The 133,357-nt window shown below is 43.1% G+C and overlaps 4 long non-coding RNA genes across 7 annotated transcripts; 2 read left to right on the top strand and 2 right to left on the bottom strand.

Moving 5' to 3' along the window:
- Positions 1-23,329: 23,329 nt before the first annotated feature.
- LOC135320901 (uncharacterized) lies at positions 23,330-72,840 on the bottom strand. Of its 2 annotated transcripts, XR_010380248.1 has the most exons (7): positions 72,565-72,840; positions 69,894-70,008; positions 64,849-64,948; positions 37,178-37,275; positions 33,204-33,447; positions 30,460-30,583; positions 23,330-23,784 (listed from the first exon to the last, which is right to left on the bottom strand). It is a non-coding gene; the product is annotated as an uncharacterized LOC135320901 (long non-coding RNA). The 2 variants fall into 2 exon arrangements; XR_010380247.1 differs by lacking the exons at positions 23,330-23,784; positions 30,460-30,583; positions 33,204-33,447 and having other exon boundaries at positions 36,625-37,275; positions 72,565-72,836.
- Positions 72,841-108,501: 35,661 nt separating this feature from the next.
- LOC135320902 (uncharacterized) lies at positions 108,502-111,262 on the bottom strand. Its single transcript, XR_010380249.1, has 2 exons — positions 110,949-111,262; positions 108,502-109,558 (listed from the first exon to the last, which is right to left on the bottom strand). It is a non-coding gene; the product is annotated as an uncharacterized LOC135320902 (long non-coding RNA).
- Positions 111,263-111,411: 149 nt separating this feature from the next.
- LOC135320904 (uncharacterized) lies at positions 111,412-124,443 on the top strand. Its single transcript, XR_010380253.1, has 10 exons — positions 111,412-111,527; positions 114,889-115,098; positions 115,658-116,571; positions 117,194-117,327; positions 119,871-119,957; positions 120,305-120,455; positions 121,507-121,630; positions 123,354-123,471; positions 123,742-123,956; positions 124,358-124,443. It is a non-coding gene; the product is annotated as an uncharacterized LOC135320904 (long non-coding RNA).
- Positions 124,444-125,356: 913 nt separating this feature from the next.
- Positions 125,357-129,792, top strand: LOC135320903 (uncharacterized). 3 transcript variants are annotated; one of them, XR_010380252.1, is made up of 5 exons: positions 125,357-125,425; positions 125,679-125,699; positions 126,641-126,750; positions 128,589-128,698; positions 129,185-129,792. It is a non-coding gene; the product is annotated as an uncharacterized LOC135320903 (long non-coding RNA). The 3 variants fall into 3 exon arrangements; XR_010380250.1 differs by having other exon boundaries at positions 128,145-128,698; XR_010380251.1 differs by lacking the exons at positions 125,357-125,425; positions 125,679-125,699 and adding an exon at positions 125,732-125,988 and having other exon boundaries at positions 128,145-128,698.
- The last annotated feature ends 3,565 nt before the right edge of the window (positions 129,793-133,357 follow it).

The raw sequence follows: 133,357 nt of genomic DNA, 5'->3' as shown, positions 1-133,357 counted from the left end.
ACTGATGGCGAGGCAAAGAGGGCACTTCCTTATATTGGGGAGAAAAACACGGAAGCAGCACTCGCTGGAAATAAATTCTAATTAAAATTTCAGTTGCGCTTCCTGCAGCGTAACCCACGCCAATAGATGAGGCTCCCTCCGTGCTGTCCAGTCATGTGAGCCAGGCTCATTACTGTACCAGTGTGTATGGTTTAGCAAGTGAATCATGTCTGTTTTCTGGAAATTACATGAGGGTGGAAAACCTTCCAAACATGTTCATTTATTTGCTGTGGAATTTGTTTAATCCTCTTGAGAGCATTTACAATGACAACCTTCTTAAATAACCATCTTTGCCCGAGAGGCCTTCCCAGGCACATGCGCCGAAATCTAGGACAACCCAGAAGCAAAATCAAAACCGTTAATAAATAATAATATGTCATAACACTAACCACCAAAATTATAGATATTTAAAAAAAAGCAAGGGCTTTATGCTGTCCAGGATTTGATACATTTATTTAACGTGTCAATTGTTACAATAATAAACTTTTCTAAATGTAAAACCTCCTCAGAAAGCTTAAACTACTATTCAAGAAAAATATCACAGATAATTTCTGAAAAGTATTTAAAGGAAAATCATTTTTAACTGAATCATATTCTAGGCACACAGAATAAATTCTCTTTAGAGAACTCCTAATTTTTTTTTTAATAAATGACCTATAAAAATACAACCAGCATTAATCAGTAAATCTTCATTCCTTATTTTTAAAATTTTTAGGGCATGCTATTTTTTTAAATCAAATGAGGAGGTATTTGCAAGCCAATGGACAACGGAATTACCTAAGAAGACAGTATAAAGCAGCAAGAGCAACTAGCACTGTTACAAGCATTCTGCCTGAGAGTCACTCGTACCATCTCATTTTGACCTAGCCACTTGGAAGTGAGCTCCATCAGCCCATTTAACACATGAAGAAACTGAGGCTCTAGGTGGTCATGTTTCCAGTACTTAGGGGAGCCAGTATCCAAACCCGGATCACTGTCTATAGAGCCTGTGCCTTTACCAGATCACACTTACATTTCTCACACTTCAAATGCACTCAGTCCCCGAGGTAACACACCTTCCTTGCGTTTCTAAGAGTTTTAAGAAGTACTGAAATACAAAGACTTATCAGGCATTTGTGTGGGCTAATTTTTTATTTTCTGATTTTCCTGAATCAGTTCAGGCTGAATTCATACTACTTATGAGGAGAAGTCCTGAGGCACAGGAGAGAGGGGAAGATAATCCAGACATAAACAATTTCAAGAGATCCACTTCATCAAGGAAGCAAAGTATTAAATAAACCACTTCAACAACAGGCTTGTCAATAAACCTTGGTGTCTCTGTCTCAGCCTGGAGGGTAAGCCATCCAGCCCATCTGCCTTCCAGCCACATACCCTGGACGATCTTGGTTCCCTCACCTGTGACACTTGTGTTCTCCAGGGAATCTTTGTAGAGATTAAACGATAAAACTATATGCATAGGGGATACTTATTTGTTAGGCAGTAGGCACTAAACAAATAATAAAATTATTTTATTTCATGAAAATGGGAGGTAGGTCTCCCAATTAAACATTCCTGACAGAATCCCAACAAACACTTTAATTTATCTGCCAGAAATTGTAAAATAACATTTCTTTTTAAAGGCTGTATCCATTCTCCCTACTTTTTACCAATCCTGGCTGTTATCCTGAAAATCTATTCCCAGAACTTGGCATCCATCTCCCATATTTAAATCCTTTAAGTTTGAAATTATGATGAAGCTTGGGCACATAAAGATTCACACCATAATTCACAGAATAAACAAAGACCACAGGAACAGGGCCACTTCCAGACCCCCTGTGCTCAGGACAGGCTCCAAACTTCATAAAATCAGATGCATGCTGTTTGAAGAGAAAGAAAATTGAATGTGATCAAGGAGGCTGACATAGAGCACTGGCTGGCTCAAGAGACGACTCCTTCAACCCCTCGTCTGACTTAAGTCATCTAACAGTTATCAGGTGATCTCTAACTAAAAGTAAAACAGGGGTAGTTTTGAAAAGTAAATTTTTTCCTACAATATATACATATTGTCAACTAAAAATTGGCACGTGCCATCTGCCTCTGATTTGATTAAGTCATGAGCCACTGCAGCTGCTGACCTTCAACACCCTCTGAAAGTAGATCTGTGTGGAGATCAGGAATGGGGCGCTCTGTGCTCTGGGAAAATGGGCAGAAAAACTTCAGATAGACATTTTCAGGAAACTTTAAGAGCCCAAGTTCTTGCATTTCCTCCTATCTAGAAAAGCACTAAAATCATTAACAGAGACACCTGTTCCTCGACTAGCAGCAGCCTCTGACTTAATGTATAGTTGACGGCACGTCCCACTTCAATGAAATCTCATATTATGCTGAGATCCCCCTCATCTTCAGAGCAGTTCCTCCGAGCTCTCTGAGATGCTGTCACCTGGGTTCTGGTCCTCATTTTGCCCCAGATAAAACTTAACCCAGAACTCTCACATTGTGTGGTTTATTGACAGTACCACAAAAATTAAGCTCATAGTAAACATTCAGTATCAAACATTTCTTGACTTAAATTACTTTTTAAAGTAAATAATTATTCCATTTCTTAAATATAGCATCTTTAAATATAAATTAACAGATATTTGTGAACCTTCGAAAAATATATTCTGGAAAAATTTTTAGCTAATTAATAAAAAAGCTATTGTGTGGAGTTTTAGAAATTCAGAAGTGGAAAAGAATAGTATTGTAACTCAAGTTCTTGTTTTAATTGCAGAGATCCTGAGGCCTCAAAAGACATATAAAGTTTCCTGATTTTATACACTGTCCTTTAACAGAAAGCCTAGAACTAAGACCCTGGTCTTTGAGAAACCAAGGCTTGCTCGGCTGGTGCAGGGCTGAACTTTATGAAAATGGGTCATGAGAAAGAACCAGAATGCTGGGGCCTGGGCAAGGCAGCGGAAGGAAGGAGGGTCTCACCTGGTCGAGGGTGAGAAATAGGCTCCCGCAGTGCTGGTGTGATGGGCATCCCTCAAGGGCCTGAAAACTACTATTTAGCACACCTGCCACCGAAATGCACACATGCTGTTTAACTAGAAGGCTGACCAGGAGGCTTTCTCAGTTACACAAGAAGCTATTTTCATGTTAACTCTACAACTACAGGAAGAGAAAGAATAGAAAGCTGATATTAATTACTAATAATTTACACCAAGTACCAAGGAATTTCCAGGAGAAATATAAAGAATTGTTGGAAGTTTCATTATGTGAACTTACTGCCAATTCAGTTGTCTTAAAAATTGTTCTATAAAATATATTGTCTTTTGCTGTTCCATATCACATTTGAAAGAATAATGTTTCTTAAGGGTGTTTCTGGAATTTTCTTCTATTTCCTAACACCAAATCTCAGAGCTTTAAAGAAATGGAGGGTTGGAATTTCGTCCACTCTTTTCTAGGCAAATTATTGTTCCTGCAAAGAACAAGGGGGTAATCACACAGAAAAGCATTTGAGCATCAGGCTGCTTACATTTCCTCCGGAAGTCTTGGAAAATAACGTGGAAATGAACAGCAGGACAGAAACCTGGCGGGAGGGTCACTGGCTAGAAGGTGAGAACAAATGTGTTCTCCAACGTGCTCTGGTCGCCACTAGTTTAAATGAACCGAGCAATTGTTCCAGCATACACGCACCTCTACGTGAAAATCTCAACCGTTACCAACTGCTCAGTGCAGCCCGAAGCAATGGACGGACTGCAGAGGCCCCCGGCGGCTCATCGTGGTGTCTTACACCATGTGCAGGATGATCGGTTCCTTCCCGCCCACTCCCTCCACTCCTCTCAAGGGAGATGGCTGGTCGTGAGTTGATCTTACCTCATAGAAAGCTGTCTCTCAGCCCTCTGTCTAAAGCAAAATAAAAGCAGGAAAGCTACAAGGGACTTTACAGAACCATCCCAAAAGGGAACTGAAGCACATTTCTTCCCTCCTTTCTGCTCCTGGAATGTGGACCTGATGGTTGACCCTCAGGCAGCCACTTTGAGCCATCAGGTTGATGGGCTGAAGATAACAGGCATCTTGTTCTCTGACCCAGGGGCCATCATGCAAACCAGCCCTGGGCTACCGATTGCTTGACTTCTTTATGTAAGAGGGAAATACAATTTTAGCATGTTTAAGCCACTGCTGTTATCTGGGGAACTAGGTGTTGTACATTGCCATGGTAAGACCTAATAAAGTTCAATATTCACCAAAAACTATTTACCAAATAGTTAATAAATTATAAAGAGATCTTGATTTTTGTTTTAATGCTATGAAATGTAAATCAAGTTTCAGCATATGCCAATAAAACAAGACACTGCGGAGATGAAGCAAAACAGAGTTTGTAGAACAGAGACCCAAAGCATCCTCCTCTCCAAGGCACAGGAGTACAGCCGTGACTATACATGCCAAGACTGGAGTCACATGGGCTCCCTGTTATCCATGTCTTGGGTTGTGTTCTGTTTCCAGCCTTGGGAAAAATGGATAAGACTGCTGGTCAAATCATTTCAGGAGCAGCTTCCATCGTGTAGAACCCATGTCTCTTCCTTTCCTCTGCCTCCTGGAATTTTCTGACACAATTAATCAGTCCAGCCTTCTAAATTGAGCAAATGGAGCTCAATCAATCTGCTTTTAGACAGAGCTAAAAATAGACATTAAAAAGCATAACTAGGAAATCTTACCTTCCAGAGGTCATTGCACAGATGAAATAGGAGAATATCTGTGAATCACTCTGTAAACACTAAGTACAATACAAACAATATTAGTACTGATTCTATGTTACACTCATCAATAAAGGAACACAGAACCCTTTCTTACCAGAAGGAAAAGTGCTTTGTAATTTTCTGTCACTTTAATTTTTCAAAAGTTTCTATAAAATTGATGTCCTTAAAAAAATCAGAATTTGGGACTAATTTTAATTCCTTCATCTCCCCTGGTTTAACACATATCAAGAATGTTACCATTTCTAGATTTTTATTTAGGAAAGCCTTTGGTATTCATGAGGCACAGAGCACGGCAAATTGTCAGTATCACTCAGGATAGGAAAAGCATTTTTGATACCCGAACTTGAAGACATGAAGAAGATGCCTGACATGTCCCACTGACCTTTCAAGCTATTCTTTTTCAAACACTTGCTTCTTCTTGGTCCAGAACAGACACGCATTTGTTGATGTGAGTCTCTTTAAGTGAAAATGTCAACCCATCATTACCACTTTAGAGACTGAAATCTTACCCTCCTCATCCATATGGACATAGCATTCTTACTGATTCCTGACATGAAAAATGACCATCGATGACATCTCAGGAAGCTCCAACGCAGAGGTTCTCTGCTGCAGTGAGGAGGAAAGAGCCGTGTGCTTCAAGACTCACTTCCTGTCTGTAGCTCACTTGGCAACACGCTACAACTTGTCTTAGCTAAAGCTTAAAAGTGGAGAATACAGACAACATCCATGGCAAAGGGCAATCGGAGGCTAATTCCTTGGCCCCAATTCATCGCTTCTCAAGAGCCTTGGGCAATACCTTGAGAAAGGCAGCAACATTGTACCCAATTCATCAAAACCTGCACCTCCTACTAGTTGACATTAAAGCAAGTGTCATCTGGCTCAACAGATCTCCCTGTGTCTCTACAGTGTATGGCTACATTTTCTTTATTTTCTCGGTTGGGGGACATTCCATTTCTGAAAATCCCCCTCCCTGCAGTAGAAGTTCTTAGTTTCCCAATCACAATGCAGGATTGAAGGGGGGATAAAAGATCTGACAAAACATAGATCACTATTTATTCCTTGATATATTTTTGGCACATGGACTAAAATTCTTTGGGTCAGTTGGACATCAAGATCATATCTAATTTACACAATTGTCAACTGTCATTTTACAACCAGCTCCTGAAACAGTCACGTGGTCACTAGTTTTTTTTTTTTCTTTTCTTACCTTGACCCATGGATTTGATGATTTCTAAACAGACACAATAGATTTTTGAAAAGAAATCTGGTTCACCTTTTGCTTTTAAACCTAATTTGTGTACCTGACCCTGACTTCACTCTAACATTCACAAAAAGCTATCCAAAGACACCACCTTTTGACATCATATCTAGATGTATTGAATACACTGCTGAGCTGAATCTTCCAGATAATTAAAATATATATGCACATTATGCTGTGGTCCTCTTCAATTTGTGGTGTTTTCAGTAATCATTTCCTCTTTGGATACTTTATTACACATTTAGCATTTCTTTATCCAATTCAGTTACATTAGTATATAAGATTTCAAAAGAACTCGTTTCTCAAAATGATGATATTTAACATCTATGGCCTTTTCTTAATCAAGTAAATCTATAAGGCTGTCAAGGGCAGCAGTGAACTTTGTGTGTGGTGATTGCTGCTTCAGAGTCTCCGGTGCCGCCACAAGATCTTGCAGGTGTTTACGCATCCTTGTGAATGTCAACACATCAATCTATTAGGAGCTGAAATTAAACTACATGGATGCTAATTTTTCTTTTTAAAAACAATAAACTCAATTTCCCTTACTCATTCTTTATTGTTTCTTATACTGAGTCTCACCACTTTTCCTAATATATATGTATGGTGGGGAGGGGGGCACAGCCCTGAATGCCTGCAGACAGCACCAACTCTATAAGATTAACCAGAGGTGGCCGTGGATGTTGTGTGACTTCAGCCACTGAGCACGAGCACCTGCTGTCCCTCCAACTGTTCTGCCTCCATTGCTGACAGTCCTGAAGGTCACTGCCTCTTGTAAAATTCTACAACATTACAGTTCATAAATTTTTAAAAGGTATCAATTTGTGAAAGTCGTCTGTGTAAAATGGGGGGTACTTGCCTTTGCTCATTTCAGGCTAAACTAAGTCCAGAAGGACACACACACACACACACACACTCAGTTCTGGGTGCCGCCAAAGAAAATTATAAAAGGCTTCGGGAAAGTGGTGGCACTCAAACCTTTGGAATTTTGAGCTCTATGAAATTATCACTTATTCAGAAATTAAGCATTATAATTCTAGGCCAAGAGAATCAGAATCCCCCACAAGTTACTTACCAGAATTTTTTTAAAGAAACTATCTTCCCTAAAATCCAATGATAAATCAAATATCCATGGAAAGAATATAGATCAGTAATATCAAGCAACAATTTCTACACTAATGCTGATTAGCCATCAGCCCAAACCAAAGGACATAGAAATAAGACACCTAGAGATAAAGAGATGGAAGAGAGGTATTAAAAAGCAAGAATATAAAAGAAGTAATGGCCCTATGGAAACCTGCTCATTTTTTTTGAAATAATTACTTGGTTAAAGGAACTCAATTTTGAGAATTTGAAATGCACCAAGGGGAAATCTAGCAGGGAAAAGAAGCAGAAGCAGGTCTCAGTTTTCTCCGAGGATGATCCTAAATGAAAAAAAAATTCTTGGCTTTCACAATACACAACCTGCATTGATGTCTAAGCAGAAGAGTGAGGAGGAGAGAAAACCGAAAGTGTGTGGAAGACATCCTTCACCAACACTGCTGGAAGCACAGAACTGTGGTGTTGGGGCACTGCCCGACAGATATATATAACAGCAGGAATAAGCTCTAACTAGGTTTCTGAGCGAAAAATGCTTTTAGCTTTAAATCTACTCAAGTAAACATGCAGAGAAATCATGGTAAGTGCTTGAGATGAAGCCTTGCTGTTTAGGTAAGATAAAGGAATGCTTCTACACTTGTTCCATTTTGGAAACATTTGTGAGTAGAAGCCAACCTTCACCTAGGTTTTTGAGAACCCAGAGTTTCTGGCCTCGGGGAATTACGGTACTTACATATATAAGGGGAGGCACAATCTCCAGGAGGCTTTTCCATTCCAAAGAGCTTTCACTTGAAACCGGCTTTCAGAATCATGCTGAGAAATCAGAGTTAGTGTTTCTATATGTCACTCCATCTTTTATGCTGTATGAAAGAACTCCACACCACATGCTCAATTTTTAGATATGTATGAGTTTGGAAGCCATCCTTCAACTAGCTAATTGGGAACCCACAGTTTCTGGGATAGGGAAACTACGCTACATACATATCTATTGGGATGCACTAGTACCAAAAAGGTTTTACACTGCAAACCGCGTTTACTTGCAACCGGCTCTGAAAAACATACTGAGAAATCAGTGTAAGTGTTTCAGTATGTCACTTAACCTTCAATGCTGGATGAAAGAACGCCCCTCCACATGATAACTGCTGACATTTGAATGTGTGTTGGAGCTGTCCTTCACCTATCTTGTTGGAAACCCAAAGTTTCTGGTCTAGGGGAACTACGCTACTTACATACCTAACCGGAGGCACTCGCTCCAACGCGGTTTTCCTAAGCAAACCACTTTTACTTTGAAACCAGCGTTAGTAAACACGCTGAGAAATCAGAGAATCTGTTTCTACATGTCACTCTGCCTTTTATGATGGATGAAAGAACGCCACTCCACATGCTCTATTTTCAAATCTGTATATGTACGGAAGCCGTCTTTCACCTAACTTTTTGGGAACCATAGTTTCAGGACTAGGGGAACTACGCTGCTTTCTTATATTTGGGGACGTCCTAGCACCAACTCGCATTTCCACTGCAAAACGTTTTTACTTGAAACGGATTTCAGAAACATGCTAAGAAATCAGAGTGAGTGTTTCAGTATGTCACTTAACCTTCAATGGTGGAAGAAGGAACGCCTCCCAACATGCTCACTTCTGACATCTAAATGTGAGTTGAAGCCATTCTTCACATTCTTCGAGAACAAGGGTTTCTGGTCTAGGGGAACTACGCTGCTTACATATCTAAGCAGAGGCTCTCGCTCCAAAGCGGTTTTCCACAGCAAAGCACTCTTCCTTAGAAACTGGCATTAGGAAACATGCTGAGAATTCAGAATAAGTATTTCTGTATGTCACTTAACCTTCAATGCTGGATGAAAGTACGCCTCTCCACAAGATCACTTCTGACATTTGAATTTGTGTTGGAGACGTCCTTCTCCTAACATGTTGGAAAACCAGAGTTTCTGGAATATGGGAACTACCCAATTTACATATCAAAGCAGAGGAACACGATTCAAAACAGTTTACCAAAGCAAAGTAATTTTTTTGAAACCAGCATTTCACAGTATACATAAAAGTCAGAGTGAGATGTACAAACACGTTCTCTGATTTCTCAGTATGTTTCTTAAACCCGGTTTCAAGTAAAAGCGGTTTGCAGTGAAAAGCTGAGTTCGTGCTAGTACATCCCCATATATATGAAAGCAGCGAAGTTTACATTGGAGTGAAAGTCTGGGTTTCCAACAAGCTAGGTGATATGCGGCTTCCACACTCCTACATTCCTGAAAATTGAGCATGTGGAGAGGCGTTCCTTCAGCATAAAAGGCAGAGGGACTTCTAGACACACATTCTCTGATTTCTGACCGTGTTTCTTACGCCGGTTTCAATGTAAAAGTGGTTTGATCTGGAAAACGAAGTTGGAGCGAGAGCCCCCCCTTACATATGTAAGTTGCATAGTTCCTCTATACAAGAAACTCTGGGGTTCCAACAAGTTAGGTGAAGGACGGCTTGAAGAGAAATTCAGATGTCAAAAGTGAGCTTGTGGAGAGGCTTCTTTCATCCAGCCTTGAAGGTTAAGTTACATACAGAAACAAGTACTCTGATTTCTCAGCATGTTTCTCAAAGCCGTTTTCAAGTAAAAGCGGTTTGCAGTGAAAAAAATCGAGTTCGTGCTAGTACATCCCCATATATTGGAAAGCAGCGTAGTTTACCTTGGACTGAAACACTGAGTTTCCAAAAAGCTAGGTGAAGAACGGCTTTCACACTCATACAGATCTGATAATTGATTATGTTGAGACGCGTTCCTTCATGCAGCATAAAAAGCAGAGGTATTCGAGACACAAATTCTCTGATTTCTAAACATGTTTCCTAACGCCTTTTTCAATGTAAATCCAGTTTGCTGTGGAAAACCACTTAGGAGCGAGTGCCTCCCCTTATATATGTAAGTAGCGTAGTTCCCCTATACCAGAAACTGGTTTTCCAACAAGATAGTTGAAGGACGTCTCCAAAACAAATTCAGATGTCAGAAGTAAGCCTGTGGAGAGGCATTTTTTCATCCAGCATTGAAGGTTAAATGGTATACAGAAACACATTTTCTGACTTGTCAGCATGTTTCTCAAAGCCGGTTTCAAATAAAAGCTGTTTGCAGTGTAAAACCGAGTCCGTGCTAGAAAGTACCCATATATATGAAAGAAGCGTAGTTTCCACTGGACTGAAACTCTGGGTTTCCCACAAGGTAGGTGAAGTATGGCTTCAACACTCATTCAGTTCTGAATATTGAGAATGTGGAGAGACATTCGTTTGTCTATAATAAAGGGAATGGTTTGCAGTAGAAACACCTACACTGGATTCTCAGTAAGCTTCCTAGTGCTGGTTTGAATTTCATGCAGTTTTCATTGTAAATCCCATTTGGAACTAGTACCTTCGCATTTACACAAATGTAGTGAATTTACCCACTCATAAGAAACTGTGTGTTCCCAACAAGCTAGCTGATTGAAGACTTTCACACAACTTAACTCTCAGAATTGTGCAAGTGGAGAGACGTTCATTCATCTAGCATGAAGGGAATGGGTTGCAGTAGAAACCCTTGCTCTGGTTTCTCAGTATGTTTTCCTAGTGCCGGTTGGAGATTCATGCAGTTCTCACTGAAAAACCGAGTTGGAGCTTGTACCTCCCAAAATATATTTATTTAGCTTAGTTTTCCACACAAAAGAAACTGTGTGTTCCCAACAAGCTACGTGATTGACGGCATTCATACTCATTTAAGTGTCAGAATTGAAAATGTGAAGAGACGTTCGATAATCTAGCATAAAGGGAATGGGTGTGTAGAAACACGTACTCGGGTTTCTCAGTATGTTTTCTACTGCCAGTTTGAAGTTCATGCAGTTTTCACGGTAAAACCGAGTTTGAGCTACTACATCCATATACATATATAAGTAGTGTAGTCCCAAAATAAAAGAAACTGTGTGTTCCCAACAAGCTACGTGATTGACGGCTTTCATACTCATTTAAAATTCAGAATTGAAAATGTGAAGAGACGTTCGATAATCTAGCATAAAGGGAATGGGTTTGTAGAAACACGTACTCGGGTTTGTAGAAACACGTACTCGGGTTTCTCAGTATGTTTTCTACTGCCGGTTTGATGTTCATGATGTTTTCACGATAAAACCGAGTTTGAGCTAGTACATCCATATACATATATAAGAAGTGTAGTCCCCACATAAAAAAAACTGTGTGTTCCCAGCAAGCAAGGAGATTGATGGCTTCACAATTAAATCTCATAAATGAGCATGTGGAGAGAAGTTCGTTCATCTAGCTTAAATGGAATGGTTTCTACTAGAAAGACTTCTACTGGGTTTTCAGTATGTTTTCCTCGTGCCAGATTGAAGTTCATGAAGTTTTCACTGTAACACCGAATTGGAGATAGTACTTCCCATTATATATGTAAGCAGTGAATTTCCCGGCTTTAACGAAACTGTGTGATCCCAACAAGCTAGGTGATTGAAGGTTTCCCACACACTTAACTCTCAGAATTGAGCAAGTGGAGAGACATTCGTTCATCTACACAAAGGTAAAGGGTTGAAATAGAAACACTTACCCTGGACACACAGTATGTTTCCTAGTGCCGCTTGGAAATTATTGCAGTTTTCACTGTAAAACGGAGTTGGAGCTATACCTCCACACATGTATTCATGTAGTGTAGTTACCCACTGAAAACAAAATGTGTTTCAAACAAGTAAGGTTTAGGATGGCTTGCAAAGTCATTTTTCTCTCAGAATAGAGCATGTGGTGAGACGATGTTTCATCTAGCAAAAATGGAACTGATTGAGGTAGAAAAAATTTCACTGGTTTCTCAGAATCTTTGCCTAGTGCCCTTTAGAAATTCATGAAGTTTACTCTGTAAAGTCGAGTTGGAGCTAGTAATTCCACATATATATGTAAGCAGTGTAGTTACCCACTGAAAAGAATATGTGTTCCAAACAAGATAGAAGATAGAAGAATTCCCACACACTTAACACTCAGGATTAAACATATAGACAGACGTTCGTTCATTTAGCTTAAAGGGAGTGGTTTCTAGTAAAAGTAATATTCTGGTTTCTCAGTCTGTCTCCTAGGGCCTGTTTGAAGTTCATGCGGTTTTCAATGTAAAATCGATTTCGGGCTAGTACCTCCCCATATATATGTATCGAGTATAGTTTGCAACTGAAAACAATCTTTGTGTTTCCAACAAGCTAGGGGAAGGACTGCTTTCATACACCATTATCTGAGAAGTGAGCATGTGGAGAGAAGTTTTTCATCTAGAAAAAAGGGGACGAATTGCAGGAGAAACACCTACTCTGGTTTCTCAGACTATTCCTAGTGCCGGATTGAAGTTCCTGCAGATTTCACTGTAAATCCGAGTTTGAGCTATTAAATACCCTTATAGAGGTATGTAGTGTAGTTTCCAACTGAAAAGAACCTTTGTGTTACCGACAAGCTAGGTGAAGAACGGCTTTCACACACACTTATCTCTCAGATCTGAGCATGTGGAGAGACGTTCGTTCATTTAGCGCACAGGGAACGTTTACAAGAAAATCACTTACTCAGTTTTCGCACTCTGTTTCCTTGTGTCTGCTTGAAGTGTCTGCAGTTTTCAATCTAAAACCGAGTTGAAGATAGTACCTCCCTATATATACGTATGTACTGTAGTTTCAAACTGAACAGATTATTTGTGGTCCCAACAAACATTGTGAAGTTCGGTTTTCACACACAATTATCTCTCAGAACTGAGCTTGTGGAGAGACGGTCGTTCAACTAGCACAAAGGGAACGGCCGCAGGGAAAACACTTAATCTGGGTTCTCAGTCTGTTCCCTAGTGCCGGTTTGAAGTTCCTGCAGTTTTCACTTTAAAACCGTAATGGAGCTATTATCTCCCCAAATATATGTAAGAAGTGCAGTATCCAAATGTAAAGAAACTTTATGTTCCTATCAAGCTAGGTGAAGGAAGGTTTTTACACATACTTATCTCTCCGAAAAAAGCACGTGGAGAGACGTTCGTTCATTTAGCACAAAGGGAACGGGTTGCAGGGAAATCACTTACTCTGTTTTCTCATAGTGTTTCCTAGTGCCTGTTTGAAATGGCTGCAGTTTTCCCTGTAAAACCGAGTTGGAGCTTGAACCCACCAATATATATGTATAAAGAGTAGATTCCAACTGAAAAGATATTTGCGTTCCCAACATGCAATCTGAAGGACGGCTTTCACACACACTAATCTCTCATAACAGAGCATGTGGAGAGACATTCGTTCATGTAGCACAAGGGGAAGTTTTTGCAGGATAAACAATTACTCTCGTTTCTCAGTCTGTTTCCTAGTGCAGGTTTCAATATCCTGCTCTTTTCCCTGTCTAACTGCGTTGGAACTTGTGTCTCCCTGTATATATTTATGTTTGGTAGTTTCCAAAGGGAAAGAAATTTGTGTTCCCGAAAGTTTGTTGAAGGACTGATTCCACACACAATTATCTCTCAGAAATGAGCATGTGGATCTACTTTCGTTCATCTAGAACAAAGGGAACGGGTTGCTGGGAAACAATTACAGTGATTTCTCAGTCTGTTTCCTTGTGTCTGTTTGAAGTGCCTGCAGTTTTCACTGTAAAATCGAGTTGGAGCTAGTACCTCTTCATATATATGTTTGTAGTGTAGATTCCAACTGAAAAGAAACTTTGTGTTCCCATCAAGCTAGCTGCAGGACGGCATTCACACACACTTAATACTCCGAAATGAGCATGTGGATAGACGTTCGTTCATCTAGCAAAAAGGGAACGGTTTTCAGGGGAAACATTTACTCTGTTCTATCACTCTGTTTCCTAGGGCTTGTTTAAAGTTCATGCAGTTTTCCCTCTATAACAGAGTTGGAGCTAGTACCACCCCATATATATGTATGAAGTGTAGTTTCCAAATGAAAACAAACTTTGCTTTCACAAAAAGTTTGCTGAAGGACGGATTCACACACAGATAGCCCTCAGAACTGAGTAAGTGGAGAGAAGTTCGTTCAACTTGCACAAAGAAAACGGGTTGCAGGAGAAACACTTACTCTGTTTTCTCAGTCTGTTTGCTAGTGCCGATTTGAAGCTCCTGCAGTTGTCACAGTAATGAATACTTGGAACTAGTACATCTACATATACATGTATGTAGTGTAGTTTCTAAAGGAAATGAATCTTTGCGTTCCCAACAAGCTTGGTGAAGTCGGCTTCCACAAAAAATTATCTCTCAGAACTGAGCATGTGGATAGACGTTCGTTCATCCAGCACAAAGGGAACGGGTTGCAGGGAAAATACTTTCTCTTGTTTCTTAGTCTTTTTCCTTGTGCCTGTGTGAAGTTTATGAAGTTTTCAAACTTAAAACGTGTTGGAACTTCTACCTCCCCATATATATGTAGATAATGTTTTTCATCTGAAAAAAATTTGTGTTCTCAACAAGATATATGAAAGACGGCTTTCTAAGAAACATCTCTCAGAACACAGCATGTTGACAGACGTTCGTTCATCTAGCACAAAGGAAACGGTTTGCAGTGGAAACTTTTTACTGCTTTCTCAGTTTGTTTCCTAGTGCCCGTTTGATGTTCCAGCAGTTTTCACTGTAAAATTTTATTGGAGCTAGTACCTCAATATATATATCCATATAGTGTACTTTCTAACTGATAAAAAATTTTATGTTCCCAGCAAGCTAGTTGAAGACGGCTTTCACAAAAAATTTTCTCTCAACTGAGCATGTGGAGAGACGTTCCTTCATGTAGTCCAAAGGGAACTGGTTGTAGGAGAAACATTTACTTTGTTTCTCAGTCTGTTTCCTAGTTCCGGTTAGAAATTCCTGCAGTTTTCAATGAAAAAATGAGTGGGAGTTTGTACCTCCCTTTATACATTTATGCAGTGTAATTTGAACTAAAAATAAACCTTGTGTTCCCAAACAGCTAGGTGAAGGGTGGCTTTCCCACACACGTAGCTCTCAGAACTCAGCAAGTGGAGGAATTTCGTTCATCAAGCTCTAAGGGAAAGTGTAATAGTACAAACATTTACACTGGATTTTCAGTCAGTTTCCCAGTTCCCGTTTCAAGTTCCTGCAATTTTCACTGAAAACAGAGTTGGAGCTAGAACATCCCCAAATATATATGTATGTAGTAAAATTTCTAACTGTAAAGAATCTTTGTCTTCCCAACAATTAAGGTAAATTACGCATTTCACACATACGTATCTCTCAGACTGGGCATTTTGAGAGATATTCGTTCCTCTAGCATGAAGGGAACGTGATAAAGGAGAAATATTTTGCTTTCAAAGTGTTTTTCTTTCTGTCGGTTTGAAGTTCCTACAGTTTTCAGTGTAAAACCGAGCTGGAACTTGTACCTCCCCATATATGTGTAAGTAGTGTAGTTTCAAAATGAAAAGAAAATTTGTGTTGCCAACAAGATATGTGAAGGGCTGCTTTCAAACGCACTTCTCTCTCTGAAAAGACCATGTGGAGAGACGTTCGTTCATCTAGCACGAAGGGAACAGTTTGCAGGAGAAACACATAGTCTGGTTTCTCATTCTGTTTCCTAGTGCCGGTTTTAAATTCCTGCCCTTTTCACTGTAAAACTGAGTTGGATTTAGTACCTAGCCATATATATGTATGAAGTGTATATACCAAATTAAAAGAAACTTTGTGTTCCCAACAAGCTAGGTGAAGGACGGCTTTCACACACACTTAACTCTCAGAAGTGAGCGTGTGGAGAGACGTTCGTTTATTTAGCACAAAAGGAACGGTTTGCAGGAGAACACTTACTCTGGTTTCTCATGCTTTTTCCTAGTACCGGTTTCATTTTCCTGCCGTTTTCACTGTAAAGACGAATTGGAGCTAGTGACTCCCCATATATATGTATGTAGTGTAGTTTCCAACTGAAAAGAATCTTGTGTTCCCAACAAGCTTGTTGAAGGACGGTTTCCACACAAAAGTATCCCTCAGTATTCAGCATGTTGAGAGTCGTTCGTTCACCTATTAGAAAGGGAACGGGTTGCAGGAAAATATTTTTCTCTGTTTTCTCAGTCTGTTTCCTAGGTTCTGTTTGAAGTCCCTGCTGTTTTCACTGAAAAACCGTATTGGCGCTTGTACCTCCCCATATATATGTATATATTGCAGTTTCCAACTTAAAAGAAACTTTGTGTACCCAGCACGCTAGGTGAAGGATGGCTTTCACACACACATATATCTCAGATCTGAGCATTTTGAGAGACGTTTGTTCATCTAGCACAAAAGTTAAGTTTTCAGGAGAAACACTATTTTTTCTCACTCTGCTTCCTAGTTCCTGTTTCAAATTCCTGCCGATTTCACTGTAAAACCAAGCGGGAGATAGTAACAACCCAGATATATGTATATAGTGTAATTTCTAAGTGAAAAGAAACTTTATGTTCCCAACAAGCTAGGTGAAGTACGGCTTTCACACACAATTATCTCTCAGAACTGAGCATGTGGAGAGACTTTCGTTCATCCAGCACAAAAGGAACGGGTTGCGGGGGAAACTCTTATACTGGTTTCTCAGTCTGTTTCCTACTGCCGGTTTGATGTTCCTGCAATTTTCACTGTAAACCCGTGTTGGAGCTAATACCACAACATATATATGTATATTATGTAGTTTCTTCCTGAAATAAACTTTATGTTCCCAACAAGATAGTTGAAGGACGGCTTTCACACACAATTATCTCTCAGAACTGAGCATGTGGAGAGACGTTCGTTCATCTAGCGCAAAAGGAATTTGTTGCTGTAGAACACTAACTCTGGTTTCTCAGTCTTTTTCGTAGTGCCGTTTTCAAATTCATGCCGTTTTCACTGTAAAATCGACTAGGAGTTAGTATCTCCCCATAAATATGTATGTCGTGTTGTTTCCAACTGATAAGAAACTTTGTGTTCCCAACAAGCTAGGTGAAGCATAGCTTTCACACACACTTATCTCTCAGAACTGAGCATGTGGAGAGACGTTCGCTCATGTAGTAGAAAGGGAACTGTTTGAAAGATAAACAATTACTCTCTTTTCTCCGTCTGTTTCCTAGTGCTGGTAAGAAATTCCTGCAGTTTTCAATGAAAAACCGAGTTGGAGTTTGTACCTCCCCGTATATATTTATGCAGTGTAGTTTCCAACTAAAAAGAAACTTTGTGTTCTCAACAAGCTAGGTGATAGTCGGCTTCCCCACACAATTATCTCTCAGAACTGAGTATGTTGAGAGACTTTCTTTCATCTAGCACAATGGGAACGGGTTGCAGGTGAAACAATTACTCTGTTTTTTCTGTCTCTTTCCTAGTGCCGGTTTGATATTCCTGTATTTTTCACTGTAAAACCTATTTGGAGCTAGTACCTCCCTATATATATCCATGCTGTGTTGTTTCTAAGTGAAAGGATACTTTGTGTTCCCAACAATCTAAGTGAAGTTCGGCTTTCACACACACTTATCTCTCAGAACTGAGCTTGTTTAGAGACTTTCGTTCATCTAGCACAGAGGGAACGGCTTGAAGGTGAGACACTTACTCTGGTTAGTCAGTCTTTTTCCTATTTCCGGTTTGAACTTTAAATTTTTCACTGTACTACCGTGTTGGAGCTAGAAGCTCCCCATATATATGTATGGAGTGTAATTTCCAACATAAAAGGAGCTGTATGTTCCCTATAGTCTAGGTGAAGTTAGGCTTTCACACAAATTTATCTTTCGGAACTGAGCCTGTGGAGAGACGTTCTATAATTTAGCAGAAACGGAAGGGGTTGCCGTAGAAATACTTACTGTGGTTTCTCAGTATGTTTCCTAGTGCTGGTTTGGAATTAATTCAGTTTTCACCTTAAAACCCTGTTGGAGCTTGTACCTTCCCACATATATATATTTTCTGTTTTTTCCAACTGAAAATAACCTTTTTTTCCATCCAACTATGTGAATGTCTTCTTTCACACACATTTATCTCTGAGAACTGATCATGTGGCGAGACGTTCGTTAATCTAGCACAAAGGAAATGGGTTGCTGTAAAAACACTTACTCTGGTTTCTCAGTATTTTTCCTAGTACCGTTTTGAAGTTCATGCAATTTTCAGTGTAAAACCGAGTTGGAGCTTGTACCTCCCCATATATATGTATGTCATGTTGCTTCCAAATTAGAGAAACTTTATGTTCCCAACAAGCTAGATGATTGACGGCCACACACACACGTATACCTGAGAACTGAGCATTTGGAGAGATGTTCTTTCATGTAGCACAAACGGAATTGGATGCTGTAGGATCACTTACTCTGGTTTCTCATTCTGTTTCGAAATGCCGGGTTTTAATTCATGCAGTTTTCACTGTAAACCCGAGTTCGAGGTAGTAACAATAAATATATATTTATGTAGTGTAGAATCCAACTGAAAAGAAATTTGTTTTCCTAACGAGCTAAGTGAATGTCTTCTTTCACTCACACTTATATCTCAGACCATAGCATGTGGAGAGATATTCGTTCATCTAGCTCAAATGTAGTGAGTTTCAGTAGAATCACTTACTCTGGTTTCAGTATGTTTCCTAGTGCCTGTTGAAAGTTCATGCAGTTTTTACTGTAAAACAGATTTGGAGCTAGAACCTCCCCATATATATGTATGTAGTGTAGTTTCCCACTGAAAAGAAGCTGTGTTCCCAACAAGCTACGTGATTGACTTTTTCACTCACACTTATATCTCAGAATTGATCATGTGGAAAGACATTCGTTCATCTAGCTTAAGGGAAATGGTTTGCAGTTAAAACACTTACTCTGGATTCTCAGTATGTTTCCTCTGCCGATTTTAAGTTCCTGCAGTTTTCACTTTAATTCCCAGTTGGAACTTGTTCCTCCCCATATGTATGTATGTAGTGTTGTTTCCCACTTAAATGAAACTGTGTTTTCTCAATAAGGTAGGTGACTGACGGCTTTCACACACACTTAACTCTCAGAATTGAGCATGTGGGGAGACGTTCGTTCATCTAGCATAAATGGAATTTGAAAGTGATGATCATGACCTGTGCTTGTAAAAAAAGCAGTTAAGGGAGCATTAATTTAGAGCCTTTATAGTTATGGCCATGAGACATTACAGAATTTCGTTTTCAGGAGTTGATTTATTTTTTTTTAAACTTCAGAAAACTTAAGTTTTTCCTGTAACTGGATATAGATAGTGAATATCTTAAAATCTTGAGCGACCGCTTCAAAGTAGACTAGTTATTTGCTTTTGGTCTTTAATCTAAAGGAATATCCAGAAGTCCAGTGGCAGTTCGTAAGCAAGGGCATTATCTTTGCCTTTTCATTTTTTATGTGGAATAGGTATAACTGTATACTAGGTTACTGTGTTTATCTGAAGAGCTTCTTGAATATGTATATGTAAGTTATATTTTCAAAAATTATAATATTATGAAAATCAATTAACCTTGGAGATATATTTCATATATTTTATTCTTTAATAATATAGATTTAGATAGCCCTGTTTTATGTAATACTTATGAAAATAAGTTGGCTTTATATAAATCCTTTTTCGATAAATCATTTAAAAATTGGTTTTTTTATCATTTGCTTCTTAAAAATAAGATATTAATTGCACAATATGTATTTTCCTTCAAGTTCATCCTTTTTTCTCTATACTATCTTGAGTTGCTTAGATAATTTTTCCCGCAGTATTATTTATTTTAAACACTCAGTATGTGCTTCTGTCTGTTGCTTTATTAGAGAGCAAGAATTCATTATTATTTTTAATAAAATATACTTTCAGGAAACTATACTGGGATTCTTTCATTCACACAGTTAAGCAATGATACCTGTTTTGTTATATCAATTGTCTAAGCCTCTCAACTTCCAAAAGATTACATGGACAAAGTTTAAAACGTCATAAATGATTGACTAACAAAGTTTATTGTGTTCCTTGATTAAAAGTACAAATATGAGTCAGTCTTAAATTCGGATGTAAACGTCTTATAAATTACATGAGTCTTCTCCAAAATTCTTTAATTTGGGCTTTAAATCCTCCAGTAAAAAACTGGTTTGAAGAAGAAGAAAGTCGAGAATAGATTCAATCCAAATTCTATGGGAATAAACAAAGCTAAATGTTTCAGTCATTTTTTTGAAGCAGAATAGGTATGTTTTGTGCACCATATGATTTTAATAGTATTCATCTGAACATACGGTTTTGACACCATGAGACCACAAGCCAGCAAACAAGATCTCAGGCAAAGCAAGAAAAACAACTGAGGGGATTTTCTGCTGCAAAATTTCCCCTAACTAAAACTGTAATTGAGAACAAATCTGACGCCATATTGGATCTGTTCCTTCAGTTTGAAGCACTGTGCCCTGTTTTCCAGGCTTAATCTTGCTGGCTTTGCACCTTTTGTAAAACAACGTTGCCTTTAGCCTAAAACCTACAGGAAAGCCTATTCTCGGGGCTCTGACCTTTAAGGATGTTAGCACTTCTGCACTTATGCAGAGATGGCAAGTTGCAAAATAGAGAATAACCTTTGTTTTGTTGGAGGCTTACAGGGACACAATAGCCTGAGCCACATGGATGGCTGCAAGAACAAAGAATCCCGGCAGCAAGAAGTTTCACAACCAACCACACCCCCTCCCCTTTTTAGTTCAAAAGGAGCCTTAATTCTGACTTGGGAAAGATGATTCTCCAGGACATTAGTCCCCCATCTTCTTGGTCTGCCAGCTTTCTGAATAAAGTTACTATTCCTTGCCCCAAAACCTTGTCTCCTGATTTATTTATTTATCACTGTTGTGCAGTGAGGAGAACAAGTTTGGCCTCAGTAACAGAACCAGCTTTGTCATTCCCTCTGATGTGAAATCTCTCTGGGTGTACAAGTGCTTGCCTGGTGGTGGTGGTGGCGGTGGTGGTGGTAGGCAAAAATATTTCACATCTCCTGATTTCAATAGGCTAAAATTTACTGCTATTTAAGTCAACTCTAGACTTTTACACAATCACCTGCAGATGTGCTTCTGGGAGCTACAAAAATTCCAACAATGAAAATAATTCTATTGTCTCCAGACAAGATAATTTTCCTCAAAATTGAGCAGCTCTGAAACACACTTCAGGAGTACAGATAGATGCAGTGTTCTTCATTTCCCATGCTGTTCTGACACAATTTTCCACTTATATCAAAGTAAATTAAAATCAGTCTTCAATAGCAGATGCTCTGGCATGATACAACAATGTCAATTCCACTTATTTATTGAGCCAGAGCAGCTTTAGAATAAATGACTTTATACCAAACTCCTGCTTGATATCCTGTCTTCTCCATGGTGGCTAATTCCTTCTTCTTACTTCCTAAAAGTTCTCCTGTTATGGGAAGTTAGCCTTTACTGTGCACATTCAATTGGGAAGGCACAAATTAAATATGTGAGGGGATGACATACATATTTAATTCTTACTTATACATAAATACAAGCACACAGGACCTGTGTCTTGGAAGATGTCACTTTCTAATGTGGGCAAAAGGATGGTCTATAGTTCAATCAATGATCTAAAAGCAGTTTTCTAGGATATAATAAAGCAGTGCTTGAGTTATAAGACAGAACAACTCCTGGATGTGAATCAGTGGCACCAATCAGTGGGTGCACATGTGTGCATACACACGCCTATGCACACGGAGCAGCCTTGGAGACACTCCATCTGTGCTGATGGAGCAAAGCCATGCTGGGGAGATGAGGAAAAAGTGCCTAATACAATCAAACCAGGACACCTGAGTAATGGGTAATAGGAGTCAATTGAATTTTCTGGTTAGCTGAAGGCCAAACAAAAACACTTTTAGTTTCAAACGTCATTGTTAAAAAGTTTCTTAAAGCACAGAAGCCTGTTTTCCTGCTTTGCTTAGTGTCACATGGCATATTAAACATGACAGATTCTTAGTTCTCTGACTGTGGAACGGGAAAGGCCTTGCTGTCATATTTCTGAACATTAGTCTATGTTTTGCAGCACAGTGGATACTGAAAATGGGGCAATTTGAGTGAATGGGAATGGACATAACCTAGCAGTCATTGACTGTGTGTGATTTGCCAACTTTCTCCAAAAAGTAGGGGTAGCAAGCAAATCAGATAAATTGAGGGATCCTGGGGTGGGGAGTCAGGTGGGCTGACAGCTGGGTGGTCCCAGGTAGTTTGTTTTACTGTGTAAAATTGTGACTATGATCCAGACAGTAACACACTGTCAAATTCTTGTGCCTGTAGCTTTGATACCTGGCCAAGTCTGTGAGCCAATTTTATCGATGGTGCATAATGAAGATAACTAACATTCCCTGAGGACCAGGTTGTGTGACTTCCATGCATTGACTCACTGAATTCCCTAAGAACCCTTTGTGGTACATAACAGTCTTAAAATATGCAGCAGGGGATTATTCTGTTTGCAGATGATAAAATGAAACTCTGAACTGTTGAAGCCTGGCCCGAAATAATGCAGATGGGAAGACGCCGTGCTGGGAGCTCAGCTCGGGCCAGGCTACAGAACCTGAAGCTCCCAGCAAGTCCCCTCACCCAGGAACCTGGCCCACAGCCACTGCCTGGCCCTGTTCTATTTCTATGAGTGCTCATAGGAAAAAGCCAGGTACTCAGGGTCAATGAGACTTAATTAAGAAATTCAAACTGGGATAGCCTTTTGTTGGGGACTGTAACCTGGGAGTGAAACTGGCAGTGAAGTAAGGGAGGAAACATCTCTGGTTGTAAGAATATTTCTAGGGAAGAAGGTTCCCTGATGGGCTGGCATGGGAATCGCTGTGGTTGTGAGCCCCGTGTTGCACTGTGGGGTTGTGGGCAGGGAAGGAGAGAGGCTGTTCATACTGGTCATAGTCAATACAGTTTGTAAACAGCTGAGTTCTTTTCCCTCACAGCTCAGACACATGCAGGACATGAGGATGCTTAGCTAATGACCAACAGTTGTTATCAAAGGCCAAGAGTGGGGTGGGGAGGAGAGATGGGGCCACCTTCTGGAAGAACCGCTGCCCCAGGGGACCAGGAAGGTAGTGAATGATTGGGGATGCACAAAGTGTTTCTATGGCCTCATCAGGTAGTTCCTATTTTAAACTGATAGTCTGGAATATATGGTCAAATGCGGTGGAATGTCTGCTCTTATTTTAAGTTCTACAAACACTTAAACGGATAGATTTCTATCTCCATTATACAAGCACTGCTGGGTGACCTTTATAGTCAATGTGAGGATCAAAAGAGTGAGTACTTATTAATGCTATTACCATGATTCTACTGAATTAACACTTCAGCAACAGTATAACGGCCACGCTCCTTAACAACTGCCTCTGTAAGGGTCTTGTAAGTCACAAATAATAATTATAAAGAAAATATATTAAAAATAATAACAATTACAGTTACAACAACTATGTTGTTTATAACGATGATAGTGTTAGCATCTCCCTCTCATATTAAACAGTACCCAACACTAGATTCCTTAGGAAACAACACCAATGCATTTTTGGACTTTTCTAAGTCTTCACCCAATGAAGCCTTTTTATTCACATTGGTCCACCAAAGCCAGAATTGCAGTTCCTTGCATGGTGGGCTGCCATGCTGCGATGTTCTGGGCTTTCTGGCACAATGCATCTATACTGGGTAGTCAAGGTTCCACGTACCCACTCTGATTTCCAATATATTGTTCTCCAGAGCCAACAGAGGGGCCACTGGAAAGAGGCCACATATACTGTGGTGAACCCAAACTGAATACCTGTTGAAGGAATGGACACAAAACATGAAGTGGTGGATGGATGGAAGGACAACATAAATTCTTTTACTCCTGTAAAGAGAGAGGGGAAAATGGTGAACTAAATCCCAAAGAGAAAAGAAGTTCATGGTAATAATAATGTTCAACAGTGAAAGAATCCAAACAAAAGGCAAATATAAAATCTCTGGGAAGAAGACTCATTACAACCTGTTTCTTTCACATATATACCCTTAGTAGGAATAACATACTTAAAAATCTTCAACCAACCATAATTATTTGCTCATAATAAACTTTGGAATCTCGAAGCATATTATTCACTCTCAGTGTTGAAATAATACAATCTTGGAAGATGATTTGTATTTGAGGATTAAAAAAAGAATATTGTGGATGTATCTAACAATTTAAATAGAAATAAGAAATGTACCTTTGGGAAAGCTATGCATAGAGAATGTTGGAGGAAATACACTGAATATAGGCAAGTGAGCAAGCTCCCTTGAGTCTGGGAAAGTGAGTGCAGCACATTCAGAGGGTCTATGAAGTTATTACAAGTCACAGAAAGGTATGCAATTAAAGTGTCTTCCTAAGCAAAATATTCTTCTTCAGGAATTTTTATCTTGATATTTCTATGGTCTGTGTGGTCACAGGAAGTCAAAGTTATGGTGGTGGCTTAGAAGTTCTTTTCTCTCTGTGTGTAATTTACAGGGCAATGCTACAGATGGGGCAGCAGAGATCTGTGGTAAGCTGTTCCATAGGGTGGGGGAGTGGTTAGAAATGATAAGGTCAGAGATCTAAAAGACTTTTAGACCCTCCCCTCCTAACTGGCAGACCTTTAAAGTAAACTAGCACAGGTATGTAACTAAGACAGTGGATGAGAGGCAAATTTATAGTCCCTTTAGTGTTACTGCTCAGTCAAGGGGTAGGGACCACTCTGGCCAGGAACGGCAAGACCGTGAATGGGGTGGATGGGTAGGAGGAGCTGACATTTGCTTCTGACCTGAGAGGCAGGCGTGTGTTGCAGAAAAGCCGACAGTGCTGGAAAGATGCAGTAGGTCCACAGCCCAAAAGGAGCTGTCATATTCAGGGAGGTCAGAGAGCAAGAACCAGAGTTAGTGACGCCACAGGGTCAGCAGCGTGGCAGCATTGATGTCAGTATCTGTGTCCATAACCCACCTAACCCTACATGAGCTCATCTGCCTACGGGGGCAGGTAAGTAGCAGAAATGCTTGGAGTGGGTGCAGCCACTGGCAAATTGGCAAGTGGACATCCTAAGGAAACGCAATGCTCACCATCACCATATTGGAAATAGGGCCTCACAGTGTCAGATCTCCTTCTTATTCAAGAGAAGCCAGAAATTATGAGTTTATTAGCAATCAACCCAGATCAAAACCCAGAAAAGATATCATTTTATAATGACAAAGCAGGCACAGACTATTCAGAAATAAATTAATGAAAAATATTAAGAAGATTCTGATAAATGATTTAAAAAAAGAAAAAAAAAAGATGATTGAATGAACAGTAGAATGCACCACCCTCTTCAGTGGGCAGACTCAAATTTGGGGGACATAGAACATTTTTTCTCCAAAATAAATTTAGTATCTGAATGCAAATTTAGTTAATAATCCCAAATGGATTTAAGAAAAACATCTGAAAGGTGATCCTAAATGTATTCCAGAAATATACCCATATATACAAATAAAATAATGAGGAGGGATGTTTGAATTTGTAGTATTAGAGACATTCTGGAAAAGGATAAAACAGGACCAACTCTAGGAGGTATTAATCTATGTTCATGGAAACATTATAGAAATAGTGCACTGAGAGTATGAATGAAATAGATTACATTTCAAGAATAGACGTGGATATTTGTGAGATTTTAGTAATATTATAAAACTGACACTTCAAATCAGTGGATTCAAGTACTGCAGTAATTAGCTAAATCATTGGAAGACCTGGTACAGTGTCCTCATTTATGACATTAAAATAAATTCCAGATAATTTTTTAATTAAAAAATAAAACACCAGAAATAACCCAACATGATTTAATCTGTTCAGATTTTCAAGCGAGAAGAACTTTCTAAAAAGCTTTTGGAGCAAAGACCAAAAAGAGCAAAGGCCCAGCAACTCAGCAAGGCCAGAAACGCCCACTGTAAAACAAAACTAACCCTCGCCCAACCCTCTCTCACGGTCCTGTGTTGCTCTCTGATACTTTCTACACTTTCTTCTTCCCTTTAAAGTCCAGTTTCTTGGAGAAGTACCTGCGCTGAAGACTTCTCCAGGGCTCAGAGCCCTGCATCCCCCACGGCCCTCATCGCAGCACTGAGACAGGAGTTGCACTGCCGGTGGCTGCGTGTTTCAAACTAGTCGGCACTTCCAGCTCCTATTTATTTGATTACCAGTTAGCTTTTGCCGTGGACAAATATTTTCCTCTCAGTGGAATATTTTCCCCCCTTAATTTTTGTTTTACTTAAATAAATTTAAAAAGCCCAGACAGAAAATTGTGTGTGCACATATGCACACACACAGATACACACAGATCTGTTTTTTAAAGTCTACCTAAGTATAGTCCTCCTCTGCCTTTTCCCCAGTCTTGGCAATTAAAGCTGGGTTTTAGCTCTTGCTTTTTTGCCCCACACACACACCCTTTCTCACTATGCTCCTTTTAGTCAGTGTTCAAATCCCTCTGAAGCCAAGTTACAGCCTTCTCTGTGTTGCCTCAACTAGTTTCTCCCAACTGCTCTGATATTATTCTTTCTCTTGCTGGATTTCTCTTCTCCCATGTGCCATGTACATGGCCCTTTTCCCCAGGGCCTCGTCCTCAATCCTTCACTTGGCAGGAATGAATCGCCCCCACGGCCTCACCCGCAGCTCCTCTGAGCTCCTGACTGTTGAATCCAGCTTAACAACGGGCATCACTCCTCAGATGTCCCATAGACACTTTGCAATCAAAATGCCACACACAGAACAATCTCCTGGAAACCATCTCCTCCCCTTACACTCCCCCTGCAGATCCGCTCTCCAGATGGGTCACTGGAAAGTCTCCTCAGCAGCTCTGTGGCCCGCCGCCGCGGCCCTGCAGTCCCCTCTGCAGCAGTCACCACTTCTGCCGCCCACGTCTCTATCCCTCTGCCCAGGGCCTCTCTGCAGGCATGTGCCACTTGTCTGGATTACCTGGAGTGGCCCCCGAAATATCCTTTCCCACCAAAATATGGGCCTCCTCCCAAAAATATTATTTTCCATTCTGCTGCCAGTATAACCAGATCTTCTTTAACATAATCATTATGCAATTCTCTTGCTTACATATATTCCAATATAGCGCTGTTTTTTTAAGGATACATTCAAGTCTAAGCACACAAGACCCATCATGACAGAGGCCTTGTGCACCTGATATTCCCACCTGTGGATACTTTGTTCTAACCCTACTTGTTGTTCTTCAGTCTGGCCAAGCCGCTTCATGCCGTGTACTCTTATATGTCTCTACCTCTCTGCATGAAGTGTCCACTCCCTCTACCACACATTAGAGAGCTAACTTCCTTTCACCTTTCAAAATTCAGTTCAAATATTTCCAGCTCTATGAAGTCCAATGTGTGTTCACCTGCTTAGCAATCCATCAACTACTCGCCAAGTCTCGCCTGCCCTGCAGAGTGCAGACACCATGTCTTACCTGTCTTGGTCTCCCCAGCAGTTGATACAGTGTTTGGCATAGCAGGTGCTCAGTGTTTGTTGGATAGATAAACGAATGAATCAGTAAAGAGATGAGAGGTCTACAATCCCCCCCAGTAACTCAGCTGCCATTTTGGAAAGTTCATTCTGCGGAGTTAAGGAAATGTCAATGCAGGTGGTGAGCAGACAGAACAGAGGTAAGGGCGTGGGGGAGAAAGGCGGTCCTGGAGAGCGCAGGAGAGGCGTGGGTGGGAGAGCACTGGAGAGAGAGGGAATGGAGGGGGCGGGTGCAAGGAGATGTTGAAGAACAACTGATATTAAATGCAGTAAATTAAATAGAGAACATAATAAATGAAGGGAAGATCAAGTTAACACAGCAAGGATGGAAAAGGCAGTACCAGAGACGAAGAGCTCTCACTTCATCACTTACTGCATTTCACTTACGGCACCCGCCCTCTGGGAAGGCAGCGCCAAGTTCTTGAGAGACTGGTGTTTGTGCTGTGGGTGCTCTAAGTACAAAACGGTATCTTATGGCTTCCAGATTTTAAGACTGATAGATTATTTCTCTTATGTCCCGTGTCTGAGTTCTCAAACAGCAGGATCTTTTGCTTCTGGGGGTGAGCTATTGTGGTTAATAACTCAGGGTTACTCCAATAATCTCAAAGGACAGTGGGGAAATCACTAGAACAAATAAAAGAGAAATTTCACTCAGAAAAAAACATATGCCCTATAGAAACTTGTGGGGGCCTTGGGGGCAATGTTACCGCCAACTCATCTAACAGTTGTATGTGAGTGCATTGAAACTCCAAGCTCAAGTCACTTAAACACGTATGAGAACCAGGGTCCAGGCTGTGGTGCTTCAGACATGCACGGGAAGATGAAAAGCCTGACTATTGCCTCCGACAGGATCAGTCCAGCCGGGGAGCGCAATGGACACAGACATGATCACGCACCATCAAGACAAGAATCAACTGCAATTCATGCTTAGAAAGGAGAGCAGAAAATCTCTAAAAAGTTGAGGGTTTGCTGCCAAGGCTTGGCAAGAGCCCTTCCAGGCAGAAAAGCAGAGAAAGATACTTCTGGCGAAGGAGACTAGGGATGGTGGCAGGGTGCGAGGCCTAAAGAAGCAAGGGTGGAGGGCTCCAGGGTCATCTGTCAGAAGCTGTTCCCCTTCAGCAGCTAAGAGGCCTAACTAAAAAGGCAGGTTGGGTGTCATTAATGATCATGGGGAAAACTGGGAGGAGGAAACTGAGGTCAGGAGATCACCACCAAAGGCACTTTATTTGAGAGGAACAAAAATAATTCAAAAAGCACTTGGAAATCCTATCTCCCATGAACGAAAAGAACACAAAATAAGTTTCACTCCAGCGTTGAATACAGAATAACAGACTGCCTACTCTCAAAAATGGATTGAAATTTCTAATTCGTTAGGGATTATTTAGAGAATAGGAAAACGAATAAATCTGAACAATCTCTCTAGAATAGCTGTTACTCCATCCTGTTATGTAGGGTAGAGTTAGGCTGAATTATTTAATTAGTATTTTAATGAGACTATAAAGTTCTAAAAGTCCTATCCATTTCTCCCAAAAGCGTGCAACTTTTCCTTTCAATGACCTTTATTTGACTTAACTAGAACAATAACTATTTTCCAAGGCTTTTTTCGTGTGTGTTAAAATACCAAATGATATGCTGCCCTCAGAATGTTGTTGTTATTATTAATGCTGATAATAGCCCCAATAAGAAATATTTACAATTATGACTCATTTTGGAATAACAGGTCATTGGATTAAAGTCCTTTTGAAAATAAGCAGAAAAAACGAACATAATTTCTACACCAGGGACAGGAGCTGCACCCTTAATCGAACCTGGTCACTAAGCACAACAAAAGCAAAGATGAAACTCAAATCAGACACCAGGCCACAAAGCATAGCTGACTGAAGATGACACAAAATGACCTTTCATTCACCGAGGGAATCAGATGCTTTTCTATGTATATTATATATTTTAAAAGCAATTATTATATATATAGCATGTAATTTAGGAAAAAGAAAACTCCCTCTTTCTGTAGACTTATAAACAGGAAGCCCAATGGGGTGTCTTGCAGACATGAACCGGCATGCATAAATGCAAAGCCTATTGACAAAAATACTTTCCTGTCTCCTAAGCTTAAAAAAAAAAAAGTAATTCAAGGCAGTGGTGAGCTCAAAGGTCTCAGATACAAAACGTGCACATCATCAGCCTTCTAGTAGATAAAAGTGCGCCATGCATAATAGAAAAGTTGAAGTTTCCTAGGGAAATCTATTTTGAGATGCAACAATTTAAAGGCAACCGAGAGCTCAAAACCAAGTTCAAACAAAGAGAAACAAAGGCCAAGCAAATTTACAGAAATGGACAAAGACATTGGAGAAGGAGGGGATCTGTGTTCTACCAATACTCCAGATCAGCAAATTCATCCTGAATTCAAGCCAGTGATGTGCCATGAGGTGACTCAAGGAACCAGGCTGAAACCATCGGCCAGAAGAAATAGGAAAAATGTCAAAGGCAGGTGTGAGGTGTGGAAGGGGTGACCCTGTGACCCTTGCTGCCATGAGGCAGGATGCTCTTGCGGGCTTTCTGCACAGGCTGGCGGGCTCACATGACTCTGTTTAGAAGGATATCAGCCAACAGCTGTGCCACACGGGCTGCAGCCCGTGCTGAGTCACATCTAGTAACGGTTCTGAGTTCATCCTTAGACGACATGACCAGAAGGATCTGAGAATCAATGATGGAGAATTACCTGAATGAGTATTCCATTTCATTCCTTGGCAGTAAACCTTCAGCATTGTACAACATAAATATTGACAAAGATATACACAGGCAACCTATTTGAAAGCCTGACTGCATAATTGCATCTAATTGAGAAAAGCGGGATCCGTTTCGGTATGCTAGGTCTTTGTTTGGCTCGGTAACCGATGCTTCTGAGACCCAAAGCATATTCTAGTATAACCGACAGCACAGAAATCCCCACTGATGACTTACTCATTTCAGGGTATTCATAAAATAACCCCAGTTTGCCCGTTGGATACAGATGGTTGTCCCATTCCCATCGTGGGGTGGTCTGTTCTGCTTCCGAAACTGTGGCATCATTAGATTCATGACCCAGCTGTCAAACAGATCAAATTATAAAGCAAGATATTATCAGACCAAGGTCATAAAAGTATTACTGACATTTCAAGCTGAACACATCATCTTCCCAAGAATTTAATTTCTTGTTTTCAGGATAAATTTCTTTTTATTGCTGCCTACCTACACTCAAGTATTGTGAAAACTAGTCCTGACTACGTACCTTGTGTTTACCAAAATTGTAACGACTACTACTACTTTATCTCCTACCTCCTTTTCAGGTGGGCACTTTAGCTTTTAGAAGATACCTACCCTCATTAGTTTTTTCCCCCTATTTCTCTGCTATTATCCACCATGGCATTTCCAGTTTGTAAATTGTCAGAGAAAATAAGTAAAAGAAAGAAATACAGGGTCGGTGAGCTGGTGATAAGTGCTGCAGAGGAAAATAAAGGAGGGCGAGGAATGTGTGGTAGGGAGGAGTGTGGATGGGGCAAGTGACCTTTGAATAAGGCAAAGACGGAGGCAAAGGTGTGGGCAGAGGGAAGAGTGATCACAGGCCTTGAGGTCCCTCACGCTGGACAGACAGCATGGAGGCTGGTGTGGGCCAGAATGAATAGGAAATAAGTGGTGGTTTTGGGGGGTGGAGCCTTAGAGGCTGCCGTGAGGATGTTCATTTTTCCCTCTGAAGGAATTGTGGAACCATGGAGGATCACTGATCAGAAAAGTGATACTCTACCATTGGATCGAACAGGTCCAAGACCCTAACTTCAGCTGAACAAATCAAGGGCCAAAGAAGTGACATGCCACCTCAAATTCAGTGCAGAGCTTGAAAGAAACAGCCTCGACTCGCAGCCCAGTGCTCTGCACCCTTCTGGATGTTGTCCCACAGAGCTGTCTCTAAGGTTAAATTTTTTCCTCACTCAGAGGCTTGTGGGACAACTGAATGCTTCCCCCTTTTTCAAATGGCAATTTGTCCTGAAAGGAATTCGGAGTTGGCAGTGAAACAAGGCATGGACCTGTAGACTACAGAGCTGTTGTTCCTGAAAGCAACAGCTGGCGCGTGGTTTACTCGTGGAGTTCAGCAGAAGAGACAGAGCAACAACAGACAACTTAGCGTCTGGCGGAGCTTCGGCTGACTGCACTGCACGTTTGGATGGATTTCAAATTTGGACAGTGAGGCGTCTTCACACGAAAGGCAGGTGTATACATCATACATGCCCACACGTCTGTATGCACACACACGTGGACACACACAGAGTATATGATGTGACTTGCAAAGAGCTTCCCCTGCTAGGTTTCCCACTGCCTCTGATCTCAGCGTTAAAATTTCCCTGGCCATGCTCCCAGGGTTGCTACGAGATTTCTTTGCAATGGAACATGCCCTTCGCTTCACAAACTTTCCCCAATTCTTTCAATGATATTAGGGGAAGAGCAGGGAGCTCTGTGAAGGGGTGGGGATATGGACTCGTGATACCCCTGAATCTGAATCCACACTTCATGGCTTATTTGTTATTTAACTTTATTTACATTCAAAATGCAATTGTTGCAGATCTCAGAAGTTGATTTACACTCACTGCTGTGGCAGAATGTTGCGGTCAGTAGACCCATCACTGGATCCTCTTATTCAACACGTCCTTCCAATAATTCAGATATTACTGTATAACAAAATGCCCATTTCTATATTTTGATACCTGCTTTTCAGTATAATTATCTTCCTTCTTTATTCTCTAAATCTTATGATTTTTAAACATTTTTCTGAGAAGTGTTCCACAGGCACTTTACATAAGATAAGTTGATAAAGAGATCCTGGAGTTCAAAACCACATTTAAATCCTGAGATAAACTCAACTGTGCCGTATACATGGCTAGGTTTAGTCTGCTTCTTTGTTACTTTGTTTAGTAATTTTTGTTTCAAACAACAAGATCCTACTGCATAGCACAGGGAACGACATTCAAAAACTTTTAATAGCCTATAGTGGAAAAGTATATGACAAGGAATATATATATATATATATATGTATGTATATGTGAATCACTATGCTGTATACCAAGAATTAACACAATATTGTACACCAACTATACTTTCAACAAAAAATGTTGAAATAAAATTGGGAGGTGAAACTTCGACTGCCCAGGCTGCTGTCAAGATGAAAAGATTCAAAGCAGGCCAGGTATTAGCAAACCCCCTAACACATCAAAACCCCATATGGGATCTTCTTTTTGAGCAGCACAGGCTAACCAGCTGTGGTCACCTGTAAATAAGGTTGAAGTCACTTAGACCCTTGGCTTGGGAACGCCGTGGCCACCGGGGTGGGGGTCACTGCAGCACCTACGAGAATGACGGGGACAGCCTGCTCCTGATGCCGCTCCCCAGGCCGCAGCCCGGAGCACTGCAGTCAGGTCTGAGGTCCGGCCGGGAGCGCACAGCTCCACAGCCACTCGGAGCCCTGCGGTGCGGGTGGAGCTGGGACCGTGCTCGTCCATCACCCTTCCAGGCACCCAGACTCGGGAGTCCCCTGGGGGAATTTTTCTCTGCCTCATAATTCCTGTCTCAGCCTCTTGTGGAATGCGGTCCATGCCCAACGGAAGCAGGGCTTTAACCCTCCGGGACCCAAATCCATCACTGTTTGGATCCAGGATGTAACTTCCATGTTAACTCACCTGGTGCTCCCTTCTTGTGCTGAACTGCCCTCCCCCGTCGATGACATTAGGTCGTATTAGAAGTCCCGACTTGCTTGTCCTTAGCTAAGACTCTGAGCCTCTTGCTCAGTCTTCCTGACTGGAACCACTCTTCTGTGGCAGAAAAGCTTGGGCTGTCGGCAACCCATCATTGTCCTCGGTCTTTTGGGTTTTCTGTTGGTTTATGGTTCTCATGCAGGGATACCAATTTGCACATGAGAAACACCTGTAGACATTTTAAAAAATACAGACACTGGATCCTCCCCACTCTTCAGCCAAGGCTGGAAGCTTTCTCCCTCTAGCAGGGGTTACACAATAATTTGCTTGGGAATTGACCACACATATTGGCATAATCATGGTAAATTGCCCTTTACTCAGTGCTTCCCACGTGGCATTTTCTACTTCATGTTGTCTTAGTACGTTCATTATCACATTTAATCCCTGAATTATAGATAATCACCTTTTCTTTTGAGGACACTCCTACTTGCTAATCTTGAATACAAGTATCTTTGATTCTCTTAATCTATTTCATTCCTGAGTTTCCTGTTCCTGGATTTAAAGAGTGAATTATGGACACATGTATTTAAGATTCTCTTAATATATCTATCTGACTCATCCTCTAACCAAATCATATCTGGAGAAGAGAGATTTTCTCTTTTAAATATTTGCATTTTCTTACTATATAGTATTGCGTACACACGGTGGAAAATGTAGAAAGCATATAAAGTAAGAAAATTACAGCCATACATTATCTAAACACCAAAGGACAGTGCTATGTCATGTTGGGCATTTAACCATTTTTCTTAATATTTTATCATAAAATTTCCCTAGGGAAAGTTACTTAACCCTGGAATTGTACTAGACTTTTGTCAAGTACAGAATAACATTCCCAGAAATGACCCCAACATCAAAATAGTACGGGAGGCTGGGAAGGCCATAGGGCACTCAGCTTATTCTCTGAGTCCTACAAAGAATGCTGTTAATTCACTGATGTTACTCATTCGATGCCTGTGAGTCACTCACTCACTCAGCTGGCTCGGACTGAGACCTACTTTATACCAAGTGCCGATCCAAGTGCTGGGGAGACCCCAGAGAGAGCCTGGATCACGGCATCACTGTCCTTCATTTGCTCCCAGAATCCTACTCAACAAACCCACATGGGATTGGGGGGTGGAGGCAGGTGAGATATGGTAAAATTCATTTCATTATGTTCCTTTAGACATATTTAAATAGCATGAAAATAGTCACTAACTTTGATAAGTTTTCTTTTCCCTTCCGATGTATTTTTGAGGATGGGTATAGTTTTGGGGCAGCAAGAGTAATTGATAGATCTTTAGTATGTTAGGATTTTATATGAAAAATTAAGAAGGAAACTGGCACCTTATACAAAGGGAAGAGGCAGTGAGGAAAACACAAGCCACCCTCGAACTTGGCTACCATTCAGAATTTCTGGTATTCAAAAAAGGGAAACATAATTCAAAATATTTTCCCTAAATATTTTAGCCCAGAGTAGAAATACATGTAGGCAAAGTTCAGCTCACTGGAACCTACAACAATGTGCTTACTTAAGCGAAGTTATAAACAGACCACAGATACTATAATGCATCCTTTACTTTAAACTAGTTAATGTGAGCAAGTTTCATTTCACATGAATTGCTCAGTACCAATTTAGGAAATATATCCTTCTTGATTGGTAAAAATAGCTCACTGATAACCAGATTCAACAAAATTTAGTGTTAAATAATTAACCTATTTCCTTCAGGAAATGCTTTTGAGTAATCTGGGTTAAGTATTTCCTCTATCTGATCTATTTCTTTTCACAGAGAAAAGTAGTATTATTTGCACATGAGCTACTTTTACTCCTCTGGAGAAATCTGACTGTGAGCTCAGGGTAAGAGTTGTCTACTGCACAGTAGGGAAAAAAAAGATTCATTTCACAGCAAAGATCAGAATCTTTTTTTTGAGGGGCATGGTGAGCTGGGGGACAAGGGAAATGCCTTTGTTTGGAGACAGACCACAGTAATCCATCCTGAAGCTGAAAGATGAAGACCTTGTGAAGAAATGTGGAAGGACACACTGACACACAAATGTGTTCACTCTGCAAAAACAGAAAGAAGGAAAGAAAAAATAATTTAACTGCCCTATAAAGAGAATGGACAGAAAATTGGTAATAAGGGAGAGTGAAGGAAAGTTAGGGAAGGGAGGAGAAACAGTGAAAGGGAACTTGGATGCGGTGGGCAGAGTAGCAGGTTTCTGGAGCTTACAATGAAGGATGATAAGAAAAAAAGTAAAGTTTAAAAAAAGTTACAAAGTTTAAAATAGTTTAAAAATTAAAAAATGAAGTTAAAAAATAATTTTTCTATAGTGACATGGAAGATTGTAAAATGATGGAGGATTTTATTTCAAAATTCAAGTTGTTTGAGTTTCTCCTCCATGCTCCAAACAACAGTAAGATCTGCTTGTGTAATTGGTTTTGGGGGACACCACAGAGAGGGGTGAGCAATGCAGTTCGGTTGGCCAGGAGCAGAATGCTTTTGTGGAAGGCAAGACAGAAGAGAGATCAACAGTTTCATGAGGACAGAAACTCAAAGCCAGAAATTATCTTAAAAAGCTTAGTGTGGTGGGCAGAAAAATGTCCCCCCCCAATATGTCTATGTCCTTATCCCCAGAACATAGGAAGAGGTAATATTCCCTGGCAAAGGGGGCCTATGTTTGCAGTTGTGGTTAACGTTGCTAACCAGCCTACTCTAAGAGAGATGAGCTGGATTATAGAGGTGGGCCCATTGTAATCACCAGGGTAGTTAAATGAGGAAGAGGGAGACAGAAGAGGGGAGAGAGGAGAGGAGATTTGACCACAGGATCAGAGTCAGAGGCACACAACCATGCTGACCTTGAAAGAAGGAAAAGAGGTCACAGGCCAAGAGACGTAGGTGGCCTCTGGAAGCCAGAAAAGTCAAACATACAGTTTCCCCTGAGGCCTTCAGAAACAGCCGTGCCAATATTTTGACTTCAGCAGGCTCCTGCGTTCAAGAACCCTACAAGGTTAAATTTGTGTTGTTTAGTGGAGACTATTTCTTTTTTCTTCCTACTACCATGTCATTTGGGGATACTTGTTACAACAGAAAGTGAATACACTAAGCTCCTTGAAATGTTCAGAAATTGCAGATAACACTGGACTGTCCACTTTGATATGGGATAGGGCTTATGTGAAAATCCAAAGGACAGTGTGACCTTTGCTAACATCTGCTTTTCTCATTTTTAGGAAGAGAACAGTAAGTCAAAACCTCTGTAGTTATTATTTTAGACAAGTGTCTCTTAAAACATTATGTACCCCTGTGCCTTAGGACACCAAGAGAGTCTCTGTTCTTAGAAGAACATGAATCCCATGAGATAGGGTCTTACATCTGAGTCCCACAGTGGTCTCTTATTGGCAATGAGAACTTGGGCAAATCATTTACCCTCTTTAAGCCACAGGATCTTCATTTGAAAAGGAAGATAAGAATAAGGATTGTTTGGGTGATTAAATTGTACACACACACACACATATATGTACAACATTTAATACAGTGACTAACACATACTAGGCACTCAACAAATTCCTGTTATGGATTTTTAAATGCATGTATAAAAGGAGGAGAAAGTTGCGGGAAGTTGTGGGAAAACTTAGTTCATGGCCCCAAAAAGGGCCATCTCTCAACGGGCTCTGATCAGTCAGTCCCCAGTGATGGGCTAATAAGCAGAAACTATAGCACTTGAGGATTTAATTTAAACATAAAAAGGAAGGAATTTAAACATAATTATTAAACAGGAGGTATGTTTACACTGTTGGCTGGATCATCTTATCTGGAGAGCTTTAATAAGCAGAGAGTCTCCCCTGTTTTAGAGATGGGCATGCAGGAAAATTACTTGGATGGGTGGGCCGTTCTCACCCCAAGATCACATGACTTAGTACTCACGGAAGTAACACCTCTTGTATGTTATTCCAGATGGACTGTCCTCCCATGATTATTGTCAGCTGCATCATCAGTTCAAGGAGACAGCCACCTGGGTCACACTGGAATATTAGAAAGAAAATCTCATTTAAATTTTAGATAGCTGTAACATGAAATAAAGTCATTATTTTATGCCTAAAAAAATCTAAGGAACAGAGAGTAAAGACACTCTTCATTGGGCAACTAAGAGAAAACATGAAACAGGTTAGACTGTCAGAACACAAAGCTGTATTCACACGTCTTCATTTCTGTATTTTCACAGCCAATACACCAGATCTCCAGGATAAGTCACAAATCTGCCATTAAAGAATGTGATGTAGAAACACGAGGAGTAGTATTTGACAAACTGGAAGAAGAACACCTTCATGGCTAGGTTGTTCCCACAGTCAGTCTGGTCCTTGGGATCTCTGCAGCTAGAATAAAGAAAAGTTAAGTCTGTAAAACTGTGAACAGCTTTGAGACCATAATCAAAGCCACGGACACATGAGTTAACAAGCTAAATATGTATATATATATATATATATACACAATTCACACTTTTTTCATATAAGCTGTTTTGAATTCCTTAAAATAGCTACTATGTTAATTCCAACTGTACACACTGTTGTAAGAGTTTCTCCCACTATGAATGCAATATCACACAAGGCAAAAAAAAAACAAAGTCACCCGTTCCTTAAAATTTATAAGCACAACAGTATCCAATGGGCAAGAACTGTCCTCTGTCAGGTGTAAGTTGAAAGAAAGCTACTTCTAAACATCCTGCTAAGTGAAATTCTCTTGTCTCCCTGAACGGCAGGAAGGTAGGACTATTGAAGAAAACAAACAAAACACGGGGCAACTTGCTAGAAGCATTTGGGGAACATAAAACATCCTCCTAGTTCAAAATTTGAATTGGTCTTAGTGTTTTCAGAAGATGACCACTGAGCAGACAACTGGGAGAACGACCCAGCCACATGCAGTGTGTGGGAAGCAGTTAACTAGGGCCGCTAAGCCGCTGGCTGGGATACAAGCCAGAGAGAAGAAACATTTGTTATAGAAGCCACAGCTGATGAGAATGGAGCTACACTAACAGGAACAGCATGGGGGGAGGACACATAACAGTGTGATTACTTGTCCTCTCCGTAACGCACAAGCAAATCTGCCACTGGAACCACGACCCTCTTCCACTTATTTGCAATAGAGAGACTATTTACTTTCAACAATAGGGTACATGATCTAATGTAATTGAAATTATTATTAAGCACTGACATATTTACACAGAGCTTGGACATTCTAAAGCTATCTTTGTCCCTTTTACTAATGCATAGCTGCAGCTAATTCACTTCTCATATAGGCTAGAGAAAATACGTTTACACTTGAAGTTTTCTAAAGACTGTAATGTACTGGAATTGAAGTGCCTAAAAGATAAAGTCTCTGTTTTGACCTGGTTCTAAAACTGGTGTAGAAATGACCTCAGCTGCAGAAGGAGCTTAACAGACTCAGTCATCTTGATTGCCACTTTCTCATATATGGCGTTCAGGGTCACGATGATGTTAAAACTGATGAGGGAAGCAGTGATGGGCGTGGCCCACCTGCACAGTCAGGTACTTCTGGATTGGGTCTCTTCCATTCAGGTTCTTGGGAAGTTCTGCTGAAAATACAATGAACACTGAAAGTCCGTAGACAATGATCCCAATAACTGAAGCAATGGTCAACAGGACCTGACAACCCAAAAGCCCAGCAGCATAAGGCTCACTAATGATCATATTTTTACACAGAAAACTTGCCCCCAATCTACGCTTAAACAGACAACATGCACGTGCTGTAAACCTCACATAAACCTGAGAAGTGATGTAAATCTCATGTAAATGCCACAAGAGACGTGAATATCCGGCATGTTAAATTTTAGGGGAGGAGGAATGAAGGATGTCAAAAAGAATGAGTGCATCCACTAATGTAACATGCTGACAGCAGGAGCAGCTGTGTGCAGGGCATAAGGAATATATGGGAACTCCACTTTCTGTGAATTTTTCTGTAAACCTAAAACTGCACTAAAGAAGGAAGCCTGTTAAGTATATCTTTAAATGGCTGAAAATGGAGTAACTGGTGGCATGTTCTTTTGGAGACAAGTCTGTGATAGCAGAACCAATGAAAGTATCCCTTCTACATCTATAGAATTATTTAGGTTATGAACTAGTTGTAACCCATGAAGGGGATATGCTTCCTTTCAAGGGAGAACCTATCACTGATTCAGGGGTCAGCAGGTGCTAGCTGTCATCTTCATTCTGAATAGGACCAGTGAAGCTGTGGACATGCCCTGAGGGAAATAGTGGAAGTGACTGCAGGTCTCTGCTGATGAAAGCTTCACATGCTTTTCATACTCCTTGAGATCTTAAAATGACAGGTACTCCTACTCCCTGCATTTGCACAAGATTCATGTCCCTGATCCATTGTAGTTCTGACTGTGTGGACTCAAGGGCAACGGGAGTGTCTGAATCATAATTTGCACGTGGCTGGTAAGGCTTCAGTTCCTCACTAGGCAGGTATTTTTCTGCCCACTGAAGAATGCACATTAAAGGTACCATTTTTAAACTGTTTTCCTTCCATCTACCTTCTTGGTCATAGTCCAGAAGCATGTACTCAGGGTCCCTGGCTGCTCCTGATGGCTGCCCCAGAGAGAAAGCTACAAAGAATGTGAATTTCAAGACTAGGTGAACCACATCATGTTATTTACAGTAACAGCGGGAGGCTGGCTTGCACCTGCAGGGGAGAGCAGATGGAGTGTTTACAAGCCCCTCCTGGAGCCACACTCCTGCATCTGGATCCCAGCTCCGATGCTAGCTGTGGGGCCTTGTGCAAATTTCTTAACTTCTAGGGGCTTCAATCTCCTCACCCATATAATGGGGGGATAATAATAGCAATTTATAGGACTATTGTGATGAGTCAATGATTTATTAATTGTGAAAACAATTAGAACATTAACCACAGGCATGTGAAAAACTATACCTAAGTGTTAGCTATGAATATGGTGACCAAAGTCTTAAAAAGGTGTTTTTCTTAGTTTTTAAGCCATCACTTTGTAGAGAAAGCATTTTATTTTCTCCTCTACTCTCTTTCATCATCCTTTTCTTCACAGTAAGTCTTCATGATTGTGAAAGGAATAACTTTTTGGTGTGTGTGTGATTAAATGTGAAAATTAGTTAAGGCTGTGAAAAATGTATTATACAAGGTATATTAAGCCTTCCTCTCTTGTACAGCACATATAGGCTATTTAAATACTATGCATTTTTAAAAAGTCTGCATAATAATTTTTTAATTATATATTAAGTAATCTTAATAGTTAAGATTCTTTAAATGCTTACTATTGCTTCAGCACACATCTATTTTTCTAAATCCTCACAATCACCCTGTTGGGAAGGTAATATTATATCTCTTTTACAGATGAGGAAATAGGGCCACATGGAGATGATGCAATTTGCCCCAAATGAAGCAACTATTAAGTGAAAGAACTGAAATACTCAAAGAGCCCAAAGACACACTAACTGTAGAGCACTGTCTACTACATGGTCTGTGAAATCAATTGTAATTCATTTCAGAACTTTTACAAACTTGACACATTTCCATTTTTCTTCCAAGCACTTAATGGGTTCAATATTTCTTACGAAACAGGAAAGCTTTCCATTCTCCTTCCTCAAGTTTCTTCTTATTTATCATCATTTCTGATCATAATTTTAACATTTGCTCATTAAAGATAATTTGAAAGTACTCAGTACTGGACAGAACTGTTGTCCTGGATGTGTCCCCAGTCTTAGAAGAGGGCCCAGAATTTGCTTTAGGATAAATAACCTCCCTTTTGTTTTTAGTCCTGTGATTTAAGCTCGATTAACCAACTCTTTCTGAAGCACCAGAGGTAGATCTCAGTTGGTTTAAGACAAATAATACCCCTCATTGTATTGGCCTCACACATGATTGGAGAATTGGCAAATAACCCAGTAAGAGCCACTATTATGTGAGGAGATACGTGCTTGTGCCCATGTGAATGATAAGCTTCCTCTATCAAGAGAGGAAGCTGCCAAAGAGACCTCTCTTGGTTTGGATGGATGATCTGGGATGCTGAGTGCCTAGAAGCAGCATGCTGAGACATAATTGGACACAGAATGAAGACAGGACAAGACCAGCCCTTGACATCATCTGGGCTACAGTATCTCTCCTTGACTGAAGCCAGACCTCAGATCTGAGGTTTTCATTTACAGGAACCAATAAATCCCATGCATCCCCATTTTTTGGGTGTTGTTTAAACACATTGGAAATTGATTTTGTCACCTACAATGAAAGGACTCCAACTCTGAAAATGAATAAAAAATAAAATAAGGAAAATGCTTCTACCTATAGACATAATTCCTTCAGAAGGGTACATTGTTTGTATATTACAAATCATTTTATATATTAATTTTATTCTCAAGCCTATCGTAAGTGTAACACTTTGACATGTCATAAAATATTTTCATGGACACACTTTTTCATGGCTGCAAACTATTCTACTTTGTGAACGTTTGGAAGAATATTTTGGCTGAGATTTTATATATATATATATATACATATAAAAATATGTCTGTGACTTGCATCCGTACTGACTTTTCCCTGCCATTTTGAAATACTTCCTGATTAAAAGTTTTTCAAAGCTGAATTAGTTGATTAAAACATAGGAATATTTTTGACTCTTGATATCAACTGCCAGACTGCTTTCTAAGAAAGCTTGAGGAGTACACCAGAAATTAACACAGCATTGTAAATCAACCATACTTCACAAAAAATATCCAGTAACCTAGGCATGGGATTGGTGATCACTGGCATTTCATCCTCATAAACAGAGCTGTGTCACTTGAGAGGTGGAAAACTACTTCATTTTGATGTGCACTGAGTGAATTACCATTGGAGTGTGACATCTATTTTTCTTTGTGAATGTGTGTTCCTTTTCTCTGCCTTCTATGCTCCTGAGATTTTTTGATGTTACCTTTGAAGTGATCTGAACTCTCTATGTATTGAAGGAATTAGCCCCTTGTTGGATTTGTAAACAAATAACATCCTCTGGTGTTTTGTTTAAAATTAGGATGCTTCTGATGCATGGAAATCTTTGTATACTTTCCTCAGAAACTTACTGTTCATCTAGAGTTTGTGTAAACATCCATATTTATTTCTAGTTTTTTTCTAATTGTGTTACTTTTTAAATGTTTCTGGAATTTATCACAATATATGGTTCACTGTATGATTTCAATCTTTTCTTTTCCCCCCAAGTAGCTAACGAGTGTTCCATTCACTGAATAACCTTTATTTATCTCCCTGATTTGTAATGCCTTCCATCTCTTATATTAAATTATTATTGATATCAGAGCCCATATCTGGACTTCCTGTCCTATTTTCTAATCTGGCTATTCTTGAACTACTAAAAGTCTCATTATCTTATTAATTATTATATTACTAATATGATTTTATTCACAATAAACCCCAAATCAATTTTATAACTTCTGATATTTTGGAGATATGATCTTTTAATCTAGAATCATGTGATTAAAGCATCTTTTATATCTTTCAGTAGTTTTTACTTTTATTTTTTGATAGTTCCTACTATCCTTTTCTTAGGTTATTCTTAGACATTTTACCTTGGTTGTTACTCTTGGGAAATTTTAGAAATCTTAATGCCTCCATCTGGTCTCTTAATCAGACCCTGGAGAATCCTAAACCACTGATCTGATTTGAACAAATGAGGTGAAAAGAATAGGGGGAAGCACTGTGAGCAGAAGAGACTGTGGAACCTCCAGAGTGGCGCCCTGCATTGGCTCAGATGTTCTCTGGAAAAAGTTTTCTCTATGAGACTTCATAGTTCCCAGCTTGATTTTCAGTTTTCTCAGGATTTCACATTAGATTTTAAAAAGTCTGTGGCAGGTTCTTACCCAGAAAAAGAGCACTTGCACAAAGGGTTATATGTATAAACTTTCCCCAGGTGGTAAATGGAAAACTCTCTTCTTCCTAATTAAAAAAACAAGTTAAGTCAATCAAGGGATTACACCAATGAAATGACTTTTCTCCTAATTGGTCAATAAATCCTAAACATAATTTAAAAAAAATAATTTTCAGACATAGCCTCATTATTTGTAATTGCATGGGTTTTTTCCTTTTTTTTGTTCTTTTCTTTTCCGTTAACGATGTCAAACAAACAACAAAATACGTACAGTGTTCATTTTAATACTATTTTTTGAAAATGCATATGTGAACAGTAAACTATTTCCCTGCCATGGTCTGAGCTTGGGGGTCTGGGTACCTGACGAGGCCTGAGCTTGCCTTAGATTTCAGAAGTGACGGTAGTGACAGCATAGAGTCTGTGCAGGACAGAATGTATCAGAGGTATCGGCAGCTAACTGATCTCCACTGTGTGTTTCTTGGTTGAGCTTTATGTGTTAATTAGCTACAACTATGAAGTTTTAGTGTTTACATTTTAGAGTTTATATTTCGAATATTTTTAAGAGATGAAATCAGTAAGAATCAAGGTTTACCTGGATTATAAAAACAGATATAGTATAATAATAGCTGTCCCTAAGTACATGGCCCTTCCTCTGTGCCAGGAAGTCTTCCAAGTAGATTCTGTACATTACTTCGACCCGTCATTGCCACAGTCATGAAGAAGCAACCCTCTTATTTTTATTTTATAGGAAACTATGGCACAGAGAAGTTAAGTTGTCCAAGATCACTCAGGAAGCAAGCTGCTGTGTTCAAATATGAATTTAGGCAACTTCATTCCCAAGCTCTCACTACCAAAACGCTGGCCTCTCTAAACAATGGAGCATACTTTCGCAAGTAAAGTAAAATGCTTCAATTAAAAAACTAAACAAAAAAATATTAGGCAATTTTTTAAAAAAGGAAGTACGATAAAGTGAAATGAGTTTTCATCTTCAATTTTTCAACAAGCATGTTCTAATGAAAATTTAAACTTATTAGCTGGCAATTTTAAATTTAAAATTGGCAGTTTAAATGACCAAAAAACTTTTCTTCAGTATGTTTTGTATGCTGCCAATATGATACGTTTTTGTTTTTCAGGACTCAAAAGCATTATGTACATCTAATTTTGTCTAAGTTTCAGCTTTCAACTCTGAATGTACAGTCTTTAACCAACATATGCTTTGACCCCCATCTTCAGTTGTAAACAATGGGAAATATTCATAATGGGGATTATTAGAAGCTTATTACATTGTAAAAGACAAATGTCACTTTCTATTGGTAGCTGAACCTCATTTTTTTCCATTTATAAAAAGAGGAGTTTTACCTGCTCCCTCCAGAAATTTTCAGTGCCAACATTCTGTAGATCTGTGATTCAATTTATTAAATCTATAGTTGGAGACATTTTCAGATGCTCCTAGTAAAAGCATTTTCTTTCCAAGTGTTATTCATGTTCACAACATACTGTCCTGCTGCTGCTGACTGCAAGTACCATCAGCTCTAAATTATCTCAGCTGATGGAAAGAAGCAATAATACAGATGACTCAAAAAATCATCTTTTCATAGCTCTGGAACGTTGATACAAAGATATATAGTTTTATTTTTTTAATTTTGCAGCAGGAGTGGCAGCAATAAATTTACATTTCCAATTATATAAAATGCCTAGCTCAAACACTGCTCAAACACTGATGGCATCTCAACAAATGTTTCCCTGCTTCTCCTAACCTTTCTCTGACTTTAGGATGAGAGTCATGCTGCTTTGTGCACATCCCAAACGGAAATGGGAGCAGTGACCGGGACTTAGTTAAAGACAAAGTGGCACCTAGTCTACGATGAAAAGGAGGCGGCAATAATGAAGGCACATGTGAAAAAATGGGAGTCAACTATAAAAACCAATGTGTCTTTCCTCCTACATCTATGTCATAGCAGCTAATTTATATTTTGCATTTATTTATTGGTGTTATGAAAGGATAAAAGTCAATGCCTCTTTTCTTATACACTTATACAAGACTTTTTCTTTTCCCCCATTTTACTGTTACTATGAATGAAGGACCACACTTCTCTTCTGTGTACACCATTCCAGTCAGTGCTCCTTCAACTTGGCTGCACATTAGAATAACCAGAGGAGATTTAAAAACTTCCCTATGCCAGAATGCACCAAAGGCCACTAAGTACCATCCGAGTTAGCAGTGATGGAATCCAGGCACCAACATTTTTTAAGGTACCCTGGTGATTCCAACATGCAGCCAAGGCTGACAAGCCCAAAAGTAAACAGACTAAAGTGCATCTAAACAGCGCCCGCTTTTCCTGGGTAATCTCATCTGTCTCCACGTGGGGACACCGCGCCTCCTATTCTGGCTGGACTTGTTCTTCCTGTTCAAACGTGTCCCATTTTTACTCAAGTTCTGCCTGGCGCCGCTTCCAGAACTCCAGAAGTAAGGTGACTAACAGAGAGAGAGAACAGCAGAATGTGGATCTTCAGTGATGACTGATGCTTCAGAAACCAGCACTTAATATTTATTACCGTTAACACTTTGGTAAACGGTTAATAAAATCACATTTATTTATAGGCGATACTAAAGAGAAACATGAGTTAATGCCTTTTTTTTAGAAAAAAGAAAATGTAGATTATTTATTGAACTTTTGGAAACAGACTAGCTCTCTAGCTCAAGAAAAAGTTATTAACATGATGGTCTGACGCAGGTGACTGTGTCTGATGCTAAAGTACCTGCTACCAGCATATTATGCCCACTAAAAACACAAATATCAGGGGGATGGGTATAGCTCAGTGGTAGAGCACGTGCTAAGCATGTACAAGGTCCTGGGTTCAACCCCAGTACCTCCATTAAAAAAGAAAATTAAAAAAAAGTAAAATTAACTGTCACAATTTAAAAGCAGTGCACGGTCCACCCTCCAAGCCTTCTCCTCACATCCCTGTCTCTTCTGTCCAAAGGACCTGAGGGTGGGGAAGGGGATAACAATGCTTTAGTAACCCTTGCATTTCTATTTTCCACCACCCCAGTCACACAAAATTAAAATAATATTCTTAAATATGGAAAACTGCCATTTTCCTCAATCTTCGGTAAAGTAATTTTTAGAAATCGTCAATCTGTTTTAAGACTCGTAACTTCAAATAGTAGACAAAAACAACATGAAATGTTTATTGAAAAATGTGGCTTCAGGGTAAATCCCCTAAGCCCTTCTTCCAACCAGACTGTTACCCCTAGGCCCTAACTCTAGAGAAATTCCAGAATAACCACTGTTCCCTCCACCATTATACCTGAGTCTCTACCATGCTCTGAGAATAAAGAGAAAAAAGACACAGTCCCTGCTTCCGGGAGCTCCTAGGTGCACAGGACTCATCATGAAATGATGGCTGAGGAGGCGTGTTAAGACGGCTTGGATAACAGTCAGCAGTGGGTGCTCGGGGCAGAGAGCCGGAACTGTAGCCAACGCTCTCCCAGAGGAGGGAACCACTGTGGTGAGTTCTGAGATGCCCTAGAAGTGATCAGGTGAAGTTATAATGTTAAGGCCATTTCTCCCTGGGGAGCTGCACATGCAAAGGAGGGAGGCCAAAGAGAGCCAGGTCACTTCCAGGAACTGCAAATAGTCTAGAAGTGAGAACAGGGTGTGGGAGGCAGGTGAGGCAACCAGGTGGAGAGATCACAGGTGCACATCACACAGGACTCTGTGTGCCTCCAAGGTAAAGGAGACATGCAAAGTGATCTAGAAAGAAAAAAAATAGAGGCAGGGAGACCTATTGGCAGGTTCATGTGAAGGCCTGCTGAGGCCCCGCTAGGAGGAGAGAGAAGAAAACATTTCAGCAGGTGGACGGATTGGCCACAGATGTGATGGAAGGGCAGGAAGAGGTCAAAGATGCCGGCCAGCTTTCTGGCTTTGGCAGTGTCCTAAATTATAGTGCCATTTCCTAAAACAAGAAGGGCAGGAAGAGGAGCAAGTCGTGAGAGGAGACAACTGATTCAGTTCTGGCTGGGTGCCTGTGGGCTCCAGGAGAGATGTCCAATAGGCAAATAAAAGTCTAGAAATCGGGAGAAAGTTCTAGGCTGAGCCAAGTAGTTTTCCTGCTTCAAGAGGCTAATGGTTGTGAGTGGACAAGCTCACGAGAAGAGATGTAGAGGGGTAGCTCTCACCGTCCTGCACATGGGAAGCATCTGGGAGACTTTAAAACATAGTGCGCCCCAGCCTGGTGTGGGGCCTTTGTACTGTTTATTGTTTTTTAAATACTTTCCTTTGTTGGGGGGGTAGTTAGATTTATTTATTTTAATGGAGGTACTTGGAATTGAACCCAGGACCTCTTGCATGCTAAGCAAGTGCTCAGCCACTGAGCCATACCCTCCCCACCATTTTTTTGTTTTTAGACATTAGCTCTACTGAGCAGTCAGGGTTGAGAATCAACCTGTAGAGAGCAGAGAGCCTTGGGGTAGAGATCAAGGAGAAGCTTCCCAGAGCCCTGCAGACCCCAGCAAGGGCAGCCGGAGATGCAGGGAGCCTCGGATGGGCTGTGAGGAACGTGAACTCAACACTCCCCAATGACAAACATGTTTCAAGCACCCACTTCCCAGCAGTGTTTCTTCTGAGTTTACTACTTTTCCAGTAATACTGGGTGAGAATAGAAATAATCTGGACAAAGGGATCAAATTCAAATGCTCGTTCTGACCATTCTTAGCTGCGTGATTACTGATTAAAAGGTTACCGGTCTGCCACGTGTAAACTGGGGGACCTAGAACCGTGCTCGTGGGCTGCTGTGAGCGTAATGAAATGACAACTATAAAGGCACTCCTGACTCTCAGAGGTAATTGCTACTATTGTCCCCATTTGGGACACCAAGAAACAGAGTCACAGAAAGCTTCAAACATTTGCCCAAGATGAAGGTTAGTGTCTGGAATCAAGCCAATGACTTCGTGGATCCAGAGCCCAGGATCTTCTTACGAATAACACGGCACTGCCCAGGCTCCCTGCTCCAAAACCCGCCTCCCTTTGGCTCAGTTCCATGGGCCCTGCGCTGCACAGATGTCGTCACTGCCTGCCTGCCCGCCCGGTGTCTGACCCCGGCACTGCTCCCTCCATCTCACACACCGCTTCCTTGGGCACACCAACCCTCACGAGGCCATTGCTGTGGGTACTCGGATGTTTACACGGAAACGCAGGTGGCAGCCCAGCTTTTTGCTATAGATGCTGCTGTCAGTGGAGGCAAAGAGCTCACAGTTGGTGGCGGAGGCCACTTCTGGTATCCTCCTTGGCTGGAGAGCTGGATGGAATCCAGTTTCCCTCTGCAACTTAGACATCCAGCATGAGAGTTATGTAAGGACATCTGGCCTCTCAACATAGAAATGATGCCCCCGCAGTCGTACTTAATATTGTAATCTCCTGGCTCCACCAGGGAGCAGAGGCCATGGCCTGTTGTCCAACAAGTTTTGTTTCCTTACACGACAGCTACAATAGGGTGAGTAAACACCGGACCAGAAAATCTACAAAGCCCTCGTGTACTATTTCCTGACACTTGCAGGTCACCCAAATACCCCAGATCCTCCAAGTAAACAACTAGTAAGAGGAACTGAGCTGGCTCGTCTGTCAGATCCCTGATGGCAGGACGGATTTGTCCTCTCCTGCTCTCGGGATCATCCGTTCTCCTTCTGTGTGCCCTTCCCCGATTGAAGGAGACTGTTCTTTGTTTATGGGCTATGGAGTATTTGTGGCTGTCTGACGAGAACCTTCGAAACTAGAGCTCTTGGTGAGAATGGAAGCATGGCACCCATGTCTCATGAGCTCAGCTACCGAACAGCCTCATCTAGCCAAGACTGTGGCCAACACCAGGGGTCCACGCTGTTGAGTGTTGGGTCTGGAGAGCAATGCCTCCACCACTGAGAAGCTGCCCCACCACTTGTGCCCTTGTCCCCATCCAGGGGGAGGTGATGCATCCATGGGGTGAAAGCCTTGAGGGCACTAGGTGACTGTGGACCAAGCTGTGACTGGCTGGTCCTGCCCCCCAAGTGACCCATGTTACCCTCACATGCAGAAAATCCCCAAAGAGACCCCTGCTTGAGGGAATGGGTCACCTATAAGCCAACTGTCCTTGGGCCACCTAAGAAGCAACACAGTATACACAGTGAGCCACCCACTCACTACAGTATCCAAGGCTCACAGTTCCCTCATGGGACACCATGTACCCCCAGCAAAAAGAAGACCGTTACTTTGTAATTGACTTGAGAATTCTACTGAAAACACTGCCTTCCACCTTCCACTTATGAAGTTCTTTCCACTGTGTCCCCTGCTCTGCAATTGTGCAATCAGTCCAGAGCTCCCTCATGAGAAAGGAAGGGGCCGGGCAAATCCAATAAAGGAATGGCACAGCCTTTAGCACCAAGATGGTGGAAAAGTCAACTCCCAGTAGATCTTGAGCTTCAATACACACTCACCGAAATACAGCAGGATGTTAAATGGCACTCCCACAGGTCCCAGGACAGGTTCAAGGCTGACCATAAAATGTCAAAGGGTGAGTGGTGGCCCAATTTCTGGGAATCCCAACACCTTTCCCAAAGCAGTTGGAATATTCCTCCCACTTATTAGCATATGAAGATACTGAGTGCATAAAATCTAACAATCCCACAGCTCGTGGTTGCTCTCTCTGCTGAGATAGACAGCCCACACACTGTCTGTGGAGTGTGTATCTACTTTTACTTTAAACTGGAGCACCCAACCCCCATGCCTCATGGCCTTTCTGTTGCCTTCTGAAACAGCCCACTCTGTCTATGGTGTATATATCTCTCTGAATAAATCTACTTTTACTGAACTGTGGCTCTCGAATTTGTTGCTGGGCAAACCAAGGACCCACACTTGGTGAGGTGCATCCCAGGGACCCAAATACGACCTGGGATATGGCCATCCTCTCCCCCACATTTTCCTGTATCATACATTCCTTCCCAAAGGATCTCACCTTGTGCACTCCAAAATAGACAGCACTCATGTGTCCTGACCAGGATCTGCTCCTGTGTGTATCATTTCTTATTTCCACTAGAACATCAACTTCAGGAGGACAAGGATTTGGTTCTGTTCACAAAGGAAGCACCAGCACATCACAGGTGCTGGAGAAGTATTAGCTGAATGAATGAGCTGTGGGAAGTCCTGGGATTTCCACCTGGAACTCCTAGCCTCTTGGGTCCCAGCTGACTACAGGTGCTCCCTGCTACTCATGGCTGACCTCTTGCCACCACTCTCTGCTCTGCCATCACCTGAGCTGGGATGAGCTGAGATGGGCACACACCCCGGAGAGCATGGCGCATGGTTCATGCCGTTACAACACACTCGCCCCTTGACTGTTAGAGGTTACTTAGGGTGGACAAACTGAAGGCAGCACCATGTGCACCGCCCTACCCCACAACTCACTTGAAGCACCAGGACTGCACACAGGGGAAACGCTGGCCCTTTACAACCTAAGGAGAGGGACTATGGGTGAGAAGAGGGTCTCTGTCAACTAACAGTCTCTTTACAAGCCCAGTCTTAGGAAAGCTCTTTAAAGATACTTTTTGTATCATCCTTGTGTTTCTGTAATCCCTCTAGATTTTGTCATTTTAATCTACACATCAGAAATACAGATATTCTTGAAATCTCTATTGATTTTCAATGAAGAAAATCCTCAATTTCCTACACTGCTAAGAAAATTACTGCACTTTATTTAAAAAAAGCAGCTTCCTTTCATGACTTCCTATCTTCAAACACCTAATTTCACAAGAATCAGTGAAGCAGGACATGAAAATCATGCTATGCTTTATCACCTACAGGTGGGCAGGGATGAAATGAATGAGTACTGATCTCATGAGACGGGTGAGGGTGAGGAAGGACCAAGGATGAGAAACCAACGTTTTCTAACCCATTTCTCTTTTTCAGAGTCCCAGACAAAACAGTGTGATTGTATCAACTAAAACAAGAATATCTGCACCCTTCTAAATGCACGCTACAACTTTACTACTACACACGGCACTCTGTCATTGACCTAAAGGCTGATGACAGCCAAGAAATTTGCAGGGATCTTATTCTGTGCTCATCCCTTTTTGTCTTTGGAACCTCAGGATATTTGCCTCCTCTCCCTGAGTGTCATTTTCCTCATCCTTCAAATGGGAGTGTAACTGTCATTCATTTGCTCAGGGTCTATTCGACAACTGGAGACGGCTTATGAAAACAACAACAACAAAAAAAGCAAAACAGAAATTCTGATCTGTGTTGTCTTCCTCCTCCTCCCTGAACATGAATGGCATCTTTCACTGAATCCCGTACTTAAGGAGTAGTTCTGATGAGGAAGTCACAGGACTGCAGTGTAACTGAGAAATGACCTGGTGTAAAAGAATGAATTGCCAGCAAATCCTCAAAACCCATAAGGGTGCAAACCCTGGGAGCTACAGGCATGGGTGGGAGTTCCTTGGTTCCCCATTTCACAAATGGGGAGAATTTTGCAGGGTCCATGAAAGACACAGATAGCCCAGTAAAACCACACCATGTTTTGGAGTACACCAGGGCCACGTCGATGCTGACCTGTACTTCTTCGTGTCCCAGAGCAAGGGCCCTGGGCAGGGGTGACTGTGCTTGAGGCTGGACAAGAACTTTCTGTTCTGTCTCTTTTGCTCTCTCTCTTCCTGCAATAAAACAACTGGTAGGACTCTGGTGGGGAGCAATATACCCACATTCTCTGGCAAGCCACACACCAGGCAGCTCTAGCTGATCTGAGAGAGGACTCTTCAATGAACATATATACATCAAAGTCAGGCAGAAGGCTGCCTGTGACCTTGGGAATCCAAACCAGCTTTTCCTCTTAATCAGGATATTAGACATCTAAAGAAAGTGTGCACCAGATGAAGACGATGCGTTAGACAGCGTTGGTGGTTATGGCCAGCAGTATCTAAGGACAAGTCATGCTCTGGCAGATGGGAGCATTTTGGTTGCTTTAAGAGTTTGCTACTGAAGGGCTGGGACATTTCATTGGGCCTTGAATCTCCAGACCTCTTTACTCACAAAGGCAGACAAGTTAGGTGAGCCAGCTCAGCCTTTATTCCAACTTCCTAACCAAAATGCTATGAGGTTGAAAATATATTTCTCAGACTCTTCTGCAGCAAGGGTTCCAGATGTGGCTTTAAAAATGCCCATCAGAGATTGAGATTTACAAATATTAACAACTATATATAAAAATAGCTAAAAAAACTAAATTTCTTCTGTATAGCACAGGGAACTATATTTAATATCTTGTAATAACTTTTAATGAAAAATAATATGGAAAGGAATTCATACATATATATGTGTATATGAATGACTGGAACATTGTGCTGTACATCAGAAATTGACACATTGTAACTGACTATACTTCAAATAAAAAAATATATATATATATATAATGCCCATCAGCAGCTTCTGAGTGTCACTTAAAGCAGAAAACCAGATGAATGGAGGCAAAGGTGGGTGGAGGAGCTACGTTATTTTGCTGGGGTGGATGCAGCGGGCCTGGCAGAGATCTAGAAGGAATGCTCACAACAGCCACTTACTGATCTGCAAGTGAGTTTTGGTAATAGCTTCCTGAAATCCTCCCCACCCCTCCTGATGAGCCAGGTGTCTGGCGTTTCTCTGGAAATCACTAGGCACAGCCTGGGACTCAAAGGTAAAAATTAAAAACTGCAGTAAGGTAGCGAAGAGGCTGGCAGGACGTGTTGGACAAAAGTAGGTCAGAATCAACAAAGAATGAGGAGGGGATACAACGTGGGCTGAGGACCCTGACTACAGTTGTGGATTGTCTGTGTTAAGGACTCTGAGTCAGTATGAGTAGATGGATTGGTGTGGACTAAAATGGTGGCCATTGTTCAGATAAATATGTGATTTGGACTTTATTTATTAGAGGAGGGATTTTTTTCCCCCTTCAACATTGATCATTCCTAGGGAGCAGAAAAATACTCTGCCACACAACATCTAAGTGCAAAAGAGATGCTACGGGATGGTGGTGGTGTGAAAAATTTCAGTCCCGCAGTTCCAAGGTTTCCTTAATGAGGTTCACAGAGTTGGTACTTAAAATAAAATAAGGTACTTATAATAAAGACATCATCATATGTACATATCCTTAAAGATACACATATGGTGCTATAAGTGGGCCTGAAATGTGTTCTACATTCTAAAATCCGATGAAATATAATCAGTAGCTCAATATGCCTCTCGGCTCTATAATCATGATGTAGCTAATGATCACAGAAAACAAGATCAGCTAGTAAATTTGAAATTTGTCTTTTCCAGTGTCGAAGATAATATTTTTTGCTTTACTTAAAAAGCATTTTTTTAATTAGGACTGTCAGTGTCCATTGGTATATGGGGTTCAGTAGATATGTTCAGATGTTCTAGACAGTGAATCAGAGCAAAGACTGAGGTTTAGACAGTAGTTAAATGCCTCACCCGTGTAATCAGCATCCACATATTGCTATACTGAAAATCCTTAAAACTGAGAACTTCATTAAAGCAACTAAAAGAAACGGAAAAAAATAGCCACAGACTAGTGGAAGATTTGTAACGTGTAAAAATGACAAAGGGCTATTCATGAGCATATTCTTAAAAACCCCTACACTTTAATAAGTAAAACAACAAACGGACAACAGGTTGCACACTTCTCCCTGTAGGAGAAGCCATGCAGATGGACTCTTATGTGAATGGGGCTGGAGCTGTAGAATTAGTTACTCTTGCAAGTAACTCAGTTAAAAACAAATGCAAATGGGATACACTTCTACAATATCTGAGTAAAAATCTTGGAAAACTTACTCCTCTGTTAAGCAATGACAATGGCAAAATTTGTTAAAATTAACCTCTGCAGAACTCTGGAAATTTAACCAAGGCTTCCAGCAATAAGGGGAATGTTTATTTGAGAAAAAATAACAGCTAAATCTCCATAAAGATAGTCAGGTTTGTCATATCGTAACTTGAACTACCCCCATCCCCGTATCCTCACCTAAATGGTGGCCTTTGAAAGCAACAGTCTCACAATCAAGGAAGAGGCAGAAGTGATTTGAAGTTACCCAAAAAATCCGCCCCCAGAGAGCTGTCACTAATTCACCTATCTCAAACTCATGCTGTGCAAACAGCCTGTCCCCAGAGTGTTTGTGGAAAACAATCAGCAGTGAGTAACTTTACAACTGCATGAGGCAGTGGTACCAGTACAGGCTAATTAGATGCTGACTAGGAAACTTAGAAGGCAAAATTGAGTATTGAGACTTTCTGGGGTTGGAGGTAGGGTTAAATAGCTCCAAAAAATTCTGAGAATTGTAGAAGTCCGTACACATGTGTGGCATATGGCAAGGAAAGATCTGAGAAAATCTTAAGCCTTCAACTCTGGCTGAACTTGAGGTTCTGCATAAGCAAGAACTAAAGTCTACAGAATAGCTGCAGACTGCCTGCCGGTGCTGAGGGCTTCCCTCAGCACGCAGGCACACAGCCACCTGGCAACAGCTCAAACGATTGGCTCCAGGCATTGAAAGAATTCACTGTCCAATCATTATTACAGTGATGACAACTAGGCTTTCTGCACACATACAGATCTCATGGCCATGCATGATAAAGAATACAGACTTTACAGAATTTGTTCAGGAAAGTAACTACATAAATAGCTGCAGCAGCAATGACAATGGAAGCAACGATAAACCCTGGAGATGAGGAAAATCTGGCTTTCAGATCTGCCATATTGTAATATTTTAAATGTCCAATTTTCAACAGAAAATTACAAGATGTACAAAGAAACAGAAAAGTTTGGCCATAACACAGGGGAGAAAGTAGTCAATAGAAACTCCCTGAGGAAACCCAGACACTGGACTTACTAGACAAAGACATAAATAAGGAATTACACATATGATTAAAGAGCTAACCGAAACCATGCCTAAAGAATTTAAGTATGTGAACATCTCATTGTACAGAGAATATCAATAGATAAAATTTACATTAAAAACCAACTGGACATTCTAGAGATACAAATATAATGACTAAAATGAAAAATTCAATAAGAGATTTCTCTGTAGATATGAACTTGTTGAAGAAAAAGTCAGTTAATTTAAAACTACTGAGATTATCCAGTCTGTGGAACAGAAAGAAAAAGGAATGAAAAAAAATAAACACTGTGTCAGAGATAGGTTGGACACCATCAACAATACCAATACACATATAATATGAGCGCCAGAAGGAAGGAGAGAAAAGAAGGGGTAGAAAAAATATATAAAGAAATAATGGCTGAAAACTTCCCAAATTTGATGAAAACATTAATTTGTACATCCCAGCAGCTCAACAAACTCCACGTGGTATGAACGTAGAGACATCGAAAATAGGCACATCAGACTAAGTGTGTCAAAAGAGAAGAACAAAGAATCTTGACAGCAGAAAGAGAAAAGAGGCTCAACATATTCAAAGGCTCCTCAGTAAGACAGTTGATTTCTCATCAAAAACCATGGAGACCAGAAGGCAGTGGGATGGTATCGTCAAAGTGATAAAAGGAAAATACTGTCACCAAGTATTTTATAGCCAACAAAATGATTCTTCAAAAAAAAAAAAAAGAAGAAATTAACACACTCCTACAAAATCTGAAAGGATCAATTGCTAGCAGGCCTGCCCTACAAGAAATACTAAGGATAGTCCAGCAGGTGTAAATGAAAAGACACTCACCTGAAAAATAAAGAGCACTACTACATGAGTAAGAAAATAAAACAGTATAAATACAGTATTACATGTACGTGTTTTCTTCTATATGATGTAAAAGACAACTACATAAAACAATACTTATGAAACAGTGTAGATGCACTTATAAATGCATAAAGGTGTAACTTGTATGACAGTGACAGCATGAGGAGGGGGAGGGAAAAGATTGTTATCAAAGCAAAGTTTTTGTGTACTATTGAAATTAAGTTGGCATTCATGTGAATAAGATTGCTTTAAAACAATATGTTAATAATAATCTCCAGGGCAATGGAGGAGAAGGAGGAGGAGGAAGAGGAGGAGGAGGAGGAGAAGAAAAAGATAAAATAAACAACAAATTAAAATGGCACACTTGAAAATGCCTACTTTGTACAAAAAAGTGTAGTAATAGAGCATTGGGGAAATAAAAAGTCATATAGAAAGCAGATAGCAGATGTAACTTCAACCTGATAAGAAATTACATTAATGTAAATGAATTAAATATTCTAATCAAAATAGTAAAGGCAGAAATAAATGGAATAGAGAATAGATGAATAACAGAGAATAATCAACAAAAAGAAAAGTTGGTTCTTTGAAAAGATCAAGAAAATTGACAAATTTTTAGCTAATACTGAAGAAAAAAAGAGAGAAGGTTCAAATTACTAAGATGAGAAATGAAAGGAAGGATGTCACTACTGCCCTAACAAAAATAACAAGGAATATAAGGGAATACCATGAATACTTGTATAGCCAATAAATGAGATAATCTAGATGAAATGGATAAATTTCTAGAAGGATATGTGACTAAATCTAATTCAAGGAGAGATAGAAAACTCAAATAATCCTACAATAAGTAGTGACTGAAACAGTAATCCAAAACATTCCCACAAGGAAATGCTAGGCCAGTATGGCTTTGCTGGTGAATTCCATCAACTACTTAAAGAAAAAACAAAAACAAAAAACAAACAAACAAAAAAATGCTTCACAAACTCGTCTAAAAATAAAGAGGTGGGCACACTTCCCAATTCATTCAATGACACGAGTATCACACTGATACCAAAACCAGACAAAGGCATCACAAGAAAACTAAAGACTATCTCTTATGGATATAAATGCAAAAGTCCTCAACAGAATAAAAGCAAATCCAATCCAGTAACATATAAAATAGACCACAATTCAGTGGGATGTATCCAGGTATGCAAAGGCATTTCAACATACAAAAGTCAATTCATGTAATATGCCATATTAATAGAATAATAGATAAAAACTAGGAATAGAAGGGAACTTCCTCAACTTGACAGAGAACATCTATGAAAAACCTGGAGCAAAGATCATACATAATGGTGAAAGACTGAATTATTTCCTCCCAAAATCAACATTGTACTAGAGGTTCTAGTCAAAGCAAACAGACAAAGAAAATAAAGCCTCTAGATTAGAAAGAAAGAAATAAAACTATTTCAATTCCAGATGACATGATATTATACATTGAAATCACAAGGAATCCACAAAGAAAAAAGAGAGAGAGAGAGAGAAAAAAAAAACTATTAGAATTAACAACATAGTTTGACCAAAATTGTAAGACACAAATCGATATATAAAAAAGTAATTATATTTCTATACAACAGCAGTGAATAATCTAAAAATAAAATGTAGGAAACATTTTCATTTACAATAGCATCAAAAAGAATAAAATACTTAGGAATATTAAGAAAAATTTGTGGAATACTGAGGAAAATGTCTGAAACTTGTATATTGAAAACTAAAATACTACTGATAGAAGTTAAAAATGACCTAAAATAAATGGAAAGCTCTTCTGTGTTCATGGATCAGAAGCCTTATCATTGTTAGGATGGCATTTGTCCTCAAAATGACCTATAGATTCAATGCAAATCTGGCTTTTTGGGAGAAATGAGCAAACTGTTCCTAAAACTATGGAAATGCAAGATACCCAGAATAGTCAAAACAATCTTGAAAAAGAACAAAGTTTTGAAGTTTCCAAATTCAAAACTCAGTAACAAAATGGTAATCCATACAGTGTGGTACTTGCATAAGGGACACACAAATAGATTGAGAGAAAAGAACTGAGAGTCCATAAACAAACTCTTACATGTAGCCAGTTAATTTTTCATAAAGGTTCCATGACAATCCAACGGGAAAAAAGTAATTTTTACAAAAATGATGCTGGGACACCTGAACATACACCTGGAAAGAAAGAAAACTGAACTTTTACCTTAACACCATTTATGAAAATTAACTCAAAATAAATCACAGACCTGAAATTATAAAACTTTTAGAAAATGAACCATGAGAAAATCTTCAGGATTTTGAAGTACAAATACTTCTAAGATATGACAGCAAAAGCACAAACAACAAAAGAAAATATATCAAGTGAACTGGACTTCAGTAAAATTAAACACTTCTGTGCTTCAAAGGACTTCATCAACAAAGTAAGAGGACAATCCACAGAATGGGTGAAAATATTTCCAATATTTTCCCTGATAAGGGACTTTTTATCCAGAATAGACAAAGGAGACTTAAAACATGAAAATACAAAGACAAATACAATTAAAATGGGCAAAGAATTTGAATAGATGTTTCTCCAAAGAAGACATACGAATGGGAAATAAGCACATAAAAAGATGTTCAACATCAGTAGGCATTAGGGAAACAGAAATCAAAAGCACAATGACATGCCACTTCATACCAAATAGGATGACAAATATATATGATATATGATATATAAATATGTAACTATAAACTCGGTAATAAAAAGTGTTGATGAGGATTTGGAGAAACTGGACTCCTCATACATTACTACTGGAAATATAAAATGGTGCAGTCACTTTAAAAACTACTTTAGCAATTCCTCAAAATGTTAAAAGTAGAATACATCCCAGCAATTCCATTTTTTGATATATCCTGAGAAGAACTGAAAATATGTGTTCACACAAAAACTTGTCCATGAGCATTTACAGCAGAATTATTCATCATCAACTGATAGATGGATAAGCAAAGTGGTGTATTTATAACAATGGCATATTATTTGAACACAAAAAGGACTTTGGGTACTGATATATGCTACACCATGGATGAGCCTTGACAACGTCACACTAAATGAAAGACGACAATCAAAATAGGCAGCATACTGTATGGTTCTACTTATATGAAATGCCCAGAACAGGCAAATCCGTAGAGACAGAAAGTAGAGTGGTGTCTGCTGGGGTCTAAGGGAAAGGAAGTTTAGGGAGTGACTTACTAAAGGGTACTGGTTCTTTTTGGGAGTGATGGCTACAAAACACTGAAATGTACTTAAAATCCTAATGCACAATTTCAAAGGCTGCATTTTATTGTATGTGAATTATATCTCCATAAAGATGTTACTTTTGAAGCTGAGCCCACATATGGAGCAACTGGCCCAGCACTGACTGCAGCATCTGGAGGGGGAGTGACCCACCCACCCACCACAAAGGAAAGGATCACCTGACCCAGTGTTGGAGGGGTGCAATCTTCTTGCCGAAAGACACTTTGAGCAGCACAGACAAGGGGGCAAACAGAGCAAGGTGAGTTTGTGAAACAGGGCGAAGACACAAAGGCCTCTCAATAAAACCATTAAGAGCACACAGTCTCTAGGAGAACACATCTTTGTTTTTAAAATCTTTTTATATCTGTTTTATTCCTATTACATTTTTAATCTTTATTTTTAAACAGTCCTATATGTTTACAATTCTCATTTCATTTATATTCTCTTGGTTTTGATCTGTTATTTATTAGTCACAGTTTTCAAATATTGTATTTTGAATTTTCTCTTCTTTTTATTAAGATTCTTAAAAGATATCTCAACTCGATTGCTATTCTGCTTCAACTTGCTCTTCTATTATTGATTATACACTCTTTTCAAACCTTCTTTTCCTCCATTCTTTTAAAATTCTCTCTCTCTCTCTTTTAAGTTTTATTCCCACATAGGCTTTAGATAGATAAATAAATAAACTCCTTTAAGGACCACAATAGATAACTGATACTCCAAAAGCCACAGGGCCAGAGAGATATGAGCAGAATGAAGAAGCAGAGGAAGTCCTGCCAATTAAAATAGCAAGAGAAATCCCCTCAAAGAACGATCAATAAAATAGACATTGATGGCCTACTAGATCAAGATTTCAAAAAAGAAGTGATCAAATTACTGAAGGAACTAAAAGAGATAGTCTTTAGAGACATAAAATATATCAAAAACAAAATAGAAGCTATAAAGAAGAGCCAAGTAGAATTGGTAAATTCATTGGCTGAAATGAGATCTGACCTAAAGGCTGTACAAAGCAGGCTAGATAATGCAGCAGAACGAATAAGTGACCTAGAAGACAGGACAACAGAAAGCACCCAATCAGAACAGCTGAGAGAAAAACAAATATAAAACAATGAAAACAATATAAGGAACCTATGGGATAATATAAAGCATGCCAATCTATGCATAATAGGGGTACCAGAAGGGGAAGAAAGAACAAAGGGGATGGAAAAGGTAATTAAAGAAATCATGACTGAAAACTTCCCAAACTTAAAGAAGGAATCAGACACCCAAGCACAGGAGGATCAGAGGGTCCCAAACAGGAAGAGCCCAAAGAGAAACACGCCAAGATATATCATAAATCAAGATGGCCAGACTGAAGGATAAAGAAATGTTCCTAAAGGCAGCAAGAGAAAAACAAAGAGTGAGTTACAAGAGAAGGCTCTCAGCTGATTTCTCTACAGAAACACTACAGGCCAGAAGGGATTGGCAAGATATATTCAAAGTCCTGAATGAAAAAAAAAAGATGCAGCCTAGGATACTTGCTCCAGCAAGGCTATCCTTTAGAATAGAAGGAGAGATAAAGAATTTCACAGAGAAGCAAATACTAAAAGAATTTAGCAACACTAAACCCATGCTAAAAGAAATATTGAAAGGTCTACTCTAAATAGAAAAGAAGCAGGATGCTACAGAAATGAGAATTCATGACTGTGAGAGTATTTTTCCTTTCTTCTTCTTTTTTTTTTTTAAATCTTGTTCTCAGTAGGATGGGTTTGAGATTACATTAATATCTGTTTAGTACACACAGTTACAGTAATTGGTTAACAGACTTACAAAAAAGTGTAATCACAAGCCAAAAACTTACAAGTGAGTCACAAAAACTAAATACAATACAAAGGAAAATTACCATACCACAAAAGGAAGAAGAAAGGAACCAAGAAGAAATACCAAATCAACTGCAAAAATAAATTGAAAATAGCAATAAACTCTCATCTATCATTAATTACTGTAAATGTTAATGGTCTAAATGCTCCAGTCAAAAGACATAGTAGCAGACTGGATAATAAAGCAAGAACCTTCAATACACTGCATACAAGAGACACACTTTAGGGAGAAGGACACATATAGATTGAGAGTGAATGGACGGAAAAGGATATTCCATGCAAATGGAAATGCCATAAAAGCAGGTGTAGCAGTATTGATTTCAGACAAAATAGACTTTAAAACAAGGGCCATAAAGAAAGATAAATAAAGACATTTTATAATGATTAAAGGATCAATACAAGATGAAGATATTACAATCATTAATATATATGCACCCAACATGAGCACCTAAGTACATTAAACAACTACTAACAGAGATAAAGGGGGAAATTGATGGGAATACAATCATTGTCAGAAATTTTAACACCACATTAACATCACTAGACAGATCTTCCAGACAGAAAATAAATAAGGCAACAGAGAAATTAAATGATACAAGAGAATAATTGGATTTAGTGGATATTTTCAGAGCATTACAATCCCCCATAACAGAATAAACAATCTCTTAAAATGTGTGTGGAACATTTTCTAGGATTGATCATGTACTTAGTCACAAAAGAAGCCTCAACAATTTTAAGAAGATAGAAATTATCTCAAGAATCTTTTCTGACCACAATGCCATGGAAACTAGAAATCAACTTCAGAGAAACAAAGGAGAAAGAAAGGAAAGCATTGAGATTAAACAACATGCTATTAGAAAACCAATGGGTCAATGATGTAATCAAAGTTGAAATTAAAGAATACCTTGAGACAAATGAAAATGAAAACACAACCACACAAAACATATGGGACACAGCAAAAGCAGTGCTAAGAGGAAAGTTTAGGGTAATGCAGGCCTTCCTCAAAAAAGAAGAACAATACCAAATAAACAATCTAACCCACCAGCTGAAAGAACTAGAAACAGAAGAGCAAAAACACACAAAAGTCAGCAGAAGGAAGGAAATAATAAAGATCATGGAGGAAATAAATAAAATAAAGATTAAAAAAATAGAGAAAATAATCAATCAAACCAAAAGCTAGTTTTTTGAAAGAATAAATAAAATCGAAAATCCTCTGGCCGTACTCACAAAGAAGAATAAAGAGAGAGCACAAATTTGCAAAATAAGAAAGGAAAATGGAGAAATTACAACAAATAACATAGAAATACAGAATATCATATGAGAATATCATGACAAACTACATGGAAAAAAATGGATAACCTAGTGGAGATGGACAAGTTTCTGGAAACATACAGTCAACTAAGACTGAATCAAGAAGAAACTATCCACTTGAACAAATGGATCACTAGGAATGAAATTGAATTAACAATAAAAAACCTCCCTACAAATAAAAGTCCAGGACTGGACAGCTTCACCGGGGAGTTCTACCACACATACAAAGAAGAAGTCATACCAGTCCTTCTCAAACTCTTCCAGAAGATTGAAAAGAAGGAATATTCCCAAACTCATTCTATGAAGCCACTATTACCCTGATACCAAAACCAGGCAAAGACACCACCAAAAAAGAGAATTACAGACTAATATCACTGATGAACACAGATGAAAAAAGTCCTTACCAAAATACTAGTAAATAAAATCCAACAGCACATAAAAAAGATAATACATCATGCTCAAGTGGGGTTCATCTCAGGGACACAAGGGTGGTTCAACATATGAAAATCAATCAATGAAATACTTCACATCAACAAGAGAAAGGACAAAAACCACATGATCATCTCAATAGATGCAGAAAACTTTTGATAAAATTCAACACCCATTTATGATAAAAATTCTCACCAAAGTGGGTATTGAGGGAACATATCTCAACATCATAAAAGCTATAGATGACAAACCTACAGCCAGCATAGCACTCAACGATGAAAACCTCAAAAGATTCCCACTAAAATCTGGGACAAGTCAAGGATTCCCACTATCACCACTCCTATTCAACATAGTCTTGGAAGTCCTGGCCACAGCAATCAGGCAAGTAACAGAAGTAAAAGGGGTCTAAATTGGAAAAGAAGAGGTAAAAGTGTCACTATATGCAGATGACACGACAATATATATAGAAAACCATAAAAGGTCCACACAAAAACTACTAGAGCTGATCGAAGAATTTAGCAAAGTAGCAGGTTACAAGATTAATGTTCAAAAATCAGTTGCATTTCTTTACACAAATGATGAGTCAACAGAAAAAGAAAGTAAAGAAACAATCCCCTTTAAAATAGCACCCAAAGTAATAAAATATCTAGGAATAAATCTAACCACAGACGTGAGAGAATTATACACAGAAAACTATAAACCATTGGTGAAGGAAATTAAAGAAGACATTAAAAAATGGAAAGGTATCCCAAGCTCTTGGATTGCAAGAATCAATATTGTTAAATTGGTCACACTGCCCAAGGCAATCTACAGATTTAATGCAATCCCTACCAAATTATCCTGGACATATTACATAGAACTAGAACAAATCACAATAAAATTTATATGGAACCATCAAAGACATAGAATTTCCAGGGAATAACTTAAGAAAAAAAGAAAGAGGCTGGAAAAATAACTGTCCCAGACTTGAGACAATACTATAGAGTTACAGTCGTCAAGACAGCATGGTATTAGTACAAAAACAGACATACAGCCAAATGGAACAGAATAGAGAGCCCAGAAATGAGCCCAAATACTTTTGGTCAACTAATATTCAACAAAGGAGGCAAGAATATACAATGGAATAAAGATAGTCTCTTCAGCAAGATAAACATAAGACAAGATACAATAAACCTCCTAGGAGAAAATACAGGCAAAATATCTGACATACATCTCAGAAATCTTCCCCTAGGGCAGTCTACCCAAGCAATAGAAATAAAAGCAAGAATAAACAAATGGGACCTAATGAAACTTACAAGCTTCTGCACAGCAAAGGACACCTTAAGTAAAACAAAATACAACTTACAGAATGGGAGAACATTTTTGCAAATGAAACTAACAAAGGCTTGATCTCCAGAATATATAAGCAGCTCATATGACTTACTAAGAAACAACCAAATAACCCAATCCAAACATAGGCAGAAGACCAAAACAAGCAATTCTCCAAGGAAGATATACAAATGATCAATGGGCACATGAAAAAATGCTCAATATCACTAATTATCAGAGAAATGCAAATCAAAAGTACAATGAGGTATCACCTCAAACCAGTCAGAATGGCCATCATTCAAAAATCCACAAATGACATATGCTAGAGAGGCTGTGGACAAAGGGAAACCTCCGACACTTCTGGTGGGAATGCAGTTTGGTGCAGCCACTGTGGAAACAGTATTGAGTTTCCTCAAAAGACTAGGAATAGAATTGCCATATGACACAGGAATCCCACTCCTGTGCATATATCCTGAAGGAACCCTACTTCAGGATGACAGCTGCAACCCCAATATACATAGCAGCACTATTTACAATAGCCAAGACATGGAGATAGCCTAAATGTCCATCAACGGATGACTGGCTAAAGAAGTGGTATATTTATACAATGGAAAACCACTCGGCTATAAAAACTGACAATATAGGGCCATTTGCAGCAACGTGGATGCTCCTGGAGAATGTCATTCTAAGTTAAGTAAGCACGGTAACAAGGAATAAAGAGAAGTTACCTCTAAGTACAGTTATTTTGATTAAAATATACATACAGAAAGCAAGTCACCCCCACGACTGCTGCCAGGAGGAGCATCTGAATGTAATAGCCCAGCCCAAGCAAAGTAGATTCCGACCTTCTCTCCGTAGAATTTCCTGTAGAAAGACAGAAGGTAGTTTCAGAAGACACACATATTCACTCTGTAGCTTCATCCTCATGTTAATTTCTTTTTTCTTTGTTTTTTGGTGGGGCATAAATAGGTTTATTTATTTGTTTTTTAAATGGAGGCATTGGGGATTGAACCCAGTACCTCATGCATGCAAGGCATTCACTCTACCACTGAGTTATACCCTCCTTCCATCATACTAATTTCTGATTCTAAATCAAGGGGGCTTTAAGTTTAAACCTCTGACTCAATTCACACTTAAAACATATGCGTTTTCACAGCAGCCCCCAAATTCTACCGTGAAATAAGAAGTATTTTACGTATCATAGAAATACAGATCACTGGTTCACCTGCTGAAGAGAGATAAATGAGAACAGAGCAAAGGAGGGGACGAGGCCGACTCCGGAGCAGATGCAGGGGATCATCACCACTCACTGGACAGTCTGGCACATTCAACAAATCCCACCAAAGATCATTCTTAACAGGCTTGACACAAGTGGACTTCAACTACTGGCTCAGTCATCTGAGTCTGCCTTATCTCGGGAACTTCCCAGGAGCAAATGCATCGTAAACCACAGATAATAAGGAAATGGCTGATAATGATAACAACTGGGAGTGCAATGTCTCTCTGACAAAATATTTATAAAACTCATGTAGGAATGGGAGAGGGCAGGAGGGATGTGGCTGAGTAAGGAACTGCCCTGTATTCTTTTTATCTAGCACGTCGGCTGTTCCTAGGTTTCAAAAACCCTTCAATGTTACTCAGTTAATCTGGAGTAGACGGAACAGGCCAGGGAGGCAAGATTAGAAGAAAGGAGTCAGGGCACGAAGCGGTGCCAGGCTGGTCCTGAAAGGGAGACAGACACAGACAGGCAGACACAGAGGGCTTAGGGATGAGGCGGAACAATGAGGCGGCGGCTCAGGTGTGTTTGCTGCTGCTGATACTTCCCTCAGCTGGAGCACTGCTGACGCGGCAGTGCTGGGTAAAACCTGTGACTTTCCTCAGCTCTGAGTTCTCTCGGAAGCTTCCGGCTCAGTCTGGAGCTGAGATGAGCTCCGAGGGCCTAGTCTAGGGGGGACTCAGCTCTGAGAACAGCCTGGAGTCCTGAGAAACTTCACGCAGGAACCCCTAGGGCTGGACCAGCGCTCACAGGGCTGCTGTGAGACCAGCTCCATCGTCAGAGACCTGGGCGTGGACCATTCCATGGGGAAAATGGCTGAGCCCGATGCCAAATCAGATAGGAGGGACAAAGTGTGTTCATTCTCATGTGACTGGTCATTGTGGCCTGGCTCACAGATGGCAGGCTCAGGATGGTGTCTGGCAGAGAAAACCCTGGCAATGGGTTTGAGATATCTTGGACTCTTTCTTGTTAAGCTTTTTGTAATACATTCTTATCAACTATCCATCCTGAAAATGCCACATTCAAAACTGAAAGAATGTTAGAAGTTGCTTGCTCCAACTGGCCAATGGTAAACACACCCTGCTACAGTTAGAGAGCTGGTCAGGCAGCCTCTGCCTGCATATTTACAATGACGGAGAGTTCATTACTTCCAAAGGTTACATGTCGGCAAGAATGTCAGAAAGAATTTTTGAACCTTAAACAGATGTCTGCCCCCTAGTCCTTGCTGAAAGGCTAGAAATAATGAGGATCCCTTCAAATGTAGTTTTGTCTGATTGTTATCTCTCTCTGTCAAAAACACCCCAATTCTTAACATCAATTTTTCAAAATTCAGCTTTGATTTCTTTTTATCAAACTTATACCATACATTCATTAAAGAGTCAAACAGTTCTCGAACACCGATTGTAAAAAGGAGCAGTTCCCAACAACCACCCCATTTCCTGGTCAGAAGCAACAATGTTCAGCTCCTACTGCTGACTCTTGGAATAAAAACTCCCTATTTCTGACTAATATCCTTGTAACACAGCCTACTGACTTTTTCAGCTTTATGTATCACCTATTTAACTTTCTATTTTGGAAAATGAATATTAAGCTCTCTTTCAAACCACATCTCCTCTACACACCCAAACCTTCATTCTTCCAACCTTTTGATACAAATACATTATAATTTTGATCAGCTCAGTATCCCTGCTTTACATTATTAGGACTCTCTACAGACTGTTCACAGCTGTAGCAAGTTGTCTGCTAGGCTTACTTTTTTATTCCCTACTTTGTTTTTCCTGGAGTTAATAATTGTCTTGGTGGTTCATAGCTTAGATTTCTCTGCGCTTAACAATTCAACCCCATACCTTCTCCTAATGAATAACTTTCTCAATACTTTCCAATTCACTGTCTACAAATTTCATCTCCTTGAATAAATCTCTTCAGATCTCCTTCAACCTGGATTAAAGACATGCTAGTCTTGTCACAGAGCTCAAGGGGCCACTAGTGGGAAGCAACAAGGGAATACATGGACCAGGAGAAGGGAACAGATCAACATAATTTCCTTCACAAAACATACTTAAAATAGTGGGAAAATTGTTTTCTTTACAAACACAAACACACACACCAACCCCAAAATCCCATAAAGAATGATTAAATAGCCATCAAACCCATTGCCCTGCCATCAAATTTTGTATAACATAAAACAAAAATAACAGAAGGAATATATCATATAAATATGAATCTCAAGGGGGATGGGGTACACTCAGTGGCAGAGTGTGTGCTCAGCAAGCATAAGGTCCTAGATTCAATCTTCAGTACCTCTATTAGAAAAAAACATTAGAAACAATAGAAAAATGTATCAACTTTAAATATTTACAAATATAAAAACTTCCTGTTTTAAAACTGTTCTACAGGATAATCCGGGTTAATGAGAAAGTGCCTCTTCATGACTGTGATCCTGCTGATAATTGTGGGAGGAAATTAGAGTATGACCACATGAAATAAAATCCCTTATGTAATAATGATCCCGGGTGACAATCATTATTGGCTGCTGTCATCACAAAAAAGAGAGTCAACTGGACATTATGTACCTTATGACAGGAGTACAAAACTTCATATAACAAATATTCTTGCACAAATTTGAACCTCGTTCAGATCAAGCTTTTAGGGGAGGATCAAATCACTTAGCTAAAGCCAATACATAGGATGGAGAAATAAGTCTAACCACAGGGGAGAATGAAATCAACCAAACAGGAAATAGAGAAATCCCTCAGCAATTTCAAGGAAAATGAGAAACAGGAAAATTATAGATTAGAACCCACTTGAGAGATATGCTAGCTGCAATGTGTGAACTTAGTCTGGATCCTGATTTCAACCCCAAAACTGCTTAAAAGTGTATTTTTGTGACAATCAGGGAATTATTTTGTAACCCTAAAAAAAATTAATATTCCAATTGTATTTGAAAGAGACCTTGTCATTTCACTAATGAAAGATTAAGCTACGTAGGATTGCCTTCAAAATGATCCCGAAGTGGGGGAGGGGAAGAGGTGGAGATGAAAGTTGCAACAACAGTGACTCTGAGTTGATAATTCTGGAGATGGGTGACTGATACAGACAGGCTGGCTGTGCTGTTCTCTCTACTTCTGTACGTGTTTGTATCTTTCCATAAAATGTGAAACAAACAAAAAGACTTCAGTGATTTAAAACCCTCACTTGGAAGGTTAAGAGGTTTGCCCAAGTAGGTGGGCATCTGAATGGGGCACTGAGATTAGGAAGATCAGGCACCTGGCTCCAGGCCGACCTGGGGCTACCTTGACCCTTCTCTTCTCCTCACCATCCACAGCCAGCCCATAACTGCATCCTGTCAGCTCCACTCCCCAAACGCATTCTACCTGGCTCCCACCATCTCTCATCTGGCCCACTCCAAGAGCCTCCGACCAGGCCTCCCTGCTTCCTGGGTCCCTGCAATTCATTCTCCACATTATCTTTGCAAATTGTGAGAGAAAATTACCTTAGTGCTTAAACTATCATGACTGCTTCTCACTGCACTTAGAGTCTACACTACTTTCCGTGCTCCTGATGCCCTTCTAAACCTCGCGTCTCATCACTCTCACCAGCGTTGGCTCCAGTATCTCCTCAAACCTGCTGAGCACATTTGTGCCTCGGGGCAATGGACAAGCTGCCTCTATTCCTGGGGTGACTTATCCCAGATCCTCAAAGACCAGCCTCCTTATCACCATCTCAGCTCACATGTAACCTTCTCAAAGATAGCTTTCTTGACTCCATTTCCCCCAAGTCTCCCATCTCAACACTGTATTATTTCCTTCATTTCAATCTGAAATTGTTTCCTTATTAGCCCGATTATTTTTGTTTGCTCAGTTGTCCTTGGCCTCCCTCCTCCCAGAAGCCTTGCACAAACAGCATAAGCTCCCGGGGAGCAGCCGGCGCTGATGCTCTGAGAATACACATGCTGAGCGCGACATTACAGTCACGTGGTGTAGTGAAACGGTGTCGAACAGCAGATAGAGCTAAGCAGTGAGAATACTTCTCTTATTTTATAATTTAAGTGAAACCTAACATTTACTCCTGTTTAATGAAGAATTTGGTAGGTCTTTGTTCCCAGTTCCTGGACGGCAACCCCTAAAGCCTTGAAATTTCCCAAGATAGGAGTGTCTTTACTATTCATGGTGGACCCTTGGATGGCTTGTGTTCATGAGATAACTCAGGATGGGGACTGGCCAGCCAGAGACACCAACCATGTGATTAGAGGAGTGGGGCTTTGAGCTTTGTGACAAGTGACTGACCATCAGGAGAGGTAGGGGCTCAAATGTTAGGGCTTTGACTTACAGTTATTGTGTGGGGTAGCCATGTCAGTAGTGACCCAATAAACCATGTCTTTGTAATAAAGTCTCCAGTAAAAACTTGGGGCAACAAAGCTCAGAGCTCCTGTGAGCTTCCTGGTTGGTAACACTCTCGGAGGACTGTCACACTCAGAAGCCATGAGGGCAACCCTGAGCCCTTCCCACTGGAGTGCCCTCCACAACAGCTCACCTGATGAGATCTAAGGGCTGCTTCTTGTCTATGCTTCGAGGAGGAGCACATTCCCTGTACAGAAGGCCCTGTTCGCTGGGGCAGCTGAGGTCCTCTGATGGAGGCTGAAGTTGCACTGGGAAGCAGAAGCAAACAGGTGAGCGTCACTGTCACCACGTGTTCACATATTCTGCTAATAAAATGTGGTGCTAACACTTTGTGGTCATTTGTAAATAAGGGGCCATCCTTTGCCAGAAGGGATGGAGGTACCATATAATTTTTCATAATTCTCACCGAGGATTAATACTAACCCCTTGAGGGTCATTTGCAAACGTGGCTGGAAAGGAACACTTGGATGTTACACTCCTGGGACCACCGTGGGTACCTGGTGAGGGCCTTGCAGATGCTTAATGTCCTACAACCGGGCCAGTCTTCCACAGCAAAAAAAACTACGCCACCCAAGTGCCCAAACTGCTTCAGTGGAGGCAGCAGCCCCCTCCTTGGACACCCAGAGGAACCTGGACTCTGGCTGTTTAGGGGCAGGGTCAATTCTAAAACCCAGGCTATTTTGTCCCCACAATTCAGTAGTTATTCGGTGACAGCACATGGAATATAAACAATAAAGAAACTTGACATGATGTTATATATTTAGCTTACTCAAGAAACAAAATTTAAATCCAGTCATTCTCCTTCCCACCTGACCTACTTTCCTTTCTCCTGTACTAGAACCAGATTATTACCCACCCAGCCTTAGCATGGGTCCTGACTCCACTTACCTCCCTCCCAAACAACACATGAGATGATTCCTCAGCCTGGATGTGGAACCAGCAATTACAACAGGCTTTAGTGGAAAAGAAATGGTTGTGTGCAGATGCCAACTAAACACTGTAGAATCCTGGTGTCCCACATTAGTAATCATGACAGCTGTTTGCAAGTGTCCCCAAAGTTCATTTCAGACTCTCACTGCTAATTTTGCTCGGATATAAATATAAAACATGTGGACTGCTGGGCTGGACTGCTATGCTGAGTCTCTGATCCAGGAAGCTCAGTGTCTGCCCCCTGCAACCAGCTCCCTGTTCTGTTCATGCATGTGCATCAAGCAGCTGTTTAGTGTCCATTTTAGTATCTTAGACAGTGTATTTCAGTATGGTCTTCATCCACAAATACGTGTACCACACAGTAGTAATGATCAATCTCAGTCTTTGCTTTCTTTTGTCTTAGAGAGTCAGATAAACGGATAGCAAGGTAACAAAGTCATAGAGCGCTATAATATAGTATTTCCTTTATTTCAATGACAGGATTTATTTAAAGAGCTTAGATATAACATCTTTGCATTTATGGCATCATTTAGCGTCTGAAGCTCTTACATTTTACAAACTTCATTTCATGCGAGATGTTGTCAGTTAGAGAAGTGCTTCTGAATTTGAGGGGTTGCTGTCATCTCAGATGGAGTCCCTAAAAAATGTCAAAACTCTGCAGTATTGTCATCATGACAAGAACTCAGACAGATGAAATTTGGAAAGCCCTGTGATTTACTAGTGCACAGACAGAAAATGGTATTTCAGAGGGAAAAAGCCTGAATTACAGAAAATGATAAATGAAATGGTCTAACATGCATTTCCCTTACAAAGAACTAATACTTCTTTGGTTGATAATAACATCTGTCAGTAATTATGAAAAGAGCTGGCAAATGCATAGTACTTACTATTAGCCAGGGCTGTTCTAAAATTCAAGCAGATTCATTAATCCCCATAGCATCTCTACGAGGTGGGTACTATTATTATCCCCATTTTATTGATGAGGAACTTGATAAACACAGAGGCTAAATGACTTTTACAAGGTAGACAGCGAGAAACCAGCACAAGTGTTCCAGCCTGAGTCTATGCTCTTGGCCACTTCTACCTTTTTTTTTTTTTTTTTGGTGGCAGGGAGATAATAAGGTAATTCTGGTGGGGGGGTGGGGAGGTAATTAGGGTTATTTGTCTATTTTAGAGGAGGTGTTGGGGGCTGAACCCAGGACTTTATGCGTGCTAAGCATGCGCCCCATCACTTGAGCTGTACCCTCACCTCTCGTGTCTATGTTCTTAGATGCTAATCCACACTGCCCCACATGGTAACTCTGGGGGAAATACAGTTCATTCATTCACCCACTTGTTAAACTCAGCCTTCCTGGTGCCTGGGATTCAGCAGTGAACAAGACAACATGGTTCCTGCCCTAAATGGGCTTGTCGACTCTTGACATATTATCTTCATTTTACCCAGGAAGTAACAAGGTCAAGAAGACTCACCTTTTCCTGTTAACACCGGAGGATACATGAAGTGCTTTATTTCATTTCTGCCATTTGACTTACACCATGGGAAGGGAAAGCTGCCTTGCAGATCCCGGAGCTCACAATCCAGTTAATCCTGAATTTTTTTTTAAAACTGTCCCTTACTTGATACTTGATCTGAGAAAGGATGAAGTAAACCTAAATAGATTCTAAGAAAGCGTGTGGTTTATACAGGGTAAATAACCAGCCACTGTTTACTATCCTAACAGGAATCTGTAGGCATATTTCTTTTCTTTCTCTTTTTTCATTTTTATGGGCAGCTTTTAAAAACCTAACCAAACCAACAAAACCAAATCACTTATAATTCAACAGCAGGTTCTAAATCACCCCCAAGACAGCAGCTAAACTCGGTTTAGACTTACAGTGCGGCTCCTGGTGGTTGGATTGATGAATGTATCTCTATCCTGAATATAAAAGTCGTTCACGCAGCTCTTCTCAAATAGGGCAATGAAAAACTCTTGTTCCGGTTGTTGATACTTTCATCCACTTGGAGGACTTTCATAAAACAGCTGAAGGTATCAAAGGCTGAGGACACGGTTTTCAGATGATTGGGATTCAGAGGCAATTTTATGTACAGTATCTCAGCGTATGTACAGATCACCTCCCACAGGGTGTGTACATTTGCAAATACAAGCTTGTCATCCAAAACCTATATTGGGAGAATGAAAACACAAACCAGGAAACTATTTTCACATTTTTAGTACACAGATTTTTCTTACATTGCTGGTAGTTAAAGCACTTGTGCAAACACACACAGATATGACACTGGTAAAAGTGAAGATATAATGAAAATAGATTTGCAAACCATCATACATTTTTGCATTAAAGTTAATTTCTTTGTTGAAATTACTGAAAAGTTATTTAAAATCCTTACAATTCATTCATAAAATAACCAATGTTTTAGATGAAGAAAAGTAAACTTGTTAACTTTTAGTCCAAATTAGTAACTAAGAATAGAAACACGAAAAAATTCTTTGCAGGGGCACTGTAATGACAATTTTTTAAATTTCTTAAACCTAGGACTATTTACATATCTGTTCAATATAATGTTAAACAGCCATTAAAAGGGATTTAAAAGAATTATATTTATTAATATGGAATATATAATAAAAGGAAAAAGAAAAAAATGTGAAATAATAATTTTCATTTTTGGAAGGGAAAAATATCTACATTTGAACAAAAAAATGTTTAGAAGGATTTTAAGATTCTTTATGTATAACTAAGGTACAGATGATTTTTAATTCCACTGTTTTTAATTCCATTGGATTTTAATTCCAATGTTCTTTCATTTTCAATTTTGGGGGAAATTTTTATAATAAAAAAACTTTAAAATTGTTCTTGCATAAATACATTAATAGATATATTTATGACTACATTCTCTGGCTATTAAAAAAGATCTCGTAGCTTTGGATCTGAAAAATACATTCCATAATGCAGATTCTGACTGACTCGCCTCCCAGTCCAGAGCGAAGGCACGGCTAGGGTGACATGTTTCAAATATCAGTCCAGGGAACATGCAGGCTCCCAGCCAACGGCTGCAAAGGGACTGACACGGATCTGCTTGCTCCCAGCTGCAGACCATCACAGATGAGTTTAGATTCATAGGCTCAAGTTTTCTCTGTCAAAAGAAATCAGAAAATGTTAGGCTTTTACTTTCACCAAGGGAACAAGAAGTTGTTTGATTTTCTTTTATTAAAAAAAAAACAACAAACCAATTTGAACCTGAAGAAAAGACATTTGCTCAAAATACCACAGTAGCAATGAAGGTGCTCTGGCTGGCAGGGACTTGTTCGATTCCTTTGAGTGCTGGACTCCTCACATGGAATTCCCTTGGCACTCCAGAAGGCCTGTGGTTGTCCCCATGGGTTTGTGGCCATATGTGGTGCACAAAAGTCTCTGGCTTTGCCACAATTTCAAAGCCTTTTTTGGCTTATGAAAGGCTTTGCACTCAAATGGAGTTTTCTTGAGTCCACTCACTGATGTCATTCACCAGAGTTATAGTCCAGATCTGACATTCTAGACTCTTAAAATCTTGCAGACATTCAAATGGTTCAGGTTTGGATGTGTATTCACCTCTGCAGGCCTGGACCAAATTCCATAAAGCCACCCGGACAAGTTCAGCAAAATGCAAAGACATTTTTCTTTCTGCAAGACTGAAATGTCTGTGAAGCTATAAAAACTTCTGCATCTACAAAAATAGGGAACCAACTCATCAATAACATATCTATCCATAATGCATGGACATTTGAAAAAATACTGTATTTACTCCTATTAAATTCTATCTGGCTTTTGCCAAATTGTGTCCTAAACTGTAAGGAAAGTATATAAATGTAGAGAATTTTTGACCTTTTAAGAGAAAAAGGAACCCTCCTACTCGGTTGGTGGGAATGTAAATGTTGCAGCCACCATGGAGGACAGTATAGAGTTTCCTTAAAAAACTGAAAATATACTTCCGTGTGATCCAGCAATCCCATTCATGGGTATATGTCTGGAGAAAAATATAATTCAAAAAGACACATGCACCCCAGTGTTCACAGCAGCACTATTTACAATAGCCAACACACTGAAACAACCCAAATGTTCACTGGCAGATGATTGGATAAAGAAGTTGTGGTATATTATATATATATGTATATTTACATATATACACGCATATACACACACATATATACACATGAACACACACACACACAATGGAATACTGCTCAGCCATTAAAAAATTAAATAATGTCTTTTGCAATAACATGGATGGACCTACAGGGTATTATGCTAAGTGAAATATGTCAGAGAAAGAAAAACAAATATTCTATTTATTAACTTATATGTATATCTAAAAAATAAAACAAATTAATTACTATAATAAAACAGAAATAGACTCACAGGTACACAGAACAGACTGGTGGTTACCAATGGGGAGAAGGAGGAGAGGGAGGCAGGAAGGGGGTAAGGGATTGAGAGGTAAAAAGTACTATGTATAAAATGGATAGGTTATAGGGCTGTATCATACAGCACAGGGAAATATAGCCATTATTTTATGGTGACATTAAATGGAATATAATATATAAAGATGTTGAGCCTCTGTGTTGTACACCTGAAAATAATATGATGGAAATCAACTACTCAATTATAAAATACTTAATCAAAGTTTTTTTCATATTATTTGCAATAAGTTAGAAGCCAGCACTGTCAATAGAAACATAGTGCAAGTCACAATTTTCCAGTAATCCCATTTAGACAATAAAAAGGAACAAGTGTACTTAATTCCAGGAATAATTATATTTATCCCAAAATATCCAATATACTATCATTTCAAAAGTGTGATTAACACTTTGAAAACTTTTAATAAATATTTTACATTATTATTGTTGTACGAAGTCTTGAAAATCTATTATGTATTTTCCACTTATAGAACATCTCAATTCACAATAGCCACATGTGGCTGGTGGCTACCATACTAGACAGAGCAGATTACACCATTCACACTTCTGATAAATTACCTGCTCTTATTTATTTAAAAAACTTCCAGAAAAGGCTTTAGATATTCCCTATATCTAACAAAGCAACCTTGACGGGTGAGGAATATCTTCATTATAAAGTGAAAAATAAAGGTAAGAGAGCCATGGTTACATGTAAGTTAATGTAACAATTCCTTCTTAATTCATTCAGGACTTTACAATCTTTCTTCATATTCCAAGGATTCACTGTCACTGTGCAATGTTTTTCACTATAATCATCTTTGGAATTGAGAGGCTTCTGATGACCCTGCTTTGTGCATCTGTACATAAAAGAAAATAACAAAACAGAGAAAAAGACCTTATTAAAGATAATTTAGGGGAGTATAGCTCAAGTGAAAGATCATATTCTTAGCATGCACAAGGGCCTGGGTTCAATCCCCAGAACTTCTTATAAAAATAAAATAAATAAAAACCTAATTACCACCCCCTGCAAAAAATTAATTAATTACTTTAATTAAAATTTAAAAAAAGATAATTTAGAGAAGCCTTATCAGGCTACAAGAGCTACAATGAATGCCCCTCCTCCATTAATTTAGAAGAAGTTTCACAATATTTCCCAACATAAAGGCTAAAATATAATTCGGAACACTTCCTGATGGTCAGCATCATTTTAACAAAAATGTAGATAATTACCTCCCTGGTGTCAAAGCTCTGTCAGAGATGGGCACAGAAAATTTAGTAAAAATTATTTTGCAACTACCTTTGAAAGAAATGCTGAGAAATGATCTTTTCTGTTGGAAATTAGCCTGCTTTTACATTCTGCAGTAGGCATACGTGTTTACAAACCAGGCAGGAACTGGATCATATTTTACACATACTTTAGAAACTGATTTGAATTTTGCTCTCTACCTGCAAGGCTATTTCTTAGGTAATAACATAAGCTGGCCACTATACTAAATTTTGTTTCCCTGTTTGCTTAATCCTCACAACTCTGTAAGCTGCTATTATTACACCCATATAACAGACATAGAGCTTGAGACAGAAAATAATTTGGGTAACTTGGTAAATGGTGGAGCTGGGTAATATCGCAGCCAGTCTGACACTCAAGTCCATTCTTCTCACCGATGTCTGATACTGCTGCCTACATTCAGCAATGACTCCTGATTTCATATTTAAGTGTGTCATTTCTAAAAGTGCAAAGCTATATTAGTACTGCTGTGTAAATTATTCTTTTCAGATGTGATTGCCAAAAAAACAAAAACAAATAAAATCAGGGTGCCACTGAGGGGAGGGCGAACTGCATATGGATGGACACAAGGGGACTTTATGAGGACACAGTTGCACAACTCTAGAAATAGTTAAAATGGCTGAATTGTACAATTATAATATGTGAATTGTATGGCCTGTAAATTACACCTTAATACAGCTATTAAATTAAGAAACTGAGATACCAAATTAAGACTAAAACACATATATATATATCATACATAGTACAACAGGCAAATATCATTATTTACTGCACCATTTTCCTTCATGCAGCTTCCTTTCCTCACCTGTTAATGAAAGGATGATTCATTTTTAAAATAGCCTTTTAATTTATTCAGCAAATAATTTTTGACGGCCTACAATGTACCCAGGACTACTCTAGGCACTTGGAATAGATCAATAACAAAACAAAAGTCCTGTCCTCACGGAGCTTGGTTGGAGTCTAGCTGGGGTGGGGGGTGGAGATGACAATACACACAACAGAGCAGCAGAGGAGGTGGCATGCTAGGAAAGAGGAACCATGGAAAAAAGTAAAAAGGGCAAAGTAAAGAGAGTTGAGGGTATAGGATGAGGGTGATGTTGTATTAAATACCAGAGCAGGGCACACTGTGAACTGAGGTTAGAATTAAGACTAGGAGGTGAGAAGTCCCAGGAGGACGGAATAACCATCACCAAGGCCAGCGTGACCTCGCATGTTCCAGAATGGGGGCACGGATGGAGCTGCGGAGAAGGGTCAGTGCAGATCCTGTATGGCCTTGGAGGAGATTGTAAGGACTGTGGCTTTTACCCGGAGTGAAATGGGGAGGCACTGCAGAAGGGCGACACAATCTAACTTAGGTTTTCAAGGCTCACTTGACTGCGGGGTGAGAATAGTGCAAACGGGTCAGAGATGAAAGGTGGGAAGCTACTGAGAAGGGCTATGCAGGAGGAGAGGACAGTGGCTCAGGGCAGGGAAGCAGCAGTGGAAGCAGGAGCCATGGTGAGAAGTGGCTGGGCTCTGGATATGTTTTAAAGGCAGTGTTAAACCAGATCTATTGACAGAATTCATGTGGTATGTCAGTGAAAGTCAGAATAACTCCAAGTTTTTTGACCCAAGCAGCTGGAAGGATTAAGTTTCCACTAACTGAATGGGGGAGGCTGCATAAAGAACCAGTTTGGGGGGGAGGAGGACCAAGAGTTCAGTTTTTACACATGTTGGTTTTAAGATATCAGAGTTCCAAGTGAAGATGCCAAATCAGCAGAATATTATAAGAGTCCAGAGTTTGAGAGAAAAAGTCTAACGGGAGACAGAACTGTGGGAATCATGGGTCACACAGGTGGTACAGGAAGACATGAAACCCAGGTACTCAAACATTAAGATACCCTGGCATTAACCATAGAAGTTATCCTTGAGGGCTTGCCTACTAGGTGAGGATATCAGTCCTATTTCCCGACCACTCGAGTTTTAAAAAGGAACTTACAAATGAATTCGTGCAAGACACTGCCTCCAGTGTGTGGGATCAGAGCTGGAGTCAGAGAATGGGATGGTGCACGCTACTCCCTACGGCACATTGTGTGTGCGTGTGTGTGTGTGTGTGTGTGTGTGTGTACGCATATTTGTGTGAGCAGGGGGATGAGTTACACCTGTCTTAAGAAAAAGAGGTAGAAATTCTAGAAGCCGAAAGATGAAAGAACATCCAGATCTGGTAGAGGGAACAGGGGAAACACTGTGTACTGTAAGACATATCCCCATAATGCCATTTCCCACCATTCTTTTATCAGGAACACAGTTGGAACCTGGGGAATTATGTAGATACGTGTGATGTACACAAACTTTCTGACTATGTAACACTAAATATCTACATATGTAGCAAGTTAATGATATTTATATCTGCTTCAAGTTTAATAACAAGTTCACAACAGAAGGAAAATAAAATATTGAGGACTGGTAGAATAATCCTTGAAGGCCTTTCAATGCTCAGAATGGAAGCAAAAGCGGCTTCACCCCACAAAGTATGTCATTAACAGTCAAGAATGTATTTATTTGCTTAAGAAATTGAGAGTTACAACTTCCTGCTTTAAAGAGTTAACTTTAAGACAGATACCATACTATAAACAACATCTATACTGGTGCTTTCTTAAAGCTATTTTTAGTTCCTGCTTGTTCTGATGTACTCCAGAAACTCTGCAAAGAAAACCTTCTATTCAAAGGCTTAAAGGAATAAAAAAAGAAATAACACCGCATTCTTTTAAGTGTTCTCTGTACTGAAAGTCATTTGCAAATGCAGCACTCTGCCACATATCTACATTTTTAACAATAAAGACTTTTGTGCAATTTTTCAATTGCTATGTGACTTTGCATCAGTCTCTCACTCAGAAGCAGAATGGAGTACCAGAAAATGACACATCATGTCTAAAACTACAGATGTGGAATATGAACTTACACCAGGAAACAGCTAAGTGGGAGGGTAAGGTTTACCTTTTAAGTTACCGTAAGTGCAGTTACACCTTCTCCCTGCTTCCCCTGTGAAGTGAAGAACTAGTCTTTTCCAGGAAAGCTCTCATTCTGAGTACTGTTTTCTTTAAAATATTTGGAGATTCTTTTTTAAGGTTCTTTCACTTTTAAGTCTTTCCCCAACTCTACATCCCATAACAAGTGTTAAAATTATCCAATAGCCTATTGTTACAGAACATACTCTACAAAAGCTGAGGTTTCCCAGGGCTTGGATCCCACAACTCTGCTACCAGATAATCCTAAAGCCTTCCTTCCATAACTGACTCTTCTGCCAATTCCCAGCTGAGGGCAAATTTGGCTTCTCAGCACAGTTAAATTTCTAACTCTGCCTACAAACACTCTACTGCCAGTAAGGGAACTCTAAGGGAGCCAACAAAGCCCCTAGTGAGTGTTGCCTCCTTCAAACAATCAAGATGCCATCACCAAGCAAATATTTAAACCTACTGCAAAACTTCTGAAGACACCTTACAAACAATATAGTTTATATAGATTCATACTATTTGCTCTGGAATAGTGATTTCCAATGGAGGGAACAAAGGACCACATGACCCAAGCAATTATTTAAAATTTCACATAACTATCCCTATTCACCTGAGGATTCAGGCAAGCCCGTCTTATAGGTCTAGGTGTAACAGAATGGCAGCACCTCTTCAGTAGGGTGAAAAACAGCGAGGTAGACTTTTAGTGAAAGGGAGTGATGTAATAGGACCCACCGCCCACTTACCTCCCACCACAGGACAATCATCTCAGATCGAGAACAAACACTTTGGGAAACAGAAGTTGTTTATGTTTTTATGGTTTTCTGGTGGAAATAATGCCCTGAGTCACGTGAAGTTGTGGCTGCAAAATTGAACAGGAGACCAGACATTTTCACATTCAGGACACAAATAATCAGCCCCCGAGTGGTCACAATAACTGTTCTCCCCTTTGCCTGTTCACCCCAAAAGCTGCAGGACTCTCCTGCTTGCAGTGACACCCACCATTTCTCACAAATTCCTGCCAAGTTCACGTCAGCAGCTGGTGGTGTCAAAGTCAACATTTGTACTGCTCTGAAGTCTCTCCATTACTTTATATCCTTCTATTTTCTCTGTTGTCTTCCTAGCTACCCTTGCATTCAGAAGCTGGTTAACGCACTAACATTGACTCTGTAATCAATCCAGGATATAGGAAGCAGAGATTCAACTGTAACCAGTCCCAGAATACTTGTCATGCCACTCTAGTGTCCCAACAAAATACTCTGGCATCCCTCATCTCACCCAAAGAACCACCGCATTACTTAGAGGTTGTAAAATTAGAGGGTTTCTCTACTGGGAAACACTGGCTTGTGGTAGAGTCTTGATTTCAGTTTTTGCAACTAGTTACAGGCAAAAAGACATGGTCCGCAAATTTTCTTCAAGCGTTTGGAATTTAAACTTTTATTAGATACAGAGCCGGCGGACTAACCGTAATCTATGAACATATGGTCATATTATAAAATAATGTCCATGTCTGCCTTACAGCCATGTAAGAACTTGAATTACACCTGCATCCTGTAGGCCTTTAGAATTGGATGTGAAGCATCCTGTGTTAAAAACCTCCTATCCAGTCCCAGAACACCTTAAAGACAACATCACATTAATGCCACTGAATACATTAGTATAGAACTTGTATGGTTAAGTTACATCTCCAATTTCCCAGAGCTGGAAAGCAGATGCCTAGAAAGGCTGGAAAAGCCCAACTACCAAAACAGCTCAAAAGTTGAAGCAGACTCCTGCACCTCCCAGGGCGGAAGGCGGAGGGTGGAGGGGGCATTGCCAACCACACTGTCCTCCCCCAGGACGTGGCATGTGGGGAAGCAGGCAGAAGTGGGTGGCTGGGACTCACAGGTGGAGAGGTGATGAAAGCAGGAGTGGAACTGCTCTGGTCCTAGAACAACAGAGCTGTAAAAAGCTCGGCTTCAGTTCAACCCGCTTCGTCTCCCACTTCCCCTCCCACCTAAGTGACAAACAGAGCACAGTCAGGCACTTTCTGCCCATGACGGTGACTACTAGCAGGAAAGGGACCAGGATAAAAGCATGTCCTACAAAAGATCAGTCTGATTTTAAAGACTGTGTTATAATCAATGAACAGCAGTGTCAGAGTGGGACACTTGTGAGGTGCTCAAATAGGGAGGAAGAGGCTGAGGATCCATTTCCAGCACTTCCATGTCTTTTATCACTCCTATTTCTGACCTTTCCTTTGCCACGTTTTGTAGCACTGCCATCACTGGCAGGTAAAGGGGCAGCAATGAGACTTGGCCGTTTGGCTGATGGGGCTACATTTCCCAGCACTGGAAGAGGAGCAGCTGGAAGATGTGAACCGCGGTCCTGGCCTGTGCCAAACACTAACCAGGTGACCCTGGGTTAGGCTGTTAGTCTCTCTGGGCTTCCAGCTGTTTACTTAAAAAAGAAGGTTTTGTCATTGCACAAATATATCCAATATGAAATGTAACGTGAAAGTCAAACATAATGACAACTCACCTGCTTGCCTCAGGGAACTGTAAAAGCACTGAACACTATGTGAATGTAAACACAGAATTAAGAAAACTGTTGAGGTAAAGCGCTAAACTGAACATGGAGATAAAGTTTTATGGATTTTCTTGGCTTTCTTTTTTAATTGCAACACTGAATTAATAGTTATTAGCTATACTCCAAACCACCACCCCTGCGAATAAAGTAGGTTAGCACTGCCTGGATGCCTGCTATTGCCCGATGCTAAGCAGGGTGAGGGTATAAAGGAGGCTGAACAAGGGAGTCTTCTCCAGTTACCAGCTAAGTGAGGAGACACATTGGAAACCAACCGGCAATGGTACCAAGTCAGTACTCAAAGACTAGATTACAGGCTACCGATCATGAACAGTGCAGAAATACAAAGAGGAGCTAGAAATATTTGGAGTAAATAGGGAAGAATCAATGAAGGGGATGGGGCTCCAACTAGTTCTCAGGGCAATTCTAAGCTGTTTTAACTGAGGACTGGATAGGAAAAGACTGGTGACTCCTGGTTTTTAATAAGGCACAGGTTACCCTAGGAGGCTAAGTCACATAATGATTGGAACAAATAAGGTAAGGCCAAAGTGATTAAGGGTCGACACTACCTGGCTGAGATCTGGTTGTGGTAAGTCTTTGACTTGACTCTAGATGTTGGAGTGTCAAAACTGAAGGTTGACTGAAAGGAGGGGAGAGAATATTCAAGAATTCAGCAGAAGGAAAAATTCTTGTATCAGGGATGAACGCTCTTCATCAGAGTATCAGCAATCAGAATAGACATTTGAAACCAAAAACATACAGTTCCAGAAGCCAAGAATATGTGGAGGGTGGTGAGAGAAATATAAATCAAAGACCATTCCAAGCCTTTGGGTATTCAAGACTAGAAGAATGATTATGCCACTGAATAAATGGATACGCTGCAAGAAAAATGATTATGAAATCAGCTTTAGACATGTTGAATCTGACATATGAGCTAAGAGTAGGTGTTCTCTAAGAAGCTCAAAATTCAAAACTGAAGCACAGATCTAGAGTACAGGCTTAAGATGCAGATGGACAAGACATGATAAATCTCCTAAAAGAAAACATACGCAAAACATTATCTGACATAAATCTTAGCAACGTTCTCCTAGGGCAATCTACCCAGGCAATGGAAATAAGAGAAAAAAAACAAAAGGGACGTAATTAAACTCATAAATTTCTTCACAGCATAGGCAACCATAAGTAAAACAAAAGGAAACAACAACCTACGAATGGGAGAAAATATTTGCAAATGATACGACTAACAAAAAAGCCTTAATTTTCAGAATATATAAACAGCTCATACAACTTAAAAACAAAAAAACAAACAACTCAATCCAAACATAGGCAGAAGACCTAAACAAGCATTTCTACAATGAAGACACAAATGGCCAATAGGCACATGAAAAAATGCTCGATATCACTAACAAACAGAGAGATTCATATCAAAACTACAATGAGATATCAGCTCACACCAGTCAGAATGGCCATCGCTCAGAAGTTCATGAATGATAAATGCTAGAGAGGCTGTAGAGGGAAGGGTACCCTCTTACACTGCTGGTGGGAATCCAGTTTGGTGTAGTCATTATGGAAAGCATGGAAATCCCTCAAAAAACTAAAAGTATACTTACCCTATGACCCAGAAATCCCACATCTGGGTATATAACTGGAAAGAACTCCAATGTGAAAAGATATCTGCACCCCAGTATTCATAGCATCACTGTATACAGTAGCCGAGACATGGAGGCAAGCTAAATGTAGCAACAGATGACTGGATAAAGAAGTTGTGGCATATTTATAGACTGGAATATTACTCTACCATGAATAGGACAAAATAAAACCATTTGCAGCAACATGGGTGGAGCTAGAGATCGTCATTCTCAGTGAAAGCAGCCAGAAACAGAAAAATACCAAATGATATCACTCATATGTGCAATCTAAAAAAATAGAGAAAAAGACACTGTGAACTCATCTACAAAACAGAAACAGACTTGCAGACTTAGTCAACAATCTTAAGGTTACCAGGGAAAGGGGATGGCAAGGGATATATTTGGGAGTTTGAGATTTACAAATGTTAGCCACTATATATAAAAATAGATTTTAAATAAAGTTTCTTCTGTATAGCAGAGAAACCTATGTTCATTATCCAGCAATAACCTATAATGAAAAAGCCTATACAGCCACCAACTGAGGAAGCAAGAGAAGAAAGGAGAGTTAGTTATGCTGGGCTAGAGCCCACTTCCAAAATCATTGTCAGCCACTGAGGCTGCCCCGAGGGCACTGAGCACTCCTCCCAGGGACAGACTGACATGACATGCGTCCTGTGAACCTGGAGCAGCAGAGGCCGTCCACAGATCTGGCCCTGGAGGAGATGGGAGCAAGTCCACCTGATCCCCTTGGGGCAGCACCCCTCCCCGCAGACCCCGCCTCCTGACTGCACCGCTCCTGCCTCTCAGGAACCCACTGACTTGAAAACAAGTGATCCACGAACCTGGGGCAGCGGCAGGGAGATGGGCAGCGACCTGGCAGGCTGGTCGACTTGCCCCCTTCTCTCCCACGGCCTGTCCAGGGCTCGGCTTTTGCTGCTCCAGGCATGGTCCGCAGGTCAGCCTGCTTCTGGAAGGAGGGCACGGTGTGGTCGAAGGCAGTGGCGGGTTATGGGGTCTGCCCATGAGAGCCCGTGGATTGGCTTCAAACTCCCCAGCACATGACCTGAGATTGGCCTCTGCTGCCCCAGATTCGTGGAACTCAGGTTACAGGCCAGCCTGCTCCTGGAAGGCAGGTGCTGTGCTGTCAGGGAATGGCGGCGGCTGCGATGGCGGGACTGGGGCTTCCCTGTGAAAGCGCGGGGTTTGCGACCATTTCCCGCTGTTGCTGCAGCCATCCCAGCACACTGATCACACTGCGCCCACCTCCCAGGGGCAGCCTGACCTGTAACCTGAGTCACAAGAACCTGGGGATTTAGAGGCCGCCCCCAAGGTCAGGCCGCGGGGAAGATGGGAGCAAATCCAGGGGCTCACATGGGGCAGCCCCCATTGCATCCGAGGCCCCGCGACCGCACCGCACCCGCCTCCCGGGAGCAGGTCATGGTCTGAGGGCCAGTCAGAGATGCTTCGAAGCCGTCCGGTGCCCTCCCACCTCCCGGGGCAGTACCTGCTCTCCTAAACCCGGGTATAAGCGGCGGCAAAAACGAGGGGTTCAGGAACTACTAATAGCGGGGTTACCACTAACCACAGCGGCGGCTGGGAACCGCCTCAGGGTCCTAACGGGACGCGCGGCCGTGACCTCACCTCCGCACCCCTCCCTGTGCACCTCCTCAGTCGCACAGCCCAGGCGTCACCCGCCGGCTTCGAGCAGCACGCCCCCACCAGCGCCCCCTTAACTGCCCGGCAGCGGCAGCCAAACCAAGGGCAAGAGGCGGCCCAGACCCCAGGCCGTGTTCCTCTTCCAGGAGCTGGTCCAGGAACAACCGGCTGCCTCCAGCTTCCACTCGTTCTGGGCGGGTTCCGGCGTCCGCGCATCTGTCCGTCAGCGCGTGCGCGCCCCTCCTCCTCCTCCCTCCTGCAGCGCAAACTGCTCGGGTGGGTCTCCTGCTTTACCAGACCTGGCCACTGGGGCCGGGAGGAGCCAGGTGGTGCCCCTCCTGCTCGTCCCGCCGGGTCTCCATCCCCAGAGCCTTCACCCCGCCACCGACTGGGTCCTGGCACTGAACTAGAACCATGACTGCCCTGGGCCAGGCCACACCCCACCAGCCCCACTTCCCCTGCTCACCTTCCCCTCCCTGTTACTACCCTCCCACCCCTGGCCAGGCCCAGTCTCCCACCAGACCTTAAAGACAGGGCTTCTTCTCCTCACACCGAGGTCTGTGCCCTGACACTCCGTCCTGCTTGGTCTTAACCTATGGCCCCTACACCCTCATGCCTCACCACAGGACCCCCAAAATCCTGAAACTATACTCCTCACCTCTCAGCCAGGTCAGTTCCAATCTGAGCGGCCCCACACTCCTCAACCTATACCCCCTCACCATGGGATCCCCTTCACTCTGAGTGCACCCCTACCCTAAGCTCACTCCCTCACCCCTAACCCTGTGGTTGGGGTGGGGAAATCTGAGCTCCAGTAATGATGACTACTGCCACCAGCGGGGGATCCAGCCTAGTGTGCACCTTCATAGTTAGTGTCTGAGGCTACAGGGCGAGGCAGGCTGGGCTGAAAGAGGTTCCAATTCCCGCCCTGGCACCCTGATCCCCGCACCCTGTGTCTCATCTGACCCGATGGGTCAGGGTGATCCCAGGCTGCCAGCCAATGGCCTGTGGGCCTTGGGTGGTTGATGGTCCTGATGGTGATCTGGACCCCTAGGGCGGAGGCACTAGGCACGCGGACGTTTGGGGTGGGGGAGTTCAGAGGGTGCACTTGAGCCCAGGGGTAGACAGCAGATGGTGGGCTGTGTGCATGGGGCTGTGTGCGTGGCCTGGCCTCAGCCCAGGTGGGTGCAGGTATCTTTTTCATTCACACCAGGCCAGAGGGAAGAGGGACGGGAGCTTTCAAAGCATCAATTTTAGGAAGCCAAGGCTGGAGAGAAAAGTAGGAATGTGCACTGTCCAGGCCACCATGGATCCCGCCGTGACGCTGGTCCCTTGCATCAGGGGAGACTGGCAGTTAACTGGCCAATGAGACATCCCCTGCTGTGGTATAGTTTACAGGCAATTGAAGGGATTTTGACAGGTAATTTTAATCCAATAATTGTCACTTTCTCTGCGGGAGATCAGGTCCAAAGTCATGGTGAATCTGGCAGGGACCCTGCCTGAACTGCAGCCTGGGACTGTAGAGGACCCACCCAGGAGTCATCCTCTTAGCTCTCACCCAAAGACACTGTAATAGAGAAGAACAAATCTGACTCCATATTGGATCTTTTCCTTTCCTTTAACCCTCTGCCGTGTTTTCTAGGCTTAGTCTTGCTAGCTCTGCAACTTTTGTAAAACAATGTTGCCTTTAGGCTGAAATAAACAGAAGATCCTATTCTCAAAACTCTGACCTTTAAGGATATTAACACTTTTGCACTCTTATAAAGATAACAAGTTGCAGAATAGAAAAAGTTTGTTTTGTTGCAGGTGTTACAGGAACACGGTGATCTGATTCACGTGGACAGCTGCAAAGGATTCAAAGGACAAAGAAATCCGACACCAAGAAGTTTGCAACAACCAACCACAGCCCCTCCCCTATTTACTAGAAAAGGAGCCTGAAGTCTGACTTGGGGAAGATGGTTCTCCAAGATATTAGTCGGCCATTATCTTGGTCTGCAGCTGTCAACGTAGACCAGGTCATAGGGCCTCTGTAAAACCTCTAACAAAGCAAAAGTTATTTTCTATTCTGCAACTTGCTGTCTTTATATAAGTGCAAAAGTGTTAATATCCTTAAAGACCAAAGACTTGAAAATAGGCTTTCCTTTATATTTCAGGCTAAAGGCAACACTGTTTTACAAAAGGTGCAGAGCTAGTAAGATTAAGCCTAGAATATAGGGCACAGGGTTAAAGCCAAAAGGACAGATCTTCTATGGAGTCAGATATTTTTCTTTTCTATTATAGTATATTCTATTTTTGTTTTAAGTTTACAAGAATAAAGTTTAGCCTTTTCCCATTTTAAATTGTGCAATTTTAAGGAGCATTAAGTGCATTAAAAATGTTGTGAGACCAACACCACTGGTTTAGACAATTGCCTTCCTCAAACTAAAAGCTTGTATACAAAGCGCACCCCACATCCTACCACCCCCAGCCAATGAGAAGCACTAATCCCCTTTCTCTCTCTGTCTTAACCTATCCTGGATGTTCCCTATCAATGAAATCATATAAAAGGTGGCTTTTTTTTTCTCGCTGCCCTCATATTTTAAGTAGGGACGGGTGAATTTTTTGTTTGTTTGTTTTCACGTGAATTAGCATTTTTGTATTTTGAGAGGGAAATCCAGATGGATTAAAGATGAGACGTACCAAATGAAGCCATTTTGGTAACTCTGTGCATAATCTCGTGGTAGGCACTGCTGTTCTAAGTGTGAAACCAGAGCCAGAAGGGAGATGCTTAGCTCTTCTTGTGGCAAAATAAAACCAAACTAAAGCAGAAAACAAAGGCCAAGAAAGACAGCTGGAAAGAAAAACCACAGCCTGGAAAAAGCTTTCCTCATGACCCAAGGTCGGAGAAAAGCTTCACATCGCTGTGGTGCAAAAACCTCTTGAAGCCCAGTGTTCTGAAAAGAAACAAAACACACACAGGCAGTTCCAACGAGAGGCAGTGCAGGTGGCCAGTGTGTGCTAGAGATGCTCGACCTGTAAGGTGAGGACATAGGCAGATGGACAGACTGCAGAGATAGCATTGGCCACCATCACACTGGCAGGTCTTTAGCCCGGTGACAACCAGCCCTGGTGACAACGTGAGCAGGCAGAGGCCCCAGGAGGTCCCCTGGAGGGAAGAGCAAATGGACGCTCCTCTCCAGCAGAACAAGGTACAGGATACATCAAAGTGCCACAGGAACATCCCTTCCCTAGCAGTGCTGGTCCTTAGAGAAGATTCCACCAAAGTGTTTGCACAATTTTCAAAGATAATTTTTCTTTAGTAACATGAATTCAAAATAATCAATATGTCATCAAGGGATTTTCAGAAGTGACCTGCCCTGCGCCCGAACAATACACACACATAAATACACACATATACACATAAATATATACACACATACATACCGGAAAAGAGACAGACAGACTGAAACACAGAGAAGCAGGGGAGACAGAGAAACAGAGAGAAAAGACAGAGAGAGAGGCACTGAGAGACAGAGACAGAGAGAAGGAAAACTGGAGCTGGGAAGGTGTGGAACTCACGCACATTTTCACAAGTCAGTCTGCATGTCAGAACCTGGTCTCAAAGTCCATCCATCCTCCAGGGGAGGGTGTGGGGATCACAAAAGGGCGTGGGAACTGAAGGCAAAAAGTATGAAGCCATTGTGGGGCAGTCCACCACAGAGGCCGAGATCAGACACTGGGCCTGTATGTCAACATGACAGAAAGACCTAGGAGGTTGTATGCCAGAGCTGACGACGTCAGAGTTGTATTTAAATTTAGTCGCACGACTGGGAGCTGGGAAGCAAGCAATAAGGAAAGTGACTTTCTCCAGACCTCAGGGCAGACCCAGGCCTGTGTGGCATCTTCTCTGCGCTCCGCCAGCCCTCTGTGGGGTCATTCCTTTGCTAAGTCTGTGCACGAGCTCCCTGTGATGCTAGCCCATGGGGGTGACAGATGCAGTAGGTGTTTCTAGGTCTAGAGACAGGATGGCTTCTCTAGGAAGCAGGGGCCAGAATGATCCCCACTGTGCTGACGGGAGATTGGGGAGACCCTGAGAGGCACGTGGCTTTTCCATGGTGATAGCACTGTTGAGTGGGGGGAGCCATGTCTGAACCCAGCTGTATCTTCAGAGCTGCAGCACTGGCTGCATCCAGGCCTCCCCAGGGCTATGAGGGGGGCTGAGTTGGTGTCACTGTGTGTGGACATGGCATGGAGTGAGAAATGATAGATCGGCAGCCCAGAAAGGTCCTTGGGGAGCTATGTGTCAGGAGGAAGCTTGGGTAAGTGGACCCCAGGAAGTGATCTCATTTCCCCAGCAATAGAGCCCAACAGAACTTGGAACTAAAGTCACCAGGCACCCACTCTGTAGAGAAGTCCCTACTCAGCTCACTTGATTGGAGACAGAGTCACGTTCTGCTGCATCCCAATATCCCGAGGCCACAGACCCCGGAAAGCCCGCAGCGAGGGGCTTTACCAACGCTGCCAGCGCTGGGTCATGTCTCACCCAAGGCGCCTCTGGACTTTTGGCCAGAGAGACCCAAAGGTAACACAGGGAGGCCCAGGGCAGGCCCGCCCAGGCCAGGCCACCACTCTGATCCCACCCAGGTATCCCGACGGCCCCGTCCTGGCTGGTGGAGGTGGAGCAGTCAAGTTGGGGATGGGTTTCTGCCCAAAGCAAGAGCAGTTCAGAGGCCTGGTGGGCCGGTCACATCCACAGCCCAGGGCAAAGCTGGCTGGCTGGGATGTGGAGAGCCAGGGAAGGGTCCTGCTGCCCAAGGTGGAGCCCATGCATTCTGGGTATGTCTTTTCCCTCCCGGGTGTCTGAGCTGAACAAGGTCTCGGTCTGATCTGGCAGCAGAGGGTCGAGTGGACAGAAGCAGGAGTGTTCCTGGCCGGGCAGGGCTCTGAGACTTCCAGGCCGGGTCAGCTGCTGGTCACTGTCATTGCAGAGCTAGATACCACATATTGAACAGCAGCTGATGAATAAGAAAACCAACGCCCCCTCCCCCAAGTGAAGGGCTGATGTGCCGCTCTTCTGAGGGCCAGCGCAGGATCCCGGTGGGTCTGGATATGGCAGGGTCCCCTCCACCGTGGCCCACAAATCAGTGGGGCACGCCTCCGACCCAGAGATCACCCAGGGCTCTCCCCTGGTACCTGCCCGGGGATGACGGGTTGCTCAGCACACCCTGCTCTGACATGGAGCACAGTGCCCACCTCGCTGCAAGTCAGGTGGAGGACCAGGAGCCCCCAAAACAGAGCCCAAGTTCAGGAAGGCAGGGCTGATGCGTGTGTGTAGGTGAGGGAGGGGCGAGGGCTGGGCCACACAAGGAGGTGTACCCAGAAGCTACTGTTGGGACCAGAGAAAAGAATGGCCTCAGACCACCTGTCTGGAAAAATTCAGTCACAGAACACATCCTGTGGGCACTTTCTGGGTGGGAGCTGTCTGGAAAGCTCTGGGAAGTTTTCTGTCCTTGAAGAGTCACATGGAAAGGGAGGCAGGTGGGTAAATTTTTCCTCTCACACAGCATGAGCTCTTCCACAAGACTTAAATCTCTCTCCACATCCAATAGTTACAGAGGAGGCAGGGGCAGGGGAAGATGTCAGAGACCAAAAAAAGGATGATCTGGATCCAGCAGGAGACCGCGAGTTCCCTCCTGCCGCTCCTGCAACTCCTCCTGAACCTGCATCTGCAGCTGGACTGCTGGACAATGGAGAAACAGTTCAGGCATCACCACCAACTGGGGCAGAGCCCCCTCTGCACCCACCCACACCTTCTTCTCCAAAATGTTCTCCAAATTCCCACTATCATTCCCCTCCCCCTCCCAAACTTGACTTCCCTTCCTCTGGAGATGTTTTTGTTTGGTTTTCTTTAGTTTCCTTTGTTTGTTTCACTTCATTTATGGCAAGCTTTATTTTTCTTTTTGGAGTTTCATTAATAAAATATAGACTTTTCCCCTTTTAAGTTGTGCAACTGAGGAGCATTAGAGGCATTCACAATGTTGTGCGACCATCACTACCATCTAGTTTCATACTATTTCTTTCCTCAAAGTGAAACCTTGGATCCAGAGCGCGCACTCCCCTCCCTCCTCACCCAGCTCCTGACAACACCAAGTCCTCTTTCTCTCTGAGTGTCTTTAACTCTCCTTGGTGTTCCCTGTCAATGAAACTTTAAAAAAGTTTTCTTTTATCCCTGCCCACTTGTTTTTAGCTGGGGCTGGGGATTTTTTTTGTTTTCACTTGAAACAGCATTTTTATCATTTTAAGGGGATATCCAGGGCGATTAAAGATGTGATGTACAAAATGAAGCCCTTTTAGTAACTCTGTGCATAATCTCAGGGTAGACACTGCTGTTCCCCCTGTGACACCACAGCCAGAAGACATAAGGGAGATGCTCAGCTCTTCCTGTGGCAAAAACAAAACCAATCAAAAAAATTAGCAAAAGCCCAGAAAAACTGCTTGAAAATGAGACCACAACCTGAAAAAAGCATTCCTCATAACCCAAGGTTGGAGAAAGGATTCCCATCCCTGTAGTCCAAAATCCTTTCGAAACGCAGTGTTCTAAACAGAAACAGAACAGACATGGGCAGTTCCAATGAGAGGCAATGCAGGTGGCCAGTGTGTGTTAGAGATGCTTGACCTCTCAGGTGAGAACACAGGCAGAAGGAAACTGCAGAGAGAGCACCGGTCACCATCACACTGGCGGGTCTTTAGTCAGGTGACAACCAGCCCTGGTGACAATGTAAGCAGGCAGAGGCTCCAGCAGATCCCCTGGAGGGAAGAGAGAAGGGACACTCCTCTTCAGGAGAACAGGGTGCAGGACGCATTAAAGGGTCACAGATGCAGCTCTTCCCCAGAAGTTCTGATCCTTACAGTTCATCCCACTAAAATCCTTACACACCTATTCAAAGATGCCTTTTCAAGGGTGATCATCACAGCACTGGTTGAAACAGTCTGAATTAAAGCAATACTAATGTTGATGAAGAGTGTATGGGGTCCATTTTTTCTGGTTCATGTGGATGAATGAATGCTGTGCAGTTGGAAAAGTGGGTGTCTGGTCTCAACCCAATGTCAAGGGAGGTCTCAGGGTGGAAGTATGCAGACCCACTGTCTGCACCCAGGGTCCCATCTGCATGACCACATATGTGTGAAATCAGTATAGATGTAAACTGATCTGATTGTGAGTGTGCGAGAGACAGAGATGGAGAAAGACATACTGAGAGACACAGAGACTGAGACATAAGAACCAAATCATTCATGATAGTCACCTCTGTGGGTGGGAATTACAAATCTCTTCTCTTTTAGGCAATATTTCAATTTTTTGTACTGTGTCTATATTACTCTACTAATTCTAAAAGGATTAAAATCCTATCTTAATGTGACCCATTCATTACTCATCTAGTAATTAAAGTACATTAATCCTATTTTTAAAAGAATTTAAAGTCTTCTCAGGACGCAGTTCCATGTCAGCTCCATGGCAGCAGAGGTTCTCCAGGAGGTCGTGTCTCTTCTGAATCAGCATCCAAAGAGGTGAGGAAGAAGTACCAGACTTGGACACTTAAGACTACAATAGATTAGAGATTCTGTTGAGAGAAACTAAGACCTACATTCACAGAGAATAATCCCATATTCATGGAGCAGAAGGCTTCATTCTACTTAGATGACAATAGTCCACGAATAGATCTAAGGTTTCAAAGAATGCCTACCCAAATCCCAGGTGGTGTTTTGCAGGAATTGACAATCAATCTAAAAGTCATGTGGTAAATCCAGGGGCTCAGAATACATGAGTGAATGTTGAAAAAGAAAACAAAGTTCGAGGAATGGAAAGTCAGATGGAACCCATGGTTAATACAAAAGCACTTTAAGCTGAAGACACCTGAGATTCAATAGATGTAGAAGAAAACCTGTCATGGAAGCCAATTCTCTCCTCTCCCTTTGCCCTATTAAGTTAGGTTGATAAAAAAGGCTTTAACTTTCACCATTTAACATGGTACTTACTTTTCTGGTTGGCTCCTGCTTGTGTATAAATAAACCGTTTCTCTCGTTCATCTCCTCCTTACTTCTGTGTGCCCTTTGGGAGGGACTCTGGATGATGGGGACCTGCTCTTTTCTCACCTTCTTTAGTGACATCTTTTGTCCATGGTGAAGTGCTTAAAACAAAAAGGCTCATTGGTTTTGGGTCAGATTTGGAACTTGTAAACCTTTGGAGAACCCCTGGAGGTACAAGGGGGTTCAATACTGCTGGGAGAATTTACTTGTCCAAATACCTAACAAGATACAATTTGCATAGTTGTTTGTTTTTTTTTTTTTAAAGATTCTTACCCTAAAACAAATACCCTATCTAAACCTCTTGGATGATCAAATAGAAAGAAAAAAGAGAATCATGTCTGGCCTAAGAACTCTTCCTTAATAAAATGGAAGGACAGAATCAGATTCAGAGCAAAAAGTAAAATCCATTTATACCATCAACCCTCCCACTCTTTTGTACACTGTCTTCATGTAATCTGCCAGATGGCGCCCTGGAGAAGGCCCTTTGCCCGGAACTCGTGCTCATTTTCAGAGCTCTGCCAAGAATGAGGTTGGTCCCCAGGGCCTGAGAGGGGCTACTTGTGAAATCTTCTCTGCTGAGACCCACCGGACTGAAGGGAACTGTGTGCTCTGAGGGAGAGAGAGCACACCAAGCCTCTGTGGAGGCATCTCTGACATCATTCCAAAGGCACACAGCTCTAACTGTGGGCATGGGAATTTTTGAGTGGCATCTTAGATGGAAATCTCCTCCTGGATAGAAAGAAGCCGATTCAAGATGTTGCAATTGGATGGGCAGGTCGGCCTCTCGAATTTGTCGATGAGAAGGACACGCAATTCACTGCAGAATTAGGAACACCCATCCCTGCTCTGCTGACTTCATCTACAGAGAAACAGAGACGCGGCTCTAGGGGGAATTAAACACCCACCAACCCTTCTTACCGATGTCAACGTCCCCACTTTATTCTCCTTTCAGGTCTCTGCACAAAAACTGTGGCTCAGCCCCAAATATCACATAACCATCACCCTGAACCACTCTGTGTCTGTGTCCAACTCGAGCATTAAGGCCTGTTACCATTACTGTCAAATCGTGTCCCCCTTTCAGCCCGTCTCCCGCCATCATCCCAGCCCAACCTCGGTGTCTCTCTCCAGGTCAGCAGCACTCTTCCCATTGGCTTCCCATCAGCTTACCTTGCCCTGCTTCCATTGCTTATTCCACATATATTACCCACAACGGTCTTATTAAATTATGAATCGGAACAAGCTGTTCCGCTTTGCAAAATAATCTCGTAATTTTCCATTGTATTCAGAAGGATATCCAGAGTCCCTACCAAGGCCCTGTGTGATCCGGTCCCTCACCCGTCTCTGCAGCCTCAGTTCTCACCGTTCTGCTCCAGCCCATCTTCAACGCCCAGATGGTCCCCACCAGGAGAGCTGTGTTTGTAACTCCAAGTCTCGTACCTACACTTCTCCCGGCCTGGGAGGCTTTTCTTGTCTGTTACCTATGTGGCTTATTCTTTTGCTTCATTCAGGACTTTGTTCAAATTATTTTACCCTCAGAGAGGACTTACCTGACCACATTATTTAAAATAGCACGCACATATTTCCTATTCAATCATTTTCTCTCCTAATATGCTTTATGTTTCTTTCTGGCAATTATTAGAACCTGGCAGTACGTCATATATTTATTTGCTTACTGGTTTATTGTCTGTCATTCTTACTAGACCTATATTCATGGAACCACAAATAACTTTTAACCAGTAACTTTCAAAACGCCTTTAAATGAATTCTTTTATAGGATGAGAATTTCAGATGCTTCCACGGGTTGCTTAGGGGAAAAAAGAGAAAGGATTCAGGTTGAACTAGGTTATTAAGGACCTGGGAGTTGGTTATTTATTTTATACATAGTAGTGTGTATCTGTTAATCCCAAACTCCTAATCTAGCAAAAGACTGAGCTGACTACTATTTTTAAAAGACATTTTTTTCTTTTTAAACTTGGGTTCTTTGAGATCTCTTTTCTTATTTGTTATTTTTCTTTTATTGTAAAGACTTTTTCTTATTATATTTTTACACTGAGGTACTGCGAATTGAACCCAGCATGTACTCTACCCCTTCAACTATACCATCCCCTCCAAAGACAATTATTTTTATACTTTGACAATACCATATTGAATTAAGATTTTTTGTTCCATTTTCCCTTCATAGAGTTTATAACTGAGGGAGAGAGTCAGAGGAAGCCCTGGGCCATCCTTTCCTTCCAGCGGGTCACTACACAGCAGAGGAGCTTGGCTGTTTCCAGGCCCAGCTCACCTTTCTGCTCTGAGGGCCTACTCAGGCCACTTCTCTAAACAGCGGCATGTTAGAAGCAGCAGAAAGCCAACTAGCGAGCAACAATGACAAAACTGACCCACCTGCAGTTGGACATCATCTGATCTGAAATGACCCTCTTAAAGCTCTTCTTCCTATTAGTGGATGGTTTTCAAAAATATTCCCAAGGAAATGAATCTCACTCTATTTTTCTGGATTTCTTGGGACTTCTATTACTTTAACTGCAGGCTTGATTTTCTGCAGAACATCTGTAGGGAAGCCAGGCAGAACATGTGAACAGACCCTGAAGGTCACGGCTGAGGCCTCCGGTCAAAACATCCTTGTTGTGCAGAGCGTACGTTCATGGGACCATTTTCATGACTGCTGTAATTAGTTCTCATCCAAGTGTCCCACCTAAAATGTTTCTAGATAGAAGGTGGTCTGACGCAGGTGAGCAGTGGGGATGTGGGATGCAGATGGCAGACAGACTGGAAGGAGAGAAGTGAAATGTTTCTTCAGGCTTCAGTTTGGAAGATTTCTGATTTTTATATGGACATTAAAGTTGGTCAGGCTGAAGCACCGTTTGTTCTAAGACGGGGTGATGTACACGTATCCCTACAACTTCTAAAAAATATGTTGAAGCTGGACGTGACAGCCTAGGGGACAGACAGCTTAGAGTGACACCTCCGTTCCAGGCTGCCTATGATCTCGGGCTCACAAAGAGGAAAAGTATACACATATTTTTCCTGTGTAGTTCTATGTGAAATTATTTTGACCCTTGCCGGATGGTGTAAGATCAGACATCATGTAGTCTTTCTTACATCGCAAAGACGACAATTCTTGATGAGTCAGCAGACTATTTCCGATGGCCCGGGGTCTGTGCCAGACATTAGCTGTCTAGACAAATACCACACAGCCCCCATCCCTCAAGGAGATCACAGTGTGTCATGGAAGAGACAAATTTAAATAGGTTTTCAAAACAATGTGTTAAGATTCACTTGGCATCATGTTTACTGTATGTTCAGAGGGGCTTTTGCACTGCCTGGGGCAGGGTTCTAGAAGGTAGGGAAGGTGTCAGAGAGGAAATGCTTTCTGCACTGACATCTGAAGGATTCCAGCAAATCTGTAGACCAGGAGAGTGCGTGGTGGGGACGGGATTCTCAGCAGCTTGCGTGTCTCGTGCAGAGGTCTGGTCGTGTCTAACAGCACTTTGCAATTAGGGAAGGAAGGTCAGTGAGGCTAGAGGCTGTGAGGAACTAACGGAAGCTGAGGCTGTAAAAAAGCAGCAACTAGGTTATGAGAAGGTGTGACGTTAAATCAGAGAGCGGGGACTTCCTCACATACGCAGCGGGGAATTCTTTGGGGTTTTAAGGAGGAGAGTGACACAAATTTGTCATTAAAAGTGAGCAAAGTGGATTGTTCACTCTAAAGAACAGCACTGGGCAGACTAGCAAGGGGTGGGAATTAATGCAGTGGGGAGCGAGGAGCAGGGACTTAGTTGGGGGACATTAAGGAATAGAATTGTAGTACTGACGGGGGTGAGGGAGTGGAAAAGTAAAGGAAAACTCCCAGATGTTTGGCACGGAAAACAGAAGGGATAGTGATGCCGTTGTTTGAAAATGTAAACCTAGGTCTGAGCGAGTGTAAATCAAAACATACAGAGCTTGAGATTTTTATGGGCTAATAAAATGGGAATGTCTAGTTGTCAATTATACGTATATTTCTGGGACTGAACTGAGATGCCCATGCTGGAAAAGATTTGACAGTTAATCAGTGGACAGAGAGCAGTTGAAGCCACGGGAATAAATGCCACCCACTGACAGTTTAACAAAGGAAGGGGAAGCAGGGCACTTCTGGTTCAGAAAATATGGCAGACCAGAAACTTGAAGACCCACTCACTAAAGACACATAAAAAAGTAGGACAAAATGCCACCAATCTTTTCTTGTTTTTTTACAGGCACGTTTATTGTCGTATGATTCCTGTACAGTAAAATACACATATTTCACATGTTCAATTTGATGAATTTGATAAATGTCTACACCTAGAAAACCATCACCACTATCAAGATAGCTAACATTTCCATCACTCCCCAAGACGGGCACTTTTTGAATCCCCATATTTATCCCTTCCCATCCCCTTCTCTCCCTGGGAACCGTAAGTTTGTTTCTCTATGTCTGTGGGTCTGTTTCTCTTTTGTAGTTAAATTCATTTGTGTCTTTTTTTAGATTCCACATATAAGTGAAATCATATGGCATTTTTCTCTTTTTCTGGCTTACTTCACTTAGAATGACTATCTCTACGTCCATCTATGTTACTGCAAATGACATTGTTTTGTTTTTTTTCATGGCTGAGTAGTATTCCATTGTATAAGTATACTACTACTGCTTTATCCAGTCAGCTGCTGATGGACATTTGTGTTGTTGCCATGTCCTGGCTATAATAAATAGTGCTGCTGTGAGCATTGAGGTGCATGTGACTTTTTGAATTAGAGTTTTCTTCTGACATATGTCCAGGAGTGGGAAGGCTGGATCATGAGTTAAGTCCATTTTCAGTTTTTAAAGGAACATCCACACTGTCTTCTCTAGTAACAATGCAGCCCATTTTGTGAAAGCAGAGCCATTCTCAGAAAGTAACGGGTATTTCTAGGGGCCAGATATGAAACACAGTGAGTGTGGCCTGTTCAAAAATCAGAGGGCAGTCTGCCAGGGCTGGAGGAGAGTGACAAGGGAAGTGTGGTACAGGTAGGATTCAGACCACATGGGGACCTGACAGGCTGGGATAAGGAGCCTGGGCCTCCAGTCATTCCTTGGTAACCATGGGGCACTTGTTCCAGGACTCCCCCCAGACGTCAACATCCATGGATGTTGACACCTCTTGTATAAAATGACATAGGACTTGCATGGGACTCATGTACATCCTCCCATCTACTTTTTCAATATATATACAAACTTTTTTTATTGAGATATAGTCATTTTACAACATTGTATCAAATTCCAGCATACAACAGAAGTTTTCAGTTATACATGAATATACACGTATATTTGTTGTCACTTTCTCTTTTGCTGTGTCCTCCTGTGTACTTTAAATTATCTCTAGGTTACTTCTGGTATCTAATAAAACATGAATGCTATGTAAGTAGTTGCCAGTGTATGGCAAATTCAAGTGTTGCTTTTTGAAACTTTGTGTTTTTTCCCGAGTATTTTCAATCCACAGTTAGTTGAATCTGCTGGATAGGGAGCCCCTAGATCCGGAGAACCCCCAAGCTCCTCCTTCCCACCTCCTAAATTTCCACTGCAAGCACTGAAGGGGTCCAAACATAGAAGAGCGCCATCTACCTGCTGGAAACCCTGAGGAATTCCGTCAGCGTATGTAGCGCAGGAGAGAAGGCTTAGGGCCAACTAGTGGGAAAGGAGGGCCTGCCTGGAGTGGAAGGAGGAAGGACCGCAGCGGAAGCCATCTCGTACTCTTACTGGAACTAGCTGATAGCAGTGAGGGACGCCGAGGAACTGGGGACACGGTGCATGGGGGGCGATCCTGGCCGCCAGGTGCAGGGTTCACATAGCTGGGACCCAGTTTGCAAGATCAAAATAACAAGGAGGGAGAGGGGCTGCCTCAGCCCCGGGATCCTGACAACGGCCACAGCGCCTTGACCCCAGCTAATGCGGCTCCCCTAGTAAGCCAGAAAAAGGAAACTCTGTGCCAAGATATTGCAGATTCCACCGCAGCCACACGGATAACTAGATCTCTAAGCTGACAAAATGTAACCACCAGAAACAGGAATCTTTCCTTTTCTCTTCCTTTGGACCTTTGGACAGGGAGTCACACATCTTTAACTGGAACCACCTTTAAACCGATAGAGAGCTCACTTTTTCAGGAATAAGCATGGAGAAAAAGAGTGGGGTGATGGTTTAAGGCGGAAGTCAAAGTGGAAGCCCATGTGATAAATGGTAAAAACATGCTTCTCAATGAATTCGAGTTATGGCAAAAAGAAGGAGGAAGGTTAAGGAAATCTCTATTAATATCCATTCAGCATACAAGACTAGCCAGCCATAAAAAGACAGCACCTTAAATTAAGAATTTTTTTTTTTTTTTTGGTGATGAAAGACAATGCCTTAATTTAAAATAAGGTTTGGGCTATGAACAACACACTGAGAGTTGTTGATGAGGAGAACATAAATCTGCATATAGATATGAAAGTTTTCCAAGTCAACCGCTTGAAAAAAATTAGTCAATCTTGTGTCCAGTTGATTGGGAAATCCCGATAAGTAAATAACTCAAAAGTGGGAAACACATGGAATTAAATAGTGTTAGTGAGCAATGAAATCCAAGATGTTTATACCTATATTTTCTTTGTTAATGTAACAAACTTAAAGCAACTGTCTAAAAAGTAACTGGAGCACACAAACACACACACGCACACACACACACACACACAGTTTGGAAGAGCAGAGAGGTAAAATATGCTAAATTTTTCATTATTGAGGAACAGGATCTAATAGATTATTTCATTTTTGAGACTCTTATAGGAATACTGGTCCAATTGCATATAAAGTTACGAACTTAGAGATGATTTTTAAAAATTTAGAGAGAATTTTCATTAAGAGGTAATATAGCTTCCAAATCACTGAAGAGAAAATTAACAATAAAAAAATTAATTAATCCAGGTAATATGGAGTAACACTGATCATAATTACCACCCTACAATAAACCACAAAATGGATAAAATATATGAAGCAATGATTTTTAAGACACTTGAAAACGATCATCCACTAGGACCTTGTCCTGCCACCTCTATGCCAAGGCTGCTAGGCCTCCTACTGCCATCACCAATAATGTCCACCAAGAGGCGGCATTTCCTTCCTCTGCTCCTACTGCAGAGCCAGTCCTGAGCAGTCCTTTTCCAGGTTTTGGCAGGCAGCTCCCAGAAGTGCTCTCATAGGCCTTGGTCCCTTTTAGCCACCAGCAAAGGGATCAAGGATTATCAGTGAGCATCCTTCCTCATCCAAGACCTAGGAACCTATCTGACTTCTGAGCAGCCCTTCACTCTTGTCTGCTGTCTGGTACTCTCCGCCCAGCTTCCCGAATCCCCGGCTTGGGCAGCCTGCACGCTGGCCACAGCCCATCAGAATCTGTTCCCCCGCCAAGAGGCCACGCATGATCGTGAGCAGGGCTCCAGGCCTCTGGAACAGCGTGGCTTGGACTGCGTCCTGGTCCTGGGCTCGCTAGCTCCATGTCCTTGGTTGAGTCAGTTAACATCTCTAAGCTACAGTTTCCTCATCAGTGAAATGAAGACATAATCAATATGGAAAAAAAATCAGAATCTGAGGGGGAATAAATTTCTGGTGATTGAAGATTATTTTAATTTTGAATTATACAGCAAAGGACATCATACAATTTTTATTACTTCATAATTCTAAAGGACAGCTTCTACTATTAAAACTAATACATGCACGTACACACAAACACACGTGCAGACACACTGGCTCTGCTCCACATACATCCCCACGGGCACACACACATGGAGTCATGTAACACACACACACTCATAACATACACACAACCACACACGTTCTCAGGCGCACACACATACATAACATACAGAACCATATACATCCCCAGGCATGCGCATGCAAACACACACACACACAGTCATGTACCACACACGTCCCCAGGTGCGTGCATGCGTACACACACGTCTTACACACTTTGGCGTTATTCTAAATCAATTTACAATTGAGGGTCACAGTGTCCATTGTTTTATCCACTCAGAAGATCCTGACTTTGGAGCGTGAAGCAGGAACCCCTCCTCTCTGGAGATGGTCTTTACCACTTACAGTCTCAGTAGAGCTAACATAACTGCTCTGGACCTTTGGAAGTGCAGGGCCAGAGCATACCTGGGAGCTCACATCCTATATATGTAAACATGTTAAGTGCAGTAGGGTCTAATCTCCTGCCTTTACAAATATACATTCATTATAAGGGGGAAGTCCAGGTTCAAATTTAGAATTCCCAGACACAGGGGAGTCCGGCAAAGAAAGTGAGCGTGTGGGGAGAGCTGATTCCCAGTCTCTGATCACTAGCCTGACCGTTTTCTTCCCAATGCTGGGTCCATCCCTTGCCACAAGGGGCCTTGGATGTGCACAGGGGGACACACAGACCTCATGTCCGGGCTCTGCTCATACCCTCCATGCAAACAGCTATGCTTTGGCCTCTCTGTGAGTCCTAGGAATCTGAACTCCGGGGAGAGCTGATGCAGGCACTAGAAATGGGTCAGGGGCTGCTGAGACAGGGCATTTGGGGTCCTGGGTTTCTAGAGCACAGGGCGGAGCCAATGACCATGTCCCCTTGGCCCTGCTGACTCCACCCCATGGAGGGCATGGCCAGAGGAAGTGTCAGGGCCAGAGGGACCCTCTGTAGTGCAGGACCCAGGTCAGAGGGCCCCCTTGCCGGGGTCTAAGGGCAGAAGCCCCAAGGAAAGGTCTGAGGAGGCTGTAAGGTATCTTCATTCCCATTAATTAAAAAAAATAAAAGCATACCACAATCGTGGGTGGAAAGGTTTTGTTACAAGGGAAGGCACTTGACAATGTCTGGCCATAGAGGGCTGGTAGGTTTGCCAGGTTGAGGAACCAAGATGCCGTTAGTCTCCACTGGGTCTAAACACCTCCTGAATTCCTCCGGGTGACACTGAAATGCAGTGAGACACGGAAACCTCTTAAGTTGTTAAAATCTTCATGGTGAGCCATTCAACTCTCTCCTCATTCTTGGCTATGAAAGCACGATAAACACAGGCCAGAAACGCATCAGCCTGTTGGTTGGTTCACTATCCGCCTGGTGTTCCCTCTTGTAGGAGCTTTTATCACATCACCCAGGGCTGACCCGGCTCAGGATTATAGCTGATTTTCAGCACGTGGCATCACTTGCTGGTGACACGAATCAGGCAAGTTAGCCACCTCCAAAACTCTGAGGCTTCTCCTGGGAGGAGCCTGCAGACCCCCAGTCTAGCCTCTGCACCACAATGCTCCTTATTGCCACTCCCATCTTGCTGCCCTGGCCTCTAGCTCTGACCAGAACCTCGCTGGATTGTCGATAAATGTCACCCATATACCACGTCTAAGCTTGGGGTCCAGATGTGACCATGGTTCTTATTTACTTCCCATCGATTGATTGATCTTTGTGTAATCGTGTTGGCAGGAAGGCCATTACCACCCTCTTGAGGCCTCCTCGAGCCGCCTCTGTGTATAAATGTCCTAGCACCCCAGGGGATCGGGTCTGAATCCTGGAACTCAGACAAGATGGCACCTGGAGAGACAGGAATCCACTCTTGCCATGGCTTCTGCTGAGGCTCGGTGTGGCCATAAAAACGGATCCCACAAGCCCTGACGTCACTTGACTCGCTGCAGGGATGCTCCCACACTGCCCCGTTCCCCCCAGAGACTGAGGGCTTTCTGCTTGTTCCCGAAGGCCCCAGCCCCGTGGGGGCACCGGGTCCAGTGGAGCATCCAGCCTGGTTCCCCGCCAGCCCTTAGGGCCTTGGTGGGGACTGGAACATCAACTACCCTCCCCTTAGGGACCCGTTTGTCTTTTCCAGCCAACAGACCTAGGTCTTAAGCACTTTAACTCACCTGAGGGTGTTTTCCTCACTTCAGGGGCAGTGAGGACTGGGCTTCTTCACACTCCAAGAGCCCCCGGTCTGGATGCAGACAGTCTGGCTCTCCCCCAAGTCCTGCAGTTCCCGGCCACACCTGCTGCTGGTCACAGTCTGTGCTGTGTTCTCTTCCAGGACAAGAGGTGCATTCTGACCCCAACCCCGCCCCCACCAGCGGTGGCAGAGGCAGCGGACAGGCAGGTGAGCAGGGGCCTGAGACCATCTCCGAAAATCAGTGCCCCAGAGGCCGCTGGTGACTAGAGGGGCCACGGGGCAGAAGGCAGCATGGGATGGGAGGAAGAGGAAGGCTCAGGACAAGGAGATGAAAGGGGGAACAGATAGCACTGTGAGGACCTCGGCCATGAAAGGGAAGAAAAAAGATAGTGACAGCTGAAGCGGTGTTGGCGTTAAAAGCTGCGGGCTTTTTCATTTAATTTTATTAATTACCATTACATATAGTGGCATATTTTTATTTGATTAAAGATTAGGTGCCATGCCATATAACAGGATACAGTATGTTATTATTTATTAAATAATACATAATAGTAGATATACTACCATAATATGTTCTGTTTATTTATTATCAGATAGTATATAATACGTATGTAGGTATTTATAAACATAATATATAATTCATGCATCTATATAATATATAATACATAAAAATGTAGGATTATGATTAATATATTTTATAACAAGATTACATAACAATAATGATGTAATATTACACATTGTATGCCTTGGTTCATGACACAATCTCACCTTAGGTGCCTTTGAGAAGTATTTATGTATTAAAATTAATATTATAAGAAACAGTTGTGAACCTATCACCCAGCATCAGAACAGGACTATTGACAGTGACATACTGTGTCCTAACCTGCACTTGGCCTCTTCTCACAGGAAGTAACCAGCATCCTGAATCCTGGCTTACCCTTGCCTTGTGTTACTTTCACACACACAACACTTAAGATCAGTTAAAACAAATGAACTGCAGGTACATGCAGCGAAGTGGATGAATCACCCACTCTATGTTAAATTGAAACATAAGCCCTAGAAGGTAGGCGATAGTGTGCTATGCTTTTAACTGTGTATATATATGTCAACTAATCTCACTGAATTAAGAACTACAGCTAGAGTCCAGGTGGGAGAGGGACAGATAAAAGATGAGGTGAGAAGATTTGCTGCAGGTGAGCGAGTTCCTTTCCAGTGACATGTCATTCTCTCTGAAGCAGGAGGGAAGACCATCTGATGGGAGTCAGGGAAGAGACAGAGGGAAGCTTAGAGGTGTGCAGAGAGCAGAGAATGTTGACACCACTGAGTGATAAGTGGGGAAATGTGCTCACTAGAGAAATCCTGGAGGATTGCCTGGCAGTGGCAACACGGTGGGCATTGATTTGTAGTCTTAGAAACCTGTGCTGGGAGAGCCTGCTGCCTGCAGGCTCAGAACAAATAGAGCTGGGTGAACCGAGATGGAAGTCGGCCTGGTGAGGAACTGAAAAGGTCAAGGCTCAAGGGGGTTTTGTTTGTCATAAAGAGAGTGCTGACTGTGGATGCAGAGCTGGAAGGTGGGGTAGTGGAAGTAATAGGAATGTGGACAGGCAGGAAAGCAGAGGAGTCAGTGCATGATGCCTTAGTGAGGGTGAATGAGGGCCAACGAGGCTGGTGGAGAAGCAGCTGGATGGCTAGAGGTGGGCACTTAAAAGAGAGAGGCTAGACCTTGGGTGGAGACACACCCGGGTATGAGCCCGTGGGTAGGGTGAATGGGGGGTGGCTGGCTCAGGCTGACGGTGAAGAAGACCCTAAAATGAACATACTGGGTGGTGGAGGGAGAATGAACTTTGACGTCTTGATGGTAGGAGGCGAGGCAATACAGAGCTGGTGGTCCAGGTGCTCCTGACTGAGGCAGATGAGCAGGGAGGCCAGGGTGGCAGGCACTGCTAGGAAAGGATCTGGGTTTTCCAGGTGCTCCCAGGAGAGTAGGAGCAATCATCTGAAAGGGGAAAGTGAGCACAAGGAGGCAAACCCAGGCTCCTTATCAAACGGGGGGTGTGAGGGGGCAAAGTGTCAACTCCAGAGATGGTGGGCCAGGAAGCAGGGACCACGGGTGAAGTGAGGGGACACTCAGAAAAGAGAGGGAGAAGAGTCTTCTGGGTGTAGGGGAAAGAGAGGCCCCAGGACAAAGTAGCAAAGGGGCACATTGATGAGGATGGACTGGCTCTATGGTGACACTGCAGGGCTGGCTGGATCTTTGTCCTGAGGGCTTAATTTGGGGGGGGCTGCTGGCCTCACGAGGACACCCCTCTCAGCAGCCTGGACAGACGCTCCCGTTCTTGAGAGCTGTGTGGCCAACACTGTTCTCGGAGGGGCTCTGCCTCCATCTTCTATCAGACTTTCCTGCCCAGCCCCCGTCCGCCAGCGAGGGAACCTGGGCCTTGCAGCTGTTTCCCGTGGAGGGAGACAGGCTCCTTGGAGAAGCAGGCTGATCTTACTTTTCTCCGTAACCCAGGTCCTAGCAAAGCTCCAGTGTGGCCCATTCAGAGGATCAGATACTTAATAAATTAACTTAAAGCAGTAGAATAGCAGAGCTGGAGGAATTGACCACTGAGCTCACAGAATTCACTGCCCATACCCCCATTCTACAGATGAGGAAACAGTGACCAAGCGGTGAAACAGCCTTGGCCAAGGTCACGCTGCTCCTTAATGCTGGCCTGTGTCGGGCATGCCAAGTGATGAGCTGCAGTGAAAGGCCTGAGAGGGGGCTCTGGGGCCAGACAGTTTGGGTTCAAGTCCCAGGTCTGCCATTTACTAGCTGTGTGATTAATGACTGTCCTTCCTGTAAAGTGCCACCTCATTGGGTTGTCGTGAACACAGAGTTCCTGGAACAGCAGGACAGAGTTCTGTAAGGGTTTGCTGTTGCTTTGTTTACTATTATTATCACCAAGTGAACCCTGAAATGAAGAAAAAAGACAGCAAGAATTTTTATTTTAAAGGATTTTAAAATCCGATGATGAATGTTTGATTTAGTCTATTGAAGTCTGCATTTGACCCTTATTAACAACTACACAATGGATGACTTTTGAGGAAATGTTGCTTCATGTCTTTAATTCTCACTAACGACACAGGCTATTCAACAGGAAGCAGCTTTTTTCCAGGAAGAGGGACAAAAATTTAACAAAATCTCGGTACCTCTCGGTCCCCAGTGAATTGGTTGTGACCTGTCAACCCAACTCTGGGGAACTGCCCGCTCCTCCTGGGCTTGCTGCACTGCCCCGCGGCATCCAGGGGGCGCTGTACGCCCACACGAATCCAGTCTCTTGGTTCATATCTTTGCTTCAGATCCCTCAAGGACTGCCCATGCCCCAGGGCCCCATCTGCCCCGCCAGCCTCGCCTGCTGGACTCCAGGACACCATCCTGGGTCTCAACCATCCTCTCCTCCTATGCCCGCCCCACTACTCTTCACTTTGTCCTTCAAATGTGGGCTCCTGTGGCTCTCCACCCAGCAGGGGTCTCCCTGTCCTCCACCTCGGGTAACTGCATCGTCCTGCACGGTGCGGTGCGTAGCAAATCCTTGTGGAGTCAGGAAGAATACAGAACAACAGGTGCTCAGAGGGGCTGCCTTTCCCACTGCAGGGGCCCTTGAGAGCTTTCTCCCGGCTGGTTATTCACAGGCGCTGAAGCTGTAGAATCTCGATCTCACCAATTTAAAGTGCATCATCACTAATTACAAAAGCAATCATTTTTTCAGTAGCAAAAGGACAAAAGACTTTGTGCCCCGCACCTCCAACTTTCTTCCTCCGCCTTCAGAGGTGATTCTCACTCTCTGGGCAAGGGTAGAAAGCAACACACAGAATATTATTTTTCAATGTTTTCTTTCCCACTATGAAGATTGCTTTCCCAGAACCGATGAAGGCAAGGATGGTTTGGCTTCCCTGCACTGAGGATTCAGAGACGCAGGGGGGGAGGGGAGTGGGGAGATAATTCAGCATTATTGAACCAAACCGAGACATTAAAAGTTTCTATTCTAAACAGAAAGAAAGCAGGATGCTATACAAACGGGAAACCATAGTTGGAAATGCAATAACGAGTTACAAGACAATAAACATGAAGATGGAAAAAAGAAAAATTACATCAAAATACAAAAAGGTGGTAATGGGAGACGGTAGCATGAAAAGATAGATTTTTTTCTCTTTCTTTCTTTTTTTTTTCTCATTATTCTTAGGATGTGTTGGAGCCTACGTGATTATCAGTCTAAAGGAAATAGATATAGTAATGAGTTGATATACTTGAAAAAATAGATAACCACAAATCGAAAGCATACAATAGAGTCGCAAAAAAAAAAAAAAAAGAAACAAGCTCAAAATTGCTTAAAGACTTAAACATTAGACAAGACGCTATAAATCTCTCAGAAGAAAACATAGGCAAAATATTATTTGATATATATCTCACCAATGTTTTCCTAGGGCAATACACCCAAGCAACAGAAATAAAATACAAAATAAACAAATGGGACCTAATTACACTTATCAGCTTTTTCACAGCAACAGAAACCATAAGCAAAACAAAAAGACAACCTATGGAATGGGAGAAAATTTTTGCAAAAGATGAGACTGAACATGGCTTAAATTCTAGACTATATAAATAGTTCATACTACTTAATAAGAAAAAAAATAAACAACCCAATCCAAAAATGGGCAGAACAACTAAACAAGCAATTCTCCAATGAAGATATACAAATGGCCAATAGGAATATGAAAAAAAGGTTCAATATTGCTAATTATCAGAGAAATGCAAATCAAAACTACAATAAGTTATCATCTCACACTAGTCAGAATGGCCACCATTCAAACATCCACAAACCACAAATGCTGGAGAGGCTGTGGAGAAAAGGGAACCCTCCTACATTGTTGGTGGGAATGTAGTTTGGTGCAGCCACTGTGGAAAAGAGTATGGTGAGTCCTCAAAAGACTAAAAAAAGACTTATCATTTGATCCAGCAATCCCATTCCTGGGCATATATCCAGAGGGAGCCTTAATTCCAAAATATACCTGCACCCCAATGTTCACAGCAGCATTGCTTACAATGGCCAAGACATAGAAACAAACTAAACACCCACAGACAGATGATTGGATAAAGATGTAGAATTTAGATATAGAAGAATATTACTCAGTCATAACAAAGAAGGAAATAATGCCATTTACATCAACATGGATGGACCTGGAGATTATCACACTAAAGTGAAATAACTCAGACAGAGAAAGACAAGTATCATATGATATCACTTGTATGTGGAATTTTTAAAAATGATACAAATGAACTTATTTACAAAACAAAAACACACTCACAGACTTAGAAAACTAACAGGAGTTTGGGATTAACAATTACAAACTACTATATGTAAAATAGACAAACAACAAAGATTCACTGCAGAACACAGGGGAAAATATTCAGTATCTTGCAACCTTTAATGGAAAAGAACCTGAAAAAGAATAGACTATGTATATGTACAACTGAATCACTATGCTGTATACCTGAAACTAACAAAACAGCTGTATATCTGAAACTAACAAAACATTGTAAATCAACCACATTTCAATTAAAGAAAAAGATAAGTTCTAAATACCTTTATTCAAAGAAAATCTTCAACTCTTACCTCTTACGGAAAGTAAAATGGGAAGCTTGAGCAGGACCAAATTATACTGAATGAGAGGTTACATACCGTCTCCAGCACGTGGCCCATGCTACACACACATCGTGTTTTCCTTCAGGTAAGAATGGCCCTTACTGCCCAGGGAGCGAGTCCTCCTTAGACAAGGCCTGTGTGGCAGTGGCCTTCTTGTCACCGCTCCATCTCACCAGGAGGCCAGGATTTTCAGAGCGGAGGGAACACATATCTCATACACTTCAGATCTATTTCCTGAGAAAAACTATGGAAAGACCAAATTCACCTGCAGTGCGGGAAACATGAGCAGGACCCCTTAGCAGACCGACAAGCCCGAAGCAAGATGGCCTGATGTTCACATCAGAACCAGAACAACAACCGTCTGGCCCCAGTTAAACGATCACCATCTCCCCTGCAATGAACGGTTGGTACTCAGTGTCAGGGATGTTTCTGTTGAGACTTGAGAGATCAAAAAAGTCAGACCAGGGAATCCGGACCTGGTGGATGTCCAGGCTCTGCCAATGGTAGAGGCGGCCCCAAGGGGGTATCACCAGCACCGATTCCTCCATTTTCAGCAGGGTCTTCAGGAGGAAGGCGATGTGGATACAGACGCTCCTATGGAGGCTGAAGCCCTCTGGAGGGTTGACGTCACACAGAAGGTACCTGGCAGGGAGCAAAGGAGAGCGGGTCTTCAGGGCCAAGCCTCTGCACAGGAATCCCGGCTTAGATAGAACAGATACAACGGGAATCCCTGCACAGCCCATGGCCTACAATCCAGACACATTCAGCAGCTTCTGGTTTGTATAGTGGAGGCACTGCCCACCCGTCTCCATGTGGCCAATTACTTCGAGTCCGGGAGCACATGCAGAAGACATCTTGGCATCTGTCTAACAACGCTAAGTACCTGACTAGTACCTGAGCACACGTTCTCCAGGGGCTCTCAAGCTTCTTGGCCTACAGACCCCTGTACACTCTTAATTACTGAGGATTCCAAAAGGCTGCTGTTTATGTGGGTTAAATCTATCAATAGTTCCTGTGTTAGAACTTAAATAAGAACTTTAAAAAATGCTTATGATTTCACTTAAAAATAATAACAACCTACTACATGTTACCATTAATACTCTTAAGCAAAAAATAAGTATATTTTTCTAAACAAAAATCATTAATGAGAAGAAGAGCAGTGATTTTAATTTCTGCAAAACTCTTTTGGACTGGTGAGTTCTGAATTCTATCTGCCTCTAAATTCCCTGTTTTGTGATATCACAGACCAGGTTTTCCCTGGAAATCCCCACAGGAAACTCGGGAGTGCAAGAGTGTGCAAAAGGCAGGTGACATACCGGCGTTTCTATCAAAATAGTCTTGCATCTCAGGGGCCTCAGACACACTTTGATAACTGCTGCCCTACCCTAGGCGAGACTCTCCTACACAAGAGCCAGGCAAGGGTCCTGGCTTCTTTAATGAGTTATCGCAGCCACACTCCTCCCTTCTCTGTGTTAATGTTCCCACAATCTCCATTACCGCAGATGAAGATGTAATCCTCAACTGGGGCCTCTAATCCCAGAAGACTGCCAACTTTGAGAGGGAAGGCCCATCTACCATCCCTACACCCCGCACAGTCTATTTTGAGTCAAGCCCTAGATAACTGCTAATCGGCAATGACCCTTGTCTTATTCCTGAGTTTTACCGAAGGAGCCAACATCTGGATGGAACTGAAATTTCCCTGCAGATAAACAAGGCTGATAAACCACCCCATTCCAACATCTGATTCTGGGGCTCTTCAAAACCCGGATAAGGCCCCGCTTCATAAAAGTCAGGTCCTCCGCCTGCCCTTCCCGGGGGTTCTGGGAGGCCGCGGCCAAGCAGGGCTACCCGGACTCGCGGTCCCAGCCCCAGTGCCCGAGGGGGAGGAAAGCCCGAGGCTGTGCCCCAGCCCTGTCCTCCCCGCCCCAACCCGCTCCCTGGCACCACAGCGCCTCCCCGGCAGCCACACCAACCCGGATCCCACCCCGGTCCATGTCCACTGGCCCCGCCAACGGCGCGGCCGTACGTTTACCGTCTGTGGGACGCCGCCCCAGACAGGATGTCGGCCTCCGACTGACCAGGCAAGAACTAGTCGCCCAGGCGAGCAAGCCGCCAGCCCCAGCAGCAAGCACCGCCATGGTCCCGGGTAGCTGCACACTTCCGGAGCCCGCTGCCCGCCCCAGAAGCTCACACCGGCCCGCGCAGAGCGCGGCGCATGTAGCCATGGCAACGCCGCGGGGCCCTCCTCTAGCGCTTGCGTCTGTGTCCTCCCGAGGCTAGACGTGAGAGGGCAGAAATTGCGGAGCCAATGGGAGCCAGGGCTCGGCCAGGACGGGGGCTGGGGGGAGGCTTATGGGGCAGCTGGGCGGGGCCGGGGCGGGCGGTGCCGAGCAGACGTCCTCACCTGCAGCTGGCGCCGGCCGGATGCTGGGGCGGTGCTGCCACCAGTGGGCGGGGCTGCGGGGCGGTGGGGCAGCGGGGCGGGGGCACCCTCACCTGTCCGTGTGTGTGGCTCAGCCTGGGCTCCGCGGCCTCCCCTTGCACCGGACGTGGACCCAGGCTGCCGTTGGGCAAGATAGAGGACTGAGCCAAGGCACAAACGGCTGGCCAGGTAGGGCACCTGAAGTGCAGATCCTCCAGGCCCGCTGCCGGCCTTGAATTCACGCTGCTGGGCAGTTTCCAAGGAGACGGGATCTGTCCTAAGAGGGGAGATAGGGCAGGGGTGCCAGATGCCGGGTTAGGTGCAGTCTTACAGGCTAGCCACGGTGAGAGTGTTCAGAAAAGCCCCTGTGTTGGCGGGGCTAGGAATTTGGGGTATGGGGTGGGGATTGTGTGTGCCATGCTCTGTGGTCTCCCCAAGAACTCTCACCCCCAAGCAAGGGACCCTGCTCCCTCCACCATTCACTGCACCCCCTGCCTTCCCCAGCACCACTACCCCTGCCCCCGGAGTGTCCCATGACCTCTCCCCACACCGGGCACCGTCCCTGTTACAGGTACTGAGGTCCTGGTGGTTCCAGCCCGAGGGTGGGGGCTGTATCTGACCAGTTAGGATGCCTGGAGCTTTGTATGAAACCTCAGAGCATAATGCAGACGTGCACAGAGGCCCCTCAAACAGGATTCCCTGCATGGCCCTCCCACCACGGACCCACAGCGCAGCTGCCACATCAGGCCAAGCCTGCTGGAAGACCGCTGGTCCCTCTCATCCTGTTCCTGATCAAGAGTGCACCGGCCACACTGCTGGGTATTTAGGGGGCCTTAGAAGAGCAGCTGGTATTTTCATGGGCAAATATTTGCTCTTTTGGGAAGATTTCAGTGCAAAGGGATGTAGGATATGCTTTTTCTGTTGCCCTGAAACTGGTGACTAGGATGCAAACTTAAGTCAAAACAGGTTTTAGAGAGAGCTGCAAAATATCTAACCCAAAGATCACTGTTCCCCAGCAAAGGCAACACCACCTGGCCGGTGGGGTCCTGGTCCCTCATTCTGGAGGTTGGGGTTTGCACCCTCCAGCTGGGACAGAGCCCGAAACAGCTCTGAACACGCTCCAACAGGCTTTCCCAGCAAAAACGGCCTTTATTTTGAATCTGGGTGAAGGAACCAGCTGAGACATCTGAGTAAATCTTCCTGGGTGTAACCAGGCCTTTTATGCTGAATGAAAGAGCGGCTCTCCACATGCTAACTTCTTAGAACTGAATGTGTGTCAAAACCTTCATGCATGTAGCATGTTGGGAACAGCGTTTCATGGTGAGGGGAACTATAAAACTTACATGTGTATGGGGAAGCCCTCACTCCAACCGGCTTTTCCTGCGCACACTGCCTTTATTTCGAAATTGGCTGTTGCTGAGAAATCTTGGTAAGCTTTCCTAGGTGTAACCATGCCCATTATGCTGGACGAAAGAGCGGCTCTACACTTGTTCACATCTCAGAAATGAATGTGTGTTGAAGCCGTCATTCATGTAGCGTGTTGGGAACAGTTTCGTGGTGAGAAGAACTATGTAAATTACATGTCTATGATGAAGCAATTGCTCGAAATGGGTATTCCAGCGCATACTGCCTTTATTTCAAAACTGGCTTCTCAGAAGACCTGTGGTCTCCACTGCAGGTCTGTCTCCAAGCTCTGGGCCAGCATGGTGACTCTGCTCCCCCTGTCTATTCTGGGAGGTCTAGGGGTCCTCCATGGCCCTTCCACCATTGTTTCTTTTGGAAACACCCCACAGATGAAATGGGCCTGAGAACAGGAGAGCTGGATGCCAGCAGCCACTGCCCAGTTTGTGGCTCCTGGGAGGGGCATCTCCTCTCTGTGGGCTCTGATCTCCCCTACCCTCTCCCCTACCCCCACCCCTCTCCTCCTGCATTTCCCGATTGATCCCTGGATAATGGTCCATACCAGGAATGACCTGGGAGAGGTTTTATGAGTCCTTAAGGGAAAAAAAAAGAAATCTTTAAACAAATTACTGAAAGTAACTTCCAGCTTTCCCGGGAAAGCCCTCTTTCCAATGTTTAAGGCTAGTTGACAGGGTGTCAAATTGCCTAACCACTCACATCTGAGCAACTGCTAACTCTTTCCAGTTCCCCGCAGCATCCACCTCTGGCAGCTTGGCCACAAGAGGGCAAGAAAGCTCTTTCCCCATGCCAGCTCCAGCGTGGCTTTGGAGGCAGTGGAGGCTGAGAGAAAGGGCCCCGCCCTGAAGTTTGGGGGGCCTCCAGCCACAGCCAGAGGAGCAGGAGTTTTCAGAGTGCCCCAGGAGGGAAACCAGGCAAGGCTGCCTGGCCCAAGTCTTCCCTGCCCAGAGAGCCCCATGAACTGCTTTGGGCCCCACTCCCCATTTGGGCCCCCTGCAAAAAGGTACCACGGGATCCACACCTGAGAAGGCAGAAGGATGGCCCTTTGGCCTGGGGTCCCAGCAGGTGTGTCCTGTGATACCTGTGGCCACATATCTTCCTTGTCTCTCCAGGTCAGTGAAGGGTCTGTGCTGGGCACCTTGGTGCTCAGGAACATGGGAACAACTCTAAACTCAGAAGGACAGAGAGACTCTGCCTGGAAGCAAGGATTCCAGGGAGAAGCCTTGCCCAGAACTGGGGGACTGTGTGCTGAGTAGACTCCTGGAGGCAATGTGGGGCTGTGGGGTCCTCATCAGAGAAGGGAGCAGGTGTGCTTTCCGGGGGTGGAGCCCTGCTTTGTCCAGTCATGTCCTTGTGTAAGACTCATTTACAAACACCTTCCAGTCCACCTAGGGGTGGCCTCAGAGTTGGGGGTAGAGGAGGAGAGTGAAGGGTGCAGACTTAGGGCCCCCTGACCCACCCAGGGAGCCAAGGGTCAGTGGGAACATCGTGGGAGTCTAGTGCAGGGGTGGAGGACGAGAACTAAGAACATGCCAAGTCATGCAATAAAGTGACCTGTGATCACGAGACACAGGTGGCTGTACACCAAAGGAGGGAGATAGAAATTTAGACCCAAGCTCTGAGAACCTTGAGAGGGGCTGGAGGGTCCCAGGAGCCCTGAGGAACAGCTCTTCTAGGGGCACAGATATCCCAATAAACACATTTCTCATGGATGCTTTTTGGGGTGCAGAGTGAGTTACCAGGATCCTAAAACTAGTATGGAATCCCACCCCCTTGTTCATCACGATTCCTGGCAATAAATTGCTGTCATTTGTTCCTGGACATGCACAGGGGAGGTGACTGCTGTGGTGGTCACTGCAGGACTAGAATCTTCTGGTGTGGGCTCTGTGACCACAGAAACCCAGGGGGATTTCTTAACGGGAGCACCTGGAGTCCATGCCTTCAAGGACCACCCTCATGGGATGGCCAATGATCCCGTGGTACCCAGGTCACCAAGTGACGAATTTGTGAGGTTGCCTGGGGTAACCTGGGGACATGTAGGTTTCTGTGGTCAGCACGTGGGCCCAGCACTGCGGGATGGTCTGCACAAAGAGGGGCCTGCCCTCCTGATGATGGCTTCTAACACCTGCAGGGAAACTGCTCCCTGGGCGCCTGGAGGTCCATATTGAGAGCGTCCTGCCAGCCATGAGAGATCACCTTCCCCTGATGCAGAGGCAGACCTCTCCCCCTTGAGGCCCAGTGGACACCTGGCTCAGGTCCCAACTGTGTGCCCTGGACACACAGAGCCCCAGATCTCTGGCACAGACTGGGGTGTGGTTGTGTCGGGGCAGAAAAGGCCCAGGTAAGGGGCTCATTCAGGGACAGAGGCCACTCTGCAGGGATACTGGACCTGGCAGCAATACACTGCTTCAGAACTTACCTGGGCTGGGTTTCCAAGCTGTGGGATGGAAGGGCCTCTCCTTCCTGCGGTGCAGTGGGGGGAACTAGATCCATCGTCAATATCAGCCCTGAAAATGGAGGCTGCACTACATCCATTCCTGGAAAGAAAAATCAGGCCCCTCCAGTCCAGGTGACTCAGAAAGTCATTCAGCAATGTTCGGGGCCCCCAGTTTAGGCTTTGAATTAGAGCTGAGCGGCTCAGGAGGCCAGATCCCTGTCCGTGGCTCCAGGAGTAGGCTTTCTGCTTGGGGACAGGATCCTCACAAACACCTGTGTCTTTGTGGGACTTTCCCCTCTGACCAGCTGGGAGGCAGGGTGCAGTTGTGGGAAATGGTGTTTCCATGAGCAGAGGGCCACCAAGTGGTGGGGGCACAGGAGACTGTGAGAATGAGTCCCGCAAAATTTCTGGAATCAAAAAACTGGCAAATGTGAAAAAGTGCATAATTTGTTTTATCAAACAGGCTGCTTATGTACGTTTGGAGGGCCAGGTTCAAAGACTCTGCATCCATCCAGGACAATAGCATCAAGAGAAGAACAGACAGAGCAGAAGGAGATCTGGGGTTTCCCCCAGGAATGAGGTGGAACAGGGATTTCTGCAGATTTGCAAGGCGTCCCCTACCACTGAGCATGGGGTTACAACCCCACGTGACTACCGTCGTGTTTGGCTTGGGCTCTGGATCTGGCCTGCTCATTTATTCTTCCAGCTGAGTTCCAGAAACTCAGAGGGTGGACTTTGAGGGGCTGCGTTTGGAACCTAGTGAGGAGCTGGATGGTCCTTTATATTGAGTCCCTTCAGCCTAATCACCGTAGCTGAATCCCAACACCCCCCAGGCACCCAGGGTGGCTGTGGAGGGAGAGAAAGCCTGGCAGGCGACCTAGGGGTCCCACTGCTCTGTCCCTCCCTTGTCTTCATTCCCTTTCACCCCAGAAGGTGTGATTGTCTCGTGTCATGGTGGCCGCCGTAGTGTCCCTCCCAGCAATCTCTCTTCTCCATCAGGTGGGGTTCCCAACCCCACTCAGCCTTCTCTCTGCATGGATGCTGAAGGACCAGGACCACCTGAATTTCTGAGCTTGAGCAGTAAGGTGGAAAAAAAGAAACCAATGGAAACAAAGAAACAAGTTATTGTGGCAAAACTGCCCACCACAGAGAAGCTGCCCTGAGTGGAAGGGAGGGTGTGGGCATGCCCATTTGTTTCCTGTCTCCCAGTGCTCTTAGCTTTCTTATTGCAGACCTGCATGGTTACAACAAAATGATCTGCAAAACTGAAAATATTTACTCTCTCGCTTTTACAGAAAAGGCTGGTCAGCCTCTGGTCCGGTACCAGGCAAGTGATTGGAGTCCCTTTCCAGTTTGGAAACATCTGGGCAGGCCCAGGTTTGCAAAAGTCTTTAAGAGTAGTTACGGAGTTTTGCTTCTAAAATTCTTTACGGCTGTATATACTTCTGAGATGCGGTTGTGCTGTGTAATTCTGAGCCGGGATTTTCTCAAACTGTTTCTCACTTCTTATACCAGACATTCCTAAATTCCAAGGGGAACTGTATATTAAGGAAGCCATGGAATTTAGGAAAAGGATACAGATCTCATTTCCTTTTAAGCATCAGTGTACCTCCATCATGGCAGTATTGGTTATGAGTTATTGATAGGGGAATTAAATAGTAACCAGATTAATAGAAAATAGGGGATTTTAGGTACACAGGTTCATCTTTTCAACATTTTTTGTAATATTTGCAGTTTAAGATGGCCATTCCTGAGAAACAGGTAGCCTCTTAGAATGAAATAGCATTTCCTCTGAACCATACTTAATTTTTATTTCGTAGACAGCAGGAAGGGTAATCACACATCACACATTTGGGGACGTCAAAGAGAAAATGTAACTTTCTGGGAGCGCACTCCCCCATCTCCCCCTGCTCTTTTCACTGTCCCATTCTCCCTGGAAGGCTCTTTCTTATCTTCTTCTCATGGCTCCAGTAACTCTTTCTTCCTCCTCATCCCTCAGCTGATAAGGTTACTTTTCTACTTTGAACAAGCAAACAAGCCAACAGAAGAGAAGTTTCACAAGCAACTCCCAGCACATCCGCTCACCTAGTGTTGTCTGTGACCTCACTCTCGGTGCCCCACCTCTTATTACAGGTAACATCGAAAGCCAATTCCTCGAAAAGTCCCCAGGGCCCCATCCCTCCCATCTTCTCTGGGTTGTCACTCCCAAAACCATCCTCTCTTTCACTACCTCATCTATTTTGTTCTCCTGCTAGTTGGCTCCCATCAGTATATAAACGTCCATCTTCTTAAAAGAAACAAACAGCACTCCTTGACCCTAATTCACCCCCACCAATTGCCACCCTGTGTCTTTGCAGCAAATATTTAAGGAGTTGTTTAAACTCACTGTCTGCATCTTCTCTTGAGCCATCCCCTTTTACACCCACTCTGGCTCTTCCCCTGATCCCTCGCTCTATGGAAACTGCTCTGTCAAGGCCATCAGTGACCACACGTTGCTAAATATAGTGGTCAATTTTCAGTCCTCATCATGAGTAGACCCTCGGCAGCATTTGACCCAGCTCTTCCATCCCTCCTCCCCCGTGTTCCTGCTTCACTTAAACTCCAGCCCATCGCTCAGTCTGTTTTCTGCTTTTGGTCTACTGGCTGGTCCTTTGCCAATGTCTCCTCTTTTTCCCAAACATACACTGTGGGTGTGCCCCAGGGTTGGCTCCTGGGCCTCTCATCTCTCTCTCTCTGCTATTCCTTTGGTGGAAGCAACCCAGCCTTGGAAAGTGGCATGCCATCAATTTCTCGATTTCTCCAAAACTCCCTGATTTGCCCTTTCCATCTGGACCTTTATCCCTGAGACTCACATTCTTTTTCTTTCATTAATCTTGCTTTCACATTCATACATATGTTCTACTATGTAATTACTTTTCCAAATTTTGTATCAGTAAATATATATATCATGTAAAATGCTCAAATCTGTATTATTTCCACTAAGATGCTTATTCTAACTTAGAACCTTTCTGCATTTCTGTATTTATGTGGAAAAAGCGAATAGCATTTCTACAAGCCTCATAGTTAAACAGTGTGTTTGTTTGGGGCTATTATGTAACATGAAATAATGATACATTAACATAGTCCTTTTTCATTTATTTTTATGTAACACCAAGATGAGGTTTTTTCACTGAACACTGGTTTTATTGAAATTTTACCTACGTTATGGACAGTCAGTTTATGTGAAAGCCCTCATTTCTCCCCTTTCTGATATATTTTCCATTTGGCTATATATAACATATACCTTGGCATGAAACAAACTTCCCAAATCATTCACATAATACAATTAATACATTTAAATTATATTTTTTAAATGTTAAAAAGAAAAAGAAAACAGACTCCTCTACCTATTAGGCATTTCTGTGGCAATATGTAATACACACCTTAACCATGACATTGAAGAACTGAGCTGATACCAGCCCCTTTCCACCTGCTCAGCCCCACCTTGTCCAATCCCTTGTGGATGGAGAGGACATCCCTCCCATTGTCCAGGTCCAGATGTTGGAACAATGTTCTTTCTGTCTTTCTCTTACACACACAGACAGCAAATCCAGCTTGTTAGAAAATTCTGGGTATTCTGTCTTCATTAACCACCTGCTCCCTGCTCCCCGCCCTCCTAAGAGCCACCTTCAGCCCTTCCTGGACACCAATAGCCTCCTGTTTCCATCTTTGCTTTCCTACAATCTCTCATCCACACAGAGTCAGAGGGAGCCTGCAAAACATACATTGATGGGGTGGGTTTAGTTCAGTGGTAGGGCGCATGCTTAGCATGCAAGAGATCCTGGGTTCAAAAATGATTATAAATCAATAAAAAATGTTAAAAAAAAAAAAGAGATCCTGGGTTCAATCCCCAGCACCTTCATTAAAATAAATAAATTACCTCCCACAAAAAAACACAAACACAAAAGCTTAAGTTGGACTATATCACCCCTCCCCTCAAAACTCACTAAACGGGTCATCATTTCATTAGGAGCCAAAGTCATCACAAAGGCCTCAGGACCCGGCGTGCTCTGCCTCTCTGCCCACACTCTCCCCCTCACTCAGGGGGCCTCTGACTCCGGCTCTTCCTTCTTCCTCCGGATCTATTCTGCTTCAAGTTCATTACTCCGTGAGATCTGCCAGGATTGCCTTATTCCCTCCTGCCTGCCTCCCACCCCACCGCCATCACCGGAGTTTGCTCATATCACTCTTTTTTTTTTTTTTAATTTTTCCAAGCTCTTACTACCCCCAACATGCTGCCTGTTTCCTCTACTAAAACTCTGAGCCCCCAGTGATGGGGAGTCATGTCTATTTTGTTGACTGATAAAGCCCGAGAACCTTGTGAATTGGTCTAGTTAGGAGATTCCCGTACGTAGTAGGAGCTTATACACATTTGCTGAATGACTGTAGATGCCCTGGTCCAATCCGATGGAGCACTTCTGTGTCCTGCTCAAAGAATAACTGTCCTTTCCACCTGAGAGGGGGTGACAACTTCCTTGGTGATCAAAGGCAACATCTTTTTGCTTTATGCTGTTAACCTTAGGCGGGGAGACTGGGGGATCTTCATATATATTTTTAAATTTGGTTCACTCTGCAGTTTGTCTTTGGTCTCTGTATAATTTTGAAAAACTCTTTATGAGTGATCATTCTTCCATCAGATTGAACAGGGTCCAGGGGGAAGGACCAAGCCTGTCCCATCGGCCATCCTATGTGTCATGTCCTGGGACCCAGTGGATGCTCAGCACGTAAGTGAACAGACTGGAGTGAGTGAAGAAATGGGAGCATCTCCTTATTGTGGTGGCTGCTCTCTGTCAGATGCCTTGAGATTTGAGGAAGGGTTTACAAGTGCGGAGAGGGGAGATCAGGTCCTCTGTGCTCTTCCTGAGTGCCCTGGCTTTACCCATTCCCCCAGCCCACTCTGGGCAGCCAAGTTGAGGAGCTGGGCCACCGGAGGTTGTGCTGATCAATAATCCACCTTCACCCCAAGTCCGGGGGGTAGGGACCCCTGGTTGTAGTCTCTGGAGTCAGGTCCTTGGAGGAATTCCTCACTGAACTATGTTTTGGACCTTTTATTTTTCTCTATAACCTCCAGCTGAAGAAGATTGTCTTAGACACATGGAAGCTGAGGACGCCTACTGTCCCCTCGGAACCCAGGTGGGGCTGGGAGTCTGCTGTTTGTATAGCCGGTGGGCTCGTGTTGCTTTGGGCATCCCTGTGTCTGAATTCCTGCAGTACACTCGGTGGTAAGGAAGGGGTGCCTGGCAGGGAGGGAAGTGGGTCGGGAGACTGCACAGCTGGGGAGATGTTAACCTGGGGTGTGCAGGAGCCTGCTGATGCATGGCATCTCGGTTCAGGGAACTCTTCACGCTCAGAGGGGTTCCCACTCCCGCAGGGGCCATTTGATCAGGGTGCTGGGCTGTCAGGGGACCGCAGGGGTCCCAGTGAGGATTACAGTGCCTTCAGGCAATGGGAAATGAGGGGTCCAGCGGCACTTGAATTAACTGTGCACCCAAACCCAGCCCCCACCTTTTTCAGCCTTTATCCTTATCTGCAAAACTGGAATTTTATTAACCATCCCGCGGGGTCGTTGATGGGCTAGGACAGACTAGACAGTCAAGAGCTGGAATTCCTCTGTCCCCTGATTGTTTTCCTTCTTTCTGACTATTTGCTCTCACAAGCTCAGTCTCTCTGTCTCTCTCTCTTTCACTTCTAACTTTCTCTCATGCTCTGGTTTCATTTGACTTCCAACCACCGCCCCTCGCCAATCCCCAGATGAGTGAACTTGATTTCTGTGTGTCAGTTCCAAATTCCCAGGAAAGATGCTCTGTCTCCCTCTGGATCTGTTGTCCAACCCATCAGTTGTGGCCAGATGAGGGAGTCCCTCTGGGACCAGTGGAGGGTCTCCGCCCAGCCCCCCAGCCACCACTTTGGGAGCACATATCTCTCCAAGGAGGAGGTACTGGCTGTGACCTTGTGTCAGTCAGTATGAATTTATGTCTCCTCTTGCCCCTCCTTCATCCTCCTAAACAAAGATGAAAATTAAACACTCCCGGGATTTGTGTCATGGAACACGCAGGGTGGGGGCTAAGGGGGCTGGAATCTCTGCTGCATTTAAGGGACTACAGTGAATCCCCAATGAGAGCCTGCAAAGGGAACACCACCACCCCCACCTGGCACTTATGGTGCTGAGTCTGAGTGATGTTGAGCTAGGCTTCTGACCACAGCTCAGGGGTCTGGTCTGACCAGTTAGCCTTTGAAACCAACCAGCTTTGGATTCCTCAATCCCTCCCTGAGGTTTTACCTGAACCACCAGCTTCTGCATCTCTGAAGACAGATGATGAGGACCCTTCACGTAAGCCGTTCGCACAGCCCTGTGCAGGCCTTTGTGCTGCACGTTCTGCCCGGCGAGATAACTGAGGTTGGTATTTTACTGATGTTAGAAATAGTCTGGTTTCCCTATGTACTGTTTCACTGAACAAGCAACAGAAGCCACCTCTCGCTGATAAAAGCAAAAAGGGACTTAATGAGAAGATGCTGGGAGGGTGTATGGATTGGCCAGGACCGGAGCCAACCCAGGAGCTGTAGGAGGTGTTAGGGAGCCCCAGGCACCAGGCCGGGCTGGGTGCTACCGGGCCCCCTGCCACCCCAGAAGGGACCCCTCTCCACCCGACCCTCCACCTCACTCACTGCAGGTTCATATCCCGGCAGGGCCAGGTCACACTGAAGCCACCAGCACACACCTCAATGGGGGAGTTGACACCGTCTCAGCTGAGGGCGTGCCCGGTGTGGGGAGAGGCCCAGTCAGAAGAAGGCGGTTCCCCTACTATTCCGAGTTAAGGTGCAAGTCAGTGCCCATCACTCAGGAGAGCCAGGCTGGACGGACCTCATTGCGGTGACTAGGCCGTCTGAGTTCACTTAATACTTTCTATGTTTGAAGGCCCTGGAGGGAGAAAAAGTGAAGTTTCTAGAACTTATTTTGTGTTTCCCATGTACCAGGTGCGGTAAGCAAGCCACTTCAGACAAGACCCAGAGCAACCACGTTAATAGGCCACGGAGCAAGTAGTGCAGTCAGGCCTCTGTGGACCCGAAACCCGTGTCCCCATCAGCTCAGTAGTTACCAGTGGAAACTGGGGGGATTTATGGGACTGTGTGCTCCTGTAGGGGCTGGGATGTGTGTGTTTAAATCCACATCTTCAGAAACTCGGCTAGAACCACAGAAACTTATTGCACGGAGGCAGAGGAGGGGAGGATTCCAGCCTTTGTTCCAGCTCGTGTGGAGCTCAGAAATTTCTCCTTCTGTCCTGTAAACAACACCAGAGCTGAGGGAGCTGCAATCCCACTGTACTTCTTAGATCCCAGAAAAATGAGGGGAAAATCTGCTCCCAACACAGAGAGGCAGCCAGGCAGGCTTGGCGAGTCACAGCTCCCAGGGCAGAATCCGCTTTTGTAACAACCCCCAGGGCAGGCAGATTTAACAGGTCCCTGAGGCCAGTGGAAATCTCAGCGTGGGGAAGTCCGAGTGTGACAACTCCAGGGGGCCAGTCAGAGGGGCCCCCTGCTCTTTTTCATGCATTTTACCTCCAGGACCGTGTCCTGTTCTCAGAATGAAGGCCTCAGAGGATAACTCCTCATGCTTCCTGCCTGGAAAGGAGAAAATAACTCTATTGAAATATACCCAAAACATTCTGTTTCATTTGGGGAAGTTGTTTTTTGTTTGTTTGTTTTTTTAATGAGAAATTATTTTACCAGAGCCTAACCAACCTGGGAGAAGGGAAATCCCTTCTGTCTCACCCAAATTGGGGTGGGGGGAAAGAGACACACTTGTGGAGGTCACAGCTCAGGGCATAGGCTCAATGAGAACTAATCACAGGACTACAGATGCCCTGCTCTGTCCTGCTCCCCCAACACCTTACCTCCATGTCAGTAGGGCCCCTGTGTAATAACAGGAATAAAACTAAAAGAAGTAAATGTCTCAGGAGTGTCAAGGGAAAACCCAAAGACAGTGGGGAGATGAAAACAAGGACACACAGGCTGTTTTAGCCTCTCATACCAATAGCTGTAGCAAACTACACACAGCCCATCCCAGTAGATAAACAGAAAACCTCACAGAAGAAATTATTTATTTTGGTTCTCTTACCCAGTGCATTCCATGGTGCATCCTCGCCTAGAATTGAGTGGAAGCAAGTCCATCTCAGAAGGGACATAACTGAAGAGGGATGGCTTTCCAGACTCTGATGGGCAGCGAGAGCTGCAGCCTGGGTGAGAGCATGGTGAGGGGTGGGGTAGGGGGTGGGCTGCCTTCTTCCCCAAATAAGGAAACTTCCTGAGGCCAGCACAGGAGGGAGGGCCATGGGGTGGAAGCAGCCAGACTTCTTCCTGAGAACTGATGGGATGCCTCAAAGGGACCATTCAGGTACCAAAACTGGGCCGTGAGTGTGGGAGCCAGTCGGTCTGACTCAGAGCCCAGGACTGAGGTGGGCGTACAGCAGGCCGGTCTTACTTGGCTGGATCCATTTCACTTCTCCGAAGCCCTGTGTAAAACATGAAGCGTGGACGGCCTGTTGAGCACAGCTCTGCCCTCAAGACCTGTTTCAACTCCTCTCTTCCCGGAAAACAGCATCTCTGAGCCCGCCCTTGGTGACCTCAGAGAGATCACCCTAGTGGCCCAGGCTAGTGACCGGGAACATGTACCTTCCTGCAGCCAACACCAGACGTCCACTGATGCATCATATACTGGCAAAGATGTGAGTTCCTGTGCATTGGTCTAACAGCAGAGACTCTGCCACAGGCCCAAGAGGTGGTGTGTGGGACATGCAGAGGTGCAGGAGTGTAGGCAGTGCAAAAGTGTAACTGGTGACAGGGGTGCAGGGGCTGTGGAGGGCGCAGGCAGTTCAGGGGATGCGGGGGTGCAGGGGTGCAGAAGTGCAGGCAGTGCAGAAGTGCAGATAGTGGCAGGGGTGCAGAGGTGCGGGGAGTGTAGGGATGCAGGGAGGTGCTCAGGCACGTGGCCAGGATTAGAAGGCAAGTGCACATCCGCGCAGTCAGCCTGACCCCGGGAGGCTAGTCCAATCGTTTGGGGCGGCGGAGGCGGCGGTGCGTGGGAGGCTGCCCGGGCAAGCCGGTCGATTTCTTCTCTTCCCTGCAGCCTGGCCTAGGGGGGCCTTGGCCGCTGGAGATTCGCCAGATGTTGGACTCCAGGTAAGCTTGCTCCTGGGAGGTGGGGCGGTTAGGTCAGGGGGCAGCGGCAGCGACAGGGGGGCGGAGCGCGGCTGCCTCTGGCGAACTGTTGGAATAGCTGCCTTCTCCCGGCTGCCGGGCCTGGGAGCGGCCTCTGCTGCCCCTGGTCACCGTACACGCCTGTCCCGCTCAGCTTGCTGAGTGGGGACGGTGCCATTAATGTGCGGGGCCCACGGGGTTAGGGAGGCTGCCGCGCGGAAGCCGGTCAGTTCGCTCAGCTCTCCCCCGCGGCGGAGCCAGTGGCAGCTTCTGCTGCCGTAGAGGCGGGACGCCGGTCTCCAGGTGAGCTTGCCCCTGGGAGGCGGCGGCGGCGGCTGCAGGGGGAGGGGGTCCGTTCCAGGGAGCTGCTCCATTTCTTCTGTCCCGCGCGGCCTGGCCTGAGGGCGACCTCTGCCGCCGGAGATTTGCCTGCGGTCCGACTCCAGGTGAGGTTGCACCTGGGAGATGGGTGCGGTGCAGTCAGGGGGCTGGTAAGGTGGTGGCTGCGGGGATAGGGAGGCTGCCCCGGGGGAGCTTGTGTATTAGCTCCCATGTCTGTGCCGCGTGGCCTGCAGGCGGCCTCTGCTGCGCCAGGTCCCCGGACACCCCTGTCCCACTTTGCCTGCTGGGGGCGGGAGGCAGGGTAGTCAGGGTACACGGGTGGCGGGGGTCGGGGGCCTGCATCGGGGGAGCGGGCCCATTTGCTCCCATCTTCCCCGCGGCTTGTCCTAGGGGCGGTCTCTGTTGCCCTGGGTTACGGGACACGTGTATCCTAGTCGGCCTGACCCCGGGAGGCGGGCGTGGTACGTTGGGGGTGGTGGCAGCAGCGGCAGGTTTTCCCATGGAGCCGGTCCATTTGCTCCCATTTCCCCCCATGGTTTGCCCTGAGGGCTGTCTCTGTTGTCCCAAGTTCGCCTGACGTCCATCTCCAGGTCAGCCTGCTCCCTAGAGGAGGCCACCGTGAGGTCAGGGGGCAAGAGAGGTGGCTGCTTCAGGGGTAGGTGGCTGCCTTGGGGAGCTGGTGGATTGGCTCCCGTCTCCCCGATTGCCTGGTGTGGGAGTGGCCTCTCCTTCCCCAGATCACCAGACACACCTGTCCCATTCAACCTGCTGGGGGAGGGGTGCCCTGGGCGGTGCCTTTAAGGTGCGGGGGTGGCGACGGCGGGGGTAGAAGACCTGCAGCGCTGAGCCTGTCAATTTGCTCTCCTATTCCCCGCTGCCAATCCTGGGGGCGTCCTCTGCTGCCCAAGAAGCCGGATGCCCGTCTCCAGGTCAGCTTGCCCCTGGGAGAAGGGCGCGATGCGGTCGAAGGGCAGAGGCAGCTGCGAGGTCCGGCTGCCCGTCCTAATGGGGCCACTTCTTCTCCTCTCCACTGACCTGGCCTGGGAATGGCCTCTCCCGCGCAAGATTCGCCTGACACCCCACACCCGGTCAGGTTGCTCCTGGGAGGTTGGCGCGGTGAGATCAGGTGTTGGAGAGGAGAGAGTGGCTGCCCCTGGCGAGGTGAAGGATAAGCTCCCATCTCTCTGGAGGCATGACGTGGCCGACCCTCGTTCCCAGGTCACGTTTCTCCGGGTCATATTGCCCCGGGGTTGCAGTAGGGTGAGGGGGCGGCGGGGTGTTGGCTGGGGTATGGAGCCTGCCGCTTGGGAGCTGGTGGTTTAGCTCCCATCTCTTCCGCAGCTTGGCCTGGGGGCAGCCTCTTTTGCCCCAGGTCCCAAAGCACAGTTTCCCTGACAGCTTAGCCACTGGAGGTGGGCAGGATGTGCTGAGGGGGCGGAGGCAGCTGCCAAGGCAGCGACGAAGGGGGCTGTCCCTGGCCAGCTGGTCAATTTGTTCCCATCTCAAACTTTGCTGCCCCAGTTTCGCAGAACGCCCTTCTCCAGTTAATTCTTCTCCTGGGAGGTGGGCGCAGTGCATGCAGCCCAAGGTCTGGGCTCTCCCCTGGGGAGGGGCAGAAACCTCTTGTTCTCCTTTGTCTTTATTCTTCAGCAAAGGGGTTACTTGACCCAATTCTTAATTCTGAGGAAGTGTAGCCTGTGTTACGGAAGAGTTGCTGGACAGTGAGGTTTCTGGGTGGGTTTTCACATCAGCTGATGCCCCAGGCAGGCAGGAAATCTATTACTTAGAGCTTCTTAGTCTGGAGTTGGGGGATGGCCCCGCCATCCTCACCATGCTTTTTAAAAATGTGTTACTCCTCTCTTTTTCCTAGGTGACATTTTAGGTTATTGGGTCACAGATTGCTGGCACACTCATCCCTGTTCTCAAATATCTTTTAAACTTGGGTGAAGTGATAAGTAGGGGAAGATGATTTACTGAAAGGTAAGAATACTTAAATTTGCATTAAAGCTAAATTCTGTCAATCTTTCTCAAATGATTTTTCTCTGATTCTAAATCCACGACCTAGTGAATGTTGTACTCCTGTGTAAATCATTGATCTTCACATCACATTGGTTGAGTGGTCAGCGAGATTTGTTAATTAGATTATTCCTGAAAGGAAAAGCTCAGGCTTTTGAGAATTCCTTGTCGGATGTCACCCAGGCAGTCACAGTAGAAGACAGAGCTGATATAAAAATCCCTCACCTGCCTGAACTGCAAAGCTTCTGGAATTACTGATCCCTGAAATGCAGGTGACATTTGATGATAATCTGGGGGATGGTTTATATGATCAGATTCTTCCAGTCCTGTAAATGGTTTCCGTGGCCCCAGCCCTGAAAGAACTAGTCTTAGGGGCCATATCATGAGGGGTGGGATGGGAAGGCAAGGTCTAAGAGCTGAAATCACTGAGATTCCACACTCGCTAAACACAGACTCCAGAGCCTAATTTTTGTCAGGTTCTGTTCTGGATTTGAGAGTGTGTTCAGACATGATTCTTGCCCTTCAGGAGACACTGCCTGCGTGGTAGTAACCTTTACATAGATCTGGGGAGGATGGCAATTAAGTAGATGGGCTGTTACGGTTCTCAGTGTGCCCAGGCTCGCTCTTCCAGGCATTCGTGGGACTAACGAGTCATCTTATTCACTCATTCACTAATTTATTACCATTGAATTGATCATTTGTCCCACAGTAAGTGAAAGAAGGTATCAGGAAGCTGAGTTTTGTCCCCTCTCCTATCACTGATTGTATCTGTCAGTCGGGCTCCTTGAGTATGCATTGTGAAATGGTGGTATTTCTTGCCCAATGGGGCTGCACTGTGAGTTTTGAGAATCAGGGGAGTCACGTGGGTAGGACAGCACCCTGACACACATGGCCACCCCACCACATGAGACAGCATTGTCGATGCTCAGGTGACCCGATGTAGACCGCTGTGCTAAACCTGAGCATGTTTAGTGATCTTGGTGGCTATGAAAATACAGACTACCCGTCCTTACCTCTGAGACTCTGAGGGTGTGCACACCAGAATTCTGCATTTTAAGAAGCACTTTAACTAAATCTGATGAAGATGATCTGATTGTCCCACTGAGAAACACTGGTGTGCGAGACACCAATATTGTGGATTCTCAGGGAGCGATGTCTTTTCAGGATTGTCCAAGGGTCCTCACTTGAGACTTTTGCCTTGGGTGTAATTGTATGTGTTCAGAAGTGATGTCTTTCACTTCCAGTGCTTGTCAGCATGCTCTCTGCAGGGGTTTGCTCTCAGTAGATGGCAAAAACTATGATTCTTCAGGTCACCGAGCTAGAGTGTGAGCGATATTTTATTTTGGTTTTCTTTATAGCAATGCAGAGTCTCCCGAGAACAGATTCAGACTGAACAGATTTGTGTCAGACTTTGGGAGACCGCTGGTGCCCCAGATGTTCTCTGGCAGGTCAATGACGAATCTAGGTCCATCTTTCACTGCTACGTCAATGAAGTGGGCCACTTCGACAAGGCCAAAGCTAGTATCCCCACCATAGCCCTTGACAGTGATGTTCGGCTCCAGGAAGCCATCAGATGCAGCGGACGGCCAGAGGAGGAGCCGAACTTGCCCATGAAATGTGACATCCCCAACTTCATCAACACGGACCAGAACTCTTCCTTTGGGGAAGATGATCTGATTTTCGAACCACCGAATGTTCTAGAAAATAAGCCAGTTGCCCAGACCCCACACAAAGACTTGAGTTGAGAAACGTGCTTTGTCAGGTGTCTTTTTGAAGATATGAATTTTGTCTTTGTATGGCAGGAAGTCCCGTTTCACAAAATTGTATGTGTTTTTCTCTGAGAGAGAGAAATGGAGACAGACAGAAAGACGAAGAAGCAGAAGAGAGCGCCCTCAGAAGAGAGCTAGTTAAGGTGAGTTTTGTGCCATTAAAAAATATTTGGGGTTTTGGGGGGAACAAAGTATTTACACTGTCTCATTCTCCTCGTTGGAAACCTTGGCCCCACACTCAGTGTCAGCATCCTTGAACAGGGGTTGGCACGGTGCATTTTATCTCGCGCTGCCTCTTCCACGTTCTGCCTTTAGCACGTTGTTTTGCCTCCCAGGGCTGCCACCCTTTAAACTGTAATGTGAGGAGTCTGGAGTAGATGATCCATCCCAGCTCTGCTGTTTTGCAAATTTCTGATTTCGTATTCGGATGAGGCTGGGATACACCCAGAGCAGTATAAACCAGGCCCTACCTCCTGTCTCTTGCTGGGGCATCCCTCAGGTCTGTGCCTTCTACTCAAGACTTTACTGAGCCCAGCTTTTGTCAGGAGCCCAAGTGCCTACCGGGATGGCAGGAGACCTGTCTCTCGTGGTCACGGTGGCCGAAAATTCTATTTGTTGTGCTGAAACAGCTCTTCTGAGATCCTCCGGCCACCCTTGCTCCAACCTGAGGACAGACCTACCGTTCCTTTCCTAGGAGGAGGATCAATCCATGGTGCATTTTATGACAATCCTGTCCCCAGGAATGCACGGAAGGTTATCAGCTGAGTGAGGGGAAGTGCCTCTGTGTCTCTGTGTCCCTGTATCTCTGTCTGCTCACAGTGCCCTGCCACCGGCTACTGAACAAGAAAAGTGCTATTCACCATGCTGTGTCTTTTGCAGATGTGTAGGTGATGGTCTTGTGGCTCATGTGTGGGCTTTGTGCTGGGATGGTGAAGGGCTTATAAATACCTCATCAACATGTATTCGAGATGGCCTGGTGCCACACAGACTTGATTCATGAAGGCATCAAGCCTGCACACTGGTTTGGAAACAACTTGGTTTTGATCAGTCACACTGCATGCATGACTCACTGCTGATCTCTGGGTGTTTTTTTCATTTTAGATTTATTCACCCAGTGTCTTGCTTAAGCTGAAAAATACATTTATTTCACTAGAATATTCTCGGATTCTTTGTTTCACACATCCAGTTGTTTAATTCTTTAAAAATCATTTTGTGTTTATAATGCCTCCTAATTTCTATCAACTCTAGGTTCCCAGTGGCCTGAGCCATGCACCAGATTTGATGTAGGAACTGTTCCACCAAAAGAAATCCCTTTGCCATAATATCTTTTGAGGAAAATATTATTCTTTAAGGCTCTAACAGTAAATCGTAGAACAAAGCATGGAACATTTATTGTAGTTAATACATGTTCATGCAAAAAGAAATGATATTTTCATTAAACAATGTTGATTTTAATAACTTTTACTAATGTGAATATTATTATTCATAATTTAAATAACCAAATAAAACCACAGTTATTTATTATGAAGATTGAAAACTATTTACACTGTCTCTCAATTAGAGGTAGCTTTATTAGAAGACTGAAGGGTATTTAAAAGATGGAAAAATACCCATGATGACACCATCATTTTTATTAACTAAATATCAAGAACTGTGCAGGGTTAAGATTTAACCATCTGCAAGCTGTCAAGTTAGCATGAGGTAGTTTGTGGATGCTGCCAGAAGACAGGAGTCTCCCTCAGGATCAGAGACAAAGAACTTCCTGCCAGCACAGCAGGCAGCTTGGGGTACATGTTCATGTTGGTTCCTGAGTTTCTTTCCTTTTGCTGTTGTAACAAAGGACCACAGACTCAGTGGCTTAAAGCAATACACATTCATCGTCTCACTGTTCTATTGTGCAGAAGTGCAAAGTCATTGTCAGTGGGCTAAAACCAACGTGTGGCCAAGGCTATGTTCCACACCGAGGCTCTAGGGAGGGATTCGTCCTCCTACCTTTCCCAGCTTGCAGAGGTGTTCACACTCCTTGGCCCAGGGCCCTGTGTCACTGTGACCTCTGCTGCCACTTTACATCTCTGTATCTGCCTATATAGATATAAAGGAAGAGTCTTCTACATCTGGTATGGACCGTTTTTCCTAAATGGACATTGTATCTCTATGTGCAGATTAAAACCCCTTCCCTCCAGGGTGTGGTGGCATCAGCTCACAAGATTACCACTCTGGGCTTTAAGTGTCCTCTTTGTATTGTCACCTGGGAACTTCTCTTCCCATAGTTAGCTCTGTGTTACATTTGTTGTTGTATTTTACCCGGTATTACTGAAAGTTTTACTTAAAAGGGATCCTAATTAGCTCTGTTTACCTGTTTCCAGAGCTGAAAGCTTCAGTTCTAGAATATCTGTTTGATTTCTCTTAAAAATACATTCCAGTATATTTCTCTGGTGAAAGTCTTTACCCTGTTATCTATTCTCCCATAATTTCCTTATTTTCTTGAATATATTAAAAGTATTTCATAGCCTTTATTGGTAACTCTGATGCCTACATCACCTGGGGGTTTGCATCCTTTGTCTAATGTTTCTTATTCTCATATTATCCGTTATATAGTCTTGACATGTTGCATGTCTTGAAATTCTTTATTACAAGGCAGACATTGCAAATGAAAAATCCATATGTTATTTTCCGTGAGAGGTTTTCTACCTTCCTGTTAGGCAAACAGGGTGAGGGACTGATCATGTCACTCCAATCAGGCGCTGAAGTGGATCAGGACTGAAGTGCCTTTTTTCTTAAAACAGCTTTGAGGTATACTTGGCAAAGTAATTTTCACACGTATAAAGTGTACAGCTAATAAGTTTTGACATAAGTATATCCCCAAGAAACCATGACCACATTCAAGAGAGTGAACATACCCATCACCCACAAAGCTTCTCTCCTGCCATTTGTTGTCCCTCCCTCCCTCCCAATCTCTTCCCCTGGAAACCATTGATCTGCTTTCCATCACAACATATTGGTCTGCATTTTCAACATCGTTGTATGAATGGATTAATGCAGTATCTACTCTATGTTGTCTGACTTCTTTCATTCAGTGTAATTATTTTGAGAGTCATCTGTGTTGCTGTATTAATAGCTTTTTTGTCTTATAGCAGAGTATTGTTTTGTGCTGAGTTTTTACTGAATAGTTTGTTGTGAGCAGTGTTTGGATAGACCATCATTTGTTTCTCCATTTACTTCTTGATGGATGCATGGGTTATTTACAACTTGAGCTATTATAAATAAAATTGCAGTGAATATTTGGTTACAAGTCTTTATAAGGACATATGCTTTTCTTTTCTAAAGCACCAGATGAGGAATATCTGGGTTATATGGTAGATAGGTATTTACCTTTTTTAAAGAAACTGTAAAAGACTGTTTCAAAATGGTTGTACTATTGTAAATTCCTTGTGGTGTGTATCAGCTCTGCTTGCTCTACTTCCTTACCAGCACTTTGTAAGGTCGGTCTTTCTAATCGTATTCATTCTTGTATGTATGTGTACTAGTATCTCACTGTGGTTTTTGAAAGCATTTCTCTAATGACTAATGGCATCTTTAATCAGCATCTTTTCATATGCTTATTATCCATCTGGATATCTTTACTGAAGTGTGTTTTCTGGTCTCATTCATTCATTCAGGTGTTTGCATTATTATTGAGTTTTGAGACCTCTTTATTCTGGATCAGATACAAAGAGAGACCTTTATCAGATATATGATCTGCAAATAGCTTCTGTCTATGGCTTGTCTTTTCATTTGCTTAGCAGTGTTTAGAACAAATTTTAAGAGTCTTCATTTTGATAAAGTTCACTCTATCAGTTTCTTTTTAAAATAGATTATACTTTTGGTGTCATAGCAAAGAAATATTTGCCAAACCCAAAGTTATAAAGATTAAGCCTATGCTTTTTCTCCTAGCTGTTTTGTAGTTTTAGATTTCCTATTAAGATCTATGATCCATTGTGAGTTAATTTTTGTATATTTTGTGAGGTGTGGATCAAAGTTCATTTTTTTTTTTGCATATCACTCTCTAATTCTTCCAGCACCACTTGTTGAAAAGATCCTTTCTCCACTGCATCCTTTTTGAGAATCAATTGTCTATATAAGTGTTGGTTTAGTTCTGAACATTCTATTCTGCTCCATTATTCTATTTTCCTGTTTTACACCAACACCATACTTTCTGATTACTGTAGTTTAAAAAAAAAAAAAAGCTGAAAATCAGATAGTGCAAGTCTTCCAACTTTGTTTTTCTTGTTCAAAATTGTTTTGGATATTTGGGATCCTTTGAATTTTTATATGAAATTTAGAATCAGTTTTAAAATTCCTTACATCCTGTTCTGCCAAAATTCCACCCATGTCTTTGGCCATCTCCAAAGCCACATTTTTTGAAGAAGTCTCTCTAGATCCCAGGTGAAAGGAATTTCTGTTTCATCTGTGCTCCAATCACATTTGATAATATTTGATTACATTTATTCATATTTGGCTGGATGTACTTGTGATCTTTCCTGCCATATAGTAAATCTCTGAAGATTTGGAATCTTGACTTGGTTCCCTCTGTCTGCTGAGAAAACTAGTTCTATGCTTTGCAGGACAGCGCCCTGCAGTAAGAGCTATCTGCAAGACACATCTAGCTCATTGCTTGCATATCGTCAAGGAATCCTGCAGATTTAGAATTGTTTATTGATTGTTGTCTCCAAGACGGCTCAGCCTTTTTTATTTCTATTGCTACTGCTGCAGTTTCAAAGGACAATGGGCTAATTATTTTCCAAATATCAAAACATACTGTA

This window comes from Camelus dromedarius, unplaced genomic scaffold, assembly GCF_036321535.1.
Source record: "Camelus dromedarius isolate mCamDro1 unplaced genomic scaffold, mCamDro1.pat HAP1_SCAFFOLD_41, whole genome shotgun sequence".
NCBI lineage: Eukaryota > Metazoa > Chordata > Mammalia > Artiodactyla > Camelidae > Camelus > Camelus dromedarius.
Note: the sequence above shows the minus strand (reverse complement) of the source record. Positions and strands in the feature narration are given on the sequence as shown.